This window comes from Salvelinus alpinus, chromosome 7, assembly GCF_045679555.1.
Source record: "Salvelinus alpinus chromosome 7, SLU_Salpinus.1, whole genome shotgun sequence".
In the NCBI taxonomy this organism is placed as follows: Eukaryota; Metazoa; Chordata; class Actinopteri; order Salmoniformes; family Salmonidae; genus Salvelinus; species Salvelinus alpinus.
The window spans coordinates 43666848-43805516 of record NC_092092.1 but is presented as its reverse complement, the minus strand read 5'-3'; the positions used below and the strand labels follow the sequence as shown (position 1 = coordinate 43805516).

Below are 138669 nucleotides of genomic sequence, written 5' to 3'. Positions count from 1 at the left end.
CATGGAAACAAAACAATAATCAATATGAAGGTACACGGAGAACAAGTATAGCCTACATAAATATAATCAAACGACAGTTGGGCTAGGCGTACAATAACACATAACATAAAGACCTTAAGGGATTTACAGTGGATTTGGAAATTATTCAGACCCCTTGACTTTCTACATTTTGTTACATTATAGCCTTATTCTAAAATTGATTAAATTGTTTCCCCATAATGCCAATGGAAAAGCAGTTTAGACATTTTTGCAACAAAAAAAATCACATTTACATAAGTATTCAGACCCTTTACTCAGTACTTTGTTTAAGCACTTTTGGCAGCGATTACAGCCTCAAGTCTTCTTGGGTATGACGCTACAAGCTTGGCACACCTGTATTTGGGGAGTTTCTCCCATTCTTCTCAGCAGATCCTCTCAAGCTTTGTCAGGTTGGATGGGGAGCGTCGCTGCACAGCTATTTTCAGGTCTCTCCAGAGATGTTTGATCGGGTTCAAGTCCGGGCTCTGGCTGGGCCACTCAAGGACATTCAGAGACTTGTCCAGAAGCCACTCCTGCGTTGTCCTGTTGGAAGGTGAACCTTCACCCCAGTCTGAGGTCCTGAGCGCTCTGGAGCAGGTTTTCATCTAGGATCTCTGTACTTTGCTCCGTTCGGCTTTCCCTCGATCCCGACTAGTCTCCCAGTCCCTGAAAACATGATGCTGCCACCACCATGCTTCACCGTAGGGATGCTACCAGGTTTCCTCCAGAGGTGACGCTTGGCATTCAAGCCAAAGAGTTACATTTTGATTTCATCAGACCAGAGAATCTTGTTTCTCATGGTCAGAGTCCTTTAGGTGCCGTTTGGCAAACTCCAAGCGGGCTGTCATGTGCCTTTTACTGAGGAGTGGCTTCCGTCTGGCCACTACCATAAAGGCCTGATTGGTGGAGTGCTGCAAAGAGGGTTGTCCTTCTGGAAGGTTCTCCCATCTACACAGAGGAACTCTGGAGCTCTGTCAGAGTGACCATCGGGTACTTGGTCACCTCCCTGACCAAGGCCCTTCTCCCCTGTTCTTGGGGACCGTCAATGCTGCAGACATTTTTTTGGTACCCTTCCCCACACAATCCTGTCTCGGAGCTCTACGAACAATTCCTTCGAACTCATGGCATGGTTTTTGCTCTGACATGCACTGTCAATTATGGGACCGTATAAAGACAAGTGTGTGCCTTTCCAAATCATGTCAAATCAATTGAATTTACAAAAGGTGGACTCCAAGTGGTAGAAACATCAAGGATGATCAATAGAAACAGGATGCGCCTGAGCTCAATTTTAAGTCTCATAGCAAAGGGTCTGAATACTTATATAAATAAGGTATCTTTATTTATTTTTTATATAGTTTTGCAAAAATGTCTAAACCTGCTTGTTGCTTTGCCATTATGAGGGATTGTGTGTAGATTGAGGAACATTTTGTATTCAAGCCTTTTTAGAATAAGTCTAACGTAACCAAATGTAGAAAAAGTCAAGAATACTTTTCCCAATGCACTGTACATTTACAATTCTAACCTCTTTTTGGTTGGTAGAGTATTTGTCTTAAAATACTGTTCAATTTCCTTTTGTAAGGTAAGAAAAAGGTTTAAAAAAAATTTTAAATGCAAAAATTAATTACATAAAATTGTTTTCAATTATTTTTTATTGTAGGTAAGGAAACCAAGCAGTACATATCTCCATAATATAAATATAGGATCAATTATAAATCTACTGATGTCTTGCCACAGAGTCTTTACCATGAATACAATGCCCAAAAAATACATAACACTGTTTCTGGGTGGTCGTTACAAAAGGTACAATAACATCCAACCCTTTTTCCAACAGATATCTATGAAACGATTGCAATACGGCATGACATAAGGTATAGATATAACATCCTGTTGAAACAAGGCACATATAGCTCTATTGTTGTATGGTCCAAAAGAAAAACAAATCTTTCCTACTGATGAATCAACAGGGGCAATAGAAGATATGCTCTGAGGGTCAGGTCTTGACACATTACTGAATAATAAATCAACACCTGAGGAATGGCATCTAAAATTTTTGCAAAATCTTTAGGTGTTACAGTGATCAGAAATCCTCATAATTAAGTAAAAAATCCTCTGCATTTACAAGTTGGCTCACCAATAGAATATTTCGGAACAAATATTCTAAACACAAAGATGTATTTTTATACAGGGTTAAAAATGTAGGAAGCCTCGACTTCTGATCCTTAGTATGGTTATGCCTAAATATGTAAGTTATTTCACTGGAATACCCTAATATGAGGGTGTCACACTCTTTGACAGCCATGAGTTTGCATTTATTAATGTTAAGACTTAGACCAGATGCTTTGGAAAATGATTCTATCACAATGATTGATATGGGAATCTGACTGGCATCTTTCAAAAATAGTGTAGTATCGTGCTATAGTTATTTAGTAGCTGTGCTATAGACATTTACCAGCTATGGAAATACGTTGTACAGGACTTATTCACTTTTATTTTCATTCAATTTCACTATTATTCACTTTGGTTTTAGAAGTGGGGGGACATAACCTGACGGGGGTCTGGGTGTCCTCCCCCAGATTTTTTGGGTGGCAACTAAAGCTAATTTCCTGCATTTTTACACAATCCAATATGTTGTCTCCATTTAGAACAAAAAGTAAGCAAAAATACCCACTGTCATCAAGCTAGGTAAGAGATCATTATTAAAAATGTTTAAGTGATTAATAAGACTGAACTAGGTAAAAGGTCATTCAATAACAAATAGTGTTGCACCGTTAACCAGTAGCCTAACAAATGAACCACTCTTGAAAAAATACAGACTTCATTGTCTTTATTAAGACATCCTCTATATCAAATTTCAACCAGACCTACCAGCCAGCCCGAGCCACCTGTACGCCCAATCTCCACCAGTCTAGTCAATAACTAAATTCTCTCCCAACACAATTTCCTTCCCAGTTCACACCTAGATTTTTTTTTAATTCCCAAGGGAAAGGTTTGGGAAAAAAACACAAAACAAACACATACACCTCAAATATACACTGCTCAAAAAAATAAAGGGAACACTAAAATAACACATCCTAGATCTGAATGAATGAAATATTCTTATTAAATACTTTTTTCTTTACATAGTTGAATGTGCTGACAACAAAATCACACAAATTATCAATGGAAATCAAATTTATCAACCCATGGAGGTCTGGATTTGGAGTCACACTCAAAATTAAAGTGGAAAACCACACTACAGGCTGATCCAACTTTGATGTAATGTCCTTAAAACAAGTCAAAATGAGGCTCAGTAGTGTGTGTGGCCTCCACGTGCCTGTATGACCTCCCTACAACGCCTGGGCATGCTCCTGATGAGGTGGCGGATGGTCTCCTGAGGGATCTCCTCCCAGACCTGGACTAAAGCATCTGCCAACTCCTGGACAGTCTGTGGTGCAACGTGGCGTTGGTGGATGGAGCGAGACATGATGTCCCAGATGTGCTCAATTGGATTCAGGTCTGGGGAACGGGCGGGCCAGTCCATAGCATCAATGCCTTCCTCTTGCAGGAACTGCTGACACACTCCAGCCACATGAGGTCTAGCATTGTCTTGCATTAGGAGGAACCCAGGGCCAACCGCACCAGCATATGGTCTCACAAGGGGTCTGAGGATCTCATCTCGGTACCAAATGGCAGTCAGGCTACCTCTGGCGAGCACATGGAGGGCTGTGCGGGCCCCCAAAGAAATGCCACCCCACACCATGACTGACCCACCGCCAAACCGGTCATGCTGGAGGATGTTGCAGGCAGCAGAACGTTCTCCACGGCATCTCCAGACTCTGTCACGTGCTCAGTGTGAACCTGCTTTCATCTGTGAACAGCACAGGGCGCCAGTGGCGAATTTGCCAATCTTGGTGTTCGCTGGCAAATGACAAACGTCCTGCACGGTGTTGGGCTGTAAGCACAACCCCCACCTGTGGACGTCGGGCCCTCATACCACCCTCATGGAGTCTGTTTCTGACCGTTTGAGCAGACACCTGCACATTTGTGGCCTGCTGGAGGTCATTTTGCAGGGCTCTGGCAGTGCTCCTCCTGCTCAAAGGCGGAGGTAGCGGTCCTGCTGCTGGGTTGTTGCCCTCCTACGGCCTCCTCCACGTCTCCTGATGTACTGGCCTGTCTCCTGGTAGCGCCTCCATGCTCTGGACACTACGCTGACAGACACAGCAAACCTTCTTGCCACAGCTCGCATTGATGTGCCATCCTGGATGAGCTGCACTACCTGAGCCACTTGTGTGGGTTGTAGACTCCGTCTCGTGCTACCACTAGAGTGAAAGCACCGCCAGCATTCAAAAGTGACCAAAGCATCAGCCAGGAAGCATAGGAACTGAGAAGTGGTCTGTGGTCACCACCTGCAGAACCACTCCTTTATTGGGGGTGTCTTGCTAATTGCCTATAATTTCCACCTGTTGTCTATTCCATTTGCACAAGAGCATGTGAAATGTATTGTCAATCAGTGTTGCTTCCTAAGTGGACAGTTTGATTTCACAGAAGTGTGATTGACTTGGAGTTACATTGTGTTGTTTAAGTGTTCCCTTTATTTTTTTGAGCAGTGTATATTAACACACAGAAACTGCAAATCCTCCATATAATTAATCTCATAGGACTAATAGTAGTGTTGAGCTCTTTTTAGTTGCATACAATATAACTGTGTCGCCTCATTCTGTCCCTAGGGATCTAACACCCTACAGCTCCCCAACCCAACACCCAACCCCTGCTTTAGGATCTTAGTTAAACATTCATTATTGGTTTTGGGTGTGTTAGGCCAATGCCAGAGTGACAACCCACAGGACGGAAGACCACCAGGGCCAGGACTGAGCAGCCCAGCAGCTAGGGATTGCCTAAATGGGCATCTCCCCTGACGTGAGCACGTTTTCAATACAGATATCTTTAGTCATACTGTATTCCATATAAGGCATCCAGACCTTATGGAAGTTGCCCAATATACTCTTAATCTAGTAATACATAACTTGACATTGCGGGAGGATAACCAACCTTCCAATTAATTGCAATGCATTTCTTAGCCGCTTTAAATGCTTGGTTACACAGTTTCTTTAGATAACAGTCTCCAGTATCAACATTTCCAAGCAAACAAAACAGGGAGAAGGGAGATTCTGTAGACATGCTGAGATAAAAGAACACACTATTTGGCAGAATTTAGCCAGCCTTCATAAGACCAAAACATATGCAAATATGTCCCCTTTTGTGTTTTACACTTCTGGCAGAGGAATGACATTTCTGAGTGCATGTAATTCAGTTTCACTGGCATATAGTACGTTCTATGGATGGCCTTAAACTGCAGTCATTTATGTCTGAGATGATACGAACACGACTGGACATTCAAACACATCTGTATCCATTCATCATCATCAATAGCTTCTAACAGGTCTTCCTCACATCTTTGTTTTACATGTTTTGTGTCATCAATAAAAGCTTCTATCAACCCTTGATACAGTTTGGAAATCAACTTTGGAGGTTTGTCAGACTGCCTTAAAATAGCATCTGGCTTGTCCTTGTCCAGTGTTTACTGCACAGAGAGAATAAAGTGTTGTATCTGCAAAACTGTATCTCACCTCTGTCACAGACTGGTCTTCCCTAACTGCCTGACCCTGCTGAGACCCCTGTCACCATCTGATACTCCTAAAATGAGGCATGACAAGGAATTACCTTGGTGTACATTTATACATCACATTATCCAAGAATAGAACCAATGGTTGAATAATTGAAATAACCATTATTCCCAGATCCCAGACTGTAGCTTTAAACTTAATCCACTATCCTGTAGCTACTGTAGGTCTACCCATCATTTCAAGATGGAACTTTGTATCATTCACTGATATTGTTAATATACTGCAAAATTCACCTGAGCTCTGTAGACTGGTCTTCTCTGGCTGTCTGAGCATGCTGAGACCCCAGTCACCATCTGACCCTGCTAAGGCATGATGAGCATAGTTTTGTGTACTGACTGCACAAGAGGGCTGCATTCCCGTGGGATGCTTGTGTAACAGGGTTGGTTATGTTTCCACTTGCCTCTAAAGAAAGGTGTGTTTAATCTTCAAGCATTATTGCACTCTCCTTCCAGACTTATCCTTCTCCGCTGTGCAATCCGGTTTCCGAGCTGGTCATGGCTTTCGACTCTGTCAATCACCGTATTCTTATCGGCAGACTCAACAGCCTTGGTTTCTCAAATGACTGCCTCGCCTGGTTCACCAACTACTTCGCATACAGAATTCAGTGTGTCAAATCAGAGGGCCTGTTGTCCGGATCTCTGGCAGTCTCTATAGGGGTACCACAGGGTTCAATTCTCGGGCCGACTCTTTTCTCTGTATATATCAACGATGTCGCTCTTGCTGCGGGTGATTCCCTGATCCACCTCTACGCAGAAGACACCATTCTGTATACATCTGGCCCTTCTTTGGACACTGTGTTAACTAACCTCCAAACGAGCTTCAATGCCATACAACACTCCTTCCGTGGCCTCCAACTGCTCTTAAACGCTAGTAAAACCAAATGCATGCTTTTCAACCGTTCGCTGCCCGCACCCGCCCACCCGACTAGCATCACTACTCTGGACGGTTCTGACCTAGAATATGTGGACAACTACAAATACCTAGTTGTCTGGCTAGACTGTAAACTCCTTCCAGACTCATATCAAACATCTCCAATCCAAAATCAAATCTAGAATAGGCTTAATATTTTAGAATAGGCTTAATATTTTGCAACAAAGCGTCCTTCACTCACGCCGCCAAACTTACTCTAGTAAAACTGACTATCCTACCGATCCTCGACTTCGGCGATGTCATCTACAAAATAGCTTCCAATACTCTACTCAGCAAACTGGATGCAGTCTATCACAGTGCCATCCGTTTTGTTACCAAAGCCCCTTATACCACCCACCACTGCGACCTATATGCTCTAGTCGGCTGGCCCTCGCTACATATTCGTTGCCAGACACACTGGCTCCAGGTCCTCTATGAGTCTATGCTTGGTAAAGCTCCGCCTTACCTCAGCTCACTGGTCACGATAACATCACCCACCCGTAGCACGCACTCCAGCAGGTATATCTCACTGGCCATCCCCAAAGCCAGCACCTGCTTTGGCTGCCTTTCCTTACAGTTCTCTGCTGCCAGTGACTGGAACGAATTGCAAAAATCGCTGAAGCTGGAGACTTACATTTCCCTCACTAACTTTAAACATCAGCTATCTGAGCAGCTAACCGATCGCTGCAGCTGTACATAGTCCATCTGTAAATAGCCCACCAAATCTACCTACCTCATCCCCATATTGTTTTTATTTACTTTTCTGCTCTTTTGCACACCAGTATCACTACTTGCACATCATCATCTGCTCATCTATCACTCCAGTGTTAATCTGCTCAATTGTAATTACTTCGCTACTATGGCCTATTTATTGCCTTACCTCTTCACGCCATTTGCACACACTGTATATAGACTTTCTTTTCTTCTATTGTGTTATTGACTGTAAGCTTGTTTATTCCATGTGTAACTCTGTGTTGTTGTTTGTGTCGCACTGCTTTGCTTTATCTTGGCCAGGTCGCAGTTGTAAATGAGAACTTGTTCTCAACTGGCCTACCTGGTTAAATAAAGCTGATTATTTATTTTTTTTACTTTAAAAATCGGTTGGTTCAATTCCGATGACAATAAGGCATGTTGTTATTGGCCCGCTTGTAGAAAGGGGGAGATCGCGAACGTCAGGTCTCCCCAGTATGAAAATGTGATGCAAGGGGTAGGTCACGTTCTGAATACTATTTAATATTTTTATATTTTACAATGTGTACAAGTTTGCTGTACATTGCTGATTTATACATATGGTAACTGTTAGGGATTGAGGGGCTTTCTGGGATGTGCTTTGGTATATGATTGCTGTATATAAGTGTGTTAGCTAGCATGCACCGATGTAATGGTCACATAAACTCACTGCTAACACAGTTGCTTTCATGCTACAGATTTTACCATCGACAGCCATCAACATCTCTAAGCCCTGCACAACTAACGTGCTGTTTCGTATTTAACAACAGATAATAAATAATACTCAACTGGGACCACTGGCTGGGGTGATTTATTTGGACAAAACACAACGCAAGGAGAGTACGATTAACATCTGTTACCCTTGCAGGACCTGCAGTTTCATGCTACCGGCAGTCAGACAGACGATTTTGGGATAAAACATGTGTTGGTGTCCCACAGATTATTTGGAAACTATCCTCTTTCTGCATTGTATGCGTTGGCCTACCTATTGTATTAAAAGCACATTTTTTTGTATTATTCACACACAGAATTGGCAGCTTCAACTTCAGTAGTCTACCTCTCCTAGTTGGGCGTGAGAGTTCAAGTGCGCCTAGTATGTGTGATCTCTTTGAAATAGAGTAGGTTGCCTATATGGACGGAGAATCACGTAGCAGTTAACTTGAATATGAAATTAACGTAAATATGATTAGACTGTAGTTTACTACTGTGTCTGTATATAAATATTGATAATGGAAAGAAGTGGAGGGCGCTCAAACAACGTGAGTTGAAGTGCAATCAAAATATGTAATTGTGCCCACTTAACCTTAGACCACTGCGCCACTCGGGAGGCCCCACAATCAATTTCAAAAGAAAGTTTGCAAAAATAGATAAGATTCTGCAACCATGGAGAGGTAAATACTTGTCTATTTTTGGAAAAATCACATTGATTAACTATTTGGTCCTATCACAGTTTACTTACTTACTAATGTGTAATGATGTGCGCCGAGAGTCGGGAAGTAAGTTCATGGAGTGAGAGTTTTAATAAATAAATGAAACAAGACGCCTGGGGAAGGAACCAAAGGGAGTGACATATATAGGGAAGGAATAATTCAGACATAACTGTAAGGAATAAGTCATTGTTCTACCCCAGCTGGCATGAGAGGAATATTGACTTTGTTCTTGATATTTTCGACAACAAGGGTAATATTCTCACATATGAACAATTTATAACATTGAAAGAGTTTCCAATACCTTTCAGAGAGTTTATTTCTGTGATCAAAGCCGTTCCCAGTGGTCTAACTACACTTATGAAAAGTCATCATCTTAAAAGTTTATCCAGAACTCAGATTGGAAGGCTTGGGCTTACTTGAGAGATCTTGTTGTAATAAATATATAAGACAAATTCTTCATTCACAAAACCAACTTACACCGAGAGGAAAGTTTTTCTGGAACATGCTTATTCCTGACATTGTCTGGAAAAATGCATGGTTAAGGCCTTACAAATACTGTATACCAAACAAAGTTAAGGAAGTGCACTTCAAAATTTTACATAAGATATATCCATGTAATTCTATGATTTCCAAATTTGTGGTTATTGATGATATCTGCGTTTTCTGTGAAAAAGAAGGTGAAAATCTGTCTCACTTGTTTTTTGAATGTAAATTTGTGTCAAAATTTTGGGAAAACCTTGCAAAGTACTTATTTACCATTATGAACACTGCCTATATTTTTAACATAAAATATATAATATGTTACTATTGCAATGATAACAAAACCACTGAAATGATTGTTAATTTTTATATTCTTGTTGCCAAATACTTTATACACAAACAAAGACTCCAAAATTCTATACCAAAATTACAAATTTTTCTGATTTAATTTAATTATCTTATTAAAACATTAACCCTAGTGAATAACAACAAGAATAACATCTTCGTGAATCATTATAATAAGATCTTTTCAGAGTGAATATAATTGCACTTAAATTGTTTATTTTTTGTATTATTTAATTTTTATTGATATTTTTTGTATGTTTGAGTATTGTTAATACCTGTGTTTGGTTTGCTAGACATGTTTGATGTAGCATTGTAAGTTGATTTTTGTATTATGAATTTTAATTAAAAATAAAATAATAAAAAAATACAATAAAAAAACACAATTTTGAAATGTGAAAAAAAAAGTATAATAAAGAAATAAATTCAAATTTAAAAATAACATATATAGGGAAGGTAGTCAGGGAAGTGATGGAATTTTGTTTAAAGTATTGCCCTTTCTTAAACATGCCATACAAAGCTGGTTACAATTTCAGTTTTTCCTCCAGAAAAGAGAGAACAAATATTACAACAAATGTTATGGTTAAACTTAAATATACTGATTAATTAAAAAAACATTCTTTATGGATAACATTTTTTAAAATGGTATTATATTTATTAATGATATTATGAATATAAACGGAGGAGTTATGTCACATATGCAGCTATTGAAAATATATGGGAATGTCTGCTCAATCCAACCTTACAACCAACTGAATGCAACATTACCACAAAAATGGAGGCAAGTGGAGAAGGTAGGGAACTTTATTGCCTGTCATATCTTAAAGATACAAATTGGCTGAAAGGAATTGGCAAAAATGGAGAAAGAAATACTAGTTTAATTTTAGGACAAAAATGTTGACAGCTGCGCCATACAGGTTGCAAAATAAATGGGAAGAGATTTCCGATGTACCGATTCCATGGCACAAGGTTTATGAACTGGTACAAAAAGCAATTCAACACTTAGAGTTTTTCAATTTCAATTTTTATACAAAATTCTTGCCATTAACAGAATGCTATATATATGGGGCATACAACAATCTCAGCTATGTAGATTTTGCTGCGAAGAGACAGAATCATGAGAACATTTATTCTGCTATTGCCCCTATGTAGCTCGTTTCTGGTCACAGGTTCAGGAATTATTAAAAAAATCACAACATTCACTTAAACTTTACCTTACAAATAACAGTGTTTGGAAAGCCACAGTTAGTCAATAAATAATATAATAATAATCGTAGGAAGGATTTATCTTTAGCTCAAAATCTGTGGATACTATACGATTAGAAAGGTTAAACATTTATGTAAAACATCACAGCACAATTGAGAAACATATGGAACATGGACACCAAACGAACGTGGTCTATGGTGATAGGTGGGATGGGCTGAGAGTGGCTGAGGGGTGGGATTGTTTGGCAATGGATTATTGTTATGCGACTGCTTTACATAAAAGTACCATGTATGCAAAATCTGTGTGTAAAAGTCAAAAGTTTGGACACACCTACTCATTCAAGGGTTTTCCTTTATTTGTCCTATTTTCTTCATTGTAGAATAATAGTGAAGACATCAAAACTATAAAATAACACATATGGAATCATGTAATAACCAAAAAAGTGTTAAACAAATCAAAATACATTTTATAGCCACCCTTTGCCTTGATGACAGCTCTGTACACTCTTGGCATTCTCTCAACCAGCTTCACCTGGAATGCTTTTCCAACAGTCTTGAAGGAGTTCCCACATATGCTGAGCACTTGTTGGCTGCTTTTCCTTCACTCTGCGTTCCAACTCATCCCAAACCATCTCAATTGGGTTGAGGTTGGGCGATTGTAGAGGCTAGGTCATCTGATGCAGCACTCCATCACTCTCCTTCTTGGTCAAATAGCCCTTACACAGCCTGGAGGTGTGTTTTGGGGTCATTGTCCTGTTGAAAAACAAATGATAGTCTCACTACGCACAAACCAGATAGGATGGCATATCGCCAGTGGTGTAAAGTTCTTAAGTAAAAATACTTTAAAGTACTACTCAAGTCGTTTTTTGGGGTATCTGTATTTTACTATTTTTGGCTACTTTTACTTCACTACATTCCTAAAGAAAATAATGTACTATTTACTCCATACATTTTCCCTGACACCCAAAAGTACTCATTACATTTTGACAGGAAAATGGTCCAATTCACACACTTCTCAAGAGAACATCCCTTGTCATCCCTACTGCCTCTGATCTGGCGGACTCACTAAACACAAATGCTTAGTTTGTAAATTATGTCTGAGTGTTGGAGTGTGCCCCTGGCTGTCCGTCAATAAAAAGAAATACAAAATTGTGTTGTCTGGTTTGCTTAATATAAGTTACTTGAAATTCTTTATACTTTTACTTTTTATACTTAAGTACATTTTAGCAATTCCATTTAGTTTTGATACTTAAGTATATTTAAAACCAAATACTTTTCGACTTTTACTCAAGTAGTATTTTACTGGGTGACTCACTTTTACTTGAGTCATTTTCTATTAAGGTATCTTTACTTTTACTCAAGTGTGACAATTGAGTACTTTTTTCACCACTAGGTATCGCTGCAAAATGCTGTGGTAGCCATGCTGGATAAGTGTGCCTTGAATTCTAAATAAATCAGACAGTGTCACCAGCAAAGCTCACCCACACTATCATACCTCCTGCTCCATGCTGGCAACCACACATGCGCAGATCATCCGTTCACCTACTCTGCGTCTCACAAAGACACGGCGTTTGGAACCAAAAATCTCAAATTTGGACTCATCAGACCAAAGGACAGATTTCCACCAGTCTAATGTCCACTGCTTGTGTTTCTTGGCCAAAGCAAGTCTTCTTCTTATTGGTGTCCTTTAGTAGTGGTTTCTTTGCAGCAATTCAACCATGAATGCCTGATTCAGTCTCCTCTGAACAGTTGATGTTGAGATGTGTCTGTTACTTGAACTCTGTAAAGCATTTATTTGGGCTACAATTTCTGATGCTGGTAACTCTAATGAACTTATCCTCTGCAGCAGAGGTAACTCTGGGTCTTCCTTTCCTGTGGCAGACCTCATGAGAGCCAGTTTCATCATAGTGCTTGAGGTTTTTGCGACTGCACTTGCAGAAACGTTCAAAGTTCTTGAAATTGTACAGATTGACTGACCGTCATATCTTAAAGTAATGATGGAGTGTTGTTTCTCTTTGCTTATTTGAGCGGTTCTTGCCATAATATGGACTTGGTCTTTTACCAAATAGGGCTATCTTCTGTATACCACTCCTACCTTGTCACAACACAACTTATTGGCTCAAACGCATTAAGAAGGAAAGAAATTCCACAAATTAATTTTCAAGAAGGCACACCTGTTAATTGAAATGCATTCCAGGTGACTACCTCATGAAGCTGGTTGAGATAATACCAAGAGTGTGCAAAGCTGTCATCAAGACAAAGGGTGGCTATTTGAAGAATCTCAAATATAAAAAATATTTTGATTTAACACTCTTTTGGTTATTACATGATTCCATGTTTATTAAAATGGGTGGGTGGGGGGATTATACAATAAAAGGGATCACAGCTTTCTCCTGGTCAGTCTGTCATGGAAAGAGCAGGTGTTCCTAATGTTTTGTACACTGTATAAAGATAATACTGTATCTCTATCATTCTCTTTGTTTACCACATATGACTGGGAAATCTATTTGAACTGGTAATTACTAGTTGGAAACTCATCTATTTTAGCCATATTACATTAGTCCCAAAAAGTGTGTGTAAGTGTGCGTGTGTAATATATATATATATATTTTTTTAGCTTATCAATAACAAGGGGTAAGATGAAAATGATTCACTATGAGCAAGGCCTATTTTGCTTTACAGTGCTCTATATTTGGTTTTGCACTTTTTATAATTAAGAACTATGATTTCCCACTATGACTGAATGCAGCAACAGAACAGTCTCATGACACAATTCATTTCATTTAGTTGTTGGTATTAGGAGGATAAACATGGCTGTCAATTTCAGGCAATTTTTATTTCACCTGGTTTTCCAAGTGGGTAAAATAGTTACAAAATAAACAAATCCACCAACATTAATTTCATTACAATGACAACAATCATGTGTAGCAAACTATTTCTTTACAGACTTTTAGTCATCTCAATACTTGATGAATTTCACCAAATGTTCACTCCATGTGGCCTTGTATTAGCCTAATTAAACCAAATCAGCCACAGATACCAATGAGAAAAAAACGAATTGTGTGAAAGAATTAGATATATTTCTTCATAGCACTGCATTAAGCCTACATTCTTCACAACCACAATTGTATTGTGCAGAGTGCAAATTTCAAAAGGTATAAAAGACTAAGACTAATGATTTTGCCACCCTCCCTCATGTATACAAACTGAATAAGAAAACGGTCTTTATTCAACAGTTAGACTTGACGTCACACAGCAGCAGTCTTTTTAATTCCATGTCTGGCCCAAAGGGGGAAGCCTTGTACTTTAGTCATTGTCAGAGCCCTCGGGGGGCAGGAATATCAAGGAATCATGGAAGTTGTGCCCATACGGGCGTAGTCTGTAAACCCCAAACATCATGACCTGCATCTGGTTTGGTGACATTCCGCTAAAGGTGATAGCTAAGTCAGAGCAACAGCCCTCCACCACATCCAAAGAGTTTTTGGACATGCCGTCTTGGATGAGTGAACCCACACTCTTACTGTTGAACAGCCCCTTGCCCTGTGTGTCCTCACCATTCTCTGCAAAGACCCCAGTGTACTTCAGACATATGGCCAGCTGTTTCTCCTCGCTTAGCTTCCACAGGGATCTGCCTCGCTCTGGACACTTCTCCCCGTCTTTGAACACGTTCACCAGCCTTCTGAGGGCTTCGTAGCTCAGCACGATGCCGCTCTCGTACTCCACGTACTCCAGCTCGCCCGATTTCATGGTGTGACCGATGTAAAAGGGCTCGTTGGGGTCTTTGGCCAGAACGAGGTACTTGAGGTTCTCAATAATGGCAAAGGTGGTAGGCCGCGCCACAAAGAACCAGCGCAGGTCACCGGAATTGTCATACGCGTGCTTCAGGGCCTTGTGCAGCTTGGCCCACTCGTCCTGTTCGTTAAGGTCCACCGCTTCCAGAGCTTTGGCTGACTCGGAGCTGTAGAATACGGCCTGGTCGCAGTGTTTACCCCAGGTGTCCTTGGCTGTGGCCCAATACACTAGGACCTTAGGCTGAACCATGATGACGCAATAGACTCGCACCTTCTGGCTCAGCTCCAACATCTGGGGCTCGGACAGGCTCTGTAGCTCGTCGTTGGTGGGAGCCTTGATGTGGTGGTGGTGGTGCTGGTCCTCTGGGCTAGACTGCATGCCTGGTGTGAAGCTCCCTAACAGGGACAACAACAGGCAGAATATGCCTCCCAGGGCCATCCCCTTCATGAAGGAGCTGCCTTCTGACAACATGTTCGTTTGTCAGCAGCACACACTGTGAAAGTAGGAAACAAACATTAATTTGCCAAATTACTAATCAAATGGATACTCATGGTGGTGGTCATGGATCAAAATAAAGAAGCTAGCTAGCTACATAACAAGTGACTGTCATTTCATGTTAGTTGAGTGTAAAAAACTATACTGAACAAAAATATTAAATGCAACATGCAACAATTTTAACGATTTTACTGAGTTACAGTTCATATAATGAAATCTGTCAATTGAAATAAATAAATTAGGCACTAATCTATGGATTTCACATGACTGGGCAAGGACTCAACCATGGGTGGGCCTGGGAGGGCATAGGCCTAACACTTGAGACTGGCCCACCCACTGGGGAGCAAGGCCTAACCTATCAGAATGAGTCTTTCCTTACAAAAAAGCTTTATTACAGACAGAAATACTACTCAGGTTCATCAGCAGGTGAATAAGCCGGATGCGGAGGTTCTGGGCTGGCGTTGTTACACGTGGTCTGCGGTTGCGAGGCCAGTTGGACCTACTGACAAATTCTCTAAAACGACATTGGAGGCGGGTCATGGAAGAGAAATTAACATTGAATTCTCTGGCAACAGCTCTGGTGGACAATCCGTAGTCAGCGTGCCAATTGCACATTCCCTAAACTTGAGAGATCTGTGGCATTGTGTTGTGTGACACAACTGCACATTTTAGAGTGGCCTTCTATTGTCCCCAACACAAGGTGCACCTGTGTAATGATCATGCTGTTTAATCAGATTATTGATATGCCACACCTGTCAGGTGGATGGATTATTTTGGCAAAGGAGAAATGTAAACAAATTTGAGATAAATAAGCTTTTTGTGCATATGGAACATTTCTGGGATATTTTATTTCAGCTCATGAAATCATGGGACTTTCCATATTGCGTTCGTGTGTTTTTCAGTGTAGTTCACTTTTTACTATTAGAATCAAGTTAGCAAAGGACAAACTTGTCAGTGCAAAATGAACAAACAATTTCATGGCTAACTGGCTATGAAACTTGACAAACAGGTTTACAAGTAAAGGGTGTATCAGAGTGCCAAACGTATACGCACGCGCAAACACTGCAGTGTTCTAAAATATTGGACCATTTCTCCGCGCAGCTCAAGCAGTTTATCAAACTGTCAACACATTCAAATGAATAGAGGACGTATACCGGGGGACGCGTTGGTTGGGAATTGTGGGGAGGTGCGCGTTCGGACTGTGCATCCCCCGAGAATGGTGGTCATAGTGGTCGTCTATGAGCAGCGTACTAATGTTACAAAGGGACGCCGTACTATCGCGTCTCAGCGTCTGCGTCTATGATTTACGCTTAATGAAGCTGTCGAACGTTAGGTAACATTACAGATAGCTAGCTACCTTAGCTATAATCACAAAATGGCAAATATCTCATTAAGACAAACGTTTCAACCAAAACATCAAGAAAACACTTACCTACAAACGACTTCCGCTGACTAAGAATTCCCTCCCTTATTTTTAGTTTCCACTCCTGTCGAGAGAGCTGTCAGGTATGCTGTGGCAGATCAAGGGGCTAGGGTTCCTGTCTAGAAGCACGATTTCGATTGCTCCTACAGTTTTGCATCGGTACTGCAGTTTAACTGACGCTCGGCCCAGAAAGACAATTTCCACATAGAGAAGTCAGATTTGAAAATTCCTAACAAGACACATTGGTCATCACCTTTGTGCACAAAACATCAACTGAATTATTCAATCATTGTTGCTCACAGTTGAAGATATTAACATTTTATACAACGGGTGGGTCAAATCCTGAATGCTGATTGGTTAAAACCTCATTCCAGACAGTTCCACAAGTTGCCACCAAAATGTTTATTTACTCTGTTCCATCTGACTGCGCAATCCACTGTCTCCTCAGCCTAGCCAGGCAATTTATCAACTTGATCTCCACTATAAAAAGCATCTAGACATTATCTCACATGTCTTTTAGAATAACATTAAGTTTTCAACAGCGGAGATAATTTAGAAACTTGATCTCCACTATAAAAAGCATCTAGACATTATCTCACGTCTTTTAGAATAACATCTCACATTTCTTTTAGAATAACATTACGTTTTCAACAGCGGAGATTCGTATAAACCTTGCTGTCTGTCTCTCTGACATTTGCAACATTGTTTCAATATTCAAATTCGATCTCCTACTGTCCCATAGTGTCGGGACGAGACAGACAGGCAGCGTTTCTCAGCCAGTCGAAATCATGAATCAGTTGGCATAATTTTTATGGATATATACAACAAAAATGTCAATTGAAAAAAGGTTAAACAAAACGCAGCTAATTTGCATTCTTTCCAGCTTCAGTTTGAAGTCATTGTGTTAATGTAGATGTGTTGTTCTTGACGAGTGAGCACATTTTCTATGCCAGGCGAAATCGCGCCTCATTGGCTCATTGTTAATGATGTTTCCAAATAAATGTCACTAGAAAACAGCTTAAACAAATGCAGCTACTTTGCTGTTATTATGTCTTCACTTTTTGACGTGACTGTAAGTTAGCTGTAGTTGGCTAGCTAGCAAGCAAGGGATAAGAACGTTGCCAGCCAGTATGGCAATGGAACATTTAGAACGAACGACTGGGTCGGGTCCATAGACACAGAACAAAAATACTGAACGACTGGGTCGTGTCTCTTGCAAGATTTGTGTCGTTTGAATATGTTGGTAACCCGTTGTATAAAGTAGAGGGTATATTGGCACACTCGACTTCGTCTCGGGCCTAACAACACCCGTGCCAATATATCCTCCAAACACCGGCTTCTCGTGCATTATTACTTAATTATTATGAGAGAAGGCCAAGAGTGTGCAAAGCTGTCATCAAGGCAAAGGGTGGCTGCTTTGAAGAATCTCAAATATATTTTGATTTGTTTAACACGTTTTTGGTGTCTACGTGATTCCATATGCGTTATTTCATAGTTTTGATGTCTTCACTATTATTCTACAATGTAGAAAATAGTAAAAATAAAGAAAAACCTTGAATGTGTCCAAACTTTTGACTGGTTCTGTATATCTGTTTTCTATAAATCTCAGATACAGATACACTGGGGTATTATCAAGACTAGCAATTTAGCTTATTTCCCCATTCTTTTGGACAATAGCCAATTTCTCCTTGTTTCCCATTGCCATTAGATTCAAGTTCACCATCCGCTTCCACCATCGTCCTCGAGTCCATCCACCTTCCATAGTCTTCCAGGAGGCTGATAATATCCTCAAAAAGTTCTACAACTGCACCATTGAGCTCCACCATCTTGACTGGCTGCATCACCGCTTGAAATGGCAACTGCTCGGGGCCGAACTACCTGCCATCTAGGACCTCTATACCAGGCGGTATCAGAGGAAGGCCCTAAAAATTGTCAGACTCCAACCACCCAAGTCATAGACTGTTCTCTCTGCTACGGCACGGCAAGCGATACCGGAGCACCAAGTCTGTGACCAGAAGGCACCTGAGCAGCTCCTACCCCCAAGCCATAAGACTGCTTAATCAAATGGCTACCTGGACAATTTACTTTACACTGACCCCCTCTAATATTTATGCTCGTAAGCATTTCATTGTAAAGTCTACACCTGTTGTATTTGATGCATGTGACCAATACAATTTGATTTGATTTGATTTAGTCCTCCACTCCATAGTCACTCTGAGAATTCAGTTCATCCTGCTCTTGGAATCCTCTTGATATCCCAGCCACAGATATCTCATATCTGTGGCTGGGGGACCATTGATTCATGAAAAATATAACTTATAATTGCCTCACGATCTTAGTTCAACTGTACCTCATCAGAACCTAAAATATAAGCTTGATTTACTCCAGTTTTTGTATCAAAGTAAATGTAAACAAACACTATATAGCCTCAAAAGATGGTTAAAGCTATCATTTAGATATCATGGATGGTCAGTCCTTGCATCCAATTGCTCTGTCTATGAATTTGAGAGTGGTTGCATTTCTCCAGCCCCATCCCTCAGCTTTTTACCGAAACGGGGTAAGGGAGAAAGCTTAGTTATTGTTTCAACTGCTGATTACCGCTTTAAACTATGTGTGTGACTATAGTAAATTTCACTTATTTTGACACGAACCAGATACAATGCCATTGTACAAACTTTGAAATGGATGTCATCACCAAAACTCATCATATAATATTTTATTTTGTATAACCTAATGTTGAAATTAGATTTTGACACATCATAATTTTTTTTTCATTTTGAAATTGAGTAATACAATATTCTATGATGGAAGTCTAGTCCTGCTTGTTTTCATCACTATTTTTTCATCACTATTTTTCACCTAAGAATGAGCAGATGAGATGATGTATAGAGGTCAGATCAAGACACCAGATTGTTTTCAACAGCAATTTCTGAAACCTGTAGACAACCATATGACAACCTTATAAATCACTTACAACAGTCTGGGCCTTTTGATCATACTCCTATTTCCTGTTATTAAAAACCTTTCATTTTGACAAAGAGACCTTAAACCTAGAGCATTGACACACCACATACTACGTACCCTATTGAACTTTTCTCTGATCTTTTTTCAAGAATCACTAAGGTTATATATGACCAAGGTTGTGTGAAATGTAAATGATAGGATGGTTTTGCAAATACATATATAATAATACTTCATTTTTTTATGTATAACATTCAACAGACTTCCCGTATAAACTGATATTAGGAAAGCAGGGCACACAATTGTCTTTGTCAATAGCTTCATGTTCGGACAATGAGAAATGGCTGAAGACCACCCAGTGAGTCATTTCCCTGAAGCTTGCCTAATGATGGTCTCTAAACACAACGTTGTGTATTCTTGGTTTAGAATTGTACTTAACGGGGTACAAACATTTGTCACTGTAGTGGCACGCTGTATGGTACGCCCATTGTACCTTTAGTTATAGGTGCATAATTATACCCTTGCAGTTCATACCGTGGAAGAGCAAATAGTGTACCTTAGGGGATGAGTTAGTAGGTTACCTTTCTTACATATAGTCCACGGGTACAAAAGTGCACCTTTAGAAAATGTACAATTTGCCTTTTTAGGGTACCACCAGAGTGACAAATCCGTTTCTTTTAAGTGGCATAAATGTACCTCTAAAAAGGTTTGCAAAGACTTATTTTCATATTTCCCAGGGTGCCTTTCAAGTGAAATTTAGAGTACCACCCATGACTGTGTTTGCTAGTGACAGAGACATGGTTTTTGCATTCTAAGACACTCAGTTCTGTTACCTTCATCAAGTGGGTAAATATTCTTGACAATATATTACATACACTGAGTATACAAAGGATTAAGAGCACCTGTTCTTTCCATGACAGAGACTGACCAGGTGAATCCAGGTGAAGCCTATGATCCTTTATTGATGTCACTTGTTAAATCCACTTCAAGCAGTGTAGATGAAGTGGAGGAGACCAGTTAAAGGATTTTTTTAGTCTTGAGACATGGATTGTGTATGTGTGCCATTCAGAGGGTGAATGGGCAAGACAAAACATGTAAGTGCCTTTCAACGGGGTATGGTAGTAAACTCAGCAAAAAAAGAAACGTCCTCTCGCTGTCATCTGCGTTTATTTTCAGCAAACTTAACGTGTAAATATTTGTATGAACATAAGATTCAACAACTGAGACATAAACTGAACAGGTTCCACAGATGTGACTAACAGAAATGGAATAATGTGTCCCTGAACAAATGGGGGGTCAAAATTAAGTAACAAGTCAGTCAGACAGTCAGTATCTGGTGTGGCCACCAGCTGCATTAAGTACTGCAGTGCATCTCCTCCTCATGGACTGCACCAGATTTTCCAGTTCTTGCTGTGAGATGTTACCCCACTCTTCCACCAAGGTATCTGCAAGTTCCCTGACATTTCTGGGGGGAATGGCCCTAGCCCTCACCCTCCGATCAAACAGGTCCCAGACATGCTCAATGGGATTGAGATCCGGGCTCTGCGCTGGCCATGGCAGGACACTGACATTCCTGTCTTGCAGGAAATCACGCACAGAATGAGCAGTATGGCTGGTGGCATTGTCATGCTGGAAGGTCATGTCAGGATGAACCTGCAGGAAGGGTACCACATGAGGGAGGAGGATGTCTTCCCTATAACGCACAGCGTTGAGATTGCCTGGAATGACAACAAGCTCAGTCCGACGATGCTGTGACAGACCATGACGGACCCTCCACCTCCAAATCGATCCCGCTCCAGAGTACAGGCCTCGGTGTAACACTCATTCTTCGACGATAAACGCAAATCCGACCATCACCCCTGGTAAGACAAAACCGCGACTCGTCAGTGAAGAGCACTTTTTGCCAGTCCTGTCTGGTCCAGCAACAGTGGGTTTGTGCCCATAGGCAACGTTGTTTCCGGTGATGTCTGGTGAGGACCTGCCTTACAACAGGCCTACAAGCCCTCAGTCCAGCCTCTCTCAGCCTATTGCAGACAGTCTGAACACTGATGGAGGGATTGTACATTCCTGTTTTAACTCGGGCAGTTGTTGTTGCCATCCTGTACCTGTCCCGCAGGTGTGATGTTCGGATGTACCGATCCTGTGCAGGTGTTGTTACACATGGTCTGCCACTGCGAGGACGATCAGCTGTCCGTCCTGTCTCCCGTAGCGCTGTCTTAGGCTTCTCACAGTATGGACATTGCAATTTATTTTCCTGGCCACATCTGCAGTCCTCATGCCTCCTTGCAGCATGCCTTGCATCTTTCTTTTGGTGTTTTTCAGAGTCAGTAGAAAGGCCTCTTTAGTGTCCCAAGTTTTCATAACTGTGACCTTAATTGCCTACCGTCTGTAAGCTGTTAGTGTCTTAACAACCTTTCCACAGGTGCATGTTCATTAATGGTTTATGGTTCATTGAACAAGCATGAGAAACAGTGTTTAAACCCTTTACAATGAAGATATGGGAAGTTATTTGGATTTTTACAAATTATCTTTGAAAGACAGGGTCCTGAAAAAGGGACGTTTCTTTTTTTGCTGAGTTTAGGTGCCACGTGCGTCAAGAACTGCAATGCTGCTGAATTCTTCATGATCGACAGTTTCTCATGTGTGTTAAAAATGGTCCACCACCCAAAGGACATCCAGCCAAGTTGACACAACTGTAGGAAGCATTGGAGTCAAAATGGGCCCTGATATACTCAATGTATATCATAACCCCATACTTTGACAGGCTTGTTTTACCCCAACATAGTGGTCGGAAACTCCTGGTTTGCAGGCCACATTAGACAAGTCCCATTATGCTGGCTTGCAAAGTGAAATGTAATTCCTATTGGATTTCAACCAGAGTTAGGATATCCATTTTTTAAAAACTTTTAATCACCCGCAACGTGTATGTTACGAATCGGGAAGCAAGTACAGGGAGTGAATTGAACAAATAATAGAACAAACCAAGGATCACGAGTAGCGTACAGACATAAAACACAGAAACTATACCGCCTGAGGAAAGAACCAAAGGGAGAGACAGATATAGCGGAGGTAATCAGGAAGGTGATGGAGTCCAGGTGAGGCTCAGGTGCTCATAACGATGGTGGCAGGTGTGGGTAATAATGAGTAAACTGGCAACATCGAGCGCCGGGGAGCGGGAGTAAACATAACAGCAACCTGCATTTAGAATGACTGCCAAGGTAGGGAAAATGTATAAATGAGACTACCTAAACCATTTAAACAGGAAGGACTACTTTCATATTGGATTAGTTAATTTCATGTAGCATAAATAAGATCAATCAATCAATGTGCATGCAAAAACACAACATTCTAAAAATCAACCTGCAATAGAGCTTGCTGGGACATATGATAATGATCAATGTGGTTTTTTGTGTGTTATGATTGTACAGAAATGTACTATTATACTAGATGATTCGCATATGTAGGCCTACCCTAAAAGGTACCAAACAGTACAAGATTATATGTGTATCTCTGAAGGTACATTGTGTATTTTGATCTATTTGTACCCCAGGGAACAATACTGTACCCTAACCATAGCCTTTTTTTTGGAGAGTGTTACCCCCTTACAAGGGTAAGACAAAAAAAGAAACAGAGTCTCTGTGCGTAGAAGGGGCTGTGATTAGAACAGTGAATCATGTTGTCTGTGATAGGATGAACAACCCATTGGAACAAGAAAATGGTGTTAGTCAGACATAAAGAATCTGAGGATGCTGACTGGCCTCTGATTGCTATTGGAGAGTAAACATTTGTTAGGGCCCTCTGAACAAGCAGAGATAGGCCCTAGATGCATTGACAGAATCCCCGAATTGTGTCTATGACGATGGGGCCATTACATCAAAACCATTTAGACTGAGACTGGGTGACATGATAATGTATTGATCCCGTCATGATGGATGGTTGAGGAAGATATAAAAGTGAAGTTCCCAGTCAGGGTAAGATAGTACAGTCCATAGCCACCTAAGCTATTGTCATCATGCTGTCCTTAGCACTGTTCTACATTTTAGCTGTTATTTGCTCTGCCAGACGGACGCATGCTCTACCACTGTATCCAGACGCAAGCTTGGAACCTCAAGAAGGTATGCAAGAGAATCTGTGGTGTTTTTGATTTCCCTTAATTTGATCATTTCTGAATAGTCTATGTCTATAATGTTCTATTTTAGGGCATGTCTTGCTGAACCTTATGAGACAATTAAGGTCTCATCTTTTCTTGGTGGAATTGATAGTGTTCAGGTTTCTGATGTTCATTCTTAGATCCCTACGCAAAAGGTTGTGAGGGCAATGTTGAACTCTGAAATTCTTTGTCTGTTGACAGAGAATTTTCTATAACCATGTAGGTCTACTGTAGATGGCAAAGGGGATAGATTTTCCTCTGAGAACATTGAAGGCAATAGCTATTTTGACAGTTAAGTTCAGGGTTTGAGTCTGGATTAGGGTGACATAATTGGGTTCACTGGAACTTTCAACAATGGTTTTGGTCTCAGTATTGATGGTGGTGATAATACTGTTTGATAATTGAGAGCTGTTTTGTCTGAGCAGAGCTGATCCAGAAGTTGGTGGCGGAGGTGGAGGATGGAGAGAACGCTGAGCTGACTGACCAGAGAGAGGTGAAGAATCTCTACCCTCTCCTGATGCAGCGCAATGGCGCCAGAGATACATGGAATAACGCAGGTGAGGAGAGATGAAACCTAGAGTCAAGACACCAAGGATTGGACATGAATGTTCTGATATCCCATAATTCTTTACCATATCTTAATCAAAAGGACAATTGGTTTTATTCTAAACAGCTAGTCACCCATGTAACATGACTAGGTCTTTATTCAATTGGGTTTATTTTCTCAATTTTCCTTCAGGAGCTAAAGATTCTGTGCAGCAGGATAAATTTGTCAACATGGTAAGAGTGTTAGAAATGTTTATTGAATGTGTAATACAGAAGAACCCTCTAGGAAAAGCCATTATATTCTGTTCTGTTATATTTGGTTCTATTTTGCACCATGTGTCATAAAATATATCGTGCTTTTTTAGGTTGACGATCTGAAGGCGGTGGTCTTGAAGCTCGCTGCAGCCGACAAGCTTCGCTCTCAGGGCTTCCTTCGGTCTGAGCAGAATTTGCCGAAAACCAACAAGAGAGGTGAGTAAGAAGAGCATTATCCTGGACCGACTCTGTTGCCATACCTTCCTTTATGTTCCTTATGTACATAGTAAGAACAGATGTTTGCTGAGGACAATCAAAAACACAGTGTTGCGTCAACAACAGAAGAAAATATATCTATGCAGGCATATTTGCATTGCAATAGTGTTTGGTAAGGATGTTTAACTAAGGATTGTTCCGTGGAAGGTGAGATGGAGTAACTATAGCATTGCAGGATACAAACAGGATATGATAGGACTCATGAAAGCAGAACTGATGCACATAATCTTGGCATTTGTCTTTATCTTTGTCTCTTTCTTCCCTGGATAGCATGCTTCTGGAAATACTGTGTGACAAACTAGAAGCTGTGTGCTGGAGGAGAATAAGATCATTTTGGACGATACCTGGACAAGAACACCTTGTCTCACCACCCTCACTCCAAGCTGTGTCCCTTATTAAATATTCAAATTACAGCCCCAAGACAATGGGTACATTGTTCATACATAGAAACCTAGAGTAAATGATTGGTAGGAAATATATTTTTTAATCCAGTTGAAAATGGCCTTGCATTGAGGCTGGCTGACAATAAAATGAAATATACAGTATAATGTGAATTGAATGGAACAACTTTGTTTTTGAGACCAACACTGTGTCAGATTGCATATACATTTCTACACAAATACACAGCGTACATGTCTAGAACCGAAACGAAGTCAACAACATTACAGTCTAAGACAGTAAAAAAATGTATCAGAAGGAATGAGGTTTTGAAGTGTCTGTCGTATGTCTAGGAGATATAAAAAAGCTCAGGAAATATATATATATATTTTACACATATTTAACCCCTTATTTTTTGGGGCACAAACTACAACCATACTTCCATTTGTACCTTACAATCATCGTGAGAGTCTCCTCTTTTCAAAGTGGGGTCATATTAGTTTGTAGCTTAAACAGATCGGACACAACAGACAGAAGTTGGCACGTCAGTGTTACCGAATTCAAGTCCCGTGACACTTGTGGGGGTCGTAGAGCAAAATGGAAAACTCCTTCGTGAGTGTCTCCCCTTTCTATAGAGTGGTCATAATAGTTTTATAGGCCAAACCGGTCGGATGCTACAGACGATTTCACAAGAAGACCGATTTTTCGGGAGGTCTTATGGTCTGACAAACACTGCTTCACAGTAGCTCGGCCACCTTCCACCGCAGATGTGGAAGGCCGATATCGGTGGATGCGGTGGATTGAGACGCAGCCCATGCAAAAAAAAGATATCTCTAGCTTAAACAGACCGATTTTGATGGGGATATGTTTTATTATGTTACTTAGATTGACGCACGGGTGTGTCAATAGACTTAAGGATTAAACACAAAAATGAGCTGTCAACTTATTTAAATTGACAAATTTAGAAATGCACAGTAAATACATATTTAGGGTAATCATGCAGCATAAATCAGATATGACTACATACAGTATATATGCGTTTCTTTGACATGATCAGCAATGGTTTCTGTGTTTCCTTTTAACACCCACAAGGGAGCAGCAGAGTCCTAGAGATTTACACACACACACACACACACACTCGAGGGTCAGACTCATTAAATAGATTTTATTTTAGTTCACATCATAGTTTGAAAAAACTAGAATCGGGCAGGTGTAATGTATTATGGTAAAACATTTGACCTTAACTTATTTACATGATAATTGACTATTCTTTATGGTAATCATGAGCAACTGTTAAAATATATTTTATATCACTCCATTCAATCACACATAAACAGAATTAGAATACACTCTTATAGACTTATACATTCTAATATTATGGGTGTTCAGGTCATAAACAACATGTGAAAAAAATATACATATTTACACTATGGACAAAGAAACACTTAATTTGATAAACAGTCAAATTGCACACTTGGCCTATTTAGTGTGGTATATAATGGGAATTGGCAGTATAATTACTTGAAATTAACATCATACATAAACCTTAGTTACTGTAGCATCCTATTAGTAAATTGTCTGTAAAACACAAGGCATTGCAGTTAATTTTGTAAATAATGCACTTTTTAACATAATGCACTTTAAGCGGGTGTGAACTTCTGTACTGATTTGATTCCTAGAATGCCTATCGATTTCAAAGGCATCCTGATGCAGGATTGATTTGAGATACTTTGATAATGATTGCTGTGGCCTCCCAAAAAAATGTGTTATATTTTTTGGGGTGAATGACTTACCATTTCCATGTAAGGTAATAGTAAAAGAGGACATGTTGTGTAATGGTTGGTTAAAGGTTGGTTATAGGTTTACAGCCTCTTATTGGTCACGTCCAGGTAAGCCTTCTCGATCTCGATGTTGGCAGGGCAGGTCTGACTGAACTCCTCCCTCTCGTAGGCATTGTTCAGGTACCTCCATACACCGGTGAACTGGACCGGGATGTCAAAGTCACAGTACTTCTTGGCAGCAATCTAGCATATAAAACAGAATACATGGGAAAACTGTTGAATTGTGAGACACTATAAACCGTAATAGTCATATTACACTATTTAAATAATGAAGACTGGAGAATATGGACAGAGAATGTCTATTCCCAATGGTTAAAAATTAAGTTAAGTTACTTCTCCCAGGATTAGAAAGTAAGGATGGGCCCTGTCATTGCATAGGTTGTGTACTACACTTCATAAGACATGCCTAATACCAGAAAATAATCAGTTTATGTTATAGGCCTATTTGTCTCACCTTGATGACATGCAGCTTGGGCAGCAGGTTGCAATCTGCCAGGGTGAGATGGTTGCCATCCAGGAACTTTCTCTTGGAGAGGGCGATGTTTTCTCTGGAGTTGTGGTCAATCTCTTCAGGGACGGGGGAGTTCAGGTAGTGATCCAGCCGCTTGAACTCCCGCAGCAGCGCCTTCTCTTGGACTATGGATTGAGAGAGACACAGGCATATATTATATATCTATAGCTTTAGAGGTGTTCCTTATGGGCGGCTTTCCCAGACCCAGATTAAGCTTATATATTGGGTGAAAAAGCGCTTTCAATTGAGATTCTCCATTGAGCATGCTTTTCAGTCCAGGATTAGGCATGGTCTGGTCCCTAAAATTCACATCAAACCATCATTTCATGAAGGCATACGCCCATAGTGTGTATTCCATTGAGTACTTTTTTTTCCATTGCCTCGTAAGACATGGTCTAATACATGAATGTGGACTGACTGTAACTTCACTTACAAGTAGTGTTTGCTGGGTTGTTCTTGATGAAAGCGGAGAACTTGGCGAAAATGTCCGCACCCACGTCAAAGGACTCTTTGTTGCGTGGGCTAAGGTGTGGATACCTGAAGGGAGGGAGATGAGATGAGTCTGAGTATGAATTTGTTTGAAGACGGTCAGTGTCTTTCACTTTCTTTAATATAATAACACTATACCTGGGAGGGGCCAGTGTTTGCTCCAGAAACTCCTCGATCTTGATAAAGTCTGTCTTGAGGGTGCCATTGTACAGTAGGAATGGAGGGTTGGTCCCTGGTGCCAAATCCTTCAGCTCTGCTGGCTTCCTAGAGTGTACCAGGGCAGGGTTGGGTGGAGAGGTGGGTAAAGGGGAGGGAGAAAGGGAGTAGACAGGGTCATATATGTGATCATTCCAGCTTTATATCAATAGATACGATGTCGATCATTCAGCGACACAATCACAACGAACACAATGGTTATCAAGCCATGTCAAAATCCAGTGTTGGCATTCTCGATTAAGGATTCCAACAATGCTCACGATTCAGTAAGTAAAACACACTGGCATGGGAGTGGCTAGCTCAAAGGGTGCATGTTGTGTGTTTTCTTAATCACTCAGATATCAGCATCCTTTCAACGTTTCCTGATCTTATTAGCACACTGGTAATGGGCCTGAGAAATTCACACGGGTTAGATTAAGAAAATATGTTTGTTCAATAACACACTGACCATTCTGCTATTGCTTTAGCCTTGCAAGCACCGCCCTCTATCCCCTCTCTGTATCACACCCCATTGAGTGTTACTTTTACCCTATTAAACGGTTTGGTTTCTGAAAAACATCATTGTTCTCCCTCAAATCTTAATAGAGCCCTGCGTGAGTGAGGGTTTTGTCTAGAAGGGATACAGTTTATGTCAAAATTGACTTTTCGTAGCAGGTTAGGACAACTCATGCAGTTGGTTAGGAGAATTACTATAGCAAGTTAGGATAATTAGGTTAAGATTAGGGAAACGGTTGGGGTTAAGGTTAGCTAAAATGCTAAATAATTACATTTTTGAAGTCAATTTTACATCATCTAGACATGACCCTGTGTAAGGGGACTTTTAAACAGATGCACAGGAAGTGGAAGGGTGGGGGGCGGGGTGCTTACTTCCTCATGTCGACGGTGGTCACGGTGAACTTGACTCCTTTCAGCCACAGGACCATGAAGAGCCTCTGGCAGAATGGGCAGTTGCCCACGTTCTCTCCATCGTGGCCAGCCTGAAGGACAAGCAGCATTAATAATTGGGTTTAGGTTTGGTTATAGCCTGGTTCTGTTTGTGCTGTATTGCCAACTCCTTTGGTCATTGTCATACCAAACAATGACCATAGGAGTTGTGGCGGAAGGGTAGCCTAGTGGTTAGAGCGTTGGATTTGTAACCGTAACGTTGCAAGATCGAATCCCCGAGCTGACAAGGTAAAAATCTGTCGTTCTGCCCCTGAACAAGGCAGTTAACCCACTCTTCCAAGGCCGTCATTGAAAATAAGAATTTGTTCTTAACTGACTTGCCTAGTTAGAAAAAGGTAAAATAAAAAGTTGTCAAGACAATATTAAAATGTCTGGGACCAGGTTAGTTTACCAGTAGTATATTTAATGGACAGCAATATATGAGTACTGCCTCAAACACAGAAGACTCATGGTGAAGACTCAGTGCCCTTTCCAAATTCCAATGGCTTTATGTTGACATTGTCCATGTTATCCATTACAGTAAGTCCTGATCTCCAACCCTATCATGCAATTCATATTAATCTCATGACAAAAGACACAAATATACACACTTGTAGTGGTGGGAGTGGCTGGGGTATTTTAGGAGCTGCTACTTGATAGAAAAGGCAGACATTGTGTTGGAGAGGAAGATAACGGTAGATAACGGCCTCTGGTATTGAGAAACAAATTGAATTGTTCACTCACTGTTGTACGCACTTTGATTGTGTGTGTGTGTGTGTGTGTGTCTTAAGCAACGCCCCCCACACAACCTGACAGAGCTTGAGAGGATCTGCAGAGAAAAATTGTAGAAACTCCCTAAATACAGGTGTGCCAAGCTTGTAGCGTTGTACCCAAGAAGACTCAAGGCTTTAATCGCTGCCAAAGTTGCTTCAACAAAGTACTGAGTAAAGGGTATGAATACTTATGTAAATATGAAATGTAAAAAATAAAAAAAAACTATTATTGCTTTGTCGTTATGGGGATTTGTGTGTAGATATATATATTAAAAAAGTCATCCATTTTACAATAAGGCTGTAACGTAACAAAATGTGGAAAAAGTCAAGGGGTCTGAATGCTTTCTGAATGCACCGTGGCTTCACCTCCCTTTTACAAAAAAATCGTTGTCTCACAGACACCCTTCGGCTCCCCCTCCAAAGGAAGTAGGGATACATGGGACTCGAAGGGAAGAAAGTGGACATGCCCAGAGTTGCCGAAAACAAACACCCTGAGATTTGACAGGTCCCCTCAGGAGGAAAAGGGGGGATCTGGCACCGAAGGGGTGGATTACGTTTCTGGGATATGACTTCACATAGAAACATACATTTATTGTATGTGACTACTTATTTGCTATTTTTGTGTGAATGTGCGTATGTGTAATAGAGCATGTGCATATGTGTCAGTGTGTGGGCGTGTCTGTCTCATCGGGGGCCAGGGGTTCCCAGCGTCCTGCCAGCTCCTCCTGGGCGTGTGGTGATAAGGTGGCCTCCAGTATCTGGCGTCACAGGGATAAAGGCCACTCTCACTGTCACTGAGGAGTGTATGCTCAGACACACACACACACACACACACACACACACACACACACACACACACACACACACACACACACACACACACACACACACACACACACACACACACACACACACACACACACACACACACACACACACACACACACACACACACACACACCAGCCTCCAAGGCTTTACGTAACCCTAGATGACGACCGTTCATGGAGAGCCAACCTCGGATTGATGGTGCCCATAATGTAGATCTCTGCCCCTCTACAATGCTGAGTGCTGATAAGTGAACTACAAATCTTGGTCACATTCCAGTTTTTACCAATCCTGAACACAACACTACAAGTATTGAGCCCTTATTTGAAACAGAGGCTATGGCTGAAGTGACTGAAGCTTACATTACAGCTTGATTTTGTACATTTAATTTGCTTTCACATGAAACACGTTTGAGTAAAAAAAAAATTGTATTTCAATCATCACATAATTTACATATTTTTACATATTGTTGAAATAATAGACATTCATAGGCGGTTTGTTTGAATTAATACAAATTATTATTTTCTTATTCTAAACTAAAGGAAACACAATACTAAACTAAACACAATACTGACCTTTATGAAGAGTTCAATAGTCGGGTCTTTGTCGGAGTTCTGTCGCAGTGCCATTTTGTCCAAAAGCCGTGTTGTGTGGTGCCAAGTTCAGAAACGTTTTTTTCCAACAAGTGTCCTCAGACCCAACCAAAACCTGTTAACGCTGAAGACTCCAAGTCCACTGAAGTAAAACCTCACTACGCCCTTGAGTCTGCTATATATCTGTGTGCTCTAGTGTGCTGGTTTATATATGGATCTTAGGAGGCAGTGTAAGACCCTTGTGGCTGGCATGCTTTGTCTGAGGGCTTCATGAGGCTATCACTGTGAAAAGTCAGAGGAGGGGGTGGGTCCAGAGGATGGGCGTGGTCCTCCCTTATATAAACAGTGCCAAGCTCTCTCTATGAGGAGAGCCTAAAATAGGTCCTATTATTTGTCAGTTGATAACGGTTAATCAAACAATGTAGAAATATAGTTTCACCATGTGACAAAAAACCTGATGGCTATCATATTCCTCATACTGACAGTATAGCCATATTGAATACACTGTTTTGATGATTTGTCACACTAGTAACGGTGTACACTTTATACTTTTTGGCTCGCTCCTTACAAAGCATGTACTGTGTTGGAATATACTGGATAACCATTAACACCTCCTTTGATTTGGAAATGTTCAAATGCAAGTGGCTCTCAGTTTCACAAGTGGCTCTCATCTGTTGGACCAAGTGATTGCTTTGGTAACTGGACTTCCAGATGAGGATATTTTGTGATGAGACCCAATTGCGCATGAGTAACAAATATATATATCACACATTTTTGATGCTGTGTTATGGTAAGGATTTCTGGGAAAAAATGCTGACATTTGCCCAGAATTGCCAGTAACCTTTAATTAAGACTACACGGTTAGCTACCTTAATATAAAACTAAGATCTACGACTGTTATCCCTGTAAAAATAAATCTGTGATAAAGCGTTTATTTAATTACATTTTGTAATATGTCAGGAATGCATGATATCTTGCCAGCAGTAGAAACTGGCTGGCATGATTTTAGTGAAATCACATGGGTGTTTGTGGTTAATGTTGGTACTTGGTGAGTCACAGGGGAGGTGGAGGCACGGGTCATTGTGTCATGATGGGAGAACCCCCAGCCTACATCCCTTGGGTAGAGGGAATGGAGCGGATGAGTTTTGCTTTCAGTTACCATCTGAGGATATAGTGGTGGTGGGGGGGGGAATTTAAGAAAACCAAAAGGGTTTGTCCATAATCCATAAATAGGCACAAGCTGCTCTAAGGAAGACGGTTTGTCACGAGTCCTTAGCGCATCGATTAAAGCAACGATCTAATCAAATCAAATCAAAGCTTATTTGTCACGTGCGCGAATACAACTGGTACAACCTTACAACCTTACAGTGAAATGCTTACTTACAGGCTCTAACCAATAGTGCAAAAAAGGTATTAGGTGAACAATAGGTAGGTAAAGAAATAAAACAAGAGTAAAAAAGACAGGCTATATACAGTAGCGAGGCTATAAAAGTAGCGAGGTTACATACAGACACCGGTTAGTCAGGCTGATTGAGCTAGTATGTACATGTAGATATGGTTAAAGTGACTATGCATATATGATGAACAGAGATTAGCAGTAGTGTAAAAGATCTACTGATTATTTGTGAGAACCAGTCAGCACGTTATCAATGACAATCCATTATAATGCAGTTATCATAAGCATGTATGATCTCCTGTCATTTAATCAGGCCTGTACATGCTTATAACAAATAAAGCATTACAACTGCGAGGTGTTATATTGTTTTATCTACAGTACATTATATTCTAGATGTGAATTCATTGAATTAATTTGATATGATTGCCACTTTACACCTCCCTGGAGACAAGGTTTTAGTTCTCTTTTCACTGAAGTGTGTGCATCTGTGAGAGATCAGTTGGCAGTTGCAACATCTGCAGGGGAATTTAGTTGCTCAAGCTGTACATACGTAAACCCAGTATAAATAAGTCTCGGGGGAGTTCACCGGTTTCTGACATCTTTCAGCAGTGTGGAGACGGTTCAAGAAACACATGCCTTACTGAGGGGTTAAAACCTTGATAAGACAAGGAGTCCAGGGACACATGACTGAACAATATGGACCTCTGCTCAGTGTACTTCTAGTCTCAGATATATAGTATCTGCCGCCCCCAGGGTCTGATGGGTATTTCCATCAAGGAGGGGCGAGGATAAAAAGCAAACACTCGACATGGAAACTCCCAACAAATCCTGGAAATGAAACAAATAACCCGCAGCCAGAACAGGAAATTAGCCAGCAGGGAGAGTAACAAAGCATCCTCCTCCAATGAAGAAAGAATAGGAGGTTATACCATAGACATCAGTAGAGGCTGCGGAGGAGAGGACGGCTCATAATAATGGCTGGAACGGAGCGAATGGAATGGCACCAAACCATGTGTTTGATGTATTTGATACCATTCCACTCATTCCGCTCCAGCCATTACCACGAGCGTGCCCTCCCCAATTAAGATGCCACCAACCTCCTGTGATAGACATAGGCGGAGTTCCCTACAGGACTTAGTCACCACATTGACACTCATTGGGAGGTGTTCTGGATTTCAGTGGTGCGTATGTTGGATCACTTGTCATGTTAAAATAACTTAATCATGATTAAGGGAAAGGTGGTAAGGGAAAGTTGGAAATGTGGGATCAATATGTTTTCTCAATAGGATCAAAAAGCAGGGATGTGTATCTATCCCAGCCCCTATGAATTCCATCTGATTGACTGTATCGCTCCAAGAGTGTCCAAGAGTGTGACTCATCTTGGAATTGGTTGACCTTTAGAGCAGGGTTCACCAACTGGCGGCCAGCGGGCCGAATTTGGGCCAGGGATGGTTTCATTTGGTCCTCCCAAGTTTTCCTGAGCAAAAAAAAAGATTTTTACATTTTCATTGTTGGACATAAATGACTGTAAAAACACCAGGATATCAGCTCCAAGTGATTTTAATTAAATTAATGAAATCTGTTCCAATTATTCCCACGCATAATAGAGAGACATGTGATCGTATACAAATGTAAGCAAGGTTTGAAATTATTATGTTTTAGTCAAACATTATATCGTTTTGGGCTTCTTGCAGTCAATTTGCAGTCTACAAATGATTTGTAATTATGTTCCGATCTCCTACACGATAAACAACTATCTGATCTTATCCGAGAGAAGCCAATCAACTCTCACTGATCCTCACTCTAGTTGGCGCAGTTGTGAACCTACGTACCAACTGAGTTCACTAGTTTTATTAATTGATCAATATTTGGTTGCTATGACAACTGCACTGAGTGGCGCTGATAGCTCAGTTGAAGCATGATGGGTTTGGTTCCCATGTGCATCACATCTATTAAACATACAGGTCAGTGGAGGCTGCTGAGGGGAGGACGGCTCACAATAAAGGTTGGAACGGAGCGAATGGAATTAAGGTGCCACCAACCTCCTGTTATACAGGCATGCATTTCAGTTGCCTTGAATAAACCTGTCTACGTAAAAAGACTATATTTGTTCATTAATGTGTTTGCAACACTACTGTTATTTGATATACTACTTACTATTTACTTTCATCCTTTCTTATATTTGAACAGCTGAAGAAAGCACACAACTTTTCATTCAGGTAATGTACCTTTCCTAGTAAATCATTTTTTTGGACCAGAATAAGAAGAATGGAAACAACAGATATGTCACAAACTTATGGAGCAATGAAACAAGTATTAACATAAACATTGTGACAATTAAGTGTGATATCTGGAGTGTTACTGGAAAAGCAGAGCTGGCTGGAAATGTGTTACTTGCCATTGACCTCTCTCTTCCCCTTCCACAGAGCAGAGGAAAAGAAAAGGCCTATCTCAGGGAGACAGACTAGCCATATCGCCATTAAACACACAGCATCTGGAAGTGAGCCCCTCTGGAAAACCACCTCTTTGAGGAAGTCTCAAATGGCACCCTGCTGCCTATATAGTGCACTAATTTCAACCAGGACTCATTACAAGTAGTGCACTATAAAGGGATTAGGGTTCCATTTGGACAGAGGTGTAAAGTAACTAATTACAGCTACTCTCGTTACTGTAATTGACTAGCTTTTCCGAGTACTTATACTTTGAGTATTTTTGAAAGTCAGTAATTTTACTTATACTTGAGGAAAATTGCATTATAGTAACAGTACTTCTAGTTGAGTAGGATATTTCAGTACTCATAAAAGATACATTTTGTGAGTGAGGGACTGAGTGAGTGAAGGAAAGAGTGTGAATGGGGGAGTGAGTGAAAATCAGCCGGTCCCCTGGACAAGTAACAAGTAACAGAGGGGGTAATGAGGGATTGAAGAAGTGAAAGAATTAGACATGTTTATTTATGAAGTCTGTATATAGAAGTACTGTATATAGAAGTCTGGCAACTTTGTTTATTAACTTTATTTTGTATATATTTTTTACCAATACATCTTCATTGCTTTGAAAGTTTAAGTTGACAAATGTTAATAGTATATTTTTGACAAATCCTTCGTTTTCACATGTAGATGCGCCTTGCTGCAACTCATAAAATAAATAAAAACGTAGTTCCTACTGTACATACATTTCCTCTCATGTGTAATGACGTTCCGGTAACCTTAGCGAAATTAGCTAATTATCAAGGTCAATGTTTTTATTTTAAATTACTTTTGCTCTGAGTACTTTTAAATGAGCTACTTTTATATTTTAATGTATTAAAAAAAAATCTACACCAGTAATTTTACCTCTACTTGAGTAAAATGTAATTAAAGAAACAATAGTCCTACTTGAGTAGGATATTTCACTACTCTTTCCACCCCTGCATTTGGAATGCAGATAACCTCTTTGTCTATATGAACAGTGTCAGGACCCGGTGCGAGAAACAGTCACTAATAATTGGCAGAACCCAGAAGATGAGGCAGACACAGCAGTACTAGAGATGGTGGTTTAATAAAAAATAGATATCTTCCAAAATACAAAAGAAAATCCACAAAGTGGTAAAAACAGCAAGGGAAAAAACAAACCTCAAAAGATCAATCCAAAAATACACGAGAACAAAACCAGAGAACCTCTGGAAAATTCAACAAGAGAAAAATGTTCACAAAGGCTGGGGCTGGGTGCTAACATACAAACACTGAGCAAGGAACTGAGGAACACACAGGGTTAAATACTAACAAGGGAATGACTTACAGGTGCAAACAATAATTAGGGCAAGAAAAAACAAAAGGTACAAAAAAGGTGCAAGGGGGACATCTAGTGAACAAAACCTGAACAGTCCTGGCCAAAACCTGACAGAATCCCCCCCCTAGGAACGGCTCCTGACGTTCCTACCAGCCTTCTCAGGGTGGAGGACCCTGAACTGACGAATGAGGTCAGGGTCCAGTATGTCCTTGGCAGGAACCCAGGAGCGCTCCTCGGGACCGTAGCCTTCCCAGTCCACCAAATACTGCCAGGACCGCTGCACCCGGCGGGAATCCAGTATCCGATGGACGGTATAAGCCGACTGGCCTCCGATGATACGGGGCGGAGGGGGAGGTCTGCCTGCCGGGATAAGGGGAGAAAAAACAACAGGTTTTAATAAAGAAATGTGAAACGTGGGATTAATTTTAAGGGATCTGGGTAAGTGCAGGCGAAAAGTAACGGGGTTCACTTTTCTGGCAACCTTAAAGGAACCGATGAATTTCTGGGACAGTTTGCGAGACTCCACCCGTAGCGGTAAATTCTTGGTTGAGAGCCATACTCTCTGGCCGAGGCGCAGGGTAGGCCCGGGACGGCGACGTCTGTTGGCTTGTTGTTGGTACCTCTGTGAGGAACGCAGAAGATTAAGACGGGCCTTCTTCCACGTAAGCCGACAGCGTCTGATGAACCTCGAGGCTGAAGGCACACTGACTTCTGCCTCCTGGTTCGGGAACAATGGAGGAGCATAGCCAAACTGACACTCGTGCGGGGACATACCAGTGGAGGAGGAGCACAAGGTGTTGTGCGCGTACTCGGCCCAAACCATGAAGGACGACCATGTGGACGGGTTGTTGGAGACCATACATCTGAGGGTGGTTTCCAGCTCTTGATTCATCCTCTCGGTTTGGCCATTGGACTCCGGATGGTACCCTGAAGATAGACTGGCAGTGGCCCCTATGAGTTGGCAGAAGGCCTTCCAAAACCTTGAGGCGAACTGGGGACCTCTGTCGGAAACCATATCTTGCGGAATGCCGAAGACTCGGAACACATGGTTAATCACCAACTCAGCCGTTTCCTTGGCAGAAGGTAACTTAGTCAAGGGAACGAACCTGGCCGCCTTAGAAAACCTGTCGATGATGACTAGGATAGTTGTATTACCATGGGACGGAGGAAGGCCAGTAATAAAGTCCAATGAGATATGGGACCAGGGTCGGTGGGGAATAGATAGAGGGTGAAGGAGTCCTTGAGGGCGGAGGTGAGAAGATTTGCCCTGGCAGCACACGGAACAGGCCTTGACGAAAGTGGCAACGTCTTCTTTTATGGTGGGCCACCAGAACTTACGCTGGATGAACTCCAAGGTGCGACCTACGCCCGGGTGACAGGTGAGGCGAGAGGAGTGCCCCCACAGAAGGACTTGGGACCTTGCTGCCTTGGGAACAAACAACCGATTGGCAGGACCTCCTCCAGGGCCCGGTTCGATGGCTTGGGCTTGTTTCACGGTATCCTCCACTTGCCACGAGATCGGAGCCACGATCTTAGCGGCCGGAAGGACAGTCATGTGAGTATCTTCTCGAATGGCAGGAGAGTAGATTCGTGACAAGGCGTCCGGTTTGAGATTCTTCGACCCGGGTCTATAGGTGAGGATAAACTGAAATCGGCTGAAGAAAAGAGACCATCGAGCTTGTCTGGAGTTCAACCGCTTCGCCTGCTGGATATACTCCAGATTTTTGTGGTCCGTAAGCACTTGAAACGGTTGAGAAGCCCCCTCGAGCCAGTGTCTCCATTCCTTCAATGCCATCTTAACCGCTAGGAGTTCACGATCCCCCACATCGTAATTCCTCTCGGCCGGGGTAAGCCGGTGAGAGAAGAAGGCGCAAGGATGAAGCTTCTTGTCTTCACCCCTCTGAGACAGGACAGCTCCAACCCCAACCTCTGATGCGTCTACCTCCACCACAAAAGGTTCATCCGCCGTTGGTAGTGTCAGAATGGGAGCAGAGAGGATGCGCTGCTTGAGTCCTTGGAAGGCCGTCTCAGCTTCTCTTCCCCACAGAAACCTTGTGTTGCCACCCTTGGTTACAGCTGAGAGAGGGGCTGCCACCGAGCTGAAGTTCTTGATGAACTTGCGGTAAAAGTTAGTGAAGCCCAGGAAACGCTGAACTTCCTTAACGGACTTGGGGGTGGGCCAATCCGCTACCGCCCCTACCTTCGTGGGGTCCATCTGGACTCGACCGGGTTCCACTACAAATCCCAGGAATTGTACTCGGGAGGAATGGAATTCACATTTTTCCGGCTTAACGTACAAATGGCTGTCAAGGAGGCGTTTGAGTACTTGTCTGACATGCTTAGTGTGTTCTTGAAGGGAGCTCGAAAAGATGAGGATGTCATCCAAGTAAACAAACACGAAGATGTTAAGCATATCCCTAAGCACATCGTTTATGAGCGCTTGGAACACAGCTGGAGCGTTGGTCAGGCCGAAGGGCATCACCAAGTATTCGTAGTGACCAGTAGGCGTGTTGAAAGCGGTCTTCCACTCGTCACCGGGTTTGATCCGCACAAGATGGTATGCGTTCCGCAGGTCAAGCTTAGTGAAGACCACTGCTTCCTGGAGCAGCTCAAAGGCTGTGGCCATAAGGGGTAGCGGGTAGCGGTTACGGACGGTTATGGCATTAAGTCCCCGGTAGTCGATGCAAGGACGTAATCCCCCGTCTTTTTTGGCCACAAAGAAAAACCCTGCTCCCGCCGGCGAGGTGGATGGACGCATGAGGCCTGCTGCCAGAGAGTCCTTGATGTAGGTATCCATAGCAGCTCGTTCGGGAGGAGATAGGGAAAAGATCCGACCCCTGGGGGGGCATGTGCCCGGAAACAGGTCGATGGGGCAATCGTAAGGTCTATGGGGTGGTAGTTTGGTGGCCCTCTGTTTGCTAAATACCGGTTTGAGGTCATGGTAACACTCGGGAACTCGGGACAGGTCGATGGATTCTAGAGACTCGGGAGGGGAACTCGGGGAACTTGGGAAGATACAAGTGGCTTGGCACGTAGGACCCCACTGCTTGATAGTGCCCACAGACCAGTCGATGTGAGGGTTATGGCTGTGAAGCCAGGGGTATCCAAGGACGAGAGGGAACTCGGAACACGAGGTCAGATGAAAGTTCATCACTTCCTGGTGTTGGGAAACTGAAAGTCGCAAGGGGGTAGTGACACGAGTGACAAGTCCAGATCCCAAAGGGCTTCCATCCAACGTAGTAACCCTTATGGGATCACTTAGAGGTTCAGAGGGAACGCCATTTTCCTTCGCCCAGACACCATCCATGAAGTTACCTGCGGCTCCAGAGTCTACCAAGGCTTGAAGGGGAAGCTCGTGGTTGTCCCAGGAAAGGGTAACTGGAATGAGCAGGCGGGAGTTGGATGGATGGGAGGAGGTTATGTTTCCCGTTACAGTCCTCCCAGGCCTGCACGGGAGAGTGCGTTTTCCCTGGAGCCCGGGACACGTGGAGAGGAAATGGCCCGGTTTGCCGCAATATAGACAGCATCGCTCCCTCATCCGGCGGTCTCTCTCAGCCTGGGAGATGCGTCCAACCTGCATGGGTTCCGGTGGAGTCAGCGAGGATAAAGGTGGAGACTCGGAGCTGGGACCGATAGGAGCTAGGGTGAGAGATCTACGGTTGAGCTCTCTCTCTCTAGACGCAGGTCTATGCGTGAAGCCAACTTGATCAGGGACTCGAGGTTGTCTGGTGGTTCCCGAGTGGCCAGTTCATCTTGGATGGTGTCGGAAAGACCCTTCAAAAAGCACACTGTGAGCGCCTCGTCGTTCCAGCCACTCGCTGCTGCCACCGTGTGGAACTGGATGGCATAGTCCGTCACGCTGCGCCGACCTTGGCGGAGAGTCAGGAGCTGTTTGGCTGAGTCAGGACCGCTGGTAGGACCTTGAAACACTCGCTTGAATTCTTCAGCAAAGGTAGAGTAGCTGGCACAGCAGGGACTTTGGGCATCCCACACAGCAGTAGCCCAGGCTAGGGCTTTTTCCGACAGCAGGGTGATGATGTATGCTATCTTGGACCGGTCGGTGGGAAACGACGAGGGTTGCAGCTCGAAGGAGAGAGAACATTGGGTGAAAAACCCCTTACAAACACTCGGATCACCTGAGAACCGTTGGGGAGGCGGCAGACGAGGTTCAGCCAGGGGGTTAACTGCCACGGGCACTTGAATCTGATGAACTGGAGCAGAAGCGGTTGCAGGAGAAAGTTGATCAGAAATCTGCTTTATGGAAGTCATCATCTCCGACAGAAGTTGAGAATGTCCAGCCAGTAAGGCCTCTTGCTGAACCAGAGCAGCTTCGTGACGTTGGACAGTCCCCTCGTGGTGGGACAGCATGGGAAAAAAGTCCTGGGTACTGGCTGCCTCTGGGTTCATATTAATGGCTCAGTGTTTCTGTCAGGACCCGGTGCGAGAAACAGTCACTAATAATTGGCAGAACCCAGAAGATGAGGCAGACACAGCAGTACTAGAGATGGTGGTTTAATAAAAAATAGATATCTTCCAAAATACAAAAGAAAATCCACAAAGTGGTAAAAACAGCAAGGGAAAAAACAAACCTCAAAAGATCAATCCAAAAATACACGAGAACAAAACCAGAGAACCTCTGGAAAATTCAACAAGAGAAAAATGTTCACAAAGGCTGGGGCTGGGTGCTAACATACAAACACTGAGCAAGGAACTGAGGAACACACAGGGTTAAATACTAACAAGGGAATGACTTACAGGTGCAAACAATAATTAGGGCAAGAAAAAACAAAAGGTACAAAAAAGGTGCAAGGGGGACATCTAGTGAACAAAACCTGAACAGTCCTGGCCAAAACCTGACAAACAGGACCCTCCATGTTGACCAGTGGGATGATGGGGGTCTTGATTCGGCCGTTACACACGCAGGGTCAATACAACATGTTATCACATTAAACAAAGAAGGTATCCATGTGTACCTAATAGCTGTGTTGAGCTTATTTATTTTCACCTCAATAACATTGGTCTCTTCTTATATACAGTTGGTCTATAGTTCTCACACCTTGGATGGTAGGTGATAAACACACAAGTGGACAAAAATGCTTGCATGCACACCCACAAGCACATCCATGCACACATGCACGCACAATTGTATGTACGTACACACACACACACACACACACACACACACACACACACACACACACACACACACACACACACACACACACACACACACACACACACACACACACACACACACACACACACACACACACACACACACACACACACACACACTAAACAGTCAGCTGATCCTTTTGACTGTGAAAAGGGGGACTGTTCGATAGTCAAGACAATGGGTATCATTGACCACTCACTCACGGTCAGTAAACAGCCAGGCAGCATCGCATAGTGACAAACCCCACTGGTGGTGTGTAATATAGGATGGGCACCATGACAGTCCCATGGAGCTTCTGGAGGTCCTGCTGGTCTCTGTTCCTCTTCCTCATCCTGGCTCTGAACACACACAGCGCATGGTCCTCTCCAGATTTCTCCGGTAAGTGTGTTTTTGGCCTTTGTTATTGCTGTTATAGAGAAAAAGTGGGGGAAAATAGATACTGGTATGGCTCACTCAGCACTACATGCTGTGTAGAGAGGAAGCCTATGCAAGACACTAGCAGCATCCCAAATGGCACCCGGTTTGCTCACAGGGCCCTGGTCGAAGTTGTGCACTATATAGGGAATAGGGTGTCATTTGGGACGGTACATTCCCTGATTTATCTCCTGGACATCCTGTGCCAACAAACAGCGGCAGCGGTTCACTGTGAGAGACAAGAGTCAGGGTTATAGGGTTAAAGCACCCTGTCCTCCTCATTGACAATAATGTCATTATAATAACCATTATAATTCTGAAAATATCATTCTTGTTTAATTCTTCACATATCACTGATAATGGCCATGCACTATTATCTGTTTCAATACACATATCAAGCAAACAGAATTTAGAATTATAGGCCTGAGTAATAGTATTTTTTTGTACTTAAATAAGAATGACATTGACACCCGTTTGAGATGATAGCAGTGATATACACTCAGTGGTCAGTTTAAGTACACCACCCCGTTCATGAAAATGGTTTGCTCATACAGACTATATATACATATATATATATATATATATATATATATATATATATGTGCTATATAAAGCAGGCAGGCAGGCATCAAGGCATTCAGTTACTGTTTATTTGAACGTTAGAATTGGCAAAACGAGTCACCTAAGCGACTTTCCGCATGGTATGATTGTCCGTGCCAGGCATGCCGGTTCCTGCATCTCAGAAATGGCCTGTGCTTTTCCTGTGCTTCCTGTGCTTTTCACCCACGACAGTGTCTAGGGTTTACAGAGAATGGTGCCACAAACAAAAAGCATTCAGTCAGCGGCAATCCTGTGGGCGTAAACAGCTCATTGATAAGAGGTTTAAGGAGAATGGTAAGAATCGTGCAAGCTAACAGGCGGGCCACAAACATAGAAATAACGGCGCTGTGCAACAGTGGTGTGCAGAACGACATCTCGGGAAACACACAACTCGTCGGTCTTTGCCGCGGATAGGCTATTGCTGCACACCACCACACCACACCGGATTCCATTCCTATCAGCTAAAAACAAGAAGAAGCAGCTCCAGTGGGAACGCAATCAATAAGACAGAACAATTGAGGAGTGGAAAAACATTGTCTTGTACGACAAATCCCGGTTCCTGTTGCGTCATGCTGATGGCAGTCAGGATTTAGCGTAAGCAGCATCAGTCCATGGCCCTATCTTGCCTGGTATCAGTAGTACAGGCTGGTGGCGGTGGTGTAATGGTGTGGGGAAGGTTTTCCTGGCACATGTTAGGTCCCTTGATATGAATTGAGCAATGTTTCTATGCCCTGAAGAATTCAGGCTGTTCTGGAGGCAAAGGGGGGTCCAACCTGGAACTAGATGGATGTACCTAATAAAATGGCCAGTGAGTGTATTTGTGTTGTCCTGGTTGCATATTCATTGATGAATGTCAGACACTTCAGCATGACAACAAACAGAGATGTTACATGATGATTTGTTTGGACAAGATAGACAGCCAGTCCATGCAGGGTGACCACTACTGACCAGTGTTGCCTTTGTCTGGGGCTTGTCATTGTCACTCCATCTCTATATCTGACCATTACAGGGATCAACATCTGTGTATGGGTGTGAGCAATGAGCTGCTCTAAGAATAGCACATTGTGAGTGAGTGACTGGTACTGCCCTACCGTGGCTCTGCAGAGCTGCATGCCATTGGGGAACACAAAACAGACCCAGCCAGACAGTGGCCAGGGCATAGAAATAGAATGACTAGAAAGGATATTCATTTTACTCATTCTATTTCTATGGCCCAGGAAATCGCTGTGACAATAAGATGAGTCCAAATCCAACAATAGAATAAGAATCACTAGAACAGATAATTTCCCTTTAAGTCAACATTTTGTCCGTTCTAGGAATTCTATTTCTATGGATCCAACTCTGTTATGAACTCTGTTATCCTATGTGTTTGTGTATCATAGCACAACACTGCTCAGGAGAGCTACTCCCAATGTTTGGGACACAACCCTCTTGTAACCAGGGCTGGGTGACCATGAGTACAATGACACAGGACACAGAATGTGCAATGTGTCAAACTGTTGCTTCACAGATGAAGCCTAGTCCTCAATTAAGAAGCATTTTCAATCAATGGAGATTCTCCATTAAAAGGGCTTTTTCAGGTAAATCGGCCAAGATGGTTTATCAAATCACATTTATTTATAAAGCCCTTCTTACATCAGCTGATATCTCAAAGTGCTAAAACCCCAAACAGCAAGCAATGCAGGTGTAGAAGCACCTGCATTACATGAGATGTAATGTAATTTCATTGTTAAAAGATGATGACTTAGGAAAAACAAACTCATTCTGTGTTTAGTCGATTATTTTATTTGTATGGCAATTGATTTATTACTAACTCAAGTGTATCAAGCCCTATATGGCTTCTTGAATGTGAGGTCATCTTTTATTTCTTAAATATGTTTAATAAACTCTGAACAGCTTGTCAGCTAGTAAAAAGCTGATTAAAACCACTCCCAGAAGATTAGATACAGACTTCAGAAAGTACACTACATACACAAAAGTATTTGGACACCCCTTCAAATTAGTTGATACGGCTATTTCGGCCACACCCGTTGTTGACAGGTGTATAAAATCGAGCACACAGCCATGCAATCTCCATAGACAAACATTGGCAGTAGAATGGCCTTGCTGAAGAGCTCAGTGACTTAAAACATGGCACCGTCATAGGATGCCATCTTTTCAACAAGTCAGTTTGTCAAATTTCTGCCCTGCTAAAGCTGCCCCGGTCAACTGTAAGTGTTGTTATTGTGAAGTGGAAACGTCTAGGAGCAACAACAGCTCTGCCACGAAGTAGTAGGCCACACAAACTCACAGAACTGGACCGCCGAGTGCCGAGTGACGAGTAAAAATCGTCTGTCCACGGTTGCAACACTCACTACCGAGTTCCAAACTGCCTCTGGAAGCAATGTCAGCACAAGAACTGTTAGTCGGGAGCTCATGAAATGGGTTTCCATGGCCGAGCAGCCGCACACAAGCCTAAGATCACAATGCGCAATGTCAAGTGTTGGCTGGAGTGGTGTAAAGCTTGCCGCCATTGGAAATTAGTTCTCTGGAGTGATAAATCACGATTCACCATCTGGCAGTCCGATGTACAAATCTGGGTTTGGTGGATGCAAAGCAAGACGCTACCTGCCCCAATGCACAGTGCCAACTGTGAAGTTTGGTGAAGGAGGAATAATGGTCTGTGGCTGTTTTTCATGGTTCGAGCTAGACCCCTTAGTTCCAGTGAAGGGAAATCTTAACGCTACAGCATACAATGCATCTAGACAATTCTGTGTTTCCAACTTTGTGGCAACAGTTTGGGGAAGGCCCTTTCCTGTTTCAGCATGGCAATGCCCCCGTGCACAGAGTGCGATCCATACAGAAATGGTCTGTTGAGATTGGTGTGGAAGAACTTGACTGGCCTGCACAGAGCCCTGACCTCAACCCCATCGAACACCTTTGGTTATGAATTGGAACGCCGACTGCGAGCCAGGCCTAATCGCCCAAGATCAGTGTCCGACCTCACTAATGCTCTTGTGGCTGAATAGAAGCAAATCCCTGCAGAAATGTTCCAATATCTAGTGGAAAGCCTTTCCAGAAGAGTGGAGGCTGTAATAGCAGCAAAGGGGGGACCAACTCCATATTAATGCCCATGATTTTGGAATGAAATGTTTGACGAGCACATACTTTTGGTCATGTAGTTTGTTCACACCCCTCGAACCTTTTCCACATTTTGTTGTGTTACAGCCTGAATTTGAAATTGATTCAATTTAGATTTTTTTTACGCTGGCCTACACACAATACCCCATAATGTCAAAGGTAATTCTGTTACTAGAAATGTTAACGAATTAATTAAAAATGAAAAGCTCAAACGTCTTGAGGAGACAGTATTCAACCCCTAAGTTGAGGAGGATACAGTTATCTGTAAGGCCCCTTAGTTTCTTTTTTAAGTTTAAAAAAGAAACGGAATGGAATAACCTAAAACACAAGGCCAAATCTAGAGTTGCTTACCAAGAAGACAGTGAATGTTCCTGAATGGGGGAGTAACAGTTTTGTCTTAAATCTGCTTGTAAATCTATGGGAAGACTTGAAAATGGTTGTCTAGCAATGATCAAGGACCAATTTGATAGAGCTTGAAGAATTTTCTAAAGAATAACGTTTGAATATTGTACAATCCAGGTGTGCAAATCTCTTAGAGACTTACCCTGTCACGCCCTGATCTGTTTCACCTGTCCTTGTGCTTGTCTCCATCCCCCTCCAGTTGTCGCCCATCTTCCCCATTATCCCCTGGGTACTTATGCCTGTGTTTTCTGTCTGTTTGTTGCCAGTTCATCTTGTTTGTTCAAGCCTACCAGCGGGTTGTTTCAGCTCCTGTTTACCCTAGTCTCTCTTTTGCTCGTCCTCCTGGTTTTTGACCTTTGCCTGTCTTGACCCTGTAGCCGCCCGCCTGTCTCTGAGCCTGCCTGCCGTCCTGTACCTTGGGCTCTGCTCTGGATAATCGACCCCTGCCTGCCTTGACCTGTCGTTTGCCTGCCCCTGTGGTTACAATAAACATTATTACTTCACACAGTCTGCACTTGGGTCTTACCTTGATTCCTGATATACCCAGAAAGGCTCACAGCTGTAATCGCTGCCGAAGGGGATTCTAACATGTACAGTATTGACTCAGAGGTGTGAATACTTATATTAATTAGATATTTTTGTATTACATTTTCAATAAATCTACAAAAATTTCTAAAAACATATTTTCACTTTGACATTATGGGCATTGTGTATAGATGGGTAATAAATAAAAATAAATTCAACCCATTTGAATTCAGGCTGTAACACAACAAAATGTGGAATAAGTCAAATCAGATAGAATATTATTGGTCACATACACATGGTTAGCAGATGTTAATGCGAGTGTAGCGAAATGCTTGTGCTTCTAGTTCTGACAGTGCAGTAATAACTAACAAGTAATCTAACAATTCCACAACAATTTCCTCATACACACAAACGTAAATAGATGGAATAAGAATATGTACATATAAATATATGGAGGAGCGATAGCCGAGTTGCATAGATAAGATGCAATAGAATACAGTATATACATATGAGATGAGTAATGTAAGATATGTAAACATTATTAAAGTGGTATTATTTAAAGTGACTAGTGATCCATTTATTAAAGTGGTCAATGATTTGAGTCTGTATGTCGGCAGCAGCCTCTGTGTTAGTGATGGCTGTTTAACAGTCTGATGGCCTTGAGATAGAAGCTGTTCTTCAGTCTCTCGGTCCCAGCTTTGATGCACCTGTACTGACCTCGCCTTCTGGATGGTAGCGAGGTGAACAGACAGTGGCTCGGGTGGTTGTTGTCCTTGATGATATTTTTTGCCTACCTGTGACATCGGGTGGTGTAGGTGTCCTGGAGGGCAGATAGTTTTTCCCCGGTGATGCGTTGTGCAGACCGCACCACCCTCTGAAGAGCCTTGCGGTTGATGGCGGTGCAGTTACCATACCAGGCAGTGATACAGCCCAACAGGATGCTCTCGATTGTGCATCTGTAAAAGTTTGTGAGGGTTTTAGGTGCCAAATCAAATTTCTTCAGCCTCCTGAGGTTGAAGAGGCGCTGTTGCGCCTTCTTCACTACACTGTCTGTGTGGGTGGACCATTTCAATTTGTCCGTGATGTGTATGCCAAGGAACTTAAAACTTTACACCTTCTCCACTACTGTCCCGTCGATGTGGATAGGGGGTGCTCCCTCTGCTGTTTCCTGAAGTGCACAATCATCTCCTTTGTTTTGTTGACGTTAAGTGAGAGGTTGTTTTCCTGACACCACACTCCAGTCAAGGGGTATGAATACTTTCTGAAGGCACTGCATGACAGGGTGTTTGTTTGAACAGTGTTATATTGTACTGTTGGCATTGCCTGCCTCTTAAATGTAAAATCAATTACAGTACAATATTTTGGCATAATAATCCCGTCCTTGCTTTATAGGGCCTTTTTATTTGAATAATTTTCTATATGCATTTTCTGCTCCATTTCTTGAGAGGTGGTGAATTTGATCAAAAGCATTGACAGTTGTCAGTTTGATCTTTGAGGTCTAAGTCTTATCTCCATGCATACCATCTGTTCCTTTTCAGTGTACCTCCACACAATACTAAGAAACCACACTGCTCATGCCTGTGATGGAGACACCCTTTCTATCAAGTGTCCCTCCAGAACCTCTGTGTCCGTCCTGTCAGCATTCTACGGACGCCGTGTCCCCAGCAAGAACTTATGTCCCCCTGCAAACACAAACATGACTGAGGACAACACTGGATGCACTTCTTCTGTCGCTATCCAGGTACAGTATAGTAATTAGCCACACAGAGTTGTCCTCTATTACTGACAGCAAAACAGAAGCCAACTTATCAGCAGTTATCAGCAGTTAGCTCCACAAGTTGAAAACTTATGAACATTTTACTCTTCACTTAAATAATATTAATCACATACTATTAGGAATTACTACAGCAGTGATTTAATAAGTTGTGGGTTTGAACCTGGGTCTCCGGTATGCCTCAAGACTGTCTGCTGAGCTAAAGCCTTGTGATGAGTAACCTTGCCTGAGACCTAAGGACTTGCATGTAAATGTGCATATTTTTCTCACACTCAGACATTGTTGTATTGTCCCTGCAGAAAGTGGTGTCCGAGTGTCAGGACCGGCGTTCCTGTCATATACCTGTCATTAGCCCAGTGTTTGGTCAGGACCCCTGTCCCCTCACCAGCAAGTACCTCATAGTGTCCTACAAGTGTCGCCCAGGTGAGACTAGTCCACAGGGTTTGATTGTGTGAGGGTAACACAAACTGTCATAAACTGTGGTTGTGAATTTAGGAGACAAAAGATCTTGAATAGTACTCCACAACTGGATACATCAGGAAATGTATTATCGGACACTGAATTAAATGTGTCTGTTTCTATTCAACTGAATAGAATAACATGTAGTTCTATTGAAATATACAGTATTATACAGTAAGTTTGTCAGTGATCGATACTGCTGTTTTTGTCTTTCAGAGCACCACCGTACTAGGTTGGTGTGTGAAAACGAGAGACTGAGGCTGGTGTGTAAGAATAACACTGTCCTGGCTATCTACTCGGCGACATTTGGCCACCTGCTGCACGGGAGTCCCAACTGTCCTCAGGAAACTGCACCACAGCCTGACATGGGTCTGAAACCATAGTCATTGGTGTGAAACAGGGAACTAAAGTGTCATCTAGTGGTCAAATACTAGGATATAAAATCATGTGCATGTATCAATACATAATCAATAGTACTATGTTACTTACTACAGATGAGTAACACATGAGTAGGTACATGGATATACCCTTGACCTATGCATGTTTTCAACCTCTATAGCCTACTGTATATCAGAGTCAGACCAGGATCAAATACCTATTTTAAATACTTGTGCTTGATTAAGGTTGGAGTTTATACTTTTGGGACTAGTCCTTTTGCTTGTTTGTATCCGACTATATCAAGCACAGCTCAAGTATTTGAAAGTATTTGACTTATTTGACCCACATCTCATCAGAGTGTACATCTATCCTTCAGAGTGTCTGTCACCATCTGCCCTGAGGAAGGTGTCACGCAGGTGTCATGGCCGAGCCAACTGCTCAGTGCTGGCTGACACACACAACTTTGGGGACCCGTGTTTTCCGGGCACCAGGAAGCACCTGAGAGTGTCCTTTACATGTGGTATGTGACTAGAAGTCAAAGAGCCACAACCATGTGAGAGACACAAACATCATGGTGTCTATAACCCACAGTTGAAGAAATAGTTTTCATATCATCTTGCCCTCTGTTTTCATGGTCTCACCAGATTACTGAGAAATTGATCAAAATGAACCCTCTTTTGCCTCACCAGTTCCTCGATATCTCTTGGAGGATGTGGGACGGAGCGGATCAACATCAGACCCTTTCTTGATCTCAGACTACACACATGGTAAGACACCTACAAATACATGTATCCAAGTAAATGTAGCTTTAGCTCAGCTACTAGCCGTGCAATTAGGTCGGTGGACAATATGATTTGCAGCCGTTGGGCAGAAGGCACAGTAAGTCCATTCTCATCTGCAGGAGGCTGGTACACTGGCCCCGGCGTCATCAGGCCTCAAAACGTGCTTTATACCAACTCTCTGGAAATTTTTGACAAATTACTGGGTAGGTCTATTGTTTTCTGTGTGCATGTAGGCTGGTTACTCATTAGCAGGGACTCTTTGTACTTGATATATTATGCATTGTCTTACTTAATGATCAGCAGGCACCCATCATTAGCCTGGTCCCAGATCTGTTTGTTCTGTATAGCTGTAGGATTTGGCAAGACAGCACAAACAGATCTGGGACCAGGCCAACCAATTGTAACTATCTTGATTGTATAGCTGTCAATATAGGCTTTGTCTTCTATCTATTTCTCATTGAGCAATATCATGCTAGTTTCACCCCAGACTAGTGTATCATCCCTCCACCCACAGGTCTTCCAGAGAGAGTGGCCCTCTACTTTGTCTCAGGGATCTGCGCTGGTCTAGTCTTCCTGCTCTGTCTGTTCGGCCTGCGCTCCACCGTGGTGAGGGACGTCAAGGACTTGGCAAGAGAGCTGGGGGATGAGCTCAAGGCCAGCCGCAGACCCCGCCGGGAAGTCATGGAGGACCAGTATGACGACGACACCTCTGATGCCTCCTCCTTCCGCCGCCTCACCCAGTCCTACCGTGCGGCGGATATCTTCAGTCCAGCGACCATGACGGTGGAGATGGTGGAAAGGGAGGGAGAGGAGAAGGAGATGCCCAAGTTCGGAGACATCTGGCCCCACAGGGACTCCAGCCCATACGCCATCCATAAGATAATAGGGAATAGAATAGAATATCCATAAAATAAAAGCCTGCAGTGCCCGAGAATCCACAGTAGTAGAGTAGAATAGAATCAAATTGAATACACATAAGATAAAGGCCAGCAGTGTCTGAATATCTATAGGTATTCTATTGTATTCTATACTATACATAAAATAAAATAAAAGGCCTGCAATGCTTGAGAATCCACAGGAAAGCTTGTGGGAATAGACAGCAGCAACACATTAATCATAGACTGAAAATGAATATTTAGTAGACATTATTTTCTTGTAATTTCATGTTATCTATCTTTCCTTAATGTACGTTTTATATGATATGGTGTCCTAACCTCATTATATTCAGATAACTGGAATGAAGCACACACATAATAAGTTCAACATGTTTTTGGTTGGTGGGTTTCAATAAACGTAATAACTTTTTGCCTAGAAGTTTTGGGAAATGGTAAGACAATTTCAATTGCACTGAGTCAAATCAAATGTTTCTTTGATTTAGGCCTTTTTTGTATCATTAAATTCCATAAATTCTTCATTCTTCGATCTTCATGTAGCCTACAGTAAACTGTCCAGTAGATGACGCCATCCTCAAGCATAGTGTAGGTCCAGCTCATGCTATACAGACCTCCATTGTTCTCACCCACGTTATTGATAATCTTAGTCCAGGTAAGAGATTAGTAGCTGGAAACATTTTTGAATACATGGATCCAAGAGCTTTGTCAATGTAGTCCCTAATTAGGTACTGTATTGGTCTAATACAGTGTACAGGGGCTAAAGGGTTTTCGTGGGCTCATTCCTTATGGTATGATCAATTCACACACACGAACAGGCTTTATGATTATCATAATGATATTCAATTGACTGTTCTGATGTAGCCTGTGTACTTTTCCCGTTTGACCTCGTCCCTACTGCTCTGAAGAAAGCATCCATGCGCAAATGCTGCGAAGCAGGGAAGTTCACATGAGTGAATCTGTAACCAAATGTTGTACACAAATGGTCGCAACGCAAGTGCCGAGTTTATGTAGCCGCTGGATGGCTAGCTAGCCTGCCATTGAAGAGGAGAGAAGACAGCACTGCAGACAAGGTGCCACGATGGAGGAGTTACTAGCAATATAATGACATTATTATCAAAGCTAGGTAGCTAATTATGCCACCGGCATTTTGATTAGCACAGCTAGCACACATTCTTTGTGTCCGTGTGGATAACACATTTTAAGCCAGGACCAGTCTAGCAATATGAACATAGCATGCAGCCTACCTCTTGCAACAAATTATTGAACCAGCTAAGCTAGTTCTCTAGATAACTAGCTTGGTAACTACACGGCACTGGCTGTCAAGTGGTTGATGGTGGAATTAGCTAGCTAACGTTACCTAACGCGTTAGCTAGCTAGCCTATTGCAAGCATAGCATTGCCCCCCGCCCGCAGCTGTCACCCGGAAGGCCGCTGGTCAGGGGTGGGCCCGGGGATTGAACAACTTTCCTTGCCTAAAACGTCTGGATGGACCGAGTAAATATAGCTAGTTGCCTATAACTACCATACGTGTGTATATATATATATATATATATCGCTGAGAATGGATTCCTCTTTGGCCTTCGGACGTGACGAGCAGTGTTTGGCAATATCCTTTTAAAAGTCTGTGCCATTTTTTGTTTTGCTTTTAAAACCTAGCTAGCTTGCTAGCATAATGGTAACTAGCTAACGTTAGCTTCCTTAATATTGTCTAAATGTTTAGGTTTGCTTGCATTTTAATGTAAATAAACAGTACAGTTTATGTAACTAATACTGTCTTGCAGGTCAAACATTTGGGTGTGTTACTCTGAATATTTCAGATGTTTATTGATTTGATAACCAATTTAGCCTAGTTACTAAACTAGTTAGATTGGAATGCTATGTTCAGAATTGTATGCCATAGTTGGTGGAATGGCAACAGCCTAACGTAACTAACGCTTGCTTTTTGCTTCAGTTTCCAAAACAATGTAGTTATCAATGTAACCAAATAACCCATTGCTTGGCCCATACAATCTATGGTCATGATGCCTTACTCTTTGAGGCTTGTGCAAATGTACTAACTTTAGTTAAACAACATTTTGTTTCTTGAATAATACCACAAGCATTAGATACATTTGAAGAATTTCACAACAGCCTTGAATAGACAACAGTCTTGAGTAGTTAGTGGGTAAAATATTTGTTCACAAAATCATAGTCAATATTCTGTTCACTAGGCCTATTTATAGTTTTATGTTCAAGCAGGGACACAGACTAGTCTGCCCTAGTCTGTGTCCCTGCCCTCTCATGATTGCTGCTGGTTCCTTAATAGTGATGTTCAAACTGTAAGAGGACAGGAGCTAAGGCTGTCTGGTCAGAAGGAGCCCAGGCTATTGTCGCTGATTGAGTGCTCTGGGGAGTTTATGTAAGTACTAACAATAGAGAACTCATTGTCTGAAATGTAATGTAAATTCATATCTAGGGCTGTTGTGGTGACCGTATTACCGACCGACACACCGGCAGTCATGAGTCATGACCGTAGTCAAATTCCACGTAACTGTTGAGTCATGGTAATCTCCTTTTACGCACCCTGGACATGCGTTAGTAGTACCCAACTCTGTAGTACTGTCAGGTCACTAATGGCCTGGTACTCGGCACTATATTGTCCCTCTAACCACTCTCACAATGCAAATGCAATTGAAAATCACAACAAACACTTGTCATCAAAACAGTACCATGCTTTTAAAACTCACCTACTGTGATTGATCAATTTGAAGAAAGAAATTCAACAACAGGTTGAAACTGAGTGGAAAACATGGTCGTTGTGTATGTGTTTTCTAAGCCAAACGCAAAGAAATGGACAGCGCTTTCTAAGGTGATGATTCATTCTGAACACCAAAGCGCATGGGCCTATATATGACCCCCAGATCTGAAAAATAAATAAACGTAATTAAAATAATGATTGTGGCATTATACAATACATAGCCTAATATCCTACCACATATTACGCACGGCAGAAAAAAACTGATTTAAGATGTCTTTGGTACATAATTGGTCTAGCCTCTACTGCAAAATTAAACAAATTCTAGTAATCGACTTTATTATCGACTGTATTATGCATACTGGATGGACTGGTTACCTTATGCTACAGTCCAAACTTTCTATCCATGAGCCTGTAGGCGATGCTGTTGGTTCATTGATGGTGCAGGGCAGCTTAGAGTTAAGCCCAAATCAATCAAAAGCGGTTTATTTGGTTCTTTAAAAAAAAAAAGAACACCTGGAATTAGAATGCACTGGAGTGACCGAGAGAACAGACGGCCACGACCATCAACAGCGTTAGCTCGTCAAATTAGAAAGCAAGTCTATTTTTCGAGCCGTTTTGGGTTGTAAGCTAAGGTTTATCAGTCAAATAGGCTACATAGGCTGCAATTGTTTTCAAATATCTGTGTTTGGCATTTTTTTATATTTTCATAGTGACTAGGCTGACACCTTTAGCTAAAGAATATCTCACCACCGAGTGTTTCTATCTCCTCCTCTGTTCTTCATTCCTTTCTCGAGCATGCAGAGTGAGTGGCTGTCAACAGTTTAATGAAATATGTTTCGTTGTGAAAACATGTTACTATAGATGTTCCCGAACAGATTTCACTTGGTTTCCCAAATGTAACCACTGGGTAGCTGCTGGAACAGGGTTGGAGAGTCCATGGCATACAGAGTTTGGGTGGAATATCCCCTGCCACGCAGAGAGAGGCTGCATACTACTCAAACAGTGGTTGATGCCTTAAAACTTCTTATGGCTGCATCCCGCTAACGGGATCGATATGACAACAGCCAGTGAAAGTGCAGGGCGCCAAATTCAAACAACAGAAATCTCATAATTAAAATTCCTCAAACATACATGTGTTTTATATCATTTTAAAGGTAATCTTGTTGTTAATCCCACCAAAGTGTCCGATTTCAAATATGCTTTTCAGCGAAAGCACTACAAACGATTATGTTAGGTCACCACCAAACCACAATAAGCACAGCCATTTTTCCAGCGAAATATAGCAGTCACAAAAAGCAGAAATAGAGATAAAATGAATCACTAACCTTTGATGATCTTCATCAGATGACACTCATAGGACTTCATGTTACACAATACATGCATGTTTTGTTTGATAAAGTTTTTACAAAGAGTTTACATTGGCGCGTTACATTCACTAGTTCCAAAAACATCAAGGGATTTTGCATAGCCACATCGTTTCAACAGAAATACTCATCATAAATGTAGATGATAATACAAGTTATACACATGGAATTATAGATATACCTCTCCTTAATGCAACCGCTGTGTCAGATTTCAAAAAAACTTTACGGAAAAAGCAAATCATGCAATAATCTGAGACGTCGCTCAGAACAATAGCCAAATTAGCCGCCATGTTGGAGTCAACAGAAACCAGAGAATACATGATAAATGTTTCCTTACCTTTGATGAACTTCATCAGAATGCAGTCCTAGGAATCCCAGGTCCACAATAAATGCTTGATTTGTTCGATAATGTCCGTTATTTATGTCCAATTAGCTACTTTGGTTAGCGCGTTTGGTAAACAATTCCAAAGTCACAAAGCGCGTCCACTATAACGTGGCGAAATGTCCAAAAGTTCCATAACAGTCAGTAGAAACATGTCAAACGATGTACTGAATCAATCTTTAGAATGTTGTTAACATACATACTCGTGGCAGTGGTGACTAATTCCTGTCTCCTTCGCCCCCCCTTCACATTAGAGTCATCAGACAAAGTTCTATTGACTGTTGACATCTAGTGGAAGCCGTAGGAAAACTCATCAATATCTCGCTGTAATTTCAATGAGAGCTTGTTTGAAAATCTGGCACCTCAGAAAAAATCCAAACAGGAAGTGGAACTTCTCAGGTTTTTGCCTGCCATATGAGTTCTGTTATACTCACAGACATAATTCAAACAGTTTTAGAAACTTCAGTGTTTTCTATCCAATACTAATAATAATATGCAAATATTAGCAACTATAACTGAGGAGCAGGCCGTTTACTCTGGGCACCTCTGTGCACCTTTCATCCAAGCTACTCAATACTGCCCCTGCAGCCATAAGAAGTTAAGGTATTCCTAATGTTTTGTACACTCAGTGTAGTCGCATCATGCAGCCCATATATGCTTTGATTTCTAAGACATTCTAAGGTTTGTATCGTTCACAACTAAAGTTGTCAAATAACTCTAAATCTAGCATATAGGACCTTTTACGCTCAATGTAGCCACTTCATATGTGCACTCGCTCTGGAATGGTGAAAATATCATTTCTATCTTATTCAGCTAAGTTAAATTATATCCTTCTTACTATAAAATCATATAATATATAATAATGGCACAGGACTTATAAGCATCTTGTCTGCTAATTGAAGTAGCCTACAGCCTATGGCATGGCACATAGTCAGATAACAAACAGACTCATATTTTGTTGTTATGAAATAAATTTTCTTCATATCATGTTTCTTTAGACCTAAAATAAATAATGGATTTATTGTGACGGTGTATACTAAAAGGCTTGGAGATGCTAAAAGTGTTAACATTAATTAACATTCAATTACCGTCTGACAAATGTTCATGACCACCAAAGGCCTATTCATCAAATTAAAATCAAATGTATTTATATAGCCCTTCGTACATCAGCTGATATCTCAAAGTGCTGTACAGAAACCCAGCCTAAAACTCCCAATCTGCCTTTCTCACACAGACTGGTTCGACAAACATGGACATAATGATGAGTTGTGGTCAGGTTTATTTTTGTCAAGCTGTGGTGTACAATTTAAGATGACACATTGCATTGCAAAACCTCTTCCGCTCCGACTGCTAATTTTGCAATGGCATTTTGCTTTTGTGAACCATCTCTACAAGACTATCTGCAGAACCACCATACCAATGATGGCTGTGGTGCTGTGTATACTGTAGTCTACCTTGAATAACGAGGTTGCGTCGTTACAATTTTAGCAGCGTGTTGTTTGAGGTGGAGCGACAATTCCCAGGTATGCCTCTAGAGAGAAACAGTGCAGCACTACAGCATAAAGCAATAGACCTCAGTGCATCCGCTGTGTCCTGATGGGAGTTCACTGTCAAATGCACGCATGCCATTTATTACAGATCTCAGATATCCTAGTGGTTTTCACGTCAGAATCTCATGTTGATGTCGTCTGCTGCCGAAGTGGCTTTTCCTGCAGTCAGATGTTTCAGTATAAAAGTGCAAAGTACTGAACTCATGTTGTTTCTGAGTTCTTAATATGGACAGTCAGGAGCAAGCAGAACAGCCACAGTCTCAATGTTAGGCCCACTGTTTACAGCACCAATCTTGGCTTCACACGAGGAGATTCTCAGCCTGCAGCTCAAGCACATGGTTGCTTGTCGGATGTTTTTGTTTAGCGAGCAGTACGACTCAGGAACATTACATCTGGTGTGTGGCAGAGAGAGGGCAATTAGCCCCAGTACCAGCCACTGTATTATACCTGCATTCCACCACCATGTCCTAGATTCTAATGAGACTGGCATGAGAGCTACCTAAATGCATCAAAACTGTACATACTGAGCTAAGACCTGCTCTAGTCTGAGTAGTAGGCCTATGCTATGCTCTCATAAGCTGAGAGAGGTGCCAGGCCCTCTGTATGACTAGCCTATAGTTGGTTACCAACTTGGAGGAAACGTGCTGAAAGTGCTCGTAAGGCAGTGATTGCAAGGAGAGGTGCCAGGAGGGGATGATGTCGGTCTTTTTTCAATTATGTCACGTATTGAATTGATCGTTTCTTGCTGGAATAATGGTGAGGGACACGGGTTGTCATGGTAATAGAGCCCTACTTGTTGATGTTAAATGTAGCCTAAATTACGAGGGGATAAAACATTGTGATTTGATATACACTGCTCAAAAAAATAAAGGGAACACTAAAATAACACATCCTAGATCTGAATGAATGAAATATTCTTATTAAATACTTTTTTCTTTACATAGTTGAATGTGCTGACAACAAAATCACACAAAAATTATCAATGTAAATCAAATTTATCAACCCATGGAGGTCTGGATTTGGAGTCACACTCAAAATTAAAGTGGAAAACCACACTACAGGCTGATCCAACTTTGATGTAATGTCCTTAAAACAAGTCAAAATGAGGCTCAGTAGTGTGTGTGGCCTCCACGTGCCTGTATGACCTCCCTACAACGCCTGGGCATGCTCCTGATGAGGTGGCGGATGGTCTCCTGAGGGATCTCCTCCCAGACCTGGACTAAAGCATCCGCCAACTCCTGGACAGTCTGTGGTGCAACGTGGCGTTGGTGGATGGAGCGAGACATGATGTCCCAGATGTGCTCAATTGGATTCAGGTCTGGGGAACGGGCGGGCCAGTCCATAGCATCAATGCCTTCCTCTTGCAGGAACTGCTGACACACTCCAGCCACATGAGGTCTAGCATTGTCTTGCATTAAGAGGAACCCAGAGCCAACCGCACCAGCATATGGTCTCACAAGGGGTCTGAGGATCTCATCTCGGTACCTAATGGCAGTCAGGCTACCTCTGGCGAGCACATGGAGGGCTGTGCGGCCCCCCAAAGAAATGCCACCCCACACCATGACTGACCCACCGCCAAACCGGTCATGCTGGAGGATGTTGCAGGCAGCAGAATGTTCTCCACAGCGTCTCCAGACTGTCACGTCTGTCACATGTGCTCAGTGTGAACCTGCTTTCATCTGTGAAGAGCACAGGGCGTCAGTGGCAAATTTGCCAATGTTGGTGTTCTCTGGCAAATGCCAAACTTCCTGCACGGTGTTGGGCTGTAAGCACAACCCCCACCTGTGGACGTCGGGCCCTCATACCACCCTCATGGAGTCTGTTTCTGACCGTTTGAGCAGACGCATGCACATTTGTGGCCTGCTGAAGGTCATTTTGCAGGGCTCTGGCAGTGCTCCTCCTTGCACAAAGGCGGAGGTAGCGGTCCTGCTGCTGGGTTGTTGCCCTCCTACGGCCTCCTCCACGTCTCCTGATGTACTGGCCTGTCTCCTGGTAGCGCCTCCATGCTCTGGACACTACGCTGACAGACACAGCAAACCTTCTTGCCACAGCTCGCATTGATGTGCCATCCTGGATGAGCTGCACTACCTGAGCCACTTGTGTGGGTTGTAGACTCCGTCTCATGCTACCACTAGAGTGAAAGCACCGCCAGCATTCAAAAGTGACCAAAACATCAGCCAGGAAGCATAGGAACTGAGAAGTGGTCTGTGGTCACCACCTGCAGAACCACTCCTTTATTGGGGGTGTCTTGCTAATTGCCTATAATTTCCACCTTTTGTCTATTCCATTTGCACAACAGCATGTGAAATTTATTGTCAATCAGTGTTGCTTCCTAAGTGGACAGTTTGATTTCACAGAAGTGTGATTGACTTGGAGTTACATTGTGTTGTTTAAGTGTTCCCTTTATTTTTTTGAGCAGTGTATTTATTTTTTGAAGTTGGGTGTACTACTTACTGAGCGATCTCCAGCGAGCCTTTTTGGAAAAGAGTGTCTCGACTCGACACATTCCGACAAGCAGCCAGGGTTGAATCATTTTCCACAACTCCACAGTAATCACATTTCCTGGTTAGAGTTGAACGGATGTGTGGACATGTTCTGCCCGAACCCGATGCCCTGGCTACTGCTGTACAGTCATTGTTGGGGAGTGAAACATGACCGACATTAACCCACGTAACAGCTCGGGCAAACTCCATTTGATATGGATTTAAGCTCAGGCCTTGTAAGCATTTCATATGAGGTTAAGCTGTCTTTTATTTGAGTGTCTTGCATGGATTTCAATTGGAATCGACTTCAGTTCGCTGATGCTTTGGCTGTTGCGTTGTCATCATCAGGGAGAGAGAGATATATGACCCTATATTAACCCTAGCATCACAGCTCTGAAGCTCACACAAAAAGACCTAATCATTTACATTTCCTTTCATTGCACTTGCATTTGAATGTCCTGCATGAAACTGCAAAAGTTATGTAAGTTATTTAGAAATGTATTTTTTTCCTCCCTGTTACATTTTTTGGAGATGAGGTCCATGAAATTGCTATGACAAAACCTCTCGCTCACTGTATTGCGTGAAGTTTTATCCAAATTGGATCAAATTAAACTTTTTAGCTGAAAACCAACCATTTAGGGTGCTGTATCCAAATATAATTTCCTCTTCTCCCTCCAGGTTGGGTGTTTTGGCTAACCCTGATGCTGTTGTGTCCTCTCCGGTACCTCAGTTGTCCATACCCATCAACAGTCATTTTCAGATAGTGCGACGTAAGTGAACATATTGTTTCTCTAAATTATCCTTTGAGACTAAATTCCATGCAGTTTGTAATGCAGCCTAAGTAAATGATTTGGAAATTCACCTCCAACAGGATAGTTTTCTGAGACTTTTATATGATATTGTTGTGCTTGCTTCCAGTCACGAAACAGTAATTTGTGATGCAGAGCCCCTCTCTCCTCAAAATCCTGCAGGCATTTCACTTCACATTCCTTAACTCCTTACCACGGGAGCAGTATTTACTCAAGGTTATTGCTTGTCGTAGTGTGCAACAAGTCCAAGGCGCTTTCTTTTCTCTTGCTAGACAGCATTTAAAAGTCAACAGCTAGTAGCAAGAGCCTATTGGAACCTTCTCACGACATAATCCCCCCCCTCTTTTTAACCGCTTTATTTCAGAGGCCGAAGAAGCGCTGTTCATTGACTTACCATTAAAAAGTAAGTCTTTTCTCCTCATACTTCCATTGAATTTTTTTTTTGCATCCGTCTTGATAGGAATTGTTTCTAATGGAGATTTACTGTAAACAACGGATTAGGTTGTTGTTTCTACCTTTCTATAATACGAGCATATGTGCAAGACCTGTGTTGTGGCAACAATACTACAATAAAAACATTTCAGTCGGTTGTTACAGCACTCTACATTCAATTTGGCTACATTTTTAGAGCATGCAATGCCCTGAGCTCCATGTCTAGATGTGTCTGCAGAATTATTTGGTTGCAAAAGTTGGTCATGAGTTGCCTATGGCAATGGTGCAATCTGCACTCGGTTGAAGTGGGTCACTGTTTCCAAAATCACTGTTTACCTAATTTTGTGCATAGTGGGTAGACATGCATGTAGACGTGGGTATTGTCTCCATGGTTGTGGTGAATGAGTCAATGGTATATTTGTGGCGAATGGAACTCATTTATCCATGTGTTGTCTGCATGTCACTCCTGCCCGTGTCACACACTATGTCCAGCAATAATTGCCCCTTGGGAATAAAGTGTTTTGAATTGAATGGGTCTGTGGTGGCCATAAGGTGAGTCAATGGTGAATGTGTGTTTGTTTGAATGAATCTGTCTTTCTCCCTGCACCTCCAGCTTGCATTAGGATTCGTGTCAGAGGGGAGAAAGCCCCGGAGCTGGTGCTGGAGTTACAGGACGATGAGCGCAGCAATTCTTTCTTCTCCCAGGTGAAGAGAGCCAAGCAACAAGGTGAGCCAGTCTCTCTTTTTCTCCTCTCTCACACTGCTCAACATTACCGAACCGAACTGACGTCCTCCCTTGGGCATGTATTATTCACTTGCACTGCTTCATGTTACTGATATATCTCTACATTCAATTCTCTCACGTCGAACCCATGCCTGCCTGTGACATTCCTCAGATATGTTTAAGCTCTGGGGAAGAGTCTACCAAGGGGATGGGGCGGGGGCAGAAAGGGGCGGTTACCTTCGGTCGCACAGCCTTAGCCATTATAAATGCAGGTTCTGGAGCAGTTTGGCTAGATGGGCGATAGTAACTGTTCAATATGACAACCTGCCCTTTAAGTTTTGAACAGTTCCTGTCCGTGTCAATGGTTGCCTTGGCATCGCTGGTTAATAATTGAGAAAGCCCACTGTAATGAGGTCACACTGATACATTTTCCCAAATGGCACCTTATTCCCTATATAGTGCACTGGTTTTGACTTGGGCCCATAGGCTGCACTATGTAAGGAGTAAGGGTCCCGTTTGGGACGGCGTGTCAAAGCTAGCTTGTAAAAATATAGCAACACAGCCTCTTACATCAACCAGCTCCTTCATATCAAATCAAATCAAGTTTATTTTATATAGCCCTTCGTACATCAGCTGATATCTCAAAGTGCTGTACAGAAACCCAGCCTAAAACCCCAAACAGCAAGCAATGCAGGTGTAGAAGCACGGTGGCTAGGAAAAACTCCCTAGAAAGGCCAAAACCTAGGAAGAAACCTAGAGAGGAACCAGGCTATGAGGGGTGGCCAGTCCTCTTCTGGCTGTGCCGGGTGGAGATTATAACAGAACTATGCCAAGATGTTCAAAATATTCATAAGTGACAAGCATGGTCAAATAATAATCATGAATAATTTTCAGTTGGCTTTTCATAGCCGATCATTAAGAGTTGAAAATAGCAGGTCTGGGACAGGTGGCGGTTCCATAACCGCAGGCAAAACAGTTGAAACTGGAATAGCAGCAAGGCCAGGTGGACTGGGGACAGCAAGGAGTCATCATGCCTGGTAGTCCTGACGTATGGTCCTAGGGCTCAGGTCCCCCGAGAGAGAGAAAGAAAGAGAGAATTGGAGAGAGCCAAGATTTTCTAAATGTTCATAAATGACAAGCATGGTCAAATAATAATCAGGAATAAATATCAGTTGGCTTTTCATAGCCGATCATTAAGAGTTGAAAACAGCAGGTCTGGGACAGGTAGGGGTTCCATAACCGCAGGCAGCACAGCTGAAACTGGAATAGCAGCAAGGCCAGGCGGACTGGGGACAGCAAGGAGTCATCATGCCCGGTTTGCCGTGACGTATGGTCCTAGGGCTCAGGTCCTCCGAGAGACAGAAAGAAAGAGAGAAGGAGAGAATTAGAGAGAGCCAAGGTTTTCAAAATGTTCATAAATGACAAGCATGGTCAAATAATAATCAGGAATAAATATCAGTTGGCTTTTCATAGCCGATCATTAAGAGTTGAAAACAGCAGGTCTGGGACAGGTAGGGGTTCCATAACCGCAGGCAGAACAGCTGAAACTGGAATAGCAGCAAGGCCAGGTGGACTGGGGACAGCAAGGAGTCATCATGCCTGGTAGTCCTGACGTATGGTCCTAGGGCTCAGGTCCCCCGAGAGAGAGAAAGAAAGAGAGAATTGGAGAGAGCCAAGATTTTCTAAATGTTCATAAATGACAAGCATGGTCAAATAATAATCAGGAATAAATATCAGTTGGCTTTTCATAGCCGATCATTAAGAGTTGAAAACAGCAGGTCTGGGACAGGTAGGGGTTCCATAACCGCAGGCAGCACAGCTGAAACTGGAATAGCAGCAAGGCCAGGCGGACTGGGGACAGCAAGGAGTCATCATGCCCGGTTTGCCGTGACGTATGGTCCTAGGGCTCAGGTCCTCCGAGAGACAGAAAGAAAGAGAGAAGGAGAGAATTAGAGAGAGCCAAGGTTTTCAAAATGTTCATAAATGACAAGCATGGTCAAATAATAATCAGGAATAAATATCAGTTGGCTTTTCATAGCCGATCATTAAGAGTTGAAAACAGCAGGTCTGGGACAGGTAGGGGTTCCATAACCGCAGGCAGAACAGCTGAAACTGGAATAGCAGCAAGGCCAGGCGGACTGGGGACAGCAAGGAGTCATCATGCCCGGTTTGCCGTGACGTATGGTCCTCGGGCTCAGGTTCTCCGAGAGAGAGAAAGAAAGAGAGAACGAGAGAATTAGAGAGCATACTTCTTTATTTTTTTTAAATTTTATCCCCTTTTTCTCCCCAATTTTTCGTGGTATCCAATCGCTAGTAATTACTATCTTGTCTCATCGCTACAACTCCCGTACGGGCTCGGGAGAGACGAAGGTCGAAAGTCATGCGTCCTCCGAAGCACAACCCAACCTAGCCGCACTGCTTCTTAACACAGCGCGCCTCCAACCCGGAAGCCAGCCGCACCAATGTGTCGGAGGAAACACCGTGCACCCGCCCCCTCGGTTAGCGCGCACTGCGCCCGGCCCGCCACAGGAGTCGCTGGAGCGCGATGAGACAAGGATATCCCTACCGGCCAAACCCTCCCTAACCCGGACGACGCTAAGCCAATTGTGCGTCGCCCCACGGACCTCCCGGTCGCGGCCGGCTGCGACAGAGCCTGGGCGCGAACCCAGACTCTGGTGGCGCAGCATAGCACTGCGATGCAGTGCTCTAGACCACTGCGCCACCCGGGAGGCTTAGAGAGCATACTTAAATTCACACAGGACACTGGATAAGATAGGAGAAGTACTCCAGGTATAACCAACTGACCCTAGCCCCCCGACACATAAACTACTGCAGCATAAATACTGGAGGCTGAGACAGGAGGGGTCAGGAGACACTGTGGCCCCATCAGAAGAAACCCCCGGACAGGGCCAAACAGGAAGGATATAACCCCACCCACTTTGCCAAAGCACAGCCCCCACACCACTAGAGGGATATCTTCAACCACCAACTTACAATCCTGAGACAAGGCCGAGTATAGCCCACAAAGATCTCCACCACAGCACAAACCAAGGGGGGGCGCCAACCCAGACAGGAAGATCACGTCAGTAACTCAACCCACTCAAGTGACGCACCCCTCCCAGGGACGGCATGAAAGAGCACCAGTAAGCCAGTGACTCAGCCCCTGTAATAGGGTTAGAGGCAGAGAATCCCAGTGGAGAGAGGGGAACCGGCCAGGCAGAGACAGCAAGGGCGGTTCGTTCATAGTGGCCATAGTTTCAAGATACCACCCAAACTGCCCACGCGCTGTCTGTCTGACTGTCTCAAGTGGCACCCTATTCCATGCACAAATTTTGACCACTGGATCCCCATTAGCTTTTGCAGAAGCAGCAGCTACTCTTGCTGTCCACAAAAAACACAGAACATGGAAAGTAACAAAACACTGATAGACTGATAGACAAGGAATGTCACACAAATTAACCTCAAATTACCCCTTTTCCCCCCCAATTTCGTGGTATCCAATTGTCCCATCACTGCAAACTCCCGTATGGACTCGGGAGAGGTGAAGGTCGAGAGCCGTGCGTCCTACGAAACATGACCCAGCCAAGCCACACTGCTTCTTGACACAATGCCCGCGCTTAACCCGGAAGCCAGCCGCACCAATGTGTCGGAGGAAACACCGTACACCTGGCGACCGTGTCAGCGTGTATGCGGCCGCCCCGCCACAGGAGTCGTTAGAGCGCGATGGGACAAGTACATTCCGGCCGGCCAAACCCTCCCCTAACCCGGACGACGCTGGGCCAATTGTGCGCCGCCCCATGGGTCTCCCGGTCACGGCCGGCTGCAACAGAGCCTGGACTCAAACCAGGATCTCTAGTGGCACAGCTAGCACTGCGAGGCAGTGCCTTAGACCACTGCACCACTCGGGAGGCGTAATACATTTTTTTTAAAGGTAATTGTTCTGTTTGCTTGAGTAATTGGAAGGGAGTTCCATGCAATCATAGCTCTGTATAAAACTGTGCGTTTCTGTGAATTCGTTTTGGACTTGGACTGTGAAGAGACCCCTGGTTGCATGTCTTATGTATTGGTATCTGAGCTGAATGTTATTTGAGTTTGCAGACAATCTGGAATTTGTCACAGTAACATTTCTCATGTTGTTGATATTAGTTCTTTATGTGCAGTTAAGGGCAAGGCGTTCTGCTCTGTTTTGAGCTAGCTGCAGCGTTGCTTGGTCTTTCGTTGCAGCACTTGACAATATTAGAGGACAGTAATCGAGTTGGGACAAGACCAGTGCCTGAACAACTAGTACAGTTGATTTTTGTGTCAAAACGCAGAACATCTTTTTATAACAGACACCCCTCCCCATCTTCACAACAACTTTGTCAGTGTGAGTTGCCTATGATAATTGGCCATCCAATGATATACTTAGGAGTTTTAAGTCAGTGCAGTACAAGTACAAGCCCTTCTCTAAAATGCATGCTGAAAGTCAGTAGTTAACTTGTGCTCTGAAAAATAGCAGGCAGCTAACTGATTGGCTGGCTGTTAGAGCCAGCAAAAGGTGCTTTACTGTTTTTAGGCAGTGGAATTACTTTAGCTTCCTTCCAGGCCTGTGGATACACACACTTCTTTAGGCTTTGGTTAAAAATATAGCAAATAGGGGTGGCGATACAGTCTGCTACCATTCTCAATAGTTGCCCATCAAGGTTGTCTATACCTGGTGCCTTATCATTATTGATTGATAACAATCGTTTTTCGACATCTGCCACACTAACTTGACCAAATTCAAAACAGCAATCCTTCTCTTTCATTATTCGATCTTTTACCGTAAAACTTAAATTTAATAGCCCAGGCGTTTATTCGTGCTTAAATCACTGAACACAACAGGCTTTTATTTGAGTCAGCCTTTTTTTTCATAACGCACACAGCTTTTGTTCATTTGCATAGTAAATGTTTTAATTCCATCAATTACAGTTTCACTTCCAGCATTTAAATGACTTTCTTAATTTCCTGCAATAATGTGTTGTCATTTACACACTGTCAGGTTTATTTTCTCTCTTTCGGGAAGATACATTTACTTCCATGACAGTATAATTATACTCATGTTTGACTGCATTTTTCCCAGCTGATTTTCCTGGTCTGTACTCCCGAAGTTGTTGACTGTTTTTGTGTTGGCCAGTTAGCTACATGTCTATGGCTAGCTATCAGTTCTCAGCTGTTAGCAGCGAATGGCTAGCTGTTTCTTACTGGTGATTATAAATGGATGGTTGACAGTTTTTTGTTGTCATTACTGAATTATTTAATGTAACAAATCAAACCTTAAACCTCGTCAACATTTTGTTTAGACCCACCGTTTATTTGAAACGGGCGTTTATTTACTGATGTGTGCCGTTGCACGGCAATTTAAAGGTCAGTTGGCTATTTGAGACTGCGTTTAATTGAAGTTTTACAGTGTACGAAAATATGATGGTTCACTGTAACATTGTAATTTCACTTTACTAGTGATATAGTAATTGAAATGATTGACAATATAGAAATATTTTGTTATAAATGACCCGTGAACTTAATTTCAGGTACTCCAAAGTATTTTTCCGTTGTGTTTTATGTCATTTATCTTTGTTTTTTCATGCCATTTCTTTAAGTTTAGTCATGACATTTCTCAATTTACAGTATATCACTCCATCAGCTGAGCAGCCTGACTTGTTTGCCACCTCTTTTGCATCATGTTCTTTGAACCAATTTTTCAATTCATCATCAATCCAGGGAGCTTTAACAGTTCTCACAGCTAGTTTCTTAACAGGTGCATGCGTGCATGCTTGTCAACAATTGGCATTAATCATTTGACAAATACTTCCTGTGCTGCATCTGGATTCACTTGATACTTCCAGTGCTGCATCTGGATTCACTTGATACTTCCAGTGCTGCATCTGGATTCACTTGATACTTCCAGTGCTGCATCTGGATTCACTTGATACTTCCAGTGCTGCATCTGGATTCACTTGATACTTCCAGTGCTGCATCTGGATTCACTTGATACTTCCAGTGCTGCATCTGGATTCACTTGATACTTCCAGTGCTGCATCTGGATTCACTTGATACTTCCAGTGCTGCATCTGGATTCACTTGATACTTCCAGTGCTGCATCTGGATTCACTTGATACTTCCAGTGCTGCATCTGGATTCACTTCATACCTCCAGTGCTGCATCTGGATTCACTTCATACTTCCAGTGCTGCATCTGGATTCACTTGATACTTCCAGTGCTGCATCTGGATTCACTTGATACTTCCAGTGCTGCATCTGGATTAACTTGATACTTCCAGTGCTGCATCTGGATTCACTTGATACTTCCAGTGCTGCATCTGGATTCACTTGATACTTCCAGTGCTGCATCTGGATTCACTTCATACTTCCAGTGCTGCATCTGGATTCACTTGATACTTCCAGTGCTGCATCTGGATTCACTTGATACTTCCAGTGCTGCATCTGGATTCACTTGATACTTCCAGTGCTGCATCTGGATTCACTTGATACTTCCAGTGCTGCATCTGGATTCACTTCATACTTCCAGTTCTGCATCTGGATTCACTTCATACTTCCAGTGCTGCACCTGGATTTACTTCATTACACTTCAGACCAACAAACATTTTTCACATCTTCAACAAAAGAATCCTGAGAACATTTTGTATGATCTCTTTTAAATTACTTTAGGCCAAACCTTTGGTACTTTGGCTTTCTGTGTTATTGCCACAATGTTATGGTCACTTCAGGCAATGGAAACTGATATTGCTTTGAAGCAAAGCTCTGCAGATCAATATAAGTGAATGTCACAGATCCAATATTGGTATGCACTCTAGTTTGTTGAGTGATAACCTGAGTCATATTACAGGCATTAGTCACAGTTAGACTCTTCCTCTTGAGAGGACAGCTAGTTGCTAACCAGTCAATGTTCATTTTACCCAGAAAATGGACCTCTCTTAACATCACACACATTATCCAAATATTGACTGTTAGCACTTGGTGGCCTATAGCAGCACCCCAAAAGAAGAAGCTTTAGATGAGGCAGGTGAACTGCAACCACAACACTTGAACAACATTCGACATGAGATCCTCTCTAAGCTTTACAAGAATATTGCTCTGAACATATCTAGCGACATCTCCCCCATAGGCATTCCTGTCTTTTCTGTAGATGTTATATCCTTGTATTGCTAATGCTGTATCATCAAATGAATTATTTGAGTTTCAGAGATGGCTAGTATATGAATGTTATCCAGTGTCAGCAAGTTATTGATTTCATGAACCTTATTTCTAAGGCTGCATATATGGGCCTTAGCACTTTCCTTGGTAGTTAATCGGAGCTAGACATAATACGGAGAGAAAATAAATATGTTTGGCTCTCTCATTCTTCCCAGGCCTTTGGTGAGGGAAGGTGGACAATGAGCCTGTCTTTGTCAATGTAAGCAATGTTCCCATGCTCACTGGCAGCTTTCTTAGCTGGGATAAGTTCTTTCCGCCTCTGGTGCACAGCTTCAGAGAAGTCCTGGTTGAGGAAGATGTTGGTTCCTCTCAAGATCTTGGCTCTCTCCAGAACAGCCATCTTATCTTTATACCTCAGGAACTTGACCACTATTGGCATGGGTCTGTCACCTAGGCTTGTTAGATGTTTTCCAGACCTGTAAGCGCGCTCCACTTCAATCTTCGTATGATTCATCTGCAGCTTTTCACTGAGCATTTTTCTTCATACGGACCAGTTCTCATATGAAGACTCTGGAATGCCATCCACAACGATCTTATTCCTCCTGGATTGTCCCTCAAGATAGTCTGTTTTCCCAGTCATTGTAATAATGATTCACAGAAACTGCTGATGTCAGCTTGAGATGGTCAATAGAAACAAGATGGCAAATTTCATAGAAAAATGGTTTGGATCCTTTTGAAGGGAGTAGTGATATTGCTATTGCATTTCTCCTTAGATCCACTAAAAACTACATTTACTGTACTCTGAGGTCATTCTTGGAACTATACACATTTGAAAGACTGCAATTATTGGTACTATGCAGGTTGCAACTTGTACAGAAATGCTGTCTTATGTAAGTCAGAACATTTATCTCTTAAGTGATCCAGTGTTGCCGTCAAACCCAAGGTTCTCTTTTTGAAATTTAATTATTTTTTTATTTTTTCCCTCCAGTGGAGTCCAAAAGCACACAAATCAAAGTGATGGATCCCATCGTACCGGCTCCCATAATGTCGTCTCCTCGCAAAGTTTCTGCCCCAGTCCCACCCATCCCTCCACAAAGAGGGATCCACAAAGCTGTCAACTCTCATACCAAGCCCACCGGCGTACCGCCACCGCCTCCCAACCTCAACAATAGCTCTTCAGCTAACCAGACCTGCACAGGTATGGATACAACCTACACAGGTATGGATACATGGATAATATAGTTTAAATTGAATGCATTTATATAGCGCTTTTCCAGCTGCTCAAAGCGCTTGACATTGTATAGGGTAAACTCACCTTGTCCCCCACTTATGTCTAGCACCCACCTGGGTGATGGTGCTGCAGCCATTTTACATCAGCACACAATACAGTGAAGAGGTCAGGAGTGAATCAATACTTGTTGAATGTCACAGGGTTTCTCACATCTGAATCTTTCCATCTCAGCAGATAGACAGGACACAGCTCTCTCCCTGGCCACGGACTTTGGTTTTGAGGACAACTTCAACCACTCCCTCAAAGTGGAGGAGAAGAAGAACCAGCAGAATCGCATTGTGCCCCCCCGGGAAGCCCCTCCAGTTCCCCCTCTACCTCCACGTAAAGGCTCGTACACTCCCTCCAATCCTCTCCCCCCCGTTCCCATCCCCACCTCCAAAGACAGAGCCTCGTCCATACAGGCTAAAGATGCTGCCTTCGTCACGCCTGCCAAAACAGAGTGAGTGGTACCAGTAGGACCGTCCCATAGTATGCCCATCCTGTTGGAGATATTTTTTCCCCTACAGAACTCTATTTGGCTTCTATTGGTGTCAGAGGGCCTCTATTTATTTCTAGAGGGCCTAGATCAGTGGTCACCAACCTCTTTGAGTCAAGATCACTTTCTGATTCTAAAATAAATGTGACTTAAAAAACATAAGCATATGCATCATTAACCTATTAAAAACCGTTCTGTAGCAATAATGTTTGTGCTGTAGGCTATAGGCCCAATACATTATCACTGCATATTGGCTATACTTGAATTGCCTTGCCAATGTTGTTCTTCTCAGACCATTTTGAAATTATATTGCGAAATGTTTCGTATTTGATCACACTGGTAATAGATTATTTGTTCTATATGAGGCAAAGCTGAGCGAGCATAATAATGGGCTTTTTGTTTTGTTTTACTGGACTGGTGGCTTGCATCTGATTGTCAGTCTGAGGGGAGGGAGGGAGGGAGAGAGCAGCGGTAAGGCTGTCTCCCACCCGACTCACCGTCTCTCCACTCTCCCTCCCTTCGCTGAGGAAAAGGGGACACAGTCTTCCTTCCAGCTGATGGTCGAAATTCAAGTCGCACTGCATTATTTCTGCCTCATGCACCAATTCATGTTGTTATTCCTATGACCAGAGAAAGTCATATTTTTCGAATATATCCCCCAAAAAAGACAAGCCGTTAATGATAACACAAGCTTATGGAAACATTTTGATATACTCATTAATTGCAGCTGTAGTGCTGGTTGTAGCGTGAGTGGAAGTAAGCAGAATGGCTTATAGAAAGTGTTGAACAAAGTGTTTACAGTGCTGAATAACTTAAACATGAACGTATGCCAAGTTCTGCCTTAAGACATATGAAATGGTTCACAATGTGAACACTTTACCTTCCTGGCACTAAGGCTGCTGAATCAAGTGCACCTACCTCCAACAGTGCTCAACAAAAAAAATAGGAACACAAGGCTTTATTGTTGGCTTTTCTATAGAAATGTTTGGCGATCGCCTACAAATGCCTTGGAGATCTCTCGATCGGTTGGTGACCACTGGCCTAGTTGTTGATGTGTAGGCTTTATACCCTGCTTGGAAAATAATGATGTGGAAATACTGTGGTGATGACTTAGCTCATTTGATCTTGCAGTCTTAAGACTGCAGTGGACCGGCCCACCTCGTGGAACGACAGCCCCACCACCAACAGCATGCGGAATGCCATGTTCTCCACTCAGGCCAGCCAGAGAGAGTACCTCATCAAACACCGCCTGGGCAAGAAGGAGAAGGAGTATGTGGACATCAAGGACTTCAGGTGAGTGCCCGTTGGTTTGTGGGGGTGTGTGTGACCGACTGGGTTCGAACCCGGGTCTCCTGTGTGCCACAAGCGAAACACTAGGCATTACCTTGGAGAGATAATCCGAGTATTGAGGTCTCAGCAAGGTAACATCACACAAGCGTGATTCATTGAGCCAGCTCCATTACATGTGCTCCACTGCAGTAGCCAGTTGTGATTCTGGACAGAACATTGAGGAGATCGATTGAAAGTGGATTATAGCAGCATCACGCTTTTTAAATTCCATTCTGGTGAGATTAAATCAAATGCGCCTATTTAGTTATTATACGTTTTTCTGGAGGCTGTAGTGGGCAGGATCCTGCATTGAACTAAAAAAGTACCTTCACTCACTGAGCCATTGTCCCTATTCTTACCTGCAACCCTTATCAGCCAACACCCAAGCACTAAACTCACTTGTGGTGTCTGTCCATTTAAGCATGTGAATGTCAATATAAGACTGTTGTGTGTGTTTCAGATTGTTTACCGGAACGTGGAATGTGAACGGCCAGTCCCCAGACAGCAGTCTAGAGCCCTGGCTGTGTTGTAACCAAGAACCTCCTGACGTCTACGCTCTGGGGTCAGTGACATGTCTATCTGAGTATCCAATGTCTTCTACACAGAATGTATGAGTGAATGAACCTGTTGTATTCATCAGTGCACACCGTTGCAAAATGTTTTGCTACGGAAAACAGAAACAAGCAACACGCTTTTCTTATCGGACAACCTCAGGTATTCCCTCCCTGCTTGAGTCCGTTTTCTTCCGTTTGGGGCCTAGTGAATACAACCCAGAATTGTGCAAATAACATACTTTTCGGAAACGGATCCTCTGAATGCCACATCATTAATGATGGATGGACTTAGTTATAACCTACATTTCTTTGCATACTCTAAAGAGTGTTTTTGTGCACTTTCCCATGCATGAGTGCTGATTGCACTTTCCGAAGCATTGAAACACTGACTTCCCTGTGCATTCTGGGTGCTGTAGTTTCCAGGAGCTCGACCTGAGCACAGAGGCCTTCTTCTATCTGGACTCGTCGAAGGAGCAGCTGTGGGTGGAGGCTGTGGAGAGAAGTCTTCACCCCAAAGCCAAGTACAAAAGGGTGAGTCAGTGAGAGGTCTCTTCTCATCTTCAGTGTAAAACAGGAATGGTTCGATCAACTAAACTAAAAAATAAACTGTTTCCTAGAACATTACATTCTTGTAATTACGTAAAATAATGATAGTAATCACACACTTATCAAGAGCAGCAGACGCCCTTGTCAACCTATTTTGTTCATACACAAATAGACGTAATATTATTTGGATATGAATGTCGTCCCCAATGGATGCTTTTGTCCCCGCAGGTGCGCACCATCCGACTAGTGGGCATGATGCTGGTGGTGTATGTCAACAAGGTGCACAAGAATCACATCAAAGAAGTGGCTGCAGAGCAAGTGGGAACTGGCATCATGGGAAAAATGGTACGAATGAGTCAAGTCAACTAAGAGGAAGTGTTCTCCTATTTCTTTATAAAATAAATATCAACTTTATAACTTTATACCAATTTATAGGTAGGTATACAGAACATATACACTGTATTTGTGCGCAAATGTAAATGAACAGATATTTTAATGCAATATGAAATACACTGAACAAAAATATAAACGCAATATGTAAAGTGTTGGTCCCATGTTTCATGAGCTGAAATAAAAGATCCCAGAAATGTTCTTTACGCACTAAAAGCTTATTTTGCTAAAATTCTGCGCACAAATGTGTTTACCATCCCTGTTAGTGAGCATTTTTCCTTTGCCAAGATAATCCATCCACCTGAAAGGTGTGGCATATCAAGAAGCTGATTAAACATCATGATCATTACACAGGTGCACCTTGTGCTGGGGACAACTAAAGGCCACTCTAAAATGTGCAGTTTTGTCACCACACAACGTCACAGATGTCTTAAGTTTTGATGGGCTGAGCGTCTGTTGCGGGACACTTTACTGAACAAACAAATCAGTCAATCAACATGCAATGCTTTCTTTTCCCATTAGGGGAACAAGGGAGGCGTGGCGGTGCGCTTTGTGTTCCACAACACCAGCTTCTGCTTTGTCAACTCCCACCTGGCGGCCCACGTGGAGGACTTTGAGAGGAGGAACCAGGACTACAAAGACATCTGTGCCCGCATGAGCTTCCACCTGCTAGACCACCCTCCCCTCACCATCGTCAAACACGAGTCAGTCCCTTACAAGACCCATACTGTAAAGTCATAGGCATTGATCCAATGCCCACACTAACATACCACTTAGTGTGAAGCATTGGGCAATGCATTGGGCATGTGTTCTCAATAATAGTATTTCAAGATCTAAGGGACTTACATTAGTCGTCATTGCCTAGGACTTACAGTAGTCGTCATACATGTAATTCTTTGAAGTAGTACTTACAAAGTGCTGTGGTGATTGTGTTATTGAATACCCAATAAACAATTCTCAGGTAAAAATAATGTAATTCAACATAATTTCAAAGTAAATAGTGGACTGTAAAATAGTGTAACCATGTCACAGATTTCTTTTCGTAGAGGTTTATGTTATGTGTAAACTTAAGGCATTACTGTAAGACTTTACATGCTGTTGTGTTACAATGCATAACTCTTCATCCATTCTGTGGTCCAGTGTAGTGATCTGGGTAGGAGATCTGAACTACCGGTTGTTTGTGTACGATGCAGCCGAGGTCAAACAGCTCATCTCCCATAACGAACTAAGGAAGCTGCAGGAGTATGACCAGGTGAGAATATTTACACACACACACACACAATGGGTTTTTACAACTTGTTTATGCAAACAACCTAAAGTGTAAGGTTCAGCGCTGTCATAAATCGTTGACATTTAATTAAACAATACTGCACATCAATCATGTTGTCATTTAAAGTTCTGCACCGTGACAAATCGGTTACAAAAACAAAACAAAAAACAGCAACTTCAACAAGACTGACACTAAATAAAAGTAAATATTTTTTGAGTGGAGTTAGGACTTCTGTATTCTGCAATAACTTTGGTGGAATCCCTCCTTGTTCCCTTTTTCTCTCTGGTTGTTTATGAGGGTTATAAATACAGGAGTTCCTCTGTCTGTCTCTGAATAACCTTTGTTGTTGGTATATTTCTCCTCCTTCCTCTGTGTGAAGCTGAATATCCAGAGACAGACCAGGCGAGCCTTCACAGACTTCATTGAGGGAGAGATCAATTTCATGCCCACATATAAGTATGATGCCAAGACGGACCGTTGGGACTCTAGGTAAATGTACCACTGATCCTGATTCCTTTCCCTCCAAGTACGTACTTACAGTATATAATACCCAGAGAGTTTGGTATTTTGAGCTGTAAACTATTACTCCCCCCACCCAACAGAGTGCAAAGGAAATACCCTGTGTAGGATAGTCCTTATATGCCATAGCACCTTGGTTATTCATGATTATGTACCTAGTAAAGCCACCTTCCCAAACTTTCTGTCCCAGTAATGAAATGAGTCCCTACTCAAATATAGACAGCTGTTTGAGGCAATGTTTTTCCAGTATTGAATAGGCATGGTAGGCCCCCCTAACTAGCTTTGTTCCCCTCCTGCCTAAAATAATTTGAAGAGACCCAGGAGGTTGCTTTGGTGGCCTTTGTGATTTACCTGGAAAACAATCTAAGGTATCTAGGGAGACACTGGGTTGTGTGGCATGCAACTGAACATGTTTGGAAAACATTTCAGCGGAAAGCGAAAATTACGGTTTCGTATTGGACGAGTCAACGTTGTCTATCACTGTTTCAATCCGCTGTCTTTCATTTAGTGCCCAAATGAACACGATCCTTGTGTAAGGTTAGCTGACCTTGTGCCTCTAACCACTGTCTCTCTGTCTGCGCTTCTCCTGCAGTGGTAAGTGTCGTGTCCCGGCGTGGTGCGACCGGATCCTGTGGAGGGGTAGTGACGTTAAGCAGCTCCACTACAGGAGCCACATGGAACTGAAGACCAGCGACCACAAGCCCGTCAGCTCCCTCTTCAGCGTAGGGGTAAGGATCATGGAGCCACTTACTCACTACATTGTCTGTCAGCGTCTGGAAATCACATCTGACTGATTGAGGTCGAGGCAGACAATGGAGGCCTCACATTCACAATAAACACATCTGCTAAGCTGAAGGAGTCCATTAAGTAAAATAGACATAAAAACCTTTAACATACTATACAGCTTATTGAGAATCATAATACAAATACATATAAATTGGCTTAAAATGTGTTTATTCTCGAATAGCGTGCTTAGTTATGCTATACTGAATGAATCGGTGTTGATGGAAAATGAATCTGTGTGTAACAGGTGAAGGTGGTGAACGAGGCGCGCCACAAGAAGGTCTTTGAGGAGATTGTGCGCATGATGGACAGGATGGAGAACGAATTCCTCCCGTCTCTGTCACTGACCCACAGAGAGGTGAGTAGACAGAACATGCACACGTACAGAGCCATGACTCTCATCGTATTGATTTCCTGTCCAGCATGTCCTCCCCACTGACATGTTGATTCAGATAAATAATTATCTGTTTTTGTCAGTAAGCAAGGTACATGGTCGTTTTGAATTGAATCAGGGACTTGTGACATGCAATTTTTTGGTCTGAATTTAAATCACTAAGAAAATTGATATAAGCCTGCCAAGATGCTTGAGTTACTTTGCACAGGTAGAATGCTATGGGCATCTGTTTGTATTTTAAACAAATATTATTGCACTCTGGCTTACTGTCTGTCCTCTTCTCAACATCTCTCTCTTTCTCTCTCCCTCTTCTCCCGTAGTTCACCTTTAAGGACGTCAAGTTCCGCCAGCTCCAGCGGGAGCGTTTTGTGATCTCCAACGACGGGCAGGTCCCCTGTCACTTTGCCTTCATTCCCAAGCTGAACGACTCCCAGTACTGCAAGAATTGGCTCCACGCCGAGCCCAGCGAAGGCTTCCTAGAGCCCAGTGAGTCCACTTCACTTTCAGCCATGGCACCTACCTTCCACAGTCAGTCACAGGCCCTGTCTGGTGGGATACTTTCACAATGCATCCTTTACTCCTTCCTTGGTGGGATTACACTGATCTGAGGATCTAAGGATTCACTGATCAATCAGTTGAATAATCTCCTAGAGGAGGGAGAAGGAAGGCCTGTCCAGATACGACCTCTAGCCCCTACTCCTTAAATACGCTTTTGATACGTATACAATAAACAATATGTTGAAAGTCCTACCAAGTCTGTCAGAGGGCATGCTGCTACCATATTATTTATAGGCCTACCAATCAAATATTTTACATAAGGTGCCTAGGGTCTAGCGGTTGTTTCGCAACTGGACCGAAGAATGCATTTGTATAGTATCTATACTCTCTCATAACCCATTGTGTGCATGTATTTTTTGTTCCCAGTGCTATCCCTCTTCAGTTATCATACCACTTGGGCTTTGTTCTTGAGGAACCAAAACGAAAGAGAACAGATTGAAACAAGGATTTTGGCCTACCTGGATTTGTTCAATAAGAAAAGCCCATGTCCACTTTCCATTGCAGAATGTTTTCCATCCCATACCCTAATGACCCCTCCCCCTCTTTGTCTCTCTCCACCAGACGAAACTTTAGAGATCTTCCTGGATGTGTATGTGAGCAAAGACTCGGTGACGCTGCTCAACTCAGGAGAGGACGCCATCGAGGACATTCTGGTGCTGCATCTGGACCGAGGCAAGGACTACTTCATCACAATCTCAGGCAACTACCTGCCCAGCTGCTTCGGTACCTCACTGGAGACCCTGTGCCGCATGAAAAAGCCCATCCGGGAGATCCCCATCACCAAGCTCATTGACCTGGTGAGTGGGACTAGTTAACGTGAAGTTACTGTAGCAACCAGGAAGGAATACTTTCGAAGTAGGTTAGGAGTGATGTACATATTGTTCCGTATTGAAGAGATGTTTGTTAAATTATATACACACACAGTACCAGTCAAAAGTTTGGACAAAACTACTCATTCAAGGGTTTTTCTTTATTTTTACTACTAGATCAAAACTATGAATTAACACATATGGAATCATGTAGTAACCAAATAAGTGTTCAACAAATCAAAATATATTTTATGTTCTTCAAAGTAGCCACCCTTTGCCTTGATGACAGCTTTGCACACTCTTGGCATTCTCTCAACCAGCTTCATGAGGAATGCTTTTCCAACAGTCTTGAAGGAGTTCCCACATATGCTGAGCACTTGTTGTCTGCTTTTCCTTCACTCTGCAGTCCAACCCATCCCAAACCATCTCAATTGGGTTGAGGTCAGGTGATTGTGGAGGCCAGGTCATCTGATGCAGCACTCTCATCTGATGCATCACTCTCCTTCTTGGTCATATAGCTCTTACACAGCCTGGAGGTGTGTTGGGTCATTGTCCTGTTGAAAAACAATGATAGTCCCACTAAGCGTAAACCAGATGGGATGGCGTATTGCTGCAGAGTGCTGTGGTAGCCATGCTGGTTAAGTGTGCCTTGAATTCTAAAAAAGCCAGACTACGGTTTGTAACTACACATGGGGACAAAGGTCGTACTTTTTGGAGGAATATCCTCTGGTCTGATGAAACAAAAATAGAACCGTAATGACCATCGTTATGTTTGGAGGAAAAAGGGGGAGGCTTGCAAGCCGAAGAACACCATCCCAACCGTAAAGCATGGGGGTGGCAGCATCATGTTGTGGGAGTGCTTTGCTGCAGGAGAGACTGGTGCACTTCACAAAATAGATGGCATCACGAGGGAGGAAAATTATGTGGATATATTAAAGCAACATCTCAAGACATCAGTCAGGAAGTTAAAGCTTGGTCGCAAATGGGTCTTCAAAATGGACAATGACCCCAAGCATACTTCCAAAGTTGTGGCAAAATGGCTTAAGGACAACAAAGTCAAGGTATTAGAGTGGCCATCACAAAGCCCTGACCTCAATACCATAGAACATTTGTGGGCAGAACTGAAAAAGCGTGTGCGAGCAAGGAGGCCTACAAACCTGACTCAGTTACACCAGCTCTGTCAGGAGGAATGGGCCAAAATTCACCCAACTTATTGTGGGAAGCTTGTGGAAGGCTACCCGAAGCGTTTGACCCAAGTTAAACAATTTAAAGGCAATGCTACCAAATACTAATTGAGTGTATGTATACTTCTGACCCACTGGGAATGTGAGGAAAGAAATAAAATCTGAAGTAAATCATTCTCTCTGCTATTATTCTGACATTCCGCATTCTTAAAATAAAGTGGTGATCCTAACTGGCCTAAGACAGGGAATTTTTACTGGGATTACATGTCAGGAATTGTGAAAAACTGAGTTTAAATGTATTTGGCTAAGGTGTATGTAAACTTCCAACTTCAACTGTAACTCTGGGTCTTCCATTCCTGTGGCGGTCATCATGAGAGCCGGTTTCATCATAGCGCTTGATGGTTTTTGCGACTGCACTTGAAGAAACTTTAAAAGTTCTTGAAATGTTCCTCATTGACTGACATTCATGTCTTAAAGTAATGATGGACTGCTGTTTCTCTTTGCTTATTTGAGCTCTTCTAGCCATAATATGGACTTGGTCTTTCACCAAATAGGACTATCTTCTGTATACCACTCCTACCTTGACACAACACAACTGATTAGCTCAAACGTTTGAGAGAAGGCCAAGAGTGTGCAAAGCTGTCATCAAGGCAAAGGTGACTACTTTGAAGAATCTCAAATGTAATATGACACTTTTTTTGGTTACTACATGATTCCATATGTGTTATTTCATAGTTTTGATGTCCTCACTATTATTCTACAATGTAGAAAATAGTAATACATTTTTTTTTTAACCTTGAATGAGTAGGTGTGTCCAAACCTTTGACTGGTACTGTGTTGATTTTTTAAATATTGTTATTTTTTGTTTTTACCTTTTATTTCACTAGCCAAGTCAGTTAAGAACAAATTCTTATTTACAATGGTGGCCTACCGAAAGTCAAAAGGCCTCCTGCGGGGACTGGGGCTGGGATTGAAAATATAGGACAAAACACACATCACGAAGAGAGACAACACGACATAAAGAGAGGCCTAAAATAACAACACAACATACATATAGTATTCATTGCCAGATTAGGTGAACTGTCAATGCAACAGCTTATTCTTTGTATATACAGCACTTCAGTCATTGAAGGAACTGAAGGCAGCAATGGCAGGTAGTTGTTTTTCTCCATGACACTTTTGGCAAAGAGATTCTGCTAAAGTTGGTTTCCCTAACCCTAAGCCATCTAAAAGGGTAAGACTTGAAAAGCAGCCAACACTGCATCTATGTGCTCTTCAACACCAACCTTTGAGCCCTCAAAGGTTGGTGTTGAAGAGCACATAGATTTGCTCTAGATCTTCCTCCATTGGCCCCTCATTTTTTCAAAAGTCTCTTCAGAAAGTGATATCTGGCAGGGACACGTGAAGGCCTGTTTGTCCACTCCTTTAAGGGATTGTAAGAGTCTCCACTAGGGCTGTTGCGGTGACCGTATTACCGCCATATCGGCGGTCATGAAGGCAGTCAAATTCCACGTGACCGTTTAGTCACGGTAATTTGGCTTCTCCAAGCTCTGATGCTGCTGATGGTCATAAGTAGACTACCAAACATGCTAAATGCCTTGTACTCAGCTCTCTATTGTCCCTCTAATCACTCTGACAATTCAAATGTAATCGAAAAGTTAATCAAACACTTCATAAGAGCTCATGTTGCGCAACATTTCTATTTGGCTATGCAATTGCACGAGAAAACAGTGATGGCCTCTACTAAAAAGAGGAGGATCCCATCAGCTTTCTATAGGCTAGGCCTACTATATTTATTTCTCAACTTTCATAATATTATGCACATTGCTTATCTTTACAACAGGAGTATAGCCTACCTGGCTGGCATGAAAATGAACCACGGGAAAAGCGTCCTCCATTCGCAATTTAAGTGCATAGATGACATGTATTCAAGACAGGTGCATGATAATGGTCCATTCTAAATCAAAACAAATTTCTCACACATTATTTAGTAAAGACAAGATTAAATTAAGAATAGTCTGATGGGTGACAATATTAGCCTGAATTATATATTATCACTTGTGAATGATGCCCAGCACAAGAAACAATGCCTTAAAAAAAATATATATATAAATCTAATCATAGTCAAACACCACATGTAGCCTAGCCCATAGTTTATATGTTTTGATAAGGTTTGTATCACAACTAAAGTCGCCAAATAACTTCTTAAAATGAAGCACATTAATCCGCTTTACAAGAGGTGTAGAGCCTAACTGGCATACATAAGCAGTGTGTGAGTTTCAAGTTTGGGGAAGATAATTTATAATAAAAGCATTACATGCATAATCACAATTGTGGTCACTTTTAATAACGGTGTTTTCCAGCTAATAAAACATTCACACTTATAGCCTACTGCAATGTGCACATTGCTGCGCTTATAATGTGAAGAAATAGCCTAATTTATCAACGTTTTAAGCTAAATGTTCTGCTCTGTTTCGTCAGCCACATTGCGAGAAAAAGGTTTTTGTATATTAGTGGTTGTATTAATTTGGGATCTATCGCATCCCACAACTGTCCCAGACTGTTTCGGAATATTTATTTCTCGCACAGAATAGAATAGGTTGACTTTTGTACTATGGGGGATAGTAGATTGACATAGGCTAGTGCTTTTGCTGTTCGGTAGGCCTACTCATCTTGTTTGCTGATGAAAAGTAAATGTGGACAGTTCTTCCAATATCTTTAATATGCACCTCGGAATTAGATAAGGACGTGCGCAGTTGCATCCCAGATGTCTGTCTTCACTTGTAGCCTGTGAGAAAGACCCGATCACGTGATGGAGAGCCATGTGAGTAAGAGGTGCTTCGGAGCGCACAGGACTCCTGGCCAAGGGCACAACGGCCACTGGCCGCAAAAGGCATGGATTTTTTTTAGGGTACATTACGGCCACACAAAGGGGAGGCCGCTGTGAAATTCAAGGCATTATGAAATGCTTGTCAAATTGGGAATGAGATACTGATGAAGTGTGTACAGCCTGCACAAAAAAGCAAAGCAGAGTTCATGCCTTTCAAGCAACTTTTTTCAAATCATCATTAGTCTCATCATACAGTGCATTAAAAATCTAAATATATATAGCCCAACGTTTGTAGAACAACTAAAGTTGCATAAATAACTCTAAATTAAGCATATAGGAGTACCTATTTCTTTGTTAACCGCTCAACACAGAATAGCCGCACACCCTCAAATTTCCATTTTATTCAGCTTTGTTCAATTGTATTCTTCATAATATAAAATAATGCCATGGAATTCTAAGCAAATCTGGTCTACTAAATGAACTAGTGTAGCCCAAATCCATTTGGAATAGCCAGATCAGGACCTAACATAAAGACAACTCAGAGTATGCTATTCTGTTCCTTTGAAATAGACTACATTTTCTTTTTATCATGTATCATGTTTATGTTAATTAACGGTCAATTGCCATGAGACCGGCAGTTATTTGCTTGACAATCACCGGCTGACAAAGTTTAGTGACCGCCACAGTCCAAATCTCCACAGTCTGTCGAGTGCAGCGAGAATGTTTCAACCTGTGCCATTGTTTAGAATCTCCAAAGGAATAAGGAAGTGGCACATGGTGTGTACAAATGACAGAAGGGCTTTCCTGAAATGCTGGGATCATTGACTAGTCTAGGCTAGTCATATACCCTGGTCTACTTTACAGTACAAATAGCCTGTCCATGCATTTCTATCTATATCCAACCTTGGCCACTAGTGTTAGATTAGTATGCTATGTTTATATGATCCATTGCATTGCAAATGATCTCTTGCTTCCACTGTTACTTTTCTACTGTCATTCTTTGCATGGGTACATTTGGGTGGAATCATACATTTTTAAAGGTGCAATCTGTAACTTCTTAAACCCCTGTAATGCTCAAGGAATCAATGCTCAAACAAGAACACACACAAAACAAAACTCAATTTAGGCCAATCAGTGCTCGATACACTCTCAAAGACCATTTCCCCCAATCCTGCCGGCCTGGGACAATACTTTAAAAAAACAGAAAGTAACCTACAGATTGCACCTTTTCAAACAGCATGTCATTATCTTACTCCCTTACTCCTCTGTGGTTACGCTTTATGTCCTATCTACAGTATCTTCTCTGTTCTCTATTCATCTTTCCTCATTGCGTTGATCATTCCTTTCCAACTCTTCACTGCTGTGCTGGTGGCTGCTGGGTGCTCAGGGAGAGGACAGCTACATGGAAAAGGTAAAGTCAACATGGTGTGCCCATTTATAGAAATATATAATGATTAGAATCATTAAACATTTAAAAGCATTAAACATTTATAGCAATTTAGCTACTTAGCTTGCTGTTGCTAGCTAATTTGTCCTGGGATATAAACATTGAGTTGTTATTTTACCTGAAATGCACAAGGTCTTCGACATCGACAATTAATCCACACATAAAACGGTCTACTGAATCGTTTCTAGTCATCTCTCCTCCTTCCAAGCTTTTTCATCTTTGAATTTATGTGGTGATTGGCATCTAAACTTTCATAGTATTACTACGACAACCGGCAACACAGTTCGTCTTTCAATCACCCACGTGGGTGTAACCAATGAGGAGATGGCACGTGGGTACCTGCTTCTATAAACCAATGAGGCGATGGGAGAGGCAGGACTTGCAGCGTGATCTGCGTCAGAAATAGAAAGGACTTCTATTTTAGCCCTTGGCAACGCAGACGTGCGCAAGCAGTGGGTGCAATAATTGAATAACATAGATTTCTACATTTATTTTGCAACGCTCGCTCATGCGATGCGAGCGGTGTAGTCAGGGTATAAGGCTAGTCTGTTGCCCCGCTGTTGGTCAGCGAAATAGGCAACCCAGGTTCTAATCTAGTAATGTTGCTTTCTAGATTTGACATAAAAACACCTTAGATTAACCAAATATACAGTACCTCATGTTCTGAATTAGGGAAGGACATTGGTTCAGACATGACCATGATCAAATATTCTGCTTTGGGATCCAATGCTAAAGTCTTAATTTACTCCAGCTCTAGACGCAGGGGTTGCATGTCCATCTCTGCCATAGCAGTACTAGCTGTAAGTGCTGAGCGAATAGTTGAATTGTGGTATTTTTCCATTTTCAAACAACTAATTGACTGATGTTGGCTCAATTATTTGAATTCCTTTTTTGCTGTAAGCCCAATGTGCAGGTTCTCTAGAGAGAAATCCGATCAAGCCCCAACTGTGTGATATAGTAGGGCGTTTTAGTTTCCAACAGGCCAATATTCTATTTTGTCAGACAGCGTAGGCAGCTGCTCTATAGAGATGATGACTTGGAATGAAATAATAAAGTCATGAACTAGGCCTAAAACAAATGTAATATACACAACTGAAATATTTTATTGAAGTAATGTGAATAAATTGTGGTTAATAAGCGATAAGCAGTAATGGGCAGTCACTACCATCATGGGACTTTTATTCTCTGTTACAGCATTCAACCCACATAATGCGTATTGCATTTAATGTCTACAAAAATATTTGAAATCGATAAAAAAAAGTTATTATTTTTTTAAATAATCGACCTGAAGACCTAATCTCTCACCACTACTTGCTGTACTAGTCTTCAATCTGAGATATTGGTGGCCCGCATAAGACCGTCATGAAATGTGCCTGAGTGCATATTATATGCTTTAAATATTTCAAATTATGCAAGCACTGGTTGAGATTGATAACCCTAAGGCAGTGATAGACCAGAGAGTAGAGCAGGGCGATATGGCCTAAAAATCATATCTCGTTTTTTCCCCCAAACTTTCACCATATACATCTCGATTATTATTATTATTTTTTTAAACATTTTCTCTAAGCTTTGTTGTACAGTTAAAGGTCAAATACACTGCATTTCAAACAGTCAGCAATAATCGAATGAATACAGGGCGTGTGAAATTAGGCTAAAAGCCCCACTGATAATGTAACTATTTATTAAAAATAGTTTAACCCGCTTTTTTGCAAACGTCTCTGATTTGGCTTTGAAGTCTATGAAAATGCCCTCGTTATAAATGTAACCAGAACCATGCATAATGCACATTCACTAATAATGACTAACTTATTGTAGAAGGCATTAGAGAAAATGAGCACAGGTCTCAACAACAATCTCTCAAGCACAAGCCCACATGCTAGTGAGTAGCCAGTTAATCTTTATATTTCAAGTTTAGCCAACTTGGATATGTTTTGTAGCTAACACGGCAGAACAGTCGAATTGTTATGAAGACTACCTTCTATGCGTCCAACTGTTTGAACAGCATGCTAGCCTCTTCACTTTGTTCAGATGTTGAAATCAAGTGACCTACCGTATTTCTCTGAATGATAATAAGCGTCCAATTCCTAATATAACTGTGTTTTATGCTTATTGCACATTTATAAAAGACTCGACAGCTGAGTCGTTGAGACATATAAAGGATATCGTTAGACAGGTTAACTTCTACTATTACAGTAAAAGGTCTCAATGTGTTTGGGTGTCCATATGACCGATTCTGTTGGACCGAACCTCAAATGCAAATAGAGAGGAAGAAGTGATCTCTCAACTTTGTTGGTGTGAGTTTCAGGGACTTGTGTATGTGTGAACAGAGGAAGAGGCGAAGTGAGGTTTCGCTCTCGTTAAAATCTGTCCAAAATTAGCCCAATGTGTTTCTATGGGCTTATTTTGGACCTAAGCTTGTTGCCTGCCTTCCCGCCTTTGGGACAACGACTCCTATTGTTAGGGCGGAGTCATGAGCATCTTGTCATTATATTCAGATCTCTGGTGTAATTGGGAAAGTGCACAGAAGGAGCGACACAGGCATTTACAATATCGCGCAAAAACATACATTTGAATTCATCAAATTAATTTGATATATCGCCCAGCCCTACAAGAGAGGAGCCTGGTTTTCACACTTGCGTGCTTGTGTGTGCGATCATAGAAGTGACACCACATGTACTAGACTTCAAGCACGTCTCCACCGCAGTACACACGCATCACAACCGTCCCTCCACACACACACATACAGTCCTTTTTCCGCACACCCAAGCTCATTTCACAGCAGGTCACCCTACAGTGCACAGGCCTTCACACACATGATTAAGGCTAATGAGAGTTTAGGGAGAAGCAGAGGGGGCCTGTGCTCAGTTAAGCAGCATCAGCTTCACCCATATAAAGCCTGATGTTAATCCCATCTTCACCTTCCGTATCTTGAGCAGCTCACCGGCCAGTGAAACTGAATCACTGCATGGCTAAACCCACTACAGATGGCACCATAAATAGGTAACTGCCAAAATAAAGGAAACACCAACATAGTGTTTTAATAGGGCGTTAAGCCACTACAAGCCACCAGAACAACTTCAATGCGCCTTGGCATATATTCTACGAGTGTCTGGAACCCTATTGGAGGGATTCAACACCATTATTCTACAATAAATTCCATAATTGGTGGAAACCGCTGTCTCAGTCGCCACTCCAGAATCTCCCGTAAGTGTTCAATTGGGTTGGGATCTGGTGACTGAGAGACACACACACATCCTTTAAACCCCCTATGCTCCTTTGAGACCCCTCTTTCGAAGGCACTGAGATCCTTCTTCTAACCATGGTTGCCAAAATAATGTGCAACTGTGCATTTTTATACATGACCCTAAGCATGATGGGATGTTAGTTGCTAATTAACTCAGGAACTACCAGTAGTGGTGCGTGGGATAAATCACTGGTGAAGCCAAGCCAGTAAAAAAAAGCTGTATTACAACCTAAGTTGTGATAATTGCTTTGCGTGCTTTATAACCCATTCATTCATACGCCACTGTGATATACAGTACAATAAGGCCAAGACAACAAAAAGACAAGTCACACAGAGGCGGAATAAATTCAACTACACTTTCGTTTGTTTCATGACAAAACTGGAGAGCAACATCTGTCCGGTGAAGTCCACAAACAAAATATTAGATGTAACAAACAGTTATATGACCTGCAGCATGGTCCAGCAAGTTAATGTTTTCAACAGTTTACTAAACAATTACTGATTTAGAACCACGGAGTTACCGCAGGTCAGCACAAAGACAACAGGAGCCCTGCCTCTGCTATTCCAGCACCATTTACAGTTAAACATCATATCAACTAGGCTTTAATACAGTGAAATCTAACTTAAAGATACCAAAAACGATTTAGTCCAATCAATGTTGCTAAATATAATGTGGCTGTCCATGGAACTGATTTCTGTGTGTTTGTTTGTGTGTGTGTGTGCGTGTGCGCATGCCCAAGTAAAACATTTTTTGGACTCACCCTACTTGTGACTAGTTGAACGCCAATGCCATGGCGTTGTTTTTGTTGTCATAGGCTAGCAAGCATTTTAGCTAGGTAGCCTAACTTCCTCGCATAGGCAATAATGGACCAGCTAAGTTAGCTAGATAGTTAACGTGTTATGGTGGGCCAGCAGCATACTGCCCTGCTTCCCACTTCTGGCTTGCTTTTGAAGCTAAGTAGGGTTGGCCCTGGTCGGTCACTAGATGGGAGACCAGATGCTGCTGGAAGTGGTGTTGGAAGGCCATTAGGAGGCACTCTTTCCTCTAGTCTAAAATAACATCCCAATGCTCCAGGGCAGTGATTGTGCACATTGCCCTGTGTAGAGTGCTGTCTTTCGCATGGGACTTTAAATGGGTGTCCTGACTCTCTGTGGTCACTAAAGGTCCCATGGCACTTATCGTAAGAGTAGGGGTGTGAACCCCGGTTTCCTGGCTGAATTCCCAATCTGGCCCTCATACCATCATGGCCACCTAATAATCCCTCAAATTTTTTACAAGTTATTATTTATTTTTTAGTTTCCTGACCTCAAAATTGGTCTCCTGATGTGGTTTAAGCATTTTTGTGAATTTAGAACATCCAGTTTTTGTAGTGTTTTGATAAAGTGTGATTTTGAGAGTGAAAACCGGAAGCCTAGAAAAATAAAACAGAATTTACAAAAATATAAAAAGGGCTCTTTAACTGTGGAGTGACTTAAAAATCTCTCACAAAAACACCCTTTTTGAGATTGCGCTGTTATTGAAGTCGTTTGTGGTGATGAGGGGTGTTGTACAAAACAAAGTCATCAGCGATTGTATCGTCTCTATCCAAGCTTAGCATCAGATCCAATGACGAATTGTCAAACTGCCGGTTTACCCATGTGTGTTCTGTCTCTGGCCCAACCCATCGGTTTCTGTACCAATAAGATTGCCCTGAATATGTTCGCATTCGTTAAAGGGTTGGGGAGGTACTCTATTCCATACTAATTGCGGTGAAGAAACTAACGTCCGTGGTGTTGCGTTTGGATGGAGCAGGGAGTCTGGGTAGCCCGGGAAATAGGGTATGTGCTCAGCCCTCAAATTAAATATAACATTTAAGTAATGTGAGCATCTGCTTTCCCTTCTTTTCATTCAGGTCAGTAGCTTTTAGTTGTCACTGGCCTGAATGTCGAGGCCTGCAATGGCATGTTACTTTAAAAGATGGCTAGTCTTTTAGCCTGGTTCTATGGAATGTAGGTACATTATGGGACACTGGTCAGGTAAAAAATTGGTGCAACCAAATCAAGTGTTGGTGCCATCAACTGAAAAAGTTGGTAGCACCAGTGGGAAAAGCCCTGCCCCCCCCAAATCAACATCCAGGGCCTGATGTATTTGAGTTCTGTAAAAGCCTTTATTTCTGGTCACCTAACCATAGCCTAGGCTACATCTTTTGTAGAAGCTGTACTCCTAGAAGCTTAAGGAACAGTAACACTTTGAGAGGCTCTCTAGCTCTTGATGTTGTATATGGCTCTGCAGGCTATCACTGTGTCCCATTCGTGTGTGTGATTCCCATTGCCAGTGGTTATTTTTGGCCCGACTCTCCCTAGTTCTCAGGGATCCATTTGCAGCTAGACACAAAACAATGTGATTCACTTCCAGTAAAATGGCTCTCCTGCAAGCCGACCCGACATCCAACCCTTGCGTTAATCCACTCTAATATGTTCCCTATACCTATAATGACAGGCAATGTGCCATGTGGAATCATCTTAGGAATGGAATCAACATTTTGATGAATGGGATACTTTTAAATTGTCTTATATAATGGCACAGGATGAATCTAATCAAATCCTCCCTAGGGAATTAAGCAGTTCATAAGTAATATAAGTTTATGAATCGACCGGGTAAAGCTGGTTTCAGTCACATTATTAACAGAGACTTTATGTGTCAGAATCTGGTATGGTTATGTTCTGACGACGGTCTTTTTTGACCGAAAATTGCGCTGAAATGCCAACTATTTTCTTCAGTATACTGTGGTTGTGTGTGTTGTGTCATTATGGTATAGTATGCCGTTGACATGCTGTGGTTGTGTGTGTTCTCTCGGTCTAGTATCTATGCTTCTGACATCTTGTGGTGTTCTCAGTATATTATCTATGTTTCTGACATCTTGTCGTGTTCTCAGTATATTATCTATGTTTCTGACATCTTGTGGTGTTCAGTATATTATCTATGATTCTGACATCTTGTGGTGTTCAGTATATTATCTATGATTCTGACAACTTGTGGTGTTCTCTGTATATTATCTATGTTTCTGACATCTTGTGGTGTTCTCTCAGTATATTATCTATGATTCTGACATCTTGTGGTGTTCTCTCAGTATATTATCTATGTTTCTGACATCTTGTGGTGTTCTCTCAGTATATTATCTATGTTTCTGACATCTTGTGGTGTTCTCAGTATATTATCTATGTTTCTGACATCTTGTGGTGTTCTCAGTATATTATCTATGTTTCTGACATCTTGTTGTGTTCTCTCAGTATATTATCTATGTTTCTGACATCTTGTGGTGTTCTCTCAGTATATTATCTATGATTCTGACATCTTGTGGTGTTCTCTCAGTATATTATCTATGATTCTGACATCTTGTGGTGTTCTCTCAGTATATTATCTATGATTCTGACATCTTGTGGTTGTGTGTGTTACTTCAGGAGAAGTCCAAGATGAGCTTCCTTATGGTGGACAGTGCTGGCACGGAGGACAAGCCTTTAAAAATCCCCAAGGAGGTGTGGCTGCTGGTGAACCACCTCTTTACCAAGTCCTGCCAACAGGTGAGAGGATAGTAAGGGGGAAATGTTTAAAGTGCTATTCTCAAGTGCTGTTGCAATGAATTAGGATATTCCTCACAGAGGGGTGACCTTGGTTAGTGTGGAATCCAAACGGAATATCGCTCCATTTCACTATTGTCACTTCAATGATTCTGTTTGGGCGGAGCGAAACAGCACAACATTTTGTTTTGTATTCCAAGCGAACCTTTCCAAGCACTATTGTAGACTTAGCGTCTCCGCCTCTAAATTGTATTCTACCCTACCCTTATTCCAAGGAAAAACAAAATGGCTGTAAACTCCTTACCATTATTTCAGGAGGACCTGTTCCAGACACCGAGCCTGCAGGAGGAGCTGCAGAGTATCATTGACTGCCTGGACACCAGCATTCCTGACTCCATCCGTATCCTTGCTCATATGTCCCAAGTCATTCCAAACCCTTTGGCCCAGATCCACTAGTAGGCCCAGCCCTGTAACAGGAGACTGTGACTGAGATGCCACACAGCTATATGGGTCACTGTGATAAAGCGGCTGCTATACACAGACTGCTGCCAAGGTGCATGGGGTGGTAGTATTAAGAGGTGCTACATTCACGACATACGCTACATAGATTTGCTATGTGGATGAAAAATGATGTGTGTGATATTTGGGTTTTATGGTGTGCAATTCTCCCTATCATCAGTGTTCCTGCCCATACTCATACACACAAACTCACAGACACACACACACAACCAGTGTGTTTGAGAGGATCAGTTTGAGCAAGGAGAGGCGCAAGATGGCTATTTTTCATCACATAATGGGTAGCTATTTTGAATTCGAGGTGATTTGCAGGTCAGTGATTCTGCACAGTATGACAGCAATGTAGTTCGCACACCGACCCTCGGCCACAAATCTGTGTGTTATTCCCTGACTGTGTGTGTATCAGCTGGTTGTAACCACTCGGTGGCCGAGGCCCTGTTGATATTTCTGGAAGCTCTGCCTGAGCCAGTAGTGTGTTACGAGCTCTACCAGCGTAGCCTGGACTGCTCCCACGACAGCCGCCTCTGCAAACAGGTGCAGTGAATACATATTTCCACATAAAAATGTATGCATGTGATACCATACGAATCGTAATGGATACGAGTAGGAGTCATTGACTTCTATTGAATTGTTAAAAGCTCATCTGGTCATTGCGTACCATGAGACATAGTTAGTTTGTCATCTATGCTCGAGAAGTGTCTGGTTGGGATTCTCATTTGTCTTTTCTCTGGGCTGTTTTGACAGTTGATCTCCCAGCTGCCCCGGGCTCACCGCAACGTGTTCCGCTACCTGATGGCCTTCCTCAAGGAGCTGCTGAAATACGCCCACAACAACAACCTCACTGCCAACCTCATAGGTCAGTTCCCCATGGCCACATTCTCTCTGCTTCTCTCTGAACCCTAGTTCACTAGGGTTCAATGTAGGAAAACTTTTGACAACAGAATGCAAATATCAGTGTTCTTATTGGACATATTCAGGTAGAGTAGTTTGTCCCCACTTGACTCCATTTCAAAATGTATCCTCTCTACTGAACACAACCCAGATTTAGGGTCAATACCACTTCAATTCTGGAAATGAAATTCCCAAGTTTAGAATTGAAAAAAATATTCCGGAACTGGAATTCACTGAATCCTGACTGAATTGAAAGGAAACGGATCCAAACTGTTCCTCTGTTTCTAACATCTTCCTCTACCTCTCTCTCTCCTCCACTGTGCCCCATGCCAGCTACCCTCTTTGCCAGCTTGCTCATCCGGCCCCCGCCCAAAATGGTGGGCCGACAGACCCCGCAGGACCGACAGAGAGCCGTCATCTTCATCCTGGGCTTCCTCACGGGAGGGGACGACGAGTGAGGGGTTAAGAGTCAGGGGTCAGGGCTCAGACATCCTCCAGGCTGGACCTTTTGGTAACTGTTATAAGAGTGGAGTTTTGGTGCACACAAGGCGTGTGTGTGGGGGACCATGGTGTGACACCCCTGACGCCCCCTGGCCCTTAGGGGACGTGTGTTGGATCCTGTGGTGGGAGAACAAACAGTGTAGTTATATGGGACCCTCTCTTTTTATCACAGGCTCTTATCAATGCCCCAGCCCCCAGCCTTTGTAGTTCTGTGCTTCAGTCACTCACAACCATCACCATAGTTTTCACCTCTGCTCATAGTGTAGCTGCAGGACCAGGAGTTTAGGTGTTGGTAGCTTGGAGTGACAGTGAACTGACTGATGCCTCTCTGCACTTTTTGCTGTACCAGAATACCTCCATGCCCTGTCTATGGATCACCCCGCCCCAGGTGACCCCCTAAGACCCCCATGCATCATATAACATGTTCCATGCCAAAATGACTCCCTATACCTGATCTGAATTTGAACTCTGAATGAAAATACAATATGTGTGTATGTATGTGTGTATGTATGTACGAACCCATAGATACTAAGATAATGATGAATTGTTAGTCCATGACACTACAGATGGCCCACATGGGTGGTCGTCCAGAAGATTTGAATTGCAGCTACCCGATGGATACTTCTCTCGGGGTGAACTATTCAAACCATCAGTAGACAGTGATATTGGGCACAAAATACTTCTAGTGAACACAGAGAGACTGAGTGAATCCTTGCTTGTCGGGACAATCTGATAATGGAAGATTTCCATTGTTACAAGAGAACGATGACAGTGGGGAGAAGTCCCGTCTGGGTTCTTGTGATATTGGGAGATGTTAGAATGATCAGTGGGCTGTACTTTAAACTAATGTTATTTATTCTCTTTTTTTCCTTGCATTACTTTTTTTCACCATCTTTATAGTTTATTTCACCTTCATAATTATTTTTAAGAGACCACATTTTGCATATTGCTTAACTGCCCTTGGTTGTTCAAACCCACCTTTTCGCTTCTGCCATTCTGAAACACGTGTCGTTCAATATCAGTGAGAGTACATTGCAACTCTGAACCCGTCACAATAGAGTGATCAGTCATCACGCCTGCATTTGATTGCCATTTTTATGGGCCAGTTTTTCAGACCCAGAGATGAACATTCTCTATTGAGCATGCTTTTTTAAGTTCAAGAGTAGGCTTTCAATATGAGTCCCAGAAACCAGCCCTACAGAACATCAGAGAGAGAACACCTCTAGGGTATCGATGTCTTAACTGTTGTAAATAGTCCTCCTGTCCCCATTGTCCACGATGTTTGACTCTGCTGTCAACTCTTACTGTGCTGGTGCAAACTGTGTGTTCTTGTGTTTTCAAAATGTATGTGCTGTGTGTTCGTCATGCAGGTGGTACCGTCGTTTTTAATGTCTGCCATGTGTCCTCATTTAGTTTTTTCTTTCCTTGCTTCAGCCTCACTATCTGCCTTCATGCCGATTTAGAGCTTCGTTGTTTTGGGCTTGTGTGCTCATGCAAGGGTATTTTTTGTCACTTTGTCTCCCGCAGTATATTCAGACAATATAATGTCCTGTTTTGCTTTCTGTGTGTCCCAAATGGCAGCCTATTCCCTTTATAGTGCTCCACTTTATTCCAGAGCTCTGATCAAAAGCACTGCACTACATAGGGTGCCATTTCGGACACACTCTTTTAGTTTTTTCAGTGACTAAGCATTTTTTACAGTGCAGGTTGAACAGGATTTAGTTGTTCATTACACCCTGAGAAACGAAAATGGTTTTCCCGGACACATGATCTTTTCCGGGCCACAAAGGAAATGTTTTTTTCCCAAACGCTGTCGTGGATTGTGTTATGGTTATGAAATGGGGAACTCCAATGCCGTGCAATTTCAACAGTGTTTCCTCCCTGTGTTTGACACTGTCTAGTAATTTTAGCAGTAATATGTCAAAATTTCTCCTGGTCGGCACTTTACAGGCCGGTTATGTGACACGGTTGGTACATGACACCCGTTTCCACTGGAACTGTAGCCCTGGCGTACGTCTCCAGTCAACTAATCATGCCAGAAAAGCCTGTTACTTAGTCAACAGACACTTCAAGACTAGCCTGGTTCCGTACACTGTATGTGGTGTAGCCAACCCCTCTGTTGTCATTCCATGCTAAGGTATGACATCGAGTATTGATTTGCCTACAGCATACACAGTATGGAACCTGGCTACTACAGGTCCAGGCTAATAAATACGTTTCAAACAGTGTTTCAATGGCTTAAATAACATTATAGCTAACACACCGACAGTCTTGCCAGAAAAAGCCTGTACTTCGTAATCTTGTTTAACAGGCATTGCTGGACCATTGCTACACCAGAAAATGCGTTCTGAGGCGGAAGCTTTTGTTTCAGTATGTTACGTAATCTTATAGCTTTAACACTGACAGTTCGTTAATCAAAGCACTTACCGGTTTCAGTGTCAGTGTTAGCTCTGTACCTGAAAGGAGTTTGAGTGGAGTGGGCCTTGTGTACATTTCTGTGCCTCGCTGCAATCATCCCATACAGTATATTTCTACAATGGGCCAGGCATGCCTTTAGCATTCCTGAGAGTTGTCATAGACTTAAGCGCTTTGCTTAGGTTGGCCAAACCATGGCTGGCCCTGGATGGATTTGTCCTTCCGGTTGTCTCCGAGTCAAAAGAGGAGGAACGGGAAATCTGGTATTTTCATCTCATTCACAACACGAAGCTTTTACATCAGAAATAAGGCCAACCCAAGCTGAGGAGAGATTGTCAGGACTGAATAGTCATATTTGGGAGAGAACTCCACACTCGTGTTTCCTTATTTCTCTTCATCTGGCGCCTGTCTGTGTATTCATGTGTTGGTTTATGCGCTCTGCTCCTCTTCATGCCTCAAGTTTTGTAATGGTCTGTCTAGTAATAATGCTACATATGCGAAGGAAAACTTGCACAAATGTTTTCAATGTATATTTTGTGTGGTACTTTTAATTTATTTAACGGAAATAAAATAATGTACAAAAAGCATCCTATGTTTTAACTTTTTTCCTACGAAATACCCAATTGTTCCTCATGTGATACTCTAAGTAATCACAGTCCCCCCTTTTGGAAATCCTAAGAAAACATTCAGATAAACAATATGGTGACGTCGTTGCTATGGCCGACTTGTCTGCTCCGTGTGAAATGGCCAGCTGTTGGTGTGAGCCCCTATAGTTAGTCCAGTCAGCGGGCCGTGAGAGATCCATCGCCTGGATGCAACATTCCCCTTCATCTCCATGTATAAAGTCCTCAAACTGGACTCACTGTCATCCGTTTGCCATTATTTGTTATTGTAGCCCCAGACTGCAGTACGTGTCCCAGTATCAACCATGGCCATGCTGAGAGTGTCGTCCTACCGCCGGCAGTTTGAGGAGCAGAGGAGTCGGAATGGACGGTCCAGCGGTGGCTGTGGAGGGCAGTACCGCTCCTCAGCGGTCAAGGGCAGGTCAGTGTGTGGTTTCTTGGTAGCCCCCTCACCTCTTCATGGCTTAGAGGGCCTGGGTCCTATTCAGTAGGGGTGTGGAGCATTTAGAAACTGAGTGAAATGTGGAGGTACTACCTAAACTCAAGGATTTATGTTTTCTGTCACAAAATGTTTTGCTAGTTAAGCCCTATCAAACATGACTCAACATGCATATGGACCACTGGAGATGGCCTTGATGGAGAACACCCTGTGCACTGAGGATGGTTTACTACAGTGTACCACAGGCCGGCAAGCTAGTGTCCTTTCTTCTTGGGGGACTGCTTAGATTAAAACTAGAACGTGTCAGACAACATCTATGGGACCAGATGTTCGTTTCCTTTCACTCCTGAAGTATTTCTAAATATTTATTGAATTGAATCGCAAGCAAATGTGTGGTAGCTTTGCATGGTTTTCATATGCAGTATTGAATGTCCCCCAGTTGGCTATTGTGTGTTTAGTGTTAGTTACGCACGTCGGTTACTTTAGTTGTCAGTCCCATGGGAAAAGTTTGAAGGGTGTTGACAAATGCCTTTTGTACTTCCATCAGATGATGACGATATATTCCCCTCGGCTGTGTTCATTTACACAGATCTAATTTGGGAGGGGCAGCAATGCTATGCATTAAAGACTTTTTAGGGATTGCTGTCTTTGATTTTCTATGTACATGCACAAAACTGATGCTGATACTTTTGTGAAATGTATTGTGCTAGTGTGTCTGTGTGTCTCTCCAGGGCTTTATACAAACTCAGGCTTCTCCTAAGCTGTGTGTCTCCCACAGGGGTGCGGCTGCTGAGGAGTGTACGTGTGACCAGCTGGACTTTGTGGCTGCCAAGACGCTCAATAAGGAGAGTCTGGTCCGATTCGCTAAAGACCGCAGCATCATTGCCGCCCTAAATGATCGCTTTGTCGCCCTCATCAACATGGTGAGCCCGGGATGGATTCAACCCTTGAAACGTTAATCTAAGGTTCTATAATGTTATATAAACTTGACACCTAAGGGTCACAATGAACACTAACTTGAGCACTGTGCTCGATTTTAGATTGACCAACAGACACAGTAGAACCAATGGGATAGTCCCAAAAGTTCAAAGGTATTTCTTATGTATTTGACCCAAGTCTATTCTACACAGATGCTCCAAGGAAGCAACCCCCCAAAATTCTGGTAACCTTCCCCAAATTCCCAGATTTTCCAGAAATCACATTTGGAATATTCCCGCAAATCAAGAAGGAATTCTAATAGTCAAACTGGGATTTCTGGAAGAACTGGGTATTATGGGAAAATGACCAGAATTTTGCAACCCTTAACGTTCATGTTCTTTCCTATACCATTGTACATGCTGTGTGCGCCCTATAGGCACGCTGCTTTGAGGAGGACAATGAGTCTCTGGAGGCCCAGATCTGTGAGCTGGAGGAGAGGATGACCGGCCAACAGACCACCTCCACTGCCGTAGCTGTCCCTGAATACAGCCTGGACGCCGTGGTGGAGAGACTGCGCAAGGAGAGGGTACATATTAACAATGCAGCAGAGTGGAGGCATTCATGTCACACGAATGCTAGGAGAAAAATAACCTGTTGTCTAATGGTGGTTGGTTGGGGCTGGTTGGATGGGGCTGCCATAATCGACAGGTAGCCATTGTCACAGACCATTACCATTACTTAGCAGTGCCAGACTGATAAGTAATTGTGTGTGTCCAGGACCAGAGCCTGTTTGATGCGGAGGAGCTGAGGAGAGAGCTGGAGTGTCTGCAGGAGCAGTATGAGGAGACCGTTCAGCAGAGGACCCTCATCCAACTGGAGCAGGAAGACGTTGGCCTGGTAATGACCTCACTTCCTGTGCCATTTTAGTGTTATTGTTTAGTAATTGTGTTGAATTGGTGTCTTCGTTGGTAATTTATTCTCTAACAATAAGTAGACTTTTCATGTGTGCTACTGTCAATTTAGAACGTGTATATAGACATAGATCTAACTTGTGGTAGCTCAACTTTTATACCCAATTTACCCAGTTTGATCATTCCTCAAAATGAAAGATTGATAATCGGCAAGGAAGGGTGGAAAGAAGCATGAATTATCTAAATATTCAAAGAAGGCCAATATCTCTTTAGGAGCACTAATATACTGACTGTACTAATGTATAACTACCACTAGACGGCACTATTGCCATGATTTGCCAACACTGTTTTATTCTCTACTAATCAAAAAAACGAATTTCATAAGCTGTGTGGCTCAGCATAGCCCTGCTGCTCCTCTGTATCTCTACCCACAGGGTGTTGATTAATTATCAGTCCTACAGTCTGGGCCGGTGGCCACAACACAACCACAAAACCCCAGTCCTAACAAAACCTACTATCCCATTCCCTCTCATTCCCTCACTGCCTGCCACACCACACATGTCTCTGCCGTCACAGCCCATCTCCCCACTGCCAGCCCAGATGTGGGAGAAGCCGTTTACATGTCTCCTTATTGAGTCATTCAGTCTTTAATTCATCCTATACAGATGTAATACAGACTGTAATGTAGTCGGTGCAGTAACGCTGCTGGCTGGCTTGCTGGCTGGCTCAGCTTCTGGCTCCGATTGGAAAGCAGCTGGAGCGTGGAGAGAGCTTAGAGTCGGTGGGAAACAAACAAACAGAAACAGGCAGGGAGAGGAGAGATTGAATGTGATTGTGAACCGGTGTTGGAAGCAGCTCCACGAGAGGAGGCTGCAGCCTTTCTCAGTAGGCAAGCAGACAGACTTTGGAAGAGGCTTAAAACAAGGCATGGCTGGGTATTTAAAATCCAGCCTTGCCATTAGCTATTGATTAAGCCTGTTTGTATTTTGTGGTAAAGCTGCCCACATCTTGGACAACCTCCATGGTCTGTCTGTCCGTCTCTCTGACAGCCAATTCTCTGAGTGTTCTTTTGAGCTTTTATCTGGGGCTGAGGCTTACGGTGTTTAAAAGGTTCAGCAGGCTCCCACCAAGGCTTCCCACAGTGGAAGAAGGCTGGAGGAGCTGGCTGCTTCTCATCCAAATCCAAAGCGGAAGACGGTGCTATAAAGCACAGCTAGCCTGACGCGATGGATGGGGAACAAGAGAAGAGAAGAGAAGGGTGACCTAGGGGGGATTTCTTTGGTCTTTACAGTCCATAGACTGTGAGTGCATGACTCTCCAATTTACGGCCTTGTGTTTGCCCAGAGATAACAGTAACAGACCGCCTGCCTTACGTGTGACGTCCATCAGGGACCCATGTGTTCAGGCAGCCACAGCAGGAAGGTTTCACCCTTGGACCCGTTTTGCATTCAGATACAAATGCTAGCACCAGGAGTAATTCAATTCATCACCAATTAATCAGGCACTTAAAAAGGGCTGGATAAACCCTGCCTCTGAATGGAATCGAGGACGAAGGAATTTTTAGCTAATTAGCCCCTCTTCCTCTGCATTGCGTTGTCTAGCTACCTGCTGGTTGAGGAAATAGTGTGTCATGGTACTTTTGTTCTGAATTTCAAATCGACCCCTAGCCCCTACCCCTTACCACCCCAAGCCCTTGCCGCCTCCCTACCCCTTACCACCCCTAGCCCCTACCTCCTCCCTGCCCCCTAACCCTTACCCTCTCCCTACCCCTTACCACGCCTAGCCCCTTACCCTCCTCCCTACCACCCCTACCCCTTACCCCCCGTAGCCCTTGCCCCCTCCCTACCCCTTACCACCCCTAGCCCCTTACCTTCCTCCCAACCCCTTACCGCCCCTGCCCCTTACCCTCCTCCCTACATCCGTGTTAGTGAGCATTTCTCCTTTGCCAAGATAATCCATCCACCTGACAAGAAGCCAATTTAAACAGCATGATCATTACACAGGTGCACCTTGTGCTGGGGACAATAAAAGGCTACTCTAAAATGTGCAGTTTTGTCACACAACACAATGCCACAGATGTCTAAAGTGTTGATGGAGCGTGCAATTGGAATGCTGACTGCAGGAATGTACACCAGAGCTGTGGCCAGAGAATTGAATATTAATTTATCTACCATAAGCCATTTCCAACGTTGTTTTAGAGAATTTGGCTGTACGTCCAACCAGCCTCACAACTGCAGACCACGCGTAACCATGCCAGCCCAGGACCTCCACCTCCGGCTTCTTCACCTGCGTGATCGTCTGAGACCAGCTACCCGGACAGCTGATGAAAATGTGGGTTTGCACAGTCAAAGAATTTCTGGGCAAACTGTCAGTAACCGTCTCAGGGAGCTAATCTGCATGCTCATCGTCCTTACCAGGGTCTTGACCTGATTGCAGTTCGGCGTCGTAACTGGTTTGCTGATGTCAACATTGTGAACAGAGTGCCCCATGATGGCGGAGGGGTTATGGTATGGGCAGGCATAAGCTATGGACAACAAACACAATTGCATTTTATCAATGGCAATTTGAATGCACAGAGATACCGTGATGAGATCCTAAGGCCCATTGTTGTGCCATTTGTCCGCCGCTATCACCTCATGTTTCAGCATGACAATGCAAGGCTCCATGTCACAAGGATCTGTACACAATTCCTGGATGTTGAAAATGTCAAGGTTCTTCCATGGACTGCATACTCACCAGAGATGTCACCCATTTAAGCAAGTTTGGGATGCTCTGGATCGACGCGTATGACCGATTATTCCAGGTCCCGCCAATATCCAGCAACTTCACACAGCAATTGAAGAAGAGTGGGACAACATTCCACAGGCTACAATCAACAGCCTGATCAACTCTATGCGAAGGAGACGTGTCGCGCTGCTCTAGGCAAATGGTGGTCACACCAGATACTGACTGGTTTTCTGATCCAGGCCACTACCTTTTTTTAAGGTATCTGTGACCAACAGATGCATATCTGTATTCCCAGTCATGTGGAAGATTAGGGCTAAATGAATGTATTGCAATTGACCTTCTTTTTATGAACTGTAACTCAGTAAAATATTTAAAATTGTTGCGTTTTATGTTGTTCAGTGTAGATATTAAAGGATTGGATTGGTGTAAGCCAGTGTTTCCCAATTATGGTTCTAGGGACCCAAAGGGGTAGACATTTTAGTTTTTGCCCTAGCACTAACACACCTGATTCAACTAAAGGCTTAATGCCGAGTTGATTAGTTGAATCAAGCGTCTTAGTGCTAGGGGCAAAAACAAACATGTGCACCCCTTTGGGCCCCCAACACCAGGATTGGGAAACACTGGTGTAAGCAATCTTGTGAAAATGACATCTAGTCTATCAGAAGACAAGCGGGAGCTTTCAACATACGAGTGCTTTCGGTTTTCTATTGACCAGGCTGTCTGCTACCCCTTTGTAGGAAGTGGATGTAGTGACCACAGACTGTCTGGCCCTGAGGGAGCAGGTGAAAATCTATGAGGAACAACTGGCTCGCATGGAGGCACAGCATGAGACGGTAAGAGCGAAGGGACATATCCTAGATATGACTGGCTGGATGGCAAACATTGATTATCCCACAGTATTAGTACACAAATGAGGAAAAGTGTACTACTCAATGGCTCTCTGGGTCATTACTTACAAGTGTGACTGGGTTTGAACCCATATTTCATGCATGCTACAGACTGTTTGCCCACTGAGTCTTCAGATCTCTGGCAAGGTTTGCTGAACCACCTCCTTTACACAAGCAGCAAGCTTTTCTGTTTAGCCAAAGACACTAAAACTCCAGACAGAGGGCAGGTGTTGGAGAGATTCCCATTAGGGTTTGCCGGTGGCAACGCGGTTCAGATGACCCCGGCCACCTTGTTGACCAGGTTTTACCATGAACAGTAGTTATTTTACGAGGAACAATTGTGGTACTGAGGCAGGATTAGAGCACAGCAAAGCAGGGTAGAGCCAGAATAAGCCTTGCCAAGGATAGATCTCACAGGTGATATAACCAGTTGTTAAAGGAAATTTCTAACATGTGAAGTTCATAAGAGCATATCAAGTAATGGCTTTAATTTCTGGTCAAACAGAGGGAAAGGGGGTCTTAGAAAACATCTGCAAACAAAAAGTCTTAAAGGGTATTAGAAATACACCATAACACAAGTTGAAGTAAAGACCTCTGCCAACTAATATCAACACTTCTATTTTGTTTTGGAGAATTTTTTCCCCTTCTGTTATTTTAAGAAATATTGCCTTGTGCCTTGTAATTCCATTACCAAAAACCCACATATCTTTAAAGGCCCAGTGCAGTCAAAAACGTAATTGTCCTGTGTTTTCTATATATTTCCACACTATATATTTTTATTACACCGGATAGGTGCAGTGAAATGTATTGTTTGAGGTTGGAATAATACTGTGAAATCGTGAAAATAATTATGCCCTTTTAGTGTTTGAAAAGACTGCCGGAAATGTCTGTTTTAGCCTGCCTGGTGACATCACCAGGTGGTAAATGAGTTTATAGACCAATCATGTTATTTATTTTTTATTTTACCAGGTAAGTTGACTGAACACATTCTCATTTACAGCACAACCTGGGGAATAGTTACAGGGGAGAGGAGGAGGGATGAATGAGCCAATTGGAAGCTGGGGATGATTAGGAGGTCATGATGGTATGAGGGCCAGATTGGGAATTTAGCCAGGACACCGGGGTTAACACCCCTACTCTTACCATAAATGCCATGGGACCTTTAGTGACCACAGAGAGTCAGGGCACTCGTTTATCGTCCCACCCGAAAGACGGCACCCTACACAGGGCAATGTCAGCAGCATACCACCCTGCATCCCACTGTTGGCTTGTTTCTGAAGCTAAGCAGGGTTGGTCCTGGTTGGTGTCTGCATGGGAGACCAGATGCTGCTGGAAGTGGTGTTGGAGGGCCAGTAGGAGGCACCCTTTCCTCTGGTCTAAAAAAAATATTCCAATGCCCCAGGGCAGTGATTGGGGACATTGCCCTGTGTTGGGTGCCGTCTTTCGGACGAGACGTTAAATGGGTGTCCTGACTCTCTGTGGTCACTAAAGATCCCGTGGCACTTATCGTAAGAGTAGGGGTGTTAATGCAATATCAGAGGGAGAGGGGCAGAGGAAGACAGCAGAATAGAAGGTAGGAGAGGCCGAGGCGGTAGGAGAGGCCGAGGCGGTAGGAGAGGCCGAGGCGGTAGGAGAGGCCGAGGCGGTAGGAGAGGCCGAGGCGGTAGGAGAGGCCGAGGCAGAGAGACAAGAAACTAGGAGCAGTGAGAGAGGGAGAAAGCGAGGCAGTTCCATCACTCAGTTTTTTTCTCTCCTCTGTGAAGCCAGCCACTCGGCTGGCCGGCTACGTTTAACACACTCCCTCAGGGACATGCTCGATAACTCCCTGCACTGAATAACTCACAGCACCGGCTCAATACCAAATGAAAACAGAAGTCCCCCTTTGTTTTATTAACTGCTATTATTATCAGGCATTTCCAAACACCTATTCCCCTGATGAATCAGTCGCCGTTACTCATGTCAAGGAAAAATTAGATGAGGGTCAAGCTGCTTGGGTATTTCTCCAACACTTCATTCTGCTATGATAGATGCATGGAGGTTAATAATGGAGTTTTAGGTATTGTGACCTGAATATGTACATGGTGGGGGCTTAATGTTGTTACCTACTTACTTAATGGTGTGTGTGTGTGTCTGCAGACGGTTCAGAACATGGTGGCCCCTGTAGATGGTCCAGCTGCAGCAGGGAGAGGAGTCCTGGAGTTCTGCAACCCTGACATCAAGTCAGCCATCATATATATCAAGGAGAACTACAGCCAGCTGGCTGAGACCATCCAGGTACAGAGTCTGGAGCATACACACAATGTGCATGTCACAAAAACAGAACACCGAACACACACACCCTTCAATGTAACTCCTGACAGCGTACTCACCGGCTACACAACCCACTCCCCCTTTCTTCCCCAAACCGTCTGGCTAAATCTGAGCCTTCTCACATCGCAGAGGGACGGGCCCGCTTGTTTTCTTTTCCTCTTGACATAACACTAGAGGCGAACCTTAGAATCAGAGGTGCTGCCGCACACCAGTACAGGCCCACTTTGTCCCTCGTGTCTTGCGTTGGTGTGTCTATGTTGGTGTGTTTCAGAAAGAGAGTTTGTGTGAGTGTGTGTTACAAGCTAGAGGTGCTCTGCTGGGGTCAACCTTGCTCTCCGGTGGGTCTGACCCACCATAGGGTCCCGGGTCGGGGATGTCCGCCCCCTCCCTAGCGAGGTCACGTTCGTAATCAGACCCCTGGGCTCCTTCCTAGGCGGCGTGTGTGTGTGCATGTGTATGTGAAAAGGCTTTGGGCTAAATTTACAGCCAGGTTACCCGTGATTAAAGTCAATATTTGACGTCCATTTATGTCTGTGGATGTCAAAAGATGACATGGAAACCGGCCACTAGGGACAACAGTGAACACTGTTACCATCAAGTAAGTTTTGGTTTTGCGAGGCCGTTGATGATGGGGATGGTGGATGGGCGTGAGCATCTACCTCTGATTCCAAAGGTTGCAAATTTGAATCCAGCGATAGAAACTAAGATTTCGGAGTTAATGCCTAAACTTAACCCTAACCTTTAACATTAAAAGTTAATTCCTAAACGTAACCCTAACCTTAAACATTAGAAGTTAATTCCTAAACTTAACCTTACACACTTTGAAATTTTACGTTTGCAAAAACTTCGAAATTTGACGTTTGCAGAACATGGATGAACGTCTAATTCTGATGTGAGACTGTGAGAACTAGTTGAAATTGACCACAGTTCGTATTCTCTCTAACCCAGACACTTACACTCTCCTTCCCACTTCATCCTCCCCTCCTCCTCCTCCCCTCCTCCTCCTCCTTCCCTCCTCCTCCTCCTTCCCTCGTTCATTGCCAGCTGGACAGCTTGCGGTCTGGGCCTGGCCTCCATTAGTGTCTCACAAGGTGCAATTGTCTCCATCCCCAAATGATTGCCATTGGGATTGAAGTGTGATTGTGATTGCTGGCTGACTCTGACACACCTGTGAGCCCTTGTTGCCACTCATTTGCTGTCTAAGTTGTTCCCCTTCACCATTCCCTTTATGGGAGAAAGGGTAACACTTATTGGAAGTGTATCTACATAAGGACTTCATTGCACATGAATAACCCATGCATACTGCATTTCTAAACAACAACCGTAAGACAACTGAAAAATCTACTTGTGGTTATTGTACTTGTGGTTACCCCCCCCCCCCTGTCATGCAGTAAATTGAAGGTAGTAACTATGTTATGTTTCCAGTGTGAGTGCAGGGAAACTGGTGTGGTTGTTGCTGGTGCTGTTGTCGCCATTGGTGCTGGAAAGGAGCTGACGGTGGCCAGACCTGCGGGGGTCACAGGCGTTGGCCAAATAACGGACGTCAGCGAACTGAAGAAACTGGTGAGGAACCGCTATCTCTCTCCCTGGCATTCACCTACTTTTTTTTAAAACAATCACTACCTGCTGATTTGACTGTTTCTCAAGTTTCTTTCTCTCCCGTAAAACTTTCCTTCCAGTAAAATCACAGTTCTCAGACATCTTCTTAGAAAAGCCCCACCATGAGCTCAGCATCAAACATCAGCCACGAAATCAAGAGGAATTGTAGAAAATGTATGGCTTCTTCCCACAGACAGTAAAGTTTAGGGAGGGAAAGGCAGTTCACTCCTCAGGAGTTTTCCATGAGTGACATATCTCGCTCGCTCTCTCTCGCTCTCGCTCGTTCTTCTCTCTCTCTCTCTCTCTCTCTCTCGCTCTCGCTCTCGCTCGCTCTCGCTCTCTCTCTCATTATTAGACAGACTTTTCACAGTACTCTCTCTTCTTCATCATCAACTTCTTACAACTTCACACATTCCTCCTCTGTGTCTCCAGAGACTCCAACCCCAAACTGAACAATGGAAATAGAACCTCATCTATCACTCATCCCCGTCTCCTAGAGAAAAAGAAACGCAACAGAGAGGCTTTATTGAGAAAATGGTAGAATGTCTCAGTACAGTCTTTCAAGAATTAGTCTCCAACCACCCCAAAACTCAATGATTCACTCAAGTTTACAGTATTCAAGGAAATGCTGGAACTTCCCATTGCAGTTTATCCATCATTCAAGAATCAACACTTAATAGAATTGGTCAATGACTTAAATCGACAGTAACTGGCTTAACTGCTCGCTCCACCGTAATCATCAGTGGTCGGACCACAGCCGACACCTCTCCATTTCCATAACAAACATGGCGGTTTGGTTCCCATTACCGAGGTTGTGGTCTTTAAATAAACAGGCCCCCTCGGTAACCGCAGTCGCACTCTCATAACACCGTCTCCTCTTCCCTTAATGTGCAGCACGCGAGCCCTCGCTCTGCCTAGCCTGGGCCTAGTCTGATGGACATGTCCCTGTCTGTCTTTCTCCCTCCCTTAATCGATCTCTCACCAGCCGTGATGGATGTTCCAGTTCTGGTTTCTCACCGAGACACAACTTGACCAAACAAACAACCTTGCAGTGAAATCAGGCTCAGCTTAGAGATGTGTATAATAGAGTAGAACAGGCATTGATGGGGATGACACACACCCACCCCCCTGCCCACACACAGGGCATCCGACCAGGGGAGGGAGAGAGGGGGGAGGGAGAGACCTAGCTGACTGGGGCCGTCTGCCAGATGGCTCCATATATAGTTCACTACTTTTACCAGATGTCAAAAGTAATGCACTATATAGAGAGTCGAGTGCCATTTAGGAAGTAGCCTGGAGCTCCTGTGATCTACCTGCAAGAGAAGCAGACAGCCTGAATCCTCATCTGTCTCTGACAGCTAATTGTTTAACTTCTCTGGACAAAAATATAAATGCAACATGCAACAATTTCAAAGGTTTTACTGAGTTACAGTTCATATGAGGAAATCAGTCAATGGAAATACATTCATTAGGCCCTAATCTATGGATGTCACATGACAGGAAACACCGATATGCATCTGTTGGTCATAGATACCTTTCACTGTATTTCTGTGCGTTCAGATTGCCATCGATAAAATGCAATTGCATTTGTTGTCCGTAGCTTAAGCCTGCCCATACCATAACCCCACCGCCACCATGGGGCACATTGTTCACAATGTTGACATCAGCCAACATGACGCCATACACGTGGTCTGCGAATTCTCTAAAACGTTGGAGGCGGCTTATGGTAGAGAAATCCACATTAAATTCTCTGGCAACAGCTCTAGTGGACATTCCTGCAATCAGCATGCCATCTACACTTTAGACATCTGTGGTATTGTGTTGTGTGACAACTGCACATTTTAGAGTGGTCTTTTATTGTTGCCAGCACAAGGTGCACCTGTGTAATGATCATGATGTTTAATCAGCTTTGTGATATGCCACACCTGTCGGGTGGATGGATTATCTTTGTGAAGGAGAAATGCTCACTAACAGGGTGTTTAACAAATTTATGCACACAATTTGAGAGAAATAAGCTTGGAAAATTTCTGCGATCTTTTATTTCAATTCATGAAACACTTTACATGTTGGTGTTATTATACGCCTCTCGGAAGAGGGAACGCAACGCCCTGCTACAACTCAACTTCCCATAGAGTGAAAGAGGTATGGGATTGTAGGTGCGAGTAAGAACGACAAAGACAGAGAATTTACCATTTACTGGGATATTATTCCGTCACACGGTAATTTTGGGGAAAAGGGGCTGGACGGAACCAAAGCAAAGAAAGTAAATGTCAAAGCCCCCTCCCACCTTACCTGCCTACCCACTACTTACCTGGTGCGCTAACCAAAATACAGGGGCTGGTACGCGCAGGTCTTACCTAGTGTGCATAGACCTCTTGCTTAAGCACTCCCTAGGTGCCTTCCCCTTCCCCCCTGGGAACAAAAACAGAATACAAACGTAAGTAAACAATTTCAATAGTCAAGAACACTGCCTCCTACGGGGGGACACATACCTTAAAAGCAGCGGCTACAAAGTACTTAACAAAAAACCTGTCTCTCAGCAAAAACCAACACATGACATACTAATGATCTCCCTCAGCAACCAACACATGACATAACCCTCAGCTCTCTTCTGAGCAACAGAACACTGGCTTATATAGCTGGAAGAAGGAGTCTAATGGGATAGAGCTGTATCCTGACGAGGGGGCGGGGTCAGCTCGCCAATCATTGATGTGGCCAACCAATCAGCTGCTTGGGGGGAATTTCAGGAAGCCATCCTGAAACACACACATACAAACAAAAACCGGGGAACGTAACAGTTGGATTTATATTTGTGTTCAGTGTACTTACAGCAGGGAGCCGTGTGTGTGTGTGTGTGTGTGTGTGTGTGTGTGTGTGTGTGTTAGGAAGAGAGTATACAGTTTGAGGTTTCAATGTGCTGTTTAGAATGACATTGGCAGAGATTTACTCGCGCATCTCATGTTTCCTCCGACCATGTACCTGAATTTCTGTGTTTTTGTGTTTGTACCTGTGTGTATAGATTGCAGAGCTTGAAAAGGAGCTTGCAGAGCTGGAGAAGTGTGGTGAGGAGCTGGAAGATGAGATTGAGATGAAGAGAGAAGCGTATGTGGAGGAGATCTTTGAGCTGGAGGTAAGAGGGACAGACCACACCGAGCTTAAACTGACCCCAGTACAGTACCCCACCATCTCTGCTCCAAGTAGACACTGCCCCTAATCACAGATCTATGAACAGTTGACCCTACTCTCAATCCTAATCACAGATCTAGGAACAGTTTACCCTTCTCTCAATCTGAACCAAAGATCTAGAAACAGTTTTTCCCACCCTCAAACCTAATCACAGATCTAGGAACAGTTTACCCTACCCTCAATCCTAACCACAGATCTAGGAACAGTTTACCCTACCCTTGATCCTAAGGGTAGAAAGTTAAATATCAGACCATAGACCAGCTGTTAGGGTCAACTTCTACCTCCACCCATCCCATAAACCCAATGGCTCTATTCCAATAACCACACTAGCATACCACTTAGAATGTGTCCAATACATAGATACATGGCTTAATACTAAGTGGTAGTATGCTTGTGCGGCTATTAGAACATGGCCCATTATCTCTTTGTTTCTCCTCAGTGTCGTATTGAGGAGATGCGGGAGCAGCAGCATGACATGCAGGTCCAGATGAGGGAACAATGTGATGACTACGAGGAGCTGCTGGGTCAGAAGATGGCCCGGGAAATCGAGATCGCTGCCTACAGGTGGGCCCTATCAAATCAAATTGTATTTGTCACATGCCCCAAATACAACAGGTGTAGTAGACCATACCGTGAAATGCTTACTTGCAAGCCCTTAACCAACAATGCAGTTCAAGAAATAGAGTTAAAAATCAATTTACTAAATAAACGAAAATGAAATATATATTTATAGAAGTAACACAAGAGAATTACATAACAATAACGAGGCTATATACAGGGCGTACCGGTACTGAGTAAATGTACGGGGGTACAGTTAAGTCGAGGAAATTTGTAATGTGACTATGCGTAGATAATTTACGGCGAGTAGCAGCAGTGTAAATAGTCCGGGCGGCCATTTGATACATTTTTCAGCAGTCTTATGGCTTGGGGTAGAAGCTGTTATGGAACATTTTGGTTCTAGACTTGGCGCTCCGGTACCACTTGCCGTGCAGTAGCAGAGAGAACAGTCTATGACTTGGGTGACTGGAGTCTTTGACATTTTTGGGGCCTTCCTCAGACATCGCCTAGTATATATGTCCTGGATGTCCAGAAGCTCTGGACCATACGCACACGCGCCTTACGGGTCAGATGACGAGTAGTTGCATACCAGGCGGTGATGCAACTGGGCAAGATGCAACTGGTCAAGATGCAGCTGTAGAACTTTTTGAGGATCTGGGGACCCATGCCAAATCTTTTCAGTCTCTTGAGGGGGAAAAGGTTTTGTCGTGCCCTCTTCACAACTGTCTTGGTGTGTTTGGACCATGATAGTTCGTTGGTGATGTGGACACCAAGGAACTTGAAACTCTCGACCCGCTCCATTTCAGCCCTGTCGACGTTAATGGAGACCTGTTCGGCCCTTCTTTTCCTGTAGTCCACGATCATCTCCTTTGTCTTACTCACATTGAGGGAGAGGTTGTTGTCCTGGCGACACACTAGCAGGTCTCTGACCTCCTCCCTATAGACTGTCTCATCGCTGTCAGTAATCAGGCCTATCACTGTTGTGTCGTCAGCAAACTTAATGATGGTGTTGGAGTCGTGGTTGGCCATGTAGTCGTGGGTGAACAGGGAGTACAGGAGGGGACTAAGCACGCACCGCTGAGGGGCCCCAGTGTGTTGTTGCTTACCCTTACAGGAAGTCCAGGATCCCGTCAGGAAGTCTATGGTGGTCTGTTTGAAACATGTAGGTATTACAGACTCGGTCAGGAAGAAGTTGAAAATGTCAGTGAAGACCATTGCCAGTTGGTCCGCGCGTTATTTGAGTACACGTCCTGGTAATCCGTCTGGCCCCGCGGCTTTGTGAAAGGTCTTGCTCACGGAGAGTGTGAATACACAGTCGTCCCAAACAGCTGGTGCTCTCATGCATGCTTCAGTGTTGCTTGCCTCGAAGCGCATATAAAAGCATTTAGCTTTTCTGGTAGGCTTGCGTCACTGGGCAGCTTGCGGCTGGGTTTCCCTTTGTAGTCCGTAATATTTTTCAATCTTATTCCTGTATTGACGCTTTGCCTCTTTGATAGTTCATCTGAGGGCATAGTGGGATTTCTTGTAAGCGTCCGGATTAGTGTCCCGTTCCTTGAAAGCAGCAGCTCTAGCCTTCAGCGCGGTGTCGATGTTGCCTGTAACCCATGGCTTCTGGTTGGGAAATGTACGTATGGTCACTGGGGACGACGTCGTTGATGCACTTATTGATGAAGCTGGTGAATGAGGTGGTATACTCCTCCATTCCATTGGATGAATTCTGGAACATATTCATGTCTGTGCTTGGAAAACAGTCCTGTAGCATAGCATCCGTGTCATCAGACCACTTCCGTATTGAGCGAGTCACTGGTACTTTCTGCTTTAGTTTTTATTTGTAAGTAGGAATCAGGAGGATAGAATTATTGGCAGATTTGCCAAATGGATGACGAGGGAGTGCTTTGTATGTGTCTCTGTGTGGGGGTAAAGGTGGTCTAGACTTGTTTTTCTCCTCTGGTTGCACATGTGACATGCTGGTAGAAATAAGGTAAAACAGATTTAAGTTTGCCTGCATTAAAGTCCCCAGCCACTAGGAGTGCCACTTCTGGATGAGCATTTTCTTGTTTGCTTATGGCCTTGTACAGCTCATTGAGTGCGGTCTTAGTGCCAGCATCGGTTTGTGGTGGTAAATAGACGGCTACGAATAATATAAATGAGAACTCGCTTGGTAGATAGTGTGGTCTACAGTTTATCATGAGGTATTCTACCTCAGGCAAGCAATACCTCGACACTTCTTTAATATTAGACATCGCGCACCATCGGTTACTGACAAAGAGACACACACCCCCGACCCTCGTCTTACCAGATGTAGCTGCTCTGTCCTGCTGATGCACGGAGAAGCCAGCCAGCTCTGTGTCGTCGTTCAGCCACTCCTCGGTGAAACATAAGATATTACAGTTTTTAATGTTCGTTGTTAGGGTAGCCTTAATCATAGAGCGTCTAGCTAATTTTCTAATGATTCCACGTTGGCCAATAATATGGAGGGTAGTGGTGGCTTACTTACTCATCGAATTCTTACAGGGCACTCCTTCCTCTTTTTCTCTGTCTTTTTTTCACGCTGATGGGAATTTGTGCCTTGTCTTGACAAAGCATATCCTTCACATTGGAATCTTTAAAGAAAAAATATTTTCCCAGTTCGAGGTGAATAATTGCTGTTCTGATGCCCAGAAGCTCTTTTCGGTCATAAGAGACGGTAGCAGCAACATTATGTACAAAATGAGTTACAACCAATGCGAGAAAACAAACAAAATAGCAGTTGGTCAGGAGCCCGTAAAATGGCAACCATCCCCTCCAGCGCCATACTAGAGACACTGATACATTTCACCCAAACATGATTGGTCACAGACAACAGCACAAAGGGCAAGAAGGTAGAGACAACAATGCATCATGCAAAGCAGCCACAACTGTCAGTAAGAGTGTCCATGATTGAGTCTTTGAATGAAGAATTTGAGATAAAACTGTCCAGTTTGAGTGTTTGTTGCAGCTCATTCCAGTCGCTAGCTGCAGCGAACTGAAAAGAGGAGTGACCCAGGGGTGTGTGCTTTGGGGACCTTTCACAGAATGTGACTGGCATAACGGGTGTTGTATGTGGAGGATGAGGGCTGCAGTAGATATCTCAGATAGGGGGGAGTGAGGCCTAAGAGGGTTTTATAAATAAGCATCAACCAGTGGGTCTTGCGACGGGTATACAGAGATGCCCAGTTTACAGAAGAGTATAGAGCGCAGTGATGTGTCCTTTAAGGAGCATTGGTGGCAAATCTGATGGCTGAATGGTAAAGAAAATCTAGCCGCTTGAGAGCATCCTTACCTGCCGATCTATAAATTACGTCTCTGTAATCTAGCATCGGTAGGACGGTCATCTGAATCAGGGTTAGTTTGGCAGCTGGGGTGAAAGAGGAGCGATTACGATAGAGGAAACCAAGTCTAGATGTAACTTTAGCCAGCAGATTTGATATGTGCTGAGAGAAGGACAGTGCACCGTCTAGCCATACTCCCAAGTACTTGTATGAGGTGTCTACCTCAAGCTCTAAACCCTCACAGGTAGTAATCACACCAGTGGGGAAAGGGGTATTCTTCTAACCAAACCACATGACCTTTGTTTTGGAGGTTTTCAGAACAAGGTTCAGGGCAGAGAAAGCTTGATAGTCACTAAAAAAGCTTTTTTGTAGGGTGTTTAAAACAAAATCTGGTGAGGGGCCAGCTGAGTAGAAGACTGTATCATCTGCATATAATTGGATGAAAGAGCTTCCTACTGCCTGAGCTATGTTGTTGATGTAAATTGAGAAGAGTGTACAGAGGCCTCTGTAGTATTACAATGACAATGGCATCTTCAGATGACGTGATATTTTCGATTTTTGTTCAGAATATTTGTGTAGCCTGACATTGTGAACATGTAGTATATGTGACATGTCACCTGGGCAACTCCATATCCATCATTTCCATATTAAGACATTCCTGAGAACAAAGGCCTGACATCCAAGGTTAACTGGGGTCACAGGAAACAGACCCTATGACAGCCCAAGAAAACATGATGCAGTTTCCTGTCCGGTGTCCTTGAAGACGTTTTTGTGTTTCTGTCATGCCTCCCTCCTGTTGTGTGTGTGTGTGTGTCTGTCTGTGCGCTCAACCATCTGCCATCCTGGTATGTAGAATGATGCACTTTGCCCTTGCCGACCCCCTACATTTGGACGCCCCTTCCTTACGCATCCGATCCTTGGGAGGCCCCCCGATACATCCTTGCGGCTCAGGAAGAGTTAGCCTCAAACAATTCCTCATTAGAATGGACAGGGGGGACCTCACACTGTCAGGACTGTGGGCTGGGTCTCTGCCAAGCCACTTTATCCGCCAGCCTGTTATTGTCAGCAGCCCCACAACACACCATAGCCTCCTTTAAACACTCTGGTCCCTGAACAGACTGTTCCAAAGACACACACCACATAGACTCAAGACACGTGCACACATTTACACACACACACACACACACACTTTGGCAAGACGGTCTGGGTGCGACATTGCTTACCTTTTTAAACATTTTGTTAACAGGGCTGTTTTGTCATCTGTGATTAAAACCATGAATAAGAAATGAAAAAAGCTTCTCTCCACACTTTGGAAATGTGTCTGTAGAAGAGAGCCTAATGACACGAGTCTCGCCTTTAAAATGTACACTGAGCCATTTGGACCAGATGCTCTCCGCTGTTGTAGCTCCCCAGTGACAGTCTTAATGTTAACAATTCACTTTCAGCAGTATTACGTGTGTAACTCGGATTATGAGCAGGGCCTATAGGGCTCTGGTCAAAAGTAGTGCACTATAGGGAATAAGGTGCCATTTGGGACACAAACAATGTCTTAGTGGTAGACGACACAACAACAACAAGCAGAAGTTTAAACAGATATTGAGATTACCCCTAGCCCTGATATGGTGGCTATAATGAATGAAATAGGAAAAATAGGCACAACTGATGGAATTCATCTGATCTAATTCACATCTTATCTAAACAATCTGGTTGAAATCAAGTGCTGGACCGAAATTTTTTCTCAATAATATGAAAAAGTCATGTCCCTAACTCCGATAGGTATGCTTCCATAGTGGCTTATTAAGAAGTACATAAAACAGACAATGCTTCTATGGAGACTAGCCATGTTGGGTCTAAGTCCTCCTAGCTGAAGTGGAAGAACTGTGTGTGTGTGTGTGTGTGTGTGTGTTATCAGCAGAACTTCTTACAGTTGTTTTCCTTTTCCTCTCTTCTATTCCCAGAGGTTTGGTGGAAGAGGAGGATGAAAGGCTTTGCTACCTGTGAGAGGAACCGATGCAGACCAGACCAACCAACCTGCTTTCGGCGATGGATATCCTCCCATACAGATTTCATGCGTTGCCAAAACACACCAGACCAAAGTCAGCCAGATCACATGAAGCTAACCGCCACACAACCATTTGAGCAGATGTAAAAGTATCATGACAGATTAACGAGGTCTGGAGGGCGTGCCAGGGCCATTGATAACAGGTCACTGGCAGGTGACCCCTGTCCTATAAGAAAGATGGAATTGTCTAACATTGGGGTGGAGGGGGATGGGACTGGATAGAGTGTGTGTATTCAATGTCTGTGAAATTTACCTAAGTGGTCTCTATCTGTTGTGGCTACAGTCTCTGGAGCTAACTCACTGATATGACACACACACACACACACACACACACACTGACTCTGCAGAATAATTTACCTCCCGTTAACCCTCACTCCAGCATGAGCCCATTAAACGCTCTTAACCACTGACCTCTCCACTGTTCACAGCCATTGGACATCTCTTATATCCAATAAGATAGCCTTAACCGATCATGGCAGGTCACCTTCCATTTGTTTTACAGTCATGCGTTAATGTGGGTTTTACACAGAAATGTCAGTCAAGTCAGTTACACTGTTCATGTATACTTGCGAACTGGTATATTAGCTTTGCAAATGGTTGTCGAAGTTGACATTCTGCAGCTCCCGTACAGCTGGCCAGCAGATAGCTTGTGTGCTGTCCCTGACTTAGTTGCTCATTCTCTGCCCATGACACCTGGAGGAACTTAGTCAAGTTAAAACCATAACAATAAAAAAACATTTTGCTTGACATCCCCTTCTTGTCTTTTTCACTCTCCACTTAAGTGCCTTACCTCACAATCATAACTGTACATTTAACAGAAGATGAGTTATGCCGTGTGATCCCTGCCCCATTTGTCTTCATGCTTAACCTCACATGTGAACGTTCTCGGCTATTAACGGTACCAGAGGCTTGTTAGCTCAGCCATAAAGATGAACAATACCGCTAATAATGTCTCAGATAAGATTTGCTACAGCCGGTGATCTCCTGGTGGATTGAAACACATCCACACACACACTAAGAGAAGGCTGCAAGCGGTCAGGGGGACTTGTTTAATTGTGTGGACATGAAACACAATGAGCAGTGAGGAAGCAGACCGGTGGGTCTGTGGGGCCTTTATTTTCTCAGGGCTGCAGCACTCAATCATGTTCTGCCTCCGAGGCCTGGACCCACAAACGAGTTACAGTATATCCCACCCAGCCCCCTGCCATCCCCCTCTTTAAAAAAAAAAAGTATTTTATTTCACCTTTATTTAACCAGGTAGGCCAGTTGAGAACAAGTTCTCATTTACAACTGCGACCTGGCCAAGATAAAGCAAAGCGGTGCGACACAAACAACAACACAGAGTTACACATGGAATAAACAAACGTACAGTCAATAACACAATAAAAAAATCTGTATCCAGTGTGTGCAAATGAAGTTTGGAGGAAAGGCAATAAATAGGCCATAGTGGCGAAGTAATTACAATTTAGCAATTAACACTGGAGTGATATATGTGCAGATGAGGATGTGCAAGTAGAAATACTGGTGTGCAAAAGAGCAGAAAAACAAACAAAAAATATGAGGTAGGTAGTTTGTTGGATAGATGGGCTATTTACAGATGGGCTGTGTACAGCTGCAGTGATCGGTAAGCTGCTCTGACAGCTGACGCTTAAAGTTAGAGAGGGAGATATGTCTCCAACTTCAGTGATTTTTGCAATTCGTTCCAGTCATTGGCAGCAGAGAACTGGAAAGAAAGGCGGCCAAAGGGGGTGTTGGCTTTGGGGATGACCAGTGAAATATACCTGCTGGAGTGCATGCTACAAGATAAGGTTGAGCTTTATTAGCAAAGACTTAAAGATGACCTGGAGCCAGTGGATTTGGCGACGAATATGTAGCGAGGACCAGCCAACGAGAGCATACAGGTCGCTGTGGTGGGTAGTATATGGGGCTTTGGTGACAAAATGGATGGCACTATGATAGACTGCATCCAATTTGCTGAGTAGAGTGTTGGAGGCTATTTTGTAAATGACATCACAGAAGTCAAGGATTGGTAGGATAGTCAGTTTTACGAGGATATGTTTGGCAGCATGAGTGAAGGAGGCTTTGTTGTGAAATAGGAAGCCGATTCTAGATTTAATTTTGGATTGGAGATGCTTAATATGAGTCTGGAAGGAGAGTTTACAGACTAGCCAGACACCTAGTTATTTATAGTTGTCCACATATTCTAATTCAAAACCGTCCAGAGTAGTGATGCTAGTCGGGTGGGCAGCGATCGGTTGAAGAGCATGCATTTCGTTTTACTAACATTTAAGAGCAGTTGGAGGCCACGGAGAGAATGTTGTATGGCATTGAAGCTTGTTTGGAGGTTGGTTAACACAGTCTCCAAAGAAGGGCATCAGATGTATACAGAATGGTGTCGTCTGTGTAGAGGTGGATCAAAGAATCGCCCGCAGCAAAAGCGACATCATTGATATATACAGAGAAAAGAGTCGGCCCGAGAATTGAACCCTGTGGCACCCCCATAGAGACCGCCAGAGGTCCGGACAACAGGCCCTCCGATTTGACACACTGAACTCTATCTGAGAAGTTAGTGAACCAGGCGAGGCAGTCATTAGAGAAACCAAGGCTGTTGAGTCTGCCTATAAGAATACGGTGATTGGCCAGATCGATGAAGACGACTGCACAGTACTGTCTTTTATCGATGGCGGTTATGATATCATTTAGGACCTTGAGCGTGGCTGAGGTGCACCTGTGACTAGCTCGGAAATCGGATTGCATAGCGGAGAAGGTACGGTGGGATTCGAAATGGTTGGCGATCTTTTTGTTCACTTGGCTTTCGAAGACTTTAGAAAGGCATGGCAGGATGGATATAGGTCTCTGACGGCCAACCACCCATCTCCTCTACCACATGGCACTGCTTGGGCCCCGATGGTCGATTTCTGGACCTTCTGTACATGTGTCAAAAAGGAGTGGAAGTTAAACTCATATGTGCTTAAAGAGATAGTATAGTATGGCCTCTCTCTCCCTCTATCATTCACACTAATTCTGACTTTTGACGGTCTCATGGGGAAATGTTCTTACACAGCAGAACTATACAAACACACAAAAACAAACACTTTTTTTTTTACTTTCCAAATACAAGACAAGATGGCAAGATTTGTACTTATTCCATGCCAATTGGCTGTAGCGAAGTAGTGTTACGTTAACAACAAGCTGATATATACCAGACCAGAGGTATCACACTGAGTCGCTGACTTTTGCCAGTGCCACTATTTTGATTAATCAGAAATGATCTTGAATGGTCAATCTGGTCGCTAAGGGTTATTTTAATTGCTCTCTTTATTGACTGGGATATTAACTGGCTTATCACTATGCTGGTGTATTATTTCTAACATCAATGCAAATCTTTGTCATTTGAGTTTAGAAGAGCTGGTATAAAACATGACATAGAACCAGTGAGGATGGCCAACCATACTGAACAAAAATATAAACTCACCATGTAAAGTGTTGGTCCATTGTTTCATGAGCTGAAATAAAAGATCCCAGAACCTTTCCATATGCTCAATAAAATGTTGTGCACAAATTTGTTTACATCCCTCTTAGTAAGCATTTCTCCTTTGCTAAGATAATCAATTTCCCTGACAGGTGTCGCATATCAAGAATCGGATTAAACAGCGAGATCATTACACAGGAGCACCTTGTGCTTGGGAAAATAAAAGCCAACTCTAAAATGTGCAGTTTTGGCACACAACACAATACCACAGATGTCTCAAGTTTTGAGGGAGCATGCAACTGGCATGCTGCCTGCAGGAATGTCCACCAGAGCTGATGCCAGAGAATAGTTGGTTGGCACAACCAAAGGTTTTCTGCACAAACTGTCAGAAACTGTTTCAGGGAACTCATCTGCATGCTTGTCGTCCTCACCAAGGTCTTGACCTGATTGCAGTTTGGCGTCGTAATCGACTTCAGTGGGCAAATGCTCAATTTCGATGGCCACTGGCATTCTAGAGAAGTGTGCTCTCCACGGACGAATCCCAGTTTCAACTGTACCGGGCAGATGGCAGACAGCATGTATGGCATTGTGTGGGCGAGCGGTTTACTGATGTCAACATTGTGAACAGAGTGCCCCCATGGTGGCGGTGGGGTTATGGAATGGGCATGCATAAGCTACGGACAAAGAAGACAATTGCATTTTATCGATGGCAATTCGAATGCACAGAGATATCGTGACGAGATCCCGAGGCCCATTTGTCTGATGCCATCACCTCATGTTTCAGCATGATAATGCACAGCCCCATGTTGCAAGGATCTGTTGCACAATTCCTGGAGCTGAAAATGTCTGTTGGCCTGCATACTTACTAGACATGTCACCCATTGTGCATGTTTGGGATGCTCTGGAGTGACGTGTATGACAGCTTGTTCCAGTTCCTGCCAATATCCAGAAAGTTTGCACAGCCATTGAAGAGGAGTGGGACAAAATTCCACATGTCACAATCAACAGCCTGATCAACTCTGTGTGAAGGAAATGTGTCGCGCTGCAAGAGGCAAATGGTGGTCAGACCAGATACTGACTGGTTTTCTGATCCACGCCCTCCACTTTTTTTTTAAGGTACTGTATCAGTGACCAACAGATGCATATTTGTATTCCCAGTCATGTGATATCCATTGATTCCAATTGACTGATTTCCTTATATGAACTGTAACTCAGTAAAATCTTTGAAATTGTTGCATGTTGCGTTTATTTTTGTTCAGTATAGTCTGGCTCGGTTCATTTCCTGTGAACCTGTTGCGTCATCTGTTTCAATGGCTATATATTCCTGTCTATACCTGTTGGAGAAGGTATTGTTTTTTTCTGCTCTTACAATTCTGTTTTTAAAAGTGTGTTAATATCGCTCTTTGTTTACTAGAAATGGTCAAATGTGTTTATTGTAAATGTAATTATTGCATTGAGTTCGAATTCTGTTGGTTGTAAATGTTATTTTTGTACACAAACTCAACATTCACTCATGTTGAGCACCAGCTGCTAACCTGTTGAGGACAGAGGGCGCTGTTTTCACTTTGGGGGAAAATCGTGCCCAATTTAAACTGCCTCGTACTCAATTCTTGCTCATACAATATGCATATTATTATTACTATTGGATAGAAAACACTCTCTAGTTTCTAAAACCGTTTGAATTATATCTGTGAGTAAAACAGAACTCCTTTTGCAGCAAACTTCCTGATCAGGAAGTGGAAAATCTGAAAACGATGCTCTGTTCTAGGGCCTGCCTATAAATGGGCTTGATACGTATTAGTATACATGCACGTCATACACCTTCCACTAGATGTCAATAGGCAGTGAGAGAAGAAATGGAGTGTTTATCTTGGTCTGAGGTGGAATAAAAGCTCTTGGCATGACGTGTCACCCATTTCCTGTTTTCTGGAAAGCGCGAGAAGGAGCCTGGGATTGCCTTCTGGAAAGCTGTCGTTATAGACCACTAATATCTCCGGCTTTGATTTTATTTGATAAATGTGACAATATCATCGTAAAGTATGTTTTTTCAATATAGTTTTATTCAATTATTGAAATTTTTTCGGGACGTTAGGCGTGTTGCGTTGTGTGCCTTTGTTCAGGAAGGAGAGCTTCGCGCTACTTTGCTAGCTTTCCGTGCTAATTGACTGGAGAAGAGGACGTTCTAAAACCAAACAACGATTGTTCACGACAAAGGACCCCTTGTACAACATTCTGATGGAAGATCATCAAAAGTAGGACCCATTTTATGATGCTATTTCATATATCTGTCGAACATGTGTACTATTAAGTAGCGCCCAGATTTTGGGCACGCTCTCGCTATAACATAAGCTGGATGTCGTAATGAAGTTATTTTTAGAATTCTAACACGGCGATTGCATTAAGAACTAGTGTATCTATCATTTCCTATACAACATGTATTTTTTAGTCATGTTTATGAATAGTTATTTGGTCAGAATAGGTGAGTTTTAGAAAAATATCCGCACATTCTGGGAAAAATATGCTACGTTAGCACAATGTATAACCACTGATTTCAGCTCTAAATATGCACATTTTCGAACAAAACATAAGTGTATGTATAACCTGATGTTATAGGACTGTCATCTGATGAAGGTTTATGAAGGTTAGTGAAAATTAATATATTTTGCTGGTTTATTCGCTATCGCTAACGTGCCTATTGCTATCGCTAACGTGCCTTGATGAATGAATGCGGTAGTGTGGTAGGCTATTGTAGTAAGCTAATATAATGCTATATTGTGTTTTCGCTGTAAAACACTTAAAAAATCGGAAATATTGGCTGGATTCACAAGATGTTTGTCTTTAATTTGCTGTACACCATCGATTTTTCAGAAATGTTTTATGACGAGTATTTAGGTATTTCACGTTGGTCTCTATAATTACTCTGGCTGCTTCGGTGCCATTTTTGACGGTAGGTGTGATGGTAGCTGCAATGTAAAACTGATTTATACCTCAAATATGCACATTTTTCGAACAAAACATAGATTTATTGTGTAACATGTTATAGGACTGTCATCTGATGAAGTTGTTTCTTGGTTAGTTTGGTTGGATCTTGGTTAGTTATGTTGGTTTTGTGCATGCACCTGTGCTGTGAAAAATGTCTGTCCTTTTTTGTATTTGGTGGGGGGCTAACATAAATATACGTGGTGTTTTCGCTGTAAAACATTTAAAAAATCGGACATGTTGGCTGGATTCACAAGATGCGTATCTTTCATTTGCTGTATTGGACTTGTTAATGTGTGAAAGTTAAATATTTCAAACAAATATTTTTTGAATTTCGCGCTCTGCCTTTTCAGTGGAATGTGGGAGGAGTTCCGCTAGCGGAACCCCGGAGCCAGACAGGCTAACTCAGTTTTTTTTTAGCATTCACTAGCAAGCTATGCAGATTCGTTAGCATTTTAGCAATGCTGTTATTTTCTTTGGTAAACCGAGTTTATTGTATCTGTCATGACTCTCTCTCTTCGGTGAGGATCAAAGGTGCCGGATCAGCTACCCCCAGGGGTACGCGCAATGCCGTCGAGGGGTACGCCAAATAAAAATGTGATTCCCATTTAAAAATATATATATAATCTATATATATATTAACTTTTTCTCTTCACATTTTCAAACAGTCCATTTATATTTTCCAACAGGGTTATACATTTGGGTGAGGTTTGTTTCTCACCTGAGTAGCCTCGTTTCACTGCCAAAAATAAAATGAAACTATCTAGTGTTTAGTGAAATAACAACACAATGTCAGATACAGGTAGCCGAGTGAAATAATTAACATCCAATCACATTAACCGTTGTTCTCTTGCGGGAATTACACTAACGGTCCGTATGTAGCCAAACGTAGCTGCTGCTCATTCCGTTTGCTCGAAAATTGATAAATGATTAAAAAAAGTAAGGCCTGCATCCATAGAGACACATACCAGTTCTACTGGTAGTCATGCTATTTCCAGCAGTACTACACCTGCACCTGTCGACAACACAAGTTGTTCTGCTTCCACGAGCACATCCAATGCTAGCATCAGTAATTCTACGTTTGTTGTTAGCCCAGCTAGCATGGACACTGACAGTTGTGAATCTGATGCAGCCAAAGAGCTACTGCACCCTTACCCTGGAAAGCACCGAACAACAGACAGGGAAGATGGACCATCGAAGAGGTGCAAATATGATGAGAACTACATTGATTTGGGGATCACTTATATTGGGAGTAGTGCCTTTCCTCAGCCACAGTGTGTTATATGTGCAAAAGTACTATCTCACAACTTGATGAAACCTTCACTCTTGCGCAGACATTTAGAAACAAAACATGCCAATTTGAAAGATAAGCCACAGGAGTTTGAGCGAGAATTAAGACGACTTCGAGTAGTAAGACATGTATAAAAGCAACAGATACCATTAATAAGAAGCGACTAGAAGCGTCATATATGGTGAGCTACTGAGTGGCTAGGACAGGCAAGCTCCACACTATTGTGGAGGACTTCATTCTTCCTGCTGCCGCGGATATGGCTGGGACAATGCTGGGGGAAAAGGCCAAAAAAACTATACAGACAATGCCTTCATCAAACAACACTGTTTCACGACGCATCAGTGACATGGCAGGAGATGTTTTGAAACAATTACTGCTTCGCATTCAAGCAAGTGAGTTCTATGCGTTACAGCTGGATGAGTCAACAGACGTGGCGGGCCTGGCACAGTTCCTGGTATATGTCCATTATGTTTATGGGTGGTCAATTAAGGAAGACATCCTCTTCTGCAAACCACTGGAAACCAGGACAACAGGAGAGGATATTTTTAAAGTACTGGACAGCTTTGTGACATCAAATGGACTTTGGTGGTCAAGATGTGTTGGTATCTGTACTGATGGTGCAAAAGCCATGACAGGGAGACATAGTGGAGTGGTAACGCACGTGCAGTTGCTCTGCAGCATCAACCGAGAGGCTCTTGCTGCCAAAGGAATGCCTGACAGCTTGAAATACGTTTTGGACACTACAGTGAGGGTTTTTTAGGTAGGGTGTTCTCACTGTTTGTTTGTGGGTGATTGTCTCCTGTGTCGTCGATGTATGTACCATACGGGACTGTTTGGTTGTTCGTTCGTTTTGATGTAGTCTGTTCCTGTCCGTGAGTTTTACGTTTTAGTTATGTAAGTTCATGTTCAGGTTTTCGTCTACGTCGTTTTCTTGTTTTGTAAATTTGTAAGTGTTTTGTTTTCGTGTGCCGTCGTGTCAAATAAAGAGATGGCATATTTCCCTAATGCTGCGTATTGGTCCACTGATCCTTCTCTCCTCTCCTCGTCCGAGGAAGAGGAGGACAACAGCCCTTACAGAATCACCCACCAACCTAGGACCAAGCGGCAAGGTAATGCTCAACAGAGCAACCAGGACTTCTGGACTTGGGAGGAGATCCTGGACGGTAGAGGACCCTGGGCTCAGCCAGGGGAATATCGCCGTCCCAAGGCGGAGTTGGAAGCAGCGAAGGCTGAGAGGCGCTGGTATGAGGAGGCAGCGCGGCGACGCGGTTGGGAGCCCGTGAGTCAGACCCAAAAATTTCTTGGGTGGGGGCACACGAGGAGTGTGGCAAAGCCGGGTAGGATACCTGAGCCAACTCCCCGTGCTTACCGTGGAGGTATAAGGCGTCGTACTGGTAAGACACCGTGTTATGCGGTAAAGCGCACGGTGTCCCCAGTACGCGTGCTTAGCCCAGTGCGGGCTATTCCACCTTGCCGCACTGGGAGGGCTAAGTTGGGCATCGAGCCGGATGTCATGAAGCCGGCCCAACGTATCTGGCCTCCAGTACGTCTCCTCGGGCCGGCGTACATGGCACCAGCCTTACAGGTGGTGTCCCCGGTTCGCCTGCATAGCCCAGTGCGGGCTATTCCACCTCGCCGCACTGGCAGGGCTACGGGGACCATTCAACCTGGTAGGGTTGGGGAGGCTCGGTGCTCAAGAGCACGTGTCCTCCTTCACGGTCCGGTAGACCCGGTGCCACCTCCATGTACCAGTCCTCCGGTGGCAGCCCCCCGTACCAGGCTGTCTCTCCGGGTTCTCTCTCCTGCTGTTTCCTCCTCTCCAGCGCAGCCAGTGCCTAGACCACGCACCAGGCTGTCTCTCCTTCTCCTCCCTACAGAGCCGTCCTGCCATGACCAGCCAGAGCCGTCCTGCCATGACCAGCCAGAGCCGTCCTGCCATGACCAGCCAGAGCCGTCCTGCCATGACCAGCCAGAGCCGTCCTGCCATGACCAGCCAGAGCCGTCCTGCCATGACCAGCCAGAGCCGTCCTGCCATGACCAGCCAGAGCCGTCCTGCCATGACCAGCCAGAGCCGTCCTGCCATGACCAGCCAGAGCCGTCCTGCCATGACCAGCCAGAGCCGTCCTGCTATGACCTGCCAGAGCCGTCCATTCAGGACCTGCCAGAGCCGTCCAGCCAGGGCCTGCCAGAGCCGTCCAGCCAGGGCCTGCCAGAGCCGTCCAGCCAGGACCTGCCAGAGCCGTCCAGCCAGGACCTGCCAGAGCCGTCCAGCCAGGAACTGCCAGAGCCGTCCAGCCAGGACCTGCCAGAGCCGTCCAGCCAGGACCTGCCAGAGCCGTCCAGCCAGGACCTGCCAGAGTCCCTGCCAGAGTCCAGCCAGGACCTGCCAGAGTCCCTCAGCCAGGACCTGCCAGAGTCCCTCAGCCAGGACCTGCCAGAGTCCCTCAGCCAGGACCTGCCAGAGTCCCTCAGCCAGGACCTGCCAGAGTCCCTCAGCCAGGACCTGCCAGAGTCCCTCAGCCAGGACCTGCCAGAGTCCCTCAGCCAGGATCTGCCAGAGTCCCTCAGCCAGGATCTGCCAGAGTCCCTCAGCCAGGATCTGCCAGAGTCCCTCAGCCAGGATCTGCCAGAGTCCCTCAGCCAGGATCTGCCAGAGTCCCTCAGCCAGGATCTGCCAGAGTCCCTCAGCCAGGATCTGCCAGAGTCCCTCAGCCAGGATCTGCCAGAGTCCCTCAGCCAGGATCTGCCGGGTGCTGTCCCTTATCCCGGTGCTGTCCCTTGTCCCGGTGCTGTCCCTTGTCCCGGTGCTGCCCCTTGTCCCGGTGCTGCCCCTTGTCCCGGTGCTGCCCCTTGTCCCGGTGCTGCCCCTTGTCCCGGTGCTGCCCCTTGTCCCGGTGCTGCCCCTTGTCCCGGTGCTGCCCCTTGTCCCGGTGCTGCCCCTTGTCCCGGTGCTGCCCCTTGTCCCGGTGCTGCCCCTTGTCCCGGTGCTGCCCCTTGTCCCGGTGCTGCCCCTTGTCCCGGTGCTGCCCCTTCTCCCGGTGCTGCCCCTTCTCCCGGTGCTGGCCATTCATTTAGGGGATGTTAGTTTTAGGGTGGTCATTGGGAGGGGAAGACAGAAGCGGGGAGTGACTATGGTGGTGTGGGGACAGCGTCCAGAGCCGGAGCCACCACCGTGGTCAACTGCCCACCCAGACCCTCCCCTGGACTTTGTGCTGGTGCGCCCGGCGTTCGCACCTTGAGGGGGGGGTTCTGTAACGGTCCTGACCTGTTTTATGTTGTTTTTTGTATGTGTTTAGGTCAGGGCATGTGTTTTGGGTGGGCAGTCTATGTTATCTGTTTCTATGTTGGTTTTGGTTGCCTGGTATGGCTCTTAATTAGAGGCAGGTGTTTTGCGTTCTCCTCTAATTAAGAGTCATATTTAGGTAGGGTGTTCTCACTGTTTGTTTGTGGGTGATTGTCTCCTGTGTCGTCGATGTATGTACCATACGGGACTGTTTGGTTGTTCGTTCGTTTTGATGTAGTCTGTTCCTGTCCGTGAGTTTTACGTTTTAGTTATGTAAGTTCATGTTCAGGTTTTCGTCTACGTCGTTTTCTTGTTTTGTAAATTTGTAAGTGTTTTGTTTTCGTGTGCCGTCGTGTCAAATAAAGAGATGGCATATTTCCCTAATGCTGCGTATTGGTCCACTGATCCTTCTCTCCTCTCCTCGTCCGAGGAAGAGGAGGACAACAGCCCTTACAAACACGCTGGTTATCAAGGGGCAAAGTATTGACACGTTTAAAAAAAATTGAGACATGAGCTTAAAGTTTTCTTTACCGACCATAATTTTCACTTGTCTGACCGCTTGCATGATGATGAGTTTCTCACATGGCTGGCCTATCTGTGTGATGTTTTTTCTTGCCTGAATGATCTAAATCTAGGATTACAGGGACTCTCGCAACTATATTCAATGTGCGGGACAAAATTGAGGTTATGATTAAGAAGTTGGAGCTCTTCTCTGTCTGCAATAACAAAGACAACACACAGGTCTTTCCATCATTGTATGATTTTTTTGTGTGCAAATTAACTCAAGCTTACGGACAATGTCAAATGTGATATAGCAAAGCACCTGAGTGAGTTGGGTGGGTAATTACGCAGGTACTTCCCCGAACGGATGACACAAACAACTGGATTCCGTTATCCCTTTCATGCCCTGCCTCCAGTCCACTTACTGATATCTGAACAAGAGAGCCTCATCAAAATTGCAACAATCGGTTCTGTGAACATTTAATTTAATTAGAAGCCACCAACAGATTCCTGGATTGGGCGGTGCTCAAAGTATCCTTCCTTGGCAATTTGCGCTGTTAAGACACTGATGCCCTTTGCAACCACGTACCTATGTGAGAGTGGATTCTTGGCCCTCACTAGCATGAAAACTAATTACAGGCACAGACTGTGTGTGTGTATAGGTATTGCTTCCATCCCTCTCATCGCCCCTACCTGGGCTCGAACCAGGGACCCTCTGCACACATCAACAACTGACACCCTCGAAGCATCGTTACCTATCGCTTCACAAAAGCTGCAGTCCTTGCAGAGCAAGGGAAACAACTACTTTAAGGTCTCAGAGCGAGTGACGTCACCGATTGAAACGCTATTAGCACGCACCCCGCTAACTAGCTAGCCATTTCACACTGGTTACATGTGGAAAATTATTTAAGACTGAGACTTTGTCCAATACAACCCAACATTGCAGAGATATGTGCATCTTTTCAAGCACAACCTTCTCATTAACCGGTGGTGAGTTATTCACAATTTTCGATGAACAAATAAAGTTTTATATGTAAGATGGCTAACTAAAGAGCAAATTATTATTATATTATTATTTGTGCCCTGGTCCTATAAGAGCTCTTTGTCACTTCCCATGAGCCGGGTTGTGACAAAAACTCACACTCATTCTTAGGTTAAATAAATATATTGTAAAAATACAACATTTGAGAGTGCGCTGACCCTGGTGCTAGAGGGGGTATGCAGCTGGAGGTTGAATGTTTGAAGGGGTACGGGACTATAAAAGTTTGGGAACCACTGAGCTAGGCCAATGGCTGACAGATAGCCAAACTCTCTCTCCTGGGGGAATTGGCCCGGTTTTATGACTTAACTGCCAGATCGTAAATACCTAGCAGAAACTTTCCCTTTGGCTCTGCAGTATTGAGAATGGAATGTCTTAGTGTTACAGAGAGACTCTTGCCAAAGAACTAAAACATCAAACAATGAACATTGAAACAATATTTCTAACATAAAGAATATTGGAAATGATGACAGATGGAATATGGGAAATTATTGTCTTTTTTGTGATGTCATTGAGATTTTCAGAAAGACTGTATAGCAAGATAGCTGTAGCTCTGAAAGTGTTATCAGGTTTGCATCTGAATGTTGTATAAAATAGGTGATTAAGTATAGGAATACTTTTGAGAAGATGGAAGCGTGATTTTGGCCTTCTAAATGGGATAATGGCTTTTCATGTAGACCTGGGCCAGGTCAGTGACCACGCCTACATTGTGTCAACAGGATAGAACACTCTCCAAGACCAGAGTGCTTAAAAGGACTCGTAACGAAATGTACATTAGACCAATCAGGTGGACGGTGTAAGCCGGACGTCACAATTGGTAGACTACCAGACCAGACAGCATGGAGCGGTGGCTACACGGATGGAAATGGTTAAAACTACAAGACCAGAAAATGGTAAAACCCACTGAAACGCTCAACGAGTGACGAAGGTGAAGACTAGACTAAAACATGCACCGCCAGCAGCTCTACATGTAACGTAGTCTAGGACAATTGACCAAGACGAAAGGGAAGTACAAATTCCTCTCACCATCATCATTGGTACCTCTGATGTATCTATTCTACCAAACATAGGGAAATACAGATCCCTCTGAACACCGCTTGGTACACCTCTGATGTATCCATTCTAACGAACACTCCGAGACAAAGAAGACTACAACTAAGGACATTGTGACCTCTGGTGGACAACCAGAGACTTGCACAACCAGAGACTTACATCGAACCACTTCCCATAGACGGATCGAGTTCAACAGAGAGGCGACAAAGACATCCACGTGTAAATATACAGTGGGGAGAACAAGAATTTGATACACTGCCGATTTTGCAGGTTTTCCTACTTACAAAGCATGTAGAGGTCTGTAATTTTTATCATAGGTACACTTCAACTGTGAGAGACGGAATCTAAAACAAAAATCCAGAAAATCACATTGTATGATTTTTAAGTAATTCCTTTGCATTTTATTGCATGACATAACTATTTGATACATCAGAAAAGCAGAACTTAATATTTGGTACAGAAACCTTTGTTTGCAATTACAGAGATCATACATTTCCTGTAGTTCTTGACCAGGTTTGCACACACTGCAGCAGGGATTTTGGCCCACTCCTCCATACAGACCTTCTCCAGATCCTTCAGGTTTCGGGGCTGTCGCTGGGCAATACGGAATTTCAGCTCCCTCCAAAGATTTTCTATTGGGTTCAGGTCTGGAGACTGGCTAGACCACTCCAGGACCTTGAGATGCTTCTTACGGAGCCACTCCTTAGTTGCCCTGGCTGTGTGTTTCGGGTCGTTGTCATGCTGGAAGACCCAGCCACGACCCATCTTCAATGCTCTTACTGAGGGAAGGAGGTTGTTGGCCAAGATCTCGCGATACATGGCCCCATCCATCCTCCCCTCAATACGGTGCAGTCGTCCTGTCCCCTTTGCAGAAAAGCAGCCCCAAAGAATGATGTTTCCACCTCCATGCTTCACGGTTGGGATGGGTTCTTGGGGTTGTACTCATCCTTCTTCTTCCTCCAAACACAGCGAGTGGAGTTTAGACCAAAAAGTTATATTTTTGTCTCATCAGACCACATGACCTTCTCCCATTCCTCCTCTGGATCATCCAGATGGTCATTGGCAAACTTCAGACGGGCCTGGACATGCGCTGGCTTGAGCAGGGGGACCTTGCGTGCGCTGCAGGATTTTAATCCATGACGGCGTAGTGTGTTACTAATGGTTTTCTTTGAGACTGTGGTCCCAGCTCTCTTCAGGTCATTGACCAGGTCCTGCCGTGTAGTTCTGGGCTGATCCCTCACCTTCCTCATGATCATTGATGCCCCACGAGGTGATATCTTGCATGGAGCCCAAGTCCGAGGGTGATTGACCGTCATCTTGAACTTCTTCCATTTTCTAATAATTGCGCCAACAGTTGTTGCCTTCTCACCAAGCTGCTTGCCTATTGTCCTGTAGCCCATCCCAGCCTTGTGCAGGTCTACAATTTTATCCCTGATGTCCTTACACAGCTCTCTGGTCTTGGCCATTGTGGAGAGGTTGGAGTCTGTTTGATTGAGCGTGTGGACAGGTGTCTTTTATACATGTAACGAGTTCAAACAGGTGCAGTTAATACAGGTAATGAGTGGAGAACAGGAGGGCTTCTTAAAGAAAAACTAACAGGTCTGTGAGAGCCGGAATTCTTACTGGTTGGTAGGTGATCAAATACTTATGTCATGCAATAAAATGCAAAGGAATTACTTAAAAATCATACAATGTGATTTTCTGGATTTTTGTTTTAGATTCCGTCTCTCACAGTTGAAGTTTACCTATGATAAAAATTACAGACCTCTACATGCTTTGTAAGTAGGAAAACCTGTAAAATCGGCAGTGTATCAAATACTTGTTCTCCCCACTGTATACATTGCAATTATTTTCGAATGAGCGGACGTTCATGTGCAAAGTATTCATTTTCCCTTGTGCATAGCTTCCACATGTATGTTCGATAAGTCCACTCACTTTGTCTCTCCCGCTCTTTATTTCCCCACCCCCTTTCCATTGTGTAACAAGCCGTCATATTAGGTTAGTTCACTAGGGACTTTTCATTGCATTATGTTAGTAATCAATATAACCTATAACGTGTGTGTGTGTGTTTATGTAATTCTGTGTGATTATTTAGTTATTTAGTAAATAAATAATTAAGCCAATTTGATTATCGCTGATTCATCACTTAGGCTAGGGTACGTGCAGATTTACGAGGTCAACAACGTTCAGAATGAGACTGATATGAGGAAATTATTAATTGATTAATTGATGACTGGTATAATATCAATATATTCTGATATATTCTTGAGTTAATTCGGGAAACGGTAACTCATTAATCAAACTTTTCCCGTGGTGCCCCAGATTCCTAATGAGTTAATTGTTACATTATTAATTTAATCGGGTAATAATTAAATGTAGGAGGTAATTATTTGATGAATAGCAGTCATCACATTAATGGTAGTCACGTCACGACATATCTCACTGGTCATGCACTGACAATTATGTTGCTTTACTGTCCAACAGGCGCGGATGCAGTTGAGAAACATTGAACTGAATGCTGTTTTTCGATTTCTATAACTCTATGCAACTCTATGCAGCCTGTTAAGAATTAAAATATATTTTTATTTTCATATTGTATAGTGCTGTATTTATTTAGTAGTGCTGTGCATTTTTTATACACTAAGTCCTTATTTTACTTCTCCTTCACTGTTCTTCTGCTCATATTGGAGAAGGTGTGGAGGCAGTTGAGAGACACCTTGAACAGAACATTTTATTTCTGTAACTATGCAGGCAGGCAACTCCGATCCATCAAGACAGAAGTTGGCATGAACTCTACTCAAAATGCAGTGAAACCTGTTACAACTGCATGGTAAGTCAGTTATATATTCGACTATGTCGAATGAAGACCATAACATCGTTAAGAGTCTATTTGTTCACCTGTGCATCTGTCTAAGTAATATAATATAAAAATCCACATCAAAGTCTGTCAGTTTAAGCTAGAGATATCTTTTTTCTTGTATGTGCTGTCTCAATCCCTCGCATCCACCTATGTCGGCCTTTCACAGTCCTCATAGCCTGGTTCCTCTCTAGGTTTTTTCCTAGGTTCTGGCCTTTCTAGGGAGTTTTTCCTAGCCACCGTGCTTCTACACCTGCATTGCTTGCTGTTTGGGATTTTAGGCTGGGTTTCTGTACAGTACTTTGAGATATCAGCTGATGTAAGAAGGGCTTTATAAATACATTTGATTTGATTTGATTTCGCATCTGCGGAAGTGACAGAGCTACAGCGCTGTTTGTCAGACCAGCAGACATCCCGAAAATCGGTCTTCTCACGAAAATATCTGTAGTGTCTGAACGGTTTGGCCTACTAACCATGACCACTTCATTGTAAGATTAGACTCTCACGAACATGATGCTGTTCTCCTTTTTTTATGAGCCTCACAATTGTCACGGGACTCGTCTGAAGGTGAATGAATGGAAGTATGGAGATTATTGCCAACAAAAACAAATATTTGTCCAAAAAACTACAATATTTCCTGAGATGTCTTTTATATCCAAAATTAGATATAGGATAGACTCTTCAAAATATTTTTCCTCATGATGTATTTTTTTTACTGTCAGTTTTGTCATTTTTGATTGTGTTATTCAATGCGTTTCTATGGGCTATCGTAGTAAAGGCCAAATTCAAAATATATATTTATTTTGTTGGATACCTAAAGGGGTCCTAAAATTCTAAATCAAATAGCTAAATGATCCATGGTATGACCATCTTCAAACAACTCCATATGTTAGCTTAGTAGAATATGGCTGCTGTTTCTTATTTGATTTATTTCACCTTTATTTCACCTTTATTCACCTTTACTGTTAACCCCAAAATGCTTGTCTGTGACATTAACCACGTTTCCATCTACAGTTTTTATGCGAGTAAAGTCATACCATATAAAAACAAATCACGACAGCTGTGATTGAAACATGTACAATTTTATAAATACCAACAGATAATTTGTTCGTTCGACATCTTTCTGTGTCGGTAAAATAAATGACGCGAGAAATGGTGGTAGAAACGCCTTTATGCACAAAAATGTATCTAATAACCATCATATCAAAGTAAACTTAGAGTCAAGCGTTGATATGGTGTTTGGTCATCCCTCTATGACTTGGGAAACCATGCAGTTTATTAGGCTACAGATGAAATAGGTTACGATGAACTTCACAGGGTGTTGAAAGTGCACAGTGATCTTGATGCTCCTTTCCAATTAAAATAAAGGGTCTTATTCTGGTGAAATGATGATCGATGCTTGGCTACCGTTTGGCAAATAAAAATATTATCCATAATAATTTCATCCTATAGACCACCCTACCCGCACAGCGAGCTATTAGCGAGAGCACACATGCCAAGGCATGATTATGATTAGGTAGAAAATGTTTCTATTTAACACAACAATTTTTATGTAGAGTTGAAAATGTGATGGAAACATTGTGTCATCACCCACTGACTTCTATCCACAACAAATCCGTTTGGTGGAAACACCACTGGTGGGAAAATGTGCATATTTTCTTTTACGCGATTCTAGAATATTCCCATGGAGATCTGTCGCCAATTGAATGGAAACCTAGCTATTGAAGGGGCCTAGGGCAGCCCTCGATAACTGGACAATTTTACTTTTAAGGAAGGGTGGGGTGTTGTAGGGGTCATCAAAGCTGTGTCACGGGTCAGTGGTCTGTGACTTGGTTGGCCTTTTAATCCTGTTGCCCTTGATGAGTTTCAAGGAGGGGAGAAAACGGCAATCAACAGACCAAGGAATAATTTAACATAATTGACTGTTTGGCTCTTTTAGCCAAACTACAGGGTGGGTTATTGAAATTGAGTGTAATATTGAAATGTAATATTGAACCTTAATATGAGACAGGGCCTTTGCCTATGAATTATGACATTTGAGACCAACAGCAGGAGCTGGATCAGTCTACATATCTCTCCCATCTGCAGCTGAGGAATTTGATTAGAACCTGAGGTAATGGTAGGTCAGCTTTTACGCTTCAATTCAGCTCTCGCCTACTCATAGGTACCCCAAAATACCCTTATCCCAACCAGATCGCCCGGGCAAATAAACACAGTCTTCAATGGGAAGAAACATCATAAAAAAAATACAAATAATTCAACCCCGGGTGGAAGCTGGGGACAGAGCTGGTGTTTATACAGCAAATAAATAGGAGAAAAAGGGGGTTGAATCAAGGAAGAAAATGAAGACTGTACAAATATACAAACCTGAGGAGGCTATTGAGAAAGTATTTCCTTAACAAGAGGGGCAGAAATAATAAATGATGGGGCCCCTCTCCCTGGGGGGTTCGATTGGCAGGTCCCAGGGTAGAAGGACGTGGGCATCCCTCTATCTTTATAGGGGTCATGGACTTAGAACCACTGTAGGAGAAGAAAACCAGCATCAAAGTACATAGGATTCGTCCCCGAGTCCCTGACAAAATACCAGAACTCTAGCATTGTTTCCATAAGGGAATGTGAACCCATGCCCCCCTTCCAACCCCTTTCACACACCTTTGCCCTGACCACATTGTGATGGCAGTGGTTTAGTCATGTGGCCTAAGGGTCTTTATCCTGTCATCAATGTGTTTTTGTGGCCCCTCGTGTCTTCAGTCCCCACTTGGTGTGCATAACTGAGAGACTGTTGACAGCCATGGCCCCTAATTTATCCCACACTCCCCATATGTCTCTCCCTTAGCAGGTGGCAAACAGTACATTACCACTCATTAGTGTTCCGTGTTTGAATCTTGTGTATTTTGCTGTTTTGAGACCCTGGTTACTTACTCATTAATATTGTAATAGGCCCTTTTATAAATAATGTCTGTATTTTCTAAGGAAATTATCCTAGTGATGATAATGTTGCCTCTGATCTAATGATAAAAAGCGTAATTTCTGCATATTTACGCTTGATTTCCCACCACTACAAAGCGAATCGGTCTTGATCAAAGCTGATAAAAGGTGACCCTTTTTTTCAAGTGTTCAATTAATCAACTTCAGAAGGGTGTAATGGATGGAGGCGGATAACAGTCTTGACTACGGGAACACTTGTAAATTGGCAGGATTTGTATGGCGCTTTAGCTGTGGCTTTCATTTGCGTTACAAGGTGTTAGCAACATTTTCAGCATAGTGACTTTGTTAGGCCATGGCTTACACAGATTCATCCATTTTCCTTATTGGACTCTTGGCAGATGGCCTGAAAGGATCATGGCTTCCCTGGAGTTGAACATCGAGTTCCCATGTTAAGCCTCATCTTCTACCTAAATGTCCTCGTACCATGTCCTTGCAGTGGATATCCAAGCTTAGGCTAGAATGCTGTAATATGCCAGTATTGCTAATGGAATGAAGGAGGTTCATTGTTTTCAAGAGTTCAATTCAATATATGTTTCTGATATACACTCGTTGACTTTTATTTAAGTTCGTTGTCAATTCCTTTTCATCCGCCTCATAAGACATGGAGCCAGAACACCAGAAATCCAGCTTGAAACCAAAAAATGACACGTTACAGTTTATGTCGGCAGCCATAGCCTGGAGGTATGGCTGGTTTTTAGTATTTGGAGAAATTTCCGAAATCATTTTCTTGGAGTGCCAGTCATTCATCTTGTCCCAGACGACTAGGTCTGGTTCCTCACAACATTGACAGACCAAACAGGTAACTTAAATCCCATGTAGCTTTGCGAACACATTAAACATGTTGGTGCCCATCTAATCCCAAATGGGACTTCCAGTTAGCTGACGTAAGACATCTAAGCCGAAAATACGCAAACTGTGCAGACAAAAGCGACATGTTTTTAATTATCCGGATAAAAGCTTTAGGAGGCCTACATAAAGGGGGTCAACATATGGAGCACATTGACATCACTCCATGGTGTTAGTAAGAAGGTTATCCTCCAATTAATCTCTGAATTCTTTTCCCGCTATCACCTACAATGGGGGCAGGGCAAGGCTCAAGTGCTCTACATAGACTAAATCCCTGTTGTATTCAGACTGTTAAAGGAGTATCTCCCTTCGGAACTTGTTTCCTGAAGACCCCTCATCAGTGACCATTAAATGCCTGGTGGAGTGTTTAGCCACCAATAAACCAGCAGAGCCACCGGGCCCATATCGCCTGCGCCTCAACTCCATGGAGGTTCCACCCGAGGAGTTGTCTGCCCTGCAATGTTTTACAGCTCCGTTGGAGAAAAAAAAACGTTTTAACCCAATCCCCCCCAACAACATCTGCTGCCAATTTAGCAGGCTAGCATTCCTGCAGTCACTGCTGTTTAATATTCACAGGAGCTAGCTAGAAGAATCCCCCCCCCCCCTTCTCGATCCTTAGGTCCAGAGTCCAGACAGTGAAAAATGAGGGGTTAAAAGAGAGCGGAGCCGGAGCAGAGGCGTGGTTAACCAGGCTAATTAGCAGGGTTAATAATGGTGTTCCCAGAAGGCCTTTGGGGAGTGGAGGTGGAGAACGAACGAAGACCTGACTGGTTGCACCCGCACAGGAAGTTTACAACACAGCTAGCTCGGCAAATCAAGATGTATTTAATCATCAAACAATCAGAGAGGAGCTGGCGGCCAGGCCCAACTCAGCTGCCAGCCAGAGATGGAGACAAATGTGCAGAGAAACAGGGCGGAGAGGGAGTGCCAAATATGCACCACGAATTAAGTAGCATATTTTGGAGAGTTTAAACCCCGTGATTTTATGGGTCTACACCAAACATGTCCAAGGTGCATATTTAATTTTACTTTTGCCAAGCCCCTTTGGCAGAATGGAAGCGATATTGAGTGCTTTTTAAAATGTTTTTAATCGGTTTCATGTGTGTATCCAAATATAAATGTTGTTTTAACATTGGAAGGACAGTAAAGATTAATGCATTGCAACTTTTAAGGGAAATTACTTGAGTGAGAGACTCAATCCTTTCTTTTAATGGCAACAGTTAAAATTCCCTGCGTACATAAACACTTGCCATGTGTATTGCTGATTAATTTAAGCCAGAGAGCATTAACTCTTTTAATTGATAATTAGTTCAATTGCATGGCCTTTAATACGACATGACCTCATAAAGTACTGTTGAATGTCTAAGGATATATACACTGACTGTACAAAACATTAGGAACACCTTCTTCATATTGAGTTACACCCCCTTTCGCCCTCAGAACAGCCTCAATTCGTTAGGGCATGGACTCTACAAGGTGTTGAAAGTGTTCCACATGGATGCTGGCCCATGTTGACTCTAATGCTTCCCACAGTTGTGTCAAGTTGACCGGATGTCCTTTGGGTGGTGGACCATTCTTGATACACACGGGAAACTGTTGAAAAACCCAGCAGCGTTGCAGTTCTTGACACACTCAAATCGGTGGCACCTACACATGGCACCTACTACCATACCCAGTTCAAAGGCACTTAAATCTTTTGTCTTTCGCGTTCACCCTCTGAATGGCACACATACTCAATATCTGAACTATCTCAAGGCTTAAAATCCTTCTTTAACCTGTCTCCTCCCCTTCATCTACACTGAATGAAGTGGATTTAACAAGTGACATCAATAAGGGATCATAGTGTTCACCTGGTATTCCTCATTTTTTGTAAAGTCAATGTATTGACAAAGCCCTCCTAACCATTTCCATTCCCTTAAAACACTTGTATCTGTTTCTGTGTGTCTATGAGAAAGTGTATTCTTCTGGCATATATTCTATTCATATAGTCTCACAGGGAATGCAGTCTCTAACGAAAGCAGAGACGATTTTGGACCTTCGAAATGCAAACAAATAAAGAGCTAAAAATACAGAATTCACATCACATTTGTGACAGTGGGATCCGTTCCACAATTATGGGAATATTTGTATTTTTCGGCTAGTTCAGCAGCTATCATTAACTCTCTTCTGGGCGGTATTACAATGAATGCAAAAAAAAAGGACTTCTCTTTGGATTGATTGTGATGCATCTTCTCTTCCCTCCTCGCTCGCCAGCGCACTCATCCAGACTGCAGAAAGAGGAGAGATGGTATTTCTGTGGTTGACATCCAGGCTTGTCTGATTACCCTGGAAGGATGATGTGGATCATGCGACACCTCCCTTGCTCCTCTCCAAAGGACAGCCCTTGCCATGGCAACTGCATAAACATCAGACTCCCTATCCAAGGAGAGTTCTACAGGGGATATACAAGGGCACAATGTATTATAGAGAGGAAGGAAGGGACCCTTCCTGCCCGTATGCAGACCCAGTGTTCTGCATGGGTAGCTGATGTAGCCACGTGATAATGAGAGCATTGTGCCTCATGTTTGCACACACACACGTCTTGTTGCTGCACAACAAGAAAGGAAAACAATTTAAGGCAATGTAATGTAAAGCCAGCAGATGATGCATGGTTTGCGTTTCATACATGGAATCCAAAATCGCAACGAACAGCCAGAAACAACTGAGCTATATTTTCCTCTAGTCTAGCACGTAGGCTGCTTTAATTCAATTATCTAGAATTGAGAACATGGAACTTTATTTCACATTGTGTAACAGACATGGTGATGACTGACCTTGCCTGAGACCTGAAGACTTGCATATGCTCCCCTAGCGAATGCCCAAACTTAAACTCAGCGCAGGTGACTTGGGTTCAAACACAGTCGATCATACTTGTGTGAGGACCAGGACATAGGCCTATAGCCTGTCATGTTTAACTCAACAATGTTCCCTTCTGTCAGTTAGGTGCTATATACTGTAGCATATGTGAAGATATGTTATGGGACCAGACCTATACAAGACCTCAACACATTAGAACATGTTTCACATTACCTCTGCATGCCTCCCATTACAATGGCTTAACGATGACAGAAGCTGTAAGCAGGACATTTATGACGAACAGGCTACACATTTGGATACTGTATGAACTGAAGGGTGTTTTCTCTACTAGAACCATAGTATTTGCTCGCATTTGTACCAATTCTTTACTTAAGTCTGGATAGTGAAACAGAGCATTATACATTTTGGATTCCAGGCTATATAGCTCTGCTCTGGCTATATTTAACCATAGTATGAACTTCTTCTTTACTTGATTCCCATTACCTGATGCCTTAGCGACCACTAGTCTTCCTGAGGTCCACAAAACTAGGCTGGGAATGTAGGGTCATTAGTAGTAGTAGTAGTAGTGGCCATGAATAGTACCAGATCTCTATCTTAGTCTTTCTGTCTTGGCAACCTTAAGCTTTCGCTTGATTACCCGACTGTAAGTTAAGTGTAGCGAATGGGCTAATAATGTGTCAGATACCCCAGTCAGGCACAGAGCACCATTGTTGTCCAGCAGATGTTGACCAAGACTAATTCACAGAGCTGTTGGGTTTGTTTGTGTTTCTCTCCTTGTTGCCTTTTGAATTGTGTTGTTGGCACATGGCAAAGTCCATGGACAGAAACCAGCGAGACTAGGGCCACTGCGTTGTAAGGTCTTCCTTACTGCTTACGTCTTACTGGGACCACAGAGCTACTGGTGGCTAATCAGATTAACAAAACACACACACAATTTATTCAAGCTCTATTTTACTCACTGCTTGTGTTTACGTAGAAGACTCATTATGGTAGTCAATGTAACAAATCCTTATACAGTGCCTTCAGAATGTATTCATATCCCTTGACGTTCCACATTTTGTTGTGTTACAGACTGAATTCAAAATGGATTAAATATATTTTGAAGGCCATCTACACACAATACCCCATAATGACAAACTGAAAACATGTTTTTAGACATTTTTGGAAATACATTTTATCAGGGCGTCATACTGAGATGAGACTAAGGTTTAATTTTACACATGAATGACATAAATTACAGAAAATACACGCATCAAAATATAAATACAAAATGCAAGCAGAAAGAAAACCATTTTGAAGATTGAAAATGAAATGCTGAAATATCTCATTGACATAATTATTCACACCCCTGAGTCAATGCATTGTAGAAGCACCTTTGGCAGCGATTACAGCTGTGAGTCTTCTGGGTAAGTCTCTAAGATCTTTCCAGACCTGGATTGTGCAACATTTGCCCATTATTATTTTCTAAATTCTTCAAGCTCTTTCAAATTGGTTGTTGATCATTGCTAGACAACCATTTTCAGGTCTTGCCATAGATATACAAGTAGATTTAAGTCAAAACTGTAGCTCTGCCACTCAGGAACATTCACTGTCTTCTTGGTAAGCAACTCCAGTATAGATTTGGCCTTGTGTTGTAGGTTATTGTCCTGCTCAAAGGTGAATTCATCCCCCAATGTCTGGTAGAAAGCAAACTGAAACAGGTTTTCCTCTACGATTTTGCCTGTGTTAACACCATTCTGTTTATTTTTTATCCTGAAAAACTCCCCAGTCCTTAACGATTACAAGCATACCTATAACACGATACAGCCACTACTATACTTGAAAATATGGAGAATGATACTCAGTAATGTATTGGATTTGCCCCAAACATAACACTTTGTATTCAGGACAAAAGCAAATAGCTTTGCAACATTTTTTTGCTGTAT

General features: G+C 43.2%; 6 protein-coding genes across 17 annotated transcripts; 4 read left to right on the top strand and 2 right to left on the bottom strand.

The window, feature by feature from the left end:
• Positions 1-13594: 13594 nt before the first annotated feature.
• c1galt1c1 (C1GALT1-specific chaperone 1) lies at positions 13595-17497 on the bottom strand. Of its 4 annotated transcripts, XM_071410446.1 has the most exons (3): positions 16497-17497; positions 15464-15578; positions 13595-15062 (listed from the first exon to the last, which is right to left on the bottom strand). In XM_071410446.1, exon 3 carries the CDS (start codon positions 15038-15040, stop codon positions 14084-14086), a length of 957 nt encoding a protein of 318 aa, XP_071266547.1. In that variant the 5' UTR covers positions 15041-15062; positions 15464-15578; positions 16497-17497; the 3' UTR covers positions 13595-14083. The 4 variants fall into 4 exon arrangements, with proteins under 4 accessions (XP_071266547.1, XP_071266546.1, XP_071266548.1 ...); XM_071410445.1 differs by lacking the exon at positions 15464-15578 and having other exon boundaries at positions 16497-16786; XM_071410447.1 differs by lacking the exon at positions 15464-15578 and having other exon boundaries at positions 16501-16626.
• Positions 17498-23210: 5713 nt separating this feature from the next.
• Positions 23211-25225, top strand: urp1 (urotensin-related peptide 1). Its single transcript, XM_071410444.1, has 5 exons — positions 23211-23563; positions 24024-24155; positions 24338-24378; positions 24510-24615; positions 24946-25225. Exons 1-5 carry the CDS (start codon positions 23461-23463, stop codon positions 24975-24977), a joined length of 414 nt encoding a protein of 137 aa, XP_071266545.1. The 5' UTR covers positions 23211-23460; the 3' UTR covers positions 24978-25225.
• A 973-nt stretch (positions 25226-26198) lies between these two features.
• On the bottom strand, positions 26199-31538 carry clic2 (chloride intracellular channel 2). Its single transcript, XM_071410443.1, has 6 exons — positions 31209-31538; positions 28978-29087; positions 28033-28158; positions 27839-27942; positions 27349-27530; positions 26199-27077 (listed from the first exon to the last, which is right to left on the bottom strand). The coding sequence occupies exons 1-6, from the start codon at positions 31260-31262 to the stop codon at positions 26916-26918; spliced, it is 738 nt and encodes a 245-aa protein (XP_071266544.1). The 5' UTR covers positions 31263-31538; the 3' UTR covers positions 26199-26915.
• Positions 31539-41758: 10220 nt separating this feature from the next.
• On the top strand, positions 41759-51432 carry LOC139580175 (protein eva-1 homolog C). 2 transcript variants are annotated; one of them, XM_071408740.1, is made up of 8 exons: positions 41759-41944; positions 48166-48368; positions 48701-48824; positions 49077-49229; positions 49615-49758; positions 49928-50005; positions 50140-50223; positions 50535-51432. In XM_071408740.1, the coding sequence occupies exons 1-8, from the start codon at positions 41833-41835 to the stop codon at positions 50927-50929; spliced, it is 1293 nt and encodes a 430-aa protein (XP_071264841.1). In that variant the 5' UTR covers positions 41759-41832; the 3' UTR covers positions 50930-51432. The 2 variants fall into 2 exon arrangements, with proteins under 2 accessions (XP_071264841.1, XP_071264842.1); XM_071408741.1 differs by lacking the exon at positions 50140-50223.
• A 24-nt stretch (positions 51433-51456) lies between these two features.
• On the top strand, positions 51457-94656 carry ocrl (OCRL inositol polyphosphate-5-phosphatase). 8 transcript variants are annotated; one of them, XM_071408737.1, is made up of 23 exons: positions 51457-51565; positions 60107-60198; positions 60602-60640; positions 61283-61396; positions 69554-69784; positions 70028-70295; positions 71463-71624; positions 72121-72222; positions 72631-72745; positions 72989-73105; positions 73673-73854; positions 74291-74402; positions 74800-74909; positions 75532-75667; positions 75970-76080; positions 76437-76602; positions 77236-77471; positions 82885-82908; positions 89630-89749; positions 90062-90146; positions 90669-90796; positions 91007-91118; positions 91487-94656. In XM_071408737.1, exons 5-23 carry the CDS (start codon positions 69583-69585, stop codon positions 91609-91611), a joined length of 2613 nt encoding a protein of 870 aa, XP_071264838.1. In that variant the 5' UTR covers positions 51457-51565; positions 60107-60198; positions 60602-60640; positions 61283-61396; positions 69554-69582; the 3' UTR covers positions 91612-94656. The 8 variants fall into 8 exon arrangements, with proteins under 8 accessions (XP_071264838.1, XP_071264840.1, XP_071264839.1 ...); XM_071408739.1 differs by lacking the exon at positions 51457-51565 and adding an exon at positions 51957-51983; XM_071408732.1 differs by lacking the exon at positions 51457-51565 and adding an exon at positions 52587-53310 and having other exon boundaries at positions 70031-70295.
• Positions 94657-94839: 183 nt separating this feature from the next.
• vimr2 (vimentin-related 2) lies at positions 94840-114326 on the top strand. The gene is made up of 10 exons (XM_071408742.1): positions 94840-95113; positions 95910-96054; positions 96486-96635; positions 96827-96946; positions 100425-100520; positions 102711-102848; positions 104310-104447; positions 107503-107613; positions 108109-108233; positions 113476-114326. Exons 1-10 carry the CDS (start codon positions 94998-95000, stop codon positions 113516-113518), a joined length of 1182 nt encoding a protein of 393 aa, XP_071264843.1. The 5' UTR covers positions 94840-94997; the 3' UTR covers positions 113519-114326.
• The last annotated feature ends 24343 nt before the right edge of the window (positions 114327-138669 follow it).

Excerpts from the sequence above, each read along its gene's own strand:
- c1galt1c1 (XM_071410446.1), bottom strand. The coding sequence starts at position 15,040 with ATGTTGTCAGAAGGCAGCTCCTTCATGAAGGGGATGGCCCTGGGAGGC.
- urp1 (XM_071410444.1), top strand. The coding sequence starts at position 23,461 with ATGCTGTCCTTAGCACTGTTCTACATTTTAGCTGTTATTTGCTCTGCC. Across the intron at positions 24,156-24,337 it reads AGATACATGGAATAACGCAG|GAGCTAAAGATTCTGTGCAG; the intron begins GTGAGGAGAGAT and ends ATTTTCCTTCAG. Across the intron at positions 24,379-24,509 it reads AGGATAAATTTGTCAACATG|GTTGACGATCTGAAGGCGGT; the intron begins GTAAGAGTGTTA and ends GTGCTTTTTTAG.
- clic2 (XM_071410443.1), bottom strand. The coding sequence starts at position 31,262 with ATGGCACTGCGACAGAACTCCGACAAAGACCCGACTATTGAACTCTTC. Across the intron at positions 27,531-27,838 it reads CAACCCAGCAAACACTACTT|TCCAAGAGAAGGCGCTGCTG; the intron begins GTAAGTGAAGTT and ends CTCAATCCATAG. Across the intron at positions 27,078-27,348 it reads CCAAGCTGCATGTCATCAAG|ATTGCTGCCAAGAAGTACTG; the intron begins GTGAGACAAATA and ends TTTATATGCTAG.
- LOC139580175 (XM_071408740.1), top strand. The coding sequence starts at position 41,833 with ATGGGCACCATGACAGTCCCATGGAGCTTCTGGAGGTCCTGCTGGTCT. Across the intron at positions 49,759-49,927 it reads GAGAGTGTCCTTTACATGTG|TTCCTCGATATCTCTTGGAG; the intron begins GTATGTGACTAG and ends TTGCCTCACCAG. Across the intron at positions 50,224-50,534 it reads AATTTTTGACAAATTACTGG|GTCTTCCAGAGAGAGTGGCC; the intron begins GTAGGTCTATTG and ends CTCCACCCACAG.
- ocrl (XM_071408731.1), top strand. Across the intron at positions 60,199-60,601 it reads TCATTTTCAGATAGTGCGAC|AGGCCGAAGAAGCGCTGTTC; the intron begins GTAAGTGAACAT and ends GCTTTATTTCAG. Across the intron at positions 90,797-91,006 it reads ACAGCCGCCTCTGCAAACAG|TTGATCTCCCAGCTGCCCCG; the intron begins GTGCAGTGAATA and ends CTGTTTTGACAG.
- vimr2 (XM_071408742.1), top strand. The coding sequence starts at position 94,998 with ATGGCCATGCTGAGAGTGTCGTCCTACCGCCGGCAGTTTGAGGAGCAG. Across the intron at positions 96,055-96,485 it reads TTGTCGCCCTCATCAACATG|GCACGCTGCTTTGAGGAGGA; the intron begins GTGAGCCCGGGA and ends TGCGCCCTATAG. Across the intron at positions 102,849-104,309 it reads AGCTGGCTGAGACCATCCAG|TGTGAGTGCAGGGAAACTGG; the intron begins GTACAGAGTCTG and ends TTATGTTTCCAG.